Here is a 137,694-nt window from a genome sequence, read left to right as displayed (position 1 = left end):
GACTGCAAGAGCAGGTCAGAGGACCTAGGGCCATGGGTTTGAATCCCACCACGGTAGCTGGTGGAATTTAAATTCAGTTAATAAATCTGGGATTAAAAAGCTAGCCTCAGTAACAGTGACCATGAAACCATTGTTGATTGTCGTAAAAACTCATCTGGTTCACTAATGTCCTTTAGGGGAGAAAATCTGCCTTCCTTACCTGGTCTGGCCTACATGTGACTCCAAACCCACAGCAATGCGCTTGACTTTTAAATGCCCTCTGAAACGGCCTAGCAAGCTACTCAGTTGTATCAGACCATTAGAAAGTCTACAAAAAGGAATGAAACCAGGCGAATCACCTGGCATCTACCTAGGCACTGGACAGGTCAGCGGCAAACCCAGCCCTGTCGACCCTGCCAGGCCCTCCTGACTAACATAAAAGCAAAAAACTGCGGATGCTGGAAATCCAAAACAAAAATAAAAATACCTGGAAAAACTCAGCAGGTCTGGCAGCATCTGCGGAGAGGAACACAGTTAACGTTTCGAGTCCATATGACTCTTCAACAGAACTAAGTAAAAATAGAAGAGAGGTGAAATATAAGCTGGTTTAAGGGGGGTGGGACAAGTAGAGCTGGATAGAGGGCCAGCGATAGGTGGAGATTGCCAAAAGATGTCATAGACAAAAGGACAAAGAGGTGTTGAAGGTGGTGATATTATCTAAGGAATGTGCTAATTATGGGTAGAAAGCAGGACAAGCAAGGTACAGATAGCCCTAGTGGGGGTGGGGTGAAGGGAAGGGATCGAAATAGGCTAAAAGGTAGAGATAAAACAATGGATGGAAATACATTTAAAAATAATGGAAATAGGTGGGAAAAGAAAAATCTATATAAATTATTGGGGAAAAAAAAGGGGGATCGGAAAGGGGATGGGGATGGAGGAGAGAGTTCATGATCTAAAATTGTTGAACTCAATATTCAGTCCGGAAGGCTGTAAAGTGCCTAGTCAGAAGATGAGGTGCTGTTCTTCCAGTTTGCGTTGAGCTTCACTGGAACAATGCAGCAGGCCAAGGACGGACATGTGGGCATGAGAGCAGGGTGGAGTGTTGAAATGGCAAGCGACAGGGAGGTCTGGGTCATGCTTGCGGACAGACCGAAGGTGTCCTGCAAAGCGGTCACCCAGTCTGCGTTTGGTCTCTCCAATGTAGAGGAAACTGCATTGGGAGCAACGAATGCAGTAGACTAAATTGAGGGAAGTGCAAGTGAAATGCTGCTTCACTTGAAAGGAGTGTTTGGGCCCTTGGACGGTGAGGAGAGGGGAAATAAAGGGGCAGGTGTTGCACCTTCTGCAGTTGCATGGGAAGGTGCCGTGGGAGGGGGTTGAGGCATAGGGGTTGATGGAGGAATGGACCAGGGTGTCCCGGAGGGAATGATCCCTGCGGAATGCCGCCAGGTAGGGTGAAGGGAAAGATGTGTTTGGTGGTGGCATCATGCTGGAGTTGGCGGAAATGGCGGAGGATGATCCTTTGAATGCGGAGGCTGGTGGGGTGATAAGTGAGGACAAGGGGGACCCTGTCATGGTTCTGGGAGGGAGAGGAAGGTGTGAGGGCGGATGCGCGGGAGATGGGCCGGACAGGGTTGAGAGCCCTGTTGACCTGACTAACATCTGGGGGCGTGTGCCAAAATTGGGAGGACTGCCTCACAGTCTAGTCAAGCAACAGCCTGACATAGTCATACACACGGAAACATAACGTACAGACAATGTCCCAGACACCACCATCACATTTCTGGATATCTCCTACCCCACCAACAGGACAGACCCATGAGAGGTGGCAGCACAGTGGTATACAATGGGAAGGGAGTTGCCTTGGGAGTCCTCAACATCAACGCTGGGCCCCATGAAGTCTCATGGCATCAGGTCAAACCTGGGCAAGGAAACCTCGTGCTGACCACCAACTACTGTGCGCATCCCCCACCCCCGCACCACCCTTAGATGATGAATCAGTGCTCGTCCATATTGAACACCACTCGGAGGAAGTACTGAGGGTGGCAAGGGCACAGAATGTATTCTGGCTGGGGTCTTCAATGTCCATCACCAAGAGTGGCTCAGTTGCATCACTACTGACCGAGCTGGTCGAGTCCTAAAAGACATTACTGCTAGACTGGGTCTAGGGCAGATGGTGAGGGAACCAACAAGAGGGAAAAATCTACTTGACTTTGTCGTCACCAATCTATCTGTCGCAGATGCACCTGTCCATGACAGTATTGATAGGGAGTGACTACTGCACAGTCTGTGTGGATGTCATGAAAGTATATTAATTTTCATAATATTTTTCTGGTTTATTGTGAAGTAGGCTTATGGGAGTACATATAGTTGGGCCTGTGTGTGATTTAATTATATTTGGAGTCAAATAGACGGCAAGTTTAAATCATCAAAAGAAGCTAGGTGCTTGAGATGCTGATGAGTAAACATGCATGGTGGATTAGCATGTAAGGTGTGAAGGGAGTTTGCATTTTTAGATAAATGAAGGGATTTTGGATTTCAAAGGGGTCTTAGTCTGTTTATAACTAGCCAGATAAGCAAGGCTAAGGATTGTGTTTATTTTTCCTGAAGGTTACTGGCAACATTGGCACCATGAGAGATTTTACATTATGAGGAAGATATAGGGCAGGATTTTGCCCTCAACAGGCAGGCGGGCCTGGGAGTGGCCGTGAAACCAACCGCTGCCTGCGATTGGGCCCCGACCACAATTCCACACTGGCGGGCCACTTAACGCCTGCGCAGCCTGAAACGCTGCTCCTCACTGCCCGGGAAGGGCTGAGCTGGAGTGGGGGCCTGTTGGCCACCGTGTCCAATGGCAGGCCAGCGGCCGGTTTAAAAATGGCCCAGGCAGCCCCAGAAAGGCTGCCAGGGAAGGACGTCTGTCTGCTGTTGTAAAGATGGTCTCCAGTACGGCAGAAAACGCCAGGCTGGAGGGCAGGTCGGGTGGGCACTCAGCAACCCCCGCTTTTCTGATGAGTGTCTCGCTGTCCTTCTGGAGGAGGAGGCTGCCAGGAGGGACACCCTTGTCCTTAGAGATGGGAGGAGGAGGCCACCACATCTCATCAAGAGAGCATGGAAGAGGGTGGCAGCCCTGGTGAGCAGCCATGATGTGGTGCGGCGCACATGGGTGCAGTATCAGAAATGCTTCAATGACCTGCTTCGTTCAGGAAGGGTGAGTACCATATTGGCATGGGTCAGTGTGCCGAAGGGTTAAGGTCTGGCACATTCCCCACCCACCCCCCTCCCGCCCACCTCACCACCCCCCCCCCCCCCCCCCCCCCCACACCCCCTCCCCCCACTGTGGACCTCAGGGGTGCTAGAGTCTGAGTGCCAACTGTCAGTGGCACTGGAGCTGGCCAAGGGGGTGAGCCCTGGCTGCTTGGACTAAGTGCCTTGCAGCTCAAGGGCCACAACTCAGATGTGACCTGCGAGGTGTTCCTCAGCTGGGGTTGGTCAGGCTACAATGGTGCTGCAGGTAGAGATTGGACTAATCAATGCTCCTCTGTCCTTTCAGGAGAAGATGAGCTATAACCAAGCCGAGAGGGCACGTACAGGCAGAGGCCTGTCCAACCTGCTGCTGCCCTCCCGGTTCGAGCAAGATGCCCTGGAGCTGGAGAGCCAGCACGCTTCACGTGCAACTGGGCGTGGAGAGACGGGGGTGCCAGATGAAGGTAAGAGTGCAGTGCACGGAGGTGAGAGTTTCGGAGTGTGTAACCATTCTAGTGCAGTCTCTTCATTGATGTGAGCCTCGAACCTGGAGTCCCCATTGACCATTGAAAGACGATGGCACCATGATTTAGATCTCCATTGTCTCACCAGGGTGCCTGGCATGCACAGTGACAGTGTGATGACTTTAACTAATGACATGTCCTTCTTCTCCTTTTTAGGTTCACCAGCAGACGTCTGATCTGCAGACCCTGAAGGGCCACCCCTGACACCGGAGGACCACCGGGTGTCATTTTCACCTGCGTCACACCCACTCTCTGAAGCAGGCACCAGTGCAGGTCCCAGCACCTCGGTGGGCATTAGATTGGCGGCTAGTATCTCCGTGCACATTGGTAAGGGCACCTCACACTCGCTTGAGGTGCAGGTGGAGGCAGAGAGTGCCCAGGCCATTGGCAGTCAGAGGACTGCTTGGGACCAGGACGATGCTCAATCGAAGGCAGATGATGAGCCTCTGGAGTCGTCCATTAGGCGGCAGATGCTGGATGTCCAGCGAGATGTGCAGGAAGATCTGGCAGAGATCCATGAGGGTCTGAGTGCTATAGTCTCCATGATGGAGGAGTCCATGCAGAGCCTAAGCACTGTGTTGACTGTCATGGGCGAGCGTGCTGCCTCTTCCATTGAGAGAGTGGCGACTTTCATAGAGAGGCTGCTCCAGGGACAGAATGAGCGATTCCTGGGCTTGCGCTCGGACCTTCAAGATCTCATACAGTCAATGACCTCAGGTGGTCCGTGTCAGTGTGGGAGATGTATGAGGCACCCAGTATCCCAGCTAGGTGCCCATCCATCAATGATGTGCAGGGAGGTCCACAGTGACCTCATGTTGGCGCACGAGCTGCCTGTCGTCTCTGCCAGCTCCTCTCAGTGACACCCGCTCTGGGGGGTATTGTAGTGCCCCCAGACATCGGAAGCGCATCTTGAGAAGACCTATGGTTCTCTCTACCACTGCCCTTGTGGAGGCATGAGTCCTATTGTAACGCTTCTCTGCCTCTGTTCTTGGGGGTGGACTTATTACTTCTGAATTCAGTGCACATATCTCATAATAAATACAAAACCGCTGTGATAGCGCGACCAAGTTTCCCTCGTGGATCTAGTCCGCCTGGCACACATCATCTGCCTCGTCATAACAGTGGAGATGAAGTCCCTCTTTCACATTGAGGATACCCTCCATCGTGTTGTGTGGCACTACCACCATGCTAAATGGGATAGATTTCGAACAGATCTAGCAACTCAAAACTGGGCATCCATGAGGCGCTGTGGGCCATCAGCAGCAGCAGAATTGTTTACAACTCTAAACTGCAACCTGATGGCCTGGCATTTCCCCCGCTCTACCACTACCATCGCACCAGGAGATCAACCCTGGTTCAATGAAGAGTGCAGGAGGGCATGCCAGGAGCAGCACCAGGCATACCTAAAACTGAGGTGTCAAACTGGTGAAGCTATAACACAGGACAACTTGCGTGCCCAACAGCGAAAGCAGCATGGGATGGACAGAGTTAAGCAACCCCACAACCAATGGGTCAGGCCTAAGCTCTGCAGTCCTGTCACATCTAGTTGTGAGTGGTCGACAATTAAACAATTAACTGGAGGAGGATGCTCCACAAATATCCCCATCCTCAATGATGGGGGAGCCCAGCATCTCAGTGCAAAAGATAAGGCTGAAGCATTTGCAACAATCTTCAGCCAGAAGTACCGAGTGGATGGTCTATTTTGGCTTCCTCCTGAGGTCACCAGCATCACAGATGCCAGTCTTCAGCCAATTCGATTCACTCCACGTGATATCAAGAAATGGCTGAAGGCACTGGATACTGCAAAGGCTATGGGCCCTGACAATCATTCGGCAATAGTACTTGTGCTCCAGAACAACCTGCGCCCTTAGCCAAACTGTTCCAGTACAGCTACATCACTGGCATCTACCCAGCAATGTGGAAAACTGCACAGGTATGTCCTGTCCACAAAAGGCAGCACAAACCCAACTCAGCAATTACTGCCCCATCAGTCCTGTCTGTGAAGCATTCCTTCACTGTTAGTGGGTTGAAATCCCTGGAACTTCCTTCCTCCCAGCACCGTGGGTGAGCCTCCAACATACAGACCGCAGCGGTTGAATTCTCAGGGACAATTATGAATGGGTAATAATTGTTGGTCTTGCCAGTGATGCTTAGATCCCAAGAACGAATAAAAAAATGTTGCTCTCCTTCACTGAATCCTTTAAAGTGTGCTTTCAGCCATGAATTATCCCCACCACTTAACCTCCCTTCCCCAAGGTGTTCCTGGATTGACATGTGAAGGATCTCAGACCACATACCTTTAATATATATATATAAAACCTTTGTGCTATGTTTCAATGAAAAAGACTGCACTACTCGACTAAAAGTTGCAACCAAGCCTGTCGTTCTCTATTGCTGACCTTCTTACTGCAAATCCTGTCAAATAGTGACAAATGCAAATTGGGGCTATCCTCCATTGTTGATTGCTTAGCAACATAACCAAATGCTACTCAATATTGATTTTGGAGCAAGATTATTTTACTTTCACGATATCATTATAATCTATAGAACAACCTCAGATACACTGTGTGCATGGAAAGGGTGATGTTCTTTCCCTACTGGACCCTGAACACCCCAGAAATCATAGCCTAAAAAGACCAATTATAACTAATCTGTGGGCATTGCATATCTTGGAGTATATTAAATAGGTGATTATTATTATGTGTTCCTCCCATAAGTGATGTGTTGTCGTTTTAAATCGTAGCCATACTGAGCAGCATCTGGGAATTGTGAGTGACGGAGCCAGACTGTCTGGAGTTTTTAAGCACTGTGTTTAGTTTCATTTTTGCCTGAGATCTGTAGATATACGGAGCGTGGGATATTTTGGTACATATTGTGTAATTTTCTATTCAGAAACTGGGTTATTTGTGGCTTGAGCTATTTTATTTTTTATCCCAAATCTAACTATTGTGACATGTCATTACAATGTGTTGCACAGCGACTTGCAAAACACTTCTATTTAGGTTTGTGCGATGCTGCTGTGGCTGGACAGAATCCGTGCACAAGGACTATCGATGCTGATAAGTATTAGGCATAAAATGAGCAGGCTAATACGAAGTGGAACTTTGATCATATTTTGTAATGGAGGAATATGACTCCTTATCCCCTGATAATTGGCAAATAGCAAGGATTTGCTATAAAGTAGTTATATCACCTATACCCATCAGTCTAGCTACTTTCATACAACAACTCTTTTTCACACTATTTCAAATCTGATGAAATGGACAATAACCATCCAGTGCTGAAGTTTCATGTGAGGTATGAGTCAGAAAGGCTAAGAACCTGGTACATAATTTTGGATAATTAAATGAGAAGACATGAGGAGGAAACACCTTCAAATGAACTGGGTAAACAATTGGACACTTTAGGAGAGGGCAAGGAGAATGCCTTTAAAGGTGTAAAGTTGATCACAGGGGTTAAATATAAACCAGAATCAGCAAGTTTAGACTAAACAACCACAATCCTAAATAATTAGCAAATTAATTTAAAGTCAAGTAAAGCAAACAAACACTGAAAAATCAGTAGAGACAAAAGGGAAGAGCTTCAATCGAGATGAATATAGGAACATGAGAAACATGTTAAAAGGGTGGTCATGGGAGAAAAGGGACACAGAAAAGTTTAGCCATGAAGAGAAAATATAACAGGAAGAAACTCTCTCTGTGCTTCAGTGGTAAGAAGGGTGCTGTAGAATGGGTAAGAACCACAAGAAGTGCACAAAAGCTTGAAACTAGGTTTCAGATATTTTGAATAATTAACTTCAAGAGTTGACATGAATAACACACCTCTCCAGATAAAAATAACAAGCAAAATCAATCATTTTAATTTCAATGAGAAAAGTAGTTCAAAATACAGTAAATAAATTCCAAGCAAAAGAATTTGTTCTCTTGTTCTTGATTCCTCCACCAGAGAAAATAATTTTTGCGCATCTACCCTATCAAACCCTTCTAACATTTAAAAAAATCCTTTGTCCGATTGCCTTCAATCTCCTCTACTCAAGGGAATACAAGCCAAGTTTATACAATCTGTCCTCATGATTAACCCTCTAATTTACCACCCAATTGGTAAAAGGCCAACTTGGTACTAATATTCAAATAGGATGACTAAATAGACATCGGCAACTAAAAAGCCATTTATACTTCTGTCTTATGGAAAAAGATGGAATTGATTACTTGGAGTAAACCTAAGTATTATCTGTACAATAGTAACCTAGTAAATGTTAGTCAACATGGATTAATAAGGGGAAGGTAAATCCTAATTAAACTCCTCAGCTTCTTTAAGGAAGTGACGACTCAATCGGACTTTGCAATACCTCGACCTCCAAAAGACAGACTTAGGGAGCTCAATGCAGGATTAACTGCAGGCCCAACTGATTAACATTGTTTACCTTTTAGGCAATTTTATTTTAGTTTTTTGAGTTAGGCCTATCTGTTGAATTCTGGCAATTTGAAGTGTAAAATTTTGTGACATTACATTTTAAACTTCTTTATGGTCGCAAACATTATCTAAAAATTCGGCACATGGAAATGCTTGAGTCAGAGCCTCCTCATCATCTTTAACAGAAATACAGGGGTAGTGATGTAATTGGCATTCAAATTTTGATGCCAGCAGGGATTACTCATCAGAATGCAAATGTAAATAGTTTAATAGCTTGCTCACAGTAATTAATTATGTTTAGCTGCCCTTCAAAGCGCAGACGTTTTGGTCACTGGCGCTTTCTAATGCGCATTTGTAGCATAGCTGGGAATTATTTTCTTGTTATTTTTTGATTCTGCTTTTGAATGATATATAACTGCCTGTGGCAGTCGTGTGATTGGCATCATTATAAAGCCGGCCAATCAACCAGTAAAGGACAGGGAAATCTCAGGAAGGAACAGCTACGTGGTTATGTAACTGTGTGATTCTCATTTTTGTGCCCCATTTAGTTCCTTTTTCCTTCTGAATCTGTTGCTTCTGTCTGGGGTCCCACTAATAGGTGGCCGCTTAGTACCTTAACTGGCTGAGTGATCATATTTTGGGTGTTAGGCATGCAAGGGGGCAGCACAACCCAGTCCCAACTTTTTATTGACTAATGTCAAAAAAGTAAGACTTGCATTTATGTAGCACTTATCACAACCACAAGACACCCCATGCACTTTACAGCCAATGAAGTACTTTTCAAGTGTAGTCACTGTTGCATTGTAGGAAATGCCGCAGTCAATTTGTGCACAACAAGCTCCCACAATAAACAATGTGATAATGACCAGTTAATCTGTTTTTCTGATGTTGATCGAGGGATAAATATTGGCCAGGACACTGAAGATAACTCTCCTTGAAAATAGCATCTTGGGGATGCTTTATGTTCACCTGTAAGGGACAGGACATCAGTTAAATGCTTCATTTGGAAGATAACACCCCCAACAGAATAGCATTCCTACAGTACTGTTAGCCTTGCTTTTTTTTCCTCCTCACAAATCCTGGAGTAGGACTTGAACCCATAACCTTCTGAATTAAAGGCATAAGTGCTTTCAACTGAGCTACAAATAACACAGCCCGCATCTATCTTTTCAGTGGAGTGACTGGATAGGAAGCAGGAGATGAGCTCCTGGTAGACACCTTCCTCCCAATCCAAACATGTAAAGACGAAAAGTGGCCAACTATAGCATCCTAACTCAAAAGCAAAACACTGCAGGCATTGGAACTTTGAAATTAAAAAAACAACAGGTCACACTGGAAATACTTAGTAGGTCTAGCAGCATCTGTGGATAAAGAAAGAGAGTTTTGATGAAAGGTTACAGACCTTAAACGTTAATTCTGTTCCTCTCTCCACAGATGCTGCCAGATATTTCCAGCATTTCCTGTTTTTGTATTATATATGTAACATCCAAACAGTTATCCCAGCTCTCATGAGAAAACTTACCTTAGTTACCAACAATTTCATACATATCAGGTTTGATGTCACTTTGTACTGTATTTCATCTTTGCTTGAAATGGTAAAAAAAACAACTGTAATATCTTCACCCACCTATACAACTTAGATTGCCATTCACTAATAACAAAGGCTGAGAGGAAAGATATGAATTTTGCAGCCCTTTAATCCTAATGAGTACCATTTTCAACACTATTTTTCACTGACCCGTTATTATTTTTAACTAGTCAGTTAAGTTTCTGTTGAGTAAAGGGTTAACATCGGAAGCATACAAGATGCTGATGTATTAATGTTGTCAGATCATATGACTGAGAAATAAGCGAGGCCTGGAAGCAGGAGAAGCTCCAACATCTTGTAGAGATCCAAACGTGTAAATACTTGCTGTAAATAAAGAGTAATGGTTTTGAGAAACTACAGACCCGAGTAGCAAAGTGACAATAGACAATCCCCCAAAACCCCCGTCTAGAGCACGACCTCACAATGAAACAGTTTCAAAAGACAAAAACTTGCTCCATGAATAGTGCCTAGTTCCAGGCCTTAAAAGAGAGGTCCATTCCTGTGACCCAGTAGAGGGTAGCTGGCCATTGTACCTGCGCATCTACACGTACAAGGTAATTGTGTTTTCTTCAATATATTGTTTATTTTTAAATCAGATGTATCTTGCCTTTCTTGTTCAATCCCTCCAAACCCACCTCTTTTTTTTTCCAATCTGGTTGGGCTTGGTTCCTGTTCTCATTCTGAAAGTGCCAGCAAGGGCAGGTTTGGTTAAGAGAAAGAGGATGATACAGGTAGATCTTTTGCAAGAGCCACTCTTAAAGATCTACAGATAGAAGCAGGACTGTGTTAGTTCATTAGCACTTTATCCAACCAAATGGCAATGTGAGTCAACAAGGAAAAAATGATGCATGAATTTACCTTGGCAAGGGATTAAGAAGTGGGTTACAGAGCAATGGGTCAGCTGACATTTACAGAGGAGTGAGGATAGGAACCTGGTCAAAATAGTTGAGTCTAGAGATGACAAAAGCACAGGATGAGAGTTTAAGCAGCAGATAGGTTGGGGTGCCGAAGAAGGTTATAGCTGCAGATTGTCTTTGCTAATTAAAAACGCAGCTTCAATTGAAGTCTATTGAATTTGACTAAGCAGAGGTGTAAACTGAAGTCAAATTCAAATTCGCAATGCTCTGACTTAGCTCCCTTCAGTGCACTTAACTAAAATGAAGTCTAAAAATGCCATCAACTGGAAAACTGGAAACTGTCAAGAGAGATTTGCCTTTTTGTTCTGTCTAGTCCCACCCCAATCCCAGGATGATATAGAGTCAGGGCAAAATGAGATTCAAGAAATTACTTTCAATTTCATCTTCGGCTGAAGTCACATCATGCTGAACTAAGAGCTCATGTGATTAACACCAGAAATCTTCAGCCTTGCAATTAAAAGGCCAATTAAAAGTGAATGTGATATTGCAGCATTTTGAATAAAGGTACAAATAAAGAGAGCTCCAGCAATTATACTGGTATCTGTATTTGACTCAAATTCTACTGCTCTGACATTCTTCCTGTGAGGACTAGAATCTATTGCTTAATGAACTGATGTTGACTAACATTTTCTACCATAGGCCCTGTGTGAAAATTCAAAATGGAAGTTTCAAGATGGTATCAGCTTCCAAATGTATGCTGATGATGTCCAGCTCTTCCTCCACCATTCCCCATTGACTCCTGCACTGCCACCATGTTGCCAGTTTCCTCCAGTTAAACCATGTAATGCTGAAGCCATTGAACATTGTTGAATCTTCTCTGCCACCTATTTATCAGTTTGTTCAGAGTGGTACTGAATTCATTTTGTTTCTCTTCATGATTTTCCAGAGGAACCGACTCTGACCTGAAGGAACCTTGCATCCTGTGAAGGTAATTCAGTTCTCCTAACTCATTCCAAAATACATTGTCATATTCCCTTAACAACTCAGGAACTCTTGCTGTTCTCACTTGAAATATTTCAGACCAGATGAACTTAATTTTTTGTAACCGGTCACAGCCCAGAAGACTAGGTCCTTCAACTGTCACTATGATCACTGGAAGCTGGGCTGCCTGTTGCCTATAGGACACAGGTACTGTATGGAATCTCCAGTGCATGTCTTCAATTGAGCCGTAGTTGGCTCCAGATTCAGTGGTGGTAGCTTCATTTAGGTATTTAAATGTATGCTCTCCCACCACTGTGTTGAGACTCCTGTATCAACCCCCATGACTAGTTGCTTCCCATTCACTTAAATGGTGAGAGTTATCAGTTCAGTTTTTACAGCTTTGACATTTTACAGGGAATAGATATCAGCATCGGAAGCTTCAAGTTCTGTTATATTATGCACTTCAATCATCTTGGTCTGCTGTCTGATGGGCTATCTTGATTTTGCCCTGCCTTGTTTTATTACATGCCCTTTTTTGTAGCAGTAATGATATTCTGCCTCCTTGACTCTGCAAGGCCAGGATTTTTCCTATGGCGGGTGGGCTGGGCAGGAGGGGGTGTGGACAGACGATCGGCTCCGCGCCGCCATTTTACACAGGTGGGCCAATTAAGGCTTGCCTAGCGCAATACGCAGCCGGTAGCAATCAGCACTACTGTGCGGGCGGGGGAGGAGGGAGAGTCGGGGCCAGCGCTCTTTCGCGCATGCCTGTGAAAGAGTGCAGCAATCTCCCTGAGGCACGGAGGCTGCTTGGGTTTTTTGCCTGCCCGCCAACCTTAAGGTTGGACGGGCAGCGTTACTACTAACAATAATTGCTTTTTTAATGGCCTTAATAGGCCGTTTACATTTCGGTGGGCACGAACTGACTCCGGCGCTCACCTGCCAAACGAAATATCGTGATGGCGCGCGCTGACAGTGGGACGTACGCCCGACATCATCGCGCATCATTTTACACGTCAGTGTGTCAGGCCCGCCCCTGCACACCGATGGAACAATCCTGTCCCAGGCGTGTCAGGTCCGCCCCCGCACGCCGATGGGAAAATCCTGCCCCAGGCGTGTCAGGTCTGCCCCCGCACGCCGATGGAACAGTCCTGCCCCAGTACAGTACAGTCCAGTACATGGCTACCCCCACATCTGTAACAGACTGACCTCAGAATTGCTGCTTGAACAGCAGAGACACTCTTTCTGGTTTTCACCCCACACCCGGCGTAGGCTCCCACCGCAGCTGAAGAACGGCACCATGTTGCACATTCTGTAAAGCCTGCAAGTTCCTCACAGCACTTTCCATGGCTGGCGCTATTTCCATGGTGTGCTTAAAATTGATGTTAACTTCTGCAAGTGAACAGCGCTGAATGCATCGTCATGAATACCACAAACTAACCGGTCCCACAACATGTCATTGAGTGTATCTCCGAAGTCACGATGCTTTGTCAACTGCTTTAACTTCGCTATATAATTTGCGATGGGCTCTTCTGGGCCCCTGCTCTGGAGTTAAACTTAAACCTCTGCATTATTACCGATGGCTCCAGATGAAAATGTGTCTCCACGAGGTCCACCAATTCATTAAAAAATTTAGAATTGGGCGCGTTCGGGACCGTCAGACTGTGGATGAGGTTTTATGTCTTGCTACCGCAGACACTCAAAAGTCTTGGGGCAGGATTTTACCGTCGGCGAGCGGGGGCAGGGCCCGCTCGCCAATGTGTAAAATGGCGGAACTCCTGATGTCACCGCGCCCCATTTAAATTTTCAGGAAGGCGGGGGTGCAGCAAAATCAGCTGCAGGCCCGCCGACCTGTCAATGGCCAATTGAGGCCATTGACAGGATCATTTAACCAATTGAAGGACCTGCCCGTCCAACCTTAAGGTTGGCGGGTCGGCCAGGAGCCCCGGCGGCAATTAGAGAAAACATGAAACATGAAAGAGCGCACTCTCACTTTTAGGGACTCCCCCCGCCCGCACAGGGAGTGCATAGTGCTTCCTACTGGACGTCACACTGGGCGGGCCAGTTAAGGCCCGCCCACATAAAATGACGCCATGCCCCTGATTGGGGGCACCAATCGGAAGCGCGACTGCACATGCCCGCCCATTAACTTCCCCCAACGGTGGGGGGAAATTTCTGCCCTTGCTTTCTGTTTCTCCTCTGTGGTTATTTTATTCGCTACAAAATAAAAACTTTGTGGGGAGAAATTTCCCCCCATCGGGCAGGCTGGGCAGGAGCAGGCGTGGGCAGGTGCGCAGCCAATCGCTGCCCGTGATCGTCTGTGTGCCGCCATTTTATGTGGGCGGGCCAATTAAGGCCCACCCAGCGTGACGCGCACCCAGAAGCGCTCAGCGCCATCTGTGCGGGCGGGAGGAAGAGGGAGAGTCGGGGCCTGGTTCTTTCATGCATGTGCGCGAAAGAGCGCAGAAATCTCCCTGAGGCACGGAGCTGCCTCAGGGAGATTACTTTGATTATGAAAACTTGAAAAAAAGAATTAAAAAAATTATTCTGACCTGTCCCCTCATGGGACAGTGAGCTGGGACATGTCAATGAATGTTAATAAAAATTTTTATTAAACCCATAAGCCTTTCAGGAAACCTCATCCCGCCTGTGGATGAGGTTCCATGATAAATGTGAAAGCTGCCTAGGCTCTTTGCCTGCCCCCCGCCAACCTTAAGGTTGGATGGACGGGCAGCCCTGACAATGACTTTAATGAGGTGATTATCGGCCTTAACAGGACTTTAACAGTTCGGCGGGCATGAAGCCGACTCCAGTGTCTGCCCGCTGAACTGAAGATCGGAATGGAGTGCGGTGACATCGGGACTCAGGCCTGACATCACCCTGCATCATCTTACGCCTCGGCGAGCGGGGTCCACCCCCCCAACACCGACCAGAAGATTCAGGCCTTTGTTACTGGCCCCAGTCTTCCATGGACCTGTCATAAAGGTTGTTCTGCCGAAGAGTGGCATGACTGTGAGCACACTTTTCCTTTTTTCCTAGGAATTGATGCACTCACATTCACAAGGCGAGGTGCAGCGTCGGAGCTATTTTACCCTCGTCTCTAAATGTAATGAACCTGATGTACTGGACAGGTTTCTTACTTGGAAGAGTTAATTTTATTACACAGCTCTTTTAGAAACTACATACTTGAACCAGGTCCACGACTAGAAAGCTCCGCCCCCAGATTACCCACACTTGGGGCTCATTCGCCAGAACAATCACGTGACCCCTAATAGGCAGTAGGAAAGGTTATACCTTCAATCCCTACAAGTACCATGCATGAAACGCTGTCCATTTAGAATAAAGAATCCAGTTGATTACTGGAAAGTTAACCACTTCCTAACATCATGAAAGCATAATGCAGAAGCAGGAAATATGAATGAGTGAAGTAATCCCAGTGTTATGAGATAGTTTATTTTCTAGTTACTCAAATTGCTGATTTGTTTTATGTCGTGTTACCGAATCTATAACCCAAATTGGTTTCTATGGAAAGAGACAGGTCAGTACGTAGCCTCACTGAATCACATTGAACAATTCCACGTATATAGAATATTATTTAGAGATATAGAATTTGGGTAAGTCATTCCTCCCCTTGAGCCTGTTCTACCATTTAATTACATCTCCTCTCCTCTGTACTTTGGCTTCATTTCCCCACCTTTGATCTGTATCCCAGGATATGGGAGTCTGCAATTTTGTAGATTTTGCCAAACAACTTGCAAGTTTCGTACAGACACAGCAGCCAAAAAGCTGTTTGCAGCTGAAAACAGGAATGGGCTCTAAATTTTAGTGAGGGGGTAACTCAGTTATCAACATCATTACTAACTTTGAACTGAGGAATGAATCCTGACGGATTTTTCTGGATCGCAGAACAGTCAAAATTTAATGCATCTTCAATAGGTTAATTTGCAATCTTAGAGATATTAATAACAATAAGCTGCTCATGTGAAAAGACATTTGCTTATGCAAGGTGACAATGTGCAAAGGGCACATTCATTGTTGGCCCATTGGGAACACTTTCATTGTAACAACGCCCTCATAATCCCAGCGTAGGCTGTACTGTGGCTAAACATACCTAATAATTGCCAAGGTCAATCATAAGTCTTGGATAGAGTATAATATTATTTTAGTTGAGTTATTCTTTTCCATTCACATTCCCAATATAACAAGCACATTTCCTTGTGATCGATACTTGGCTTTGATTCCCAATGTCAGAATGTTTATAACATTAAGTCAGCCAGTCAAAAGCTATCAAGATCTTTAGTTCAGGTCTATTTCTTCAAAGTATTTTAATAATTTCAAAGAAGTTGCAAAGTTACTTATGGGCCATTGATGTTACAGTTTGCATCAATATAAACTGTCCAGTCCAATTTAGGTATTAAGCCATTTGAATTACACAAAGGCTGGGGATGTGATATTCATTCCAGTATGTAGTTTCACACATTTCAATTTTATATTACTGCAGTGTAATTGCAGACAAGTTTAAAAGTTCACATTAGAGTCAACATTTAAACATCATTTCTAATCTTAGTGTTAGGGATGAAAGGACTGTCTCCAGCCGTAGTCTCCAGTCTCTAGCTCCGCTGACACTGGCAGCACAAGTTGAAGCTGCCAACCCTGTGTCTTTCCATACAGGCCCTGTCTGAGTTCAGTACTTGCTGTATAATGGTATCCTAAATGCTGCATTCAATGAAGGTTTTGTTCAGAATAAACCCCACATTGTTCAGTAAGCTATCGTCAGTCTCAATCTGTTTGTGTTTAAAAGACCTTTATTGTTCAATAGGCAGAGAATAAGAGTAATGTTGCCACTGATTGAAGTACCTGAGTTCTTTTTACTAATTGGAATAGCCAACACATTCTTCTAAATCCATTGAAAATACCTTGCATTCTAAAAGCAAAGCTAATGTTAGTAAAAGTGGATGTTGTTTAAGAATTTGTAGCAAGCGGTGAAGATAGAGACACTGAAAAAATATTTACATGCTCAAAGATAGCATGCACAAAGGACAAGCCAGACCCATCCCTACTTGGGTGCGGACAGGGTGGAATTCAACAAACTAATTGAGATTCACTGAACGTGACAATCTCCATTTTCCTTACTTATGTATAGACCAGACATTGATGCGGTCAAAAGTACCTGTTCAGCGTTGTGTTAGCTAATGTAAAGGGGCACTGCAATCAGCCTCAGTGTTCCTGGACTGGAGCGGAACAAGTTTAGCCAAGGTGCCTATTCGTCATTGCTATCTATTGATTCTAACTAGGGAGTATGTATGTGACCATTGGGTGGGAACAGGACCAGACTTGTCCCTTAAGGCATCCAACAGTTAAAAACCCTGCCAAGGCTCACTCATGAAGAATGACCACTTGGACAAGATATGCAGGATCTCCATGAACCTGTACACCCAAGAAGAATTGGTGCCCTCAGCAGATAAATGAAACAAATATTCCTTATAGCTACACAAACACTGAGGGTGGAATCTTCCATTGTGGAGCCTAAGTCTGTTGGCGAGCACAGAAGTGATAGTGATTCCTGCTGGGGAATGGGATGGGTGACCATGTGTGATCTTACGCTGTTCAACCTATTACCTATGCATCCGTGTGGAGCATGACAAATCTTGTGGCGGGAGCGGGCAGGAAGTTGCCGTTCCTGCCGTTACCTTACGGGGTCGAAGGTCCAAGCACCATATTTAAAGGATACCCAGACAGCCATTTGCCACAGTAAAGGGGGGATAGAAAAGAGGAAGATTTTCAACTGTGGGCAACAACAGTAAAAGAGCCACAGAAATGAATATTAGTTCAGGTCATTTCTAGTGTCCAGAGGGTGCTTCCTTCGTGGCGGAGTTCAGCCCAGATGAGTTTCTGGTTGGAGTCAACAGATCAGAAATCCCTGAAACAAATGATGTTGCAACACGAAGGGGGTTTCTGTGCTTAGAGCACTTGGCAGATGATGATCAGAGACTCTTAAAATCAAACAGGCTTCGAGGAGTGGCTGCGGGCCAGGAGTTCCAGCCTGGTTGTCATTCAACACTGAAGGAGAATTCACACTTCAGTGAAGCCTCACTGGAGACTCTCCTTCAGACTGTCCAGGAAAGGCAAGAGGTGGTGTTTCCCCAGGATGGCAGCAGGAGGCCCTCAAGTCTGACCATGGTGGCCTGGACGGAAGTCACAGTGGAGGCTAGCACCCATATAGCCCAGCAGAGAAACGCCCAGCAGTGACGGAAGATGATGAATGATCTGCTAGTCCCCACCAGGGTAAATGCACCGACTACTCTCTGAAAACTGATACTCATAAGGGCATCAGGCAGTCTAAGTGTGTGAGTGCACAGGGATGTCAGACAGGAGTTTGGGTTGCAGCACTCACCAGCAGATGGGACATGCATTGAATGTGTGTCAGCCACTTCAAGCTCTCAATCTTATAACAGTTGCAGGACATTCTGCTTCTTAATCAGTTGTTGGGGAGGGCTCAGCAGCTGCCATAGGCATGCATACTCCTGAACTGCTCTTGCAACTGTTGTGTCAATAAGACATGAATAGAAATCAAAACTGTATGTATCAAAACTTTATTCTTTTTTGCTATTTTAAATGGACTTCTGCTGAACCACAAAGTGGCTGCTACATGTCACATCACTCACAAGATTGGCCATCTGGTTCCAATAGGGGACTAAAAGAATAAAAGAGCTCCACTCTCACCCTTGTGGAATCTCACACCTCATGGTAAGGCCACATTATAATCACGAAACCAGACTAACAGACGAACTGACTCCCCCAGCCATGATGATAATATAGACATTGAAACTTGTTAACAGCCACCATTTCGTTCCTAAGGGAAACAATGGATTTTGGCCAGAAACATGTAAACTGCTTGCGAAGCTGCAATTAACTCATTAATGGGCCACATCACATGACCCCATGCTTTTAACCTTTTGAATCATTTTAATATTACATTTCTCACCTCACAGCTCAGACTGCTGCTGCTTTAACACCAACTGGAAAGAACTCCAGCAGCTCCTGGCTGACCAAGCAGTTGACCACCATCTCTCAACTCCTTGAAGCCTGTTTGATTTTAAAAGTCTCTGATCATCATCTGCCAAGTGGTCTACGCGTAGAAACCCCCTTTGTGCTGCAGCATCATTTGTTTCAAGGATTTCCGTGCTGTTGACTCCAACCAGAAACTCATCTGGACTGAACTCTGCCATGAAGGAAGCATCCCCTGGACTTCTTGGACACTGGAAATGACGTGAACTAATATTCATTTCTATGGTTCTTTTACCGTTGTTGCCCATAGTTGAAAATCTTCCTCTTTTCTATCTCCCCCTTTACTGTATATGTGTGTGAGGTTGCAAACACTCCCATAACCCCAAGTTTGAATGTGAATCTGAGTTAATCATAACACGAGTTTGCTGTGAGTTATTGTTAAATCGGATCTCAAAAACTTAGGGTTTGGGGAAACACGCCACAGCCTACTTTAAAAATAATTCAAAAACACCTCTGTGTACGGACAGGCGGGGAGAGGATAAAGAAGTTCAGTTTCTCTCTCTCCTGTCCATATAACAACCATTGAGATGACAATCATTCCTTCTGTCCTTCTGCAGGAGAAGAGTACCCGCCAGAAGTGTGAGTGCTCCCAGAGCAGAGATCAAACTCTGGATATTCGAGTGCTCACCTCCTAGGAGGAGCAGGCTGCAGAGATAGTTGGGGAGGAGCAGGACCATGCATGTGCCCGAGATAGGGCTCCCCCAGGAAGAATGCCCCCAGCCTGCAGTTGTCAGATGCACCCATAGAGTGAGACATTGATTTAATTAAAGAGCCTGCTTAGTCAATCACTAAATCTTTCTTTTCTCCATTACAGGTACCAGCACAAAAAGGGGGAGGCCAACAAGGGAGAGCAGCTACAGCCCCAACCCCACCTCTCGAGGATGACTCAGAATCCTCAGAGAATGCACTGTCACAGTGTTCACCTGCACGCTCCACCAGGTGCAGATACAGTCACCTCGGTGGGTCCACGTTCTAGAGTAGACTTGGGATCACAATCTGGTGAGCTCCTCCCTGACAAGGGTCTACAGCTGGCAGAGGAAGTGACAGGTGAGGTCTCTGACACTCTGAGGACTGCTGGAGTCCAGGTTCCTGCTCAGCCTCATGCAGATGATAAGCCTCTGGACTCAGCCATAAGAGACATGTTGGAAATACAGGGAAATGCAGGGAAACATCAGGCTGAGATGCCAGAAACCATGCGCAGGCTGGATCGAAGACTTGAGGAGTCCATCCACGTTCTGTCTGATGTTGTGGCTGTGGTGTTGTAGAGCTTGGTTGCCTCCATGGAAAGGGTGGGGGCCGCCTTGGAGAGCCAGGTCCAGCAGAATGGACAGTGGCAGCCGGGTATGTGCTCAGACCTGCACTTCTTCACTCTAAGCATTTGTGCAGTGCAGCATGGGACACCTCATCCTTCCTGAAGGTGCCCCTTCTCCTTCAGTACTTAACCTTTTGTTGTCTATTGCTATTTTGTTGCTATGTCTTGACGCAGCCCTGACATCTGCAGTTGAGGTGGAGGAGACCTGCTGACTGTGAAGACTTTGGCAGGCGTCCTCTGGTGGCCCGAGGCCTAGAGAGACCCGGGATGCTAAGAGTTTCCTGCTCAGGTGCAGGTGCACCCTCCTTGCCCTGACTTGCTGGAGGCAATGGGGTCACTGGCGGAGTGGAGGCGGAACAGCAAAGTGCACTTGGAGTGTCCTCTGATGAAGTCCCTGGTGTGCCTGGCTGGTGCCCATCCTCCCTGTGAGTGCCCAATGGCACCTCCCTGACTTCTTGAGGAGAAGGGGCACCTAGAGGGAGGTCGAGGTGCCCGCCCCCCTCTCACCTAGCCACTGCTGCACTGCTATGGCTAGTGTGGTGGAGTACATGTCCGAGCGCATACCCGGCAGCCACTGTCCATTCTGCTGGACCTGGGTCTCCAAGGCAGTCACCATCCTTTCCATGGAGGCAGCCAAGCTCTCGCATGCCAGAGCCACGACATCAGGCAGAACGTGGATGGACTTCTCCAGCCTTTGGTCCAGTCTGCCCATGGCCTCTGGCATCTCTGCCTGATGTTCCCCTGCCTGTCTCTTCATCTCCAACATGTCTCTAATGGCCACGTCCTGAGCTCTGTGATTGAGCAGATTCCAGTGTCCCTGGTGACCATGTGTGCGGAAGGTGTGTCCAAATGCAGCTTCTAGCTAACCGGATTTCGGAGCTGGAGCTGCGGGTGGGCTCATTGTGGAGCATCCGCAATGCTGAGCAAGTCGTGGATAGCACGTTTAGCGAGGTGGTCACACCACAGGTGAAGATTACACAGGCAGAAAGGGAAAGGGTGACCATCAGGAACAGTAAAGGACTCAGGAGGGTAGTGCAGGAGTTCCCTGTGGTCATCCCCCTCTCTAACAGATATTCCGCTTTGGCTACTGTTGGGGGGGGGATGGCTTCTCAGGGGAAAGCAGCAACAGCCAAGTTCACGGCACCGTGGGTGGCTCTGCTGTTAAGAGGGGCGGGAGGAAAACAAGTGGCAGGGCTATAGTGATAGGGGATTCAGTAGTTAGGGGCACAGACAGACGCTTCTGTGGCCGCAAACGTGAATCAAGGATGGTATGTTGCCTCCCTGGTGCCAGAGTCCAGGATGTCACGGAGCGGCTGTCAGACATTCAGGGGAGGGAAGGTAAACAGCCAGTGGTCGTGGTACACATTGGCACCAACGACATAGGTAAACTAAGGGATGAGGACCTGCAAACTCAGTACAGGGAGTTAGGAGACAAATCAAAATGCAGGACCTCAAATGTAGTAATCTCAGGATTACTCCCAGTTCCACATGCTAGCGAGAGCAGGAATAAGAGGATAGGCCAAATGAACACATGGCTGGAGAGATGGTGTAGCCGGGAGGGATTCAGATTCTTGAGGCACTGGGGCCGGTTCTGGGGAAGGTGGGACCTGTACAAACCGGACGAGCTGCACCCAGGCAGAGCTGGGACCAGTGTCCTTGCGGGGGCTTTTGCTAGTTCTGTTGAGGAGTATTTAAACTAGTGTGGCAGGGGGCTAGGATCCCAGGAGTAGGATCAGATAGGTCAGATTCAGATCAGATAAATTGAGGAAGAACATTAGCTAGGGACGTTGTGATAGACATGGAGTTACGGGAGAAGCAAAGTTTACAAAGTGTCCAGCAAGGGAAATTGACAGGGTTAAACTGTTTATACTTCAATGCAAGGAGTATTACAAACAAGGTAGATGAGTTAAGGGCACAGGTAGACACATGGCAGCAGGATGTCATTGTTATTACGGAGACCTGGCTAAAGGAGGGGCAAAACTGGCAGCTTAGTAACCCTGGTTATAGAGTCTTCAGACACAATAGAGTAGGAGATAGAAAAGGAGGGGGTGTAGCACTAATGGTTAAAGAATCAATTCCAGTTGTGAGAAGGGATGATATACTAAATGGGTCAACAAACGAGGCTTTATGGATTGAGCTTAGAAATAAAAAAGGGGCAGTCACACTACTGGGAGTATACTACAGACCCCCAAATAATGAAAGGAAGATAGAAGAACAAATATGTAGGCAAATTTCTGCTTGTAAGAACAAGAGGGCAATAATAGTAGGAGACTTCAACTATCCTAATATCAACTGGGATTCAAACAATATAAGGGGCACTGAAGGAGAAAAATTCATGCAGTGTGTCCAGGAAATTTTTTCAACCAATTAGTGACAAACCCAATGAGAGGAGATGCAATTCTAGACCTAATCTTGGGGAACGAAGAAGGGCAAATGGGTGAAGTGACAGTTGGCGACCATATTGGGGACAGTGATCACAATTCAGTTAGATTTAGCATTACCGTGGAAAAGGACAGAGATAAAGCAGGAGTAAAAGTCTTGAACTGGGGGAAGGCAAATTTTGCAGAAATGAGAAGGGACTTGGCTGAGGTGGACTGGACAGCACTGCTGGACGATAAAACAGTGGAAAACCAGTGGGAAGCATTAAAAAGCGAGATCCTAATTGTACAAAGTAGACATGTCCCCTACAAAAATAAGAGTGGTACTGCCAAATCTAGACCCCCCTGGTTGTCTAGAGGAATAGAGGGGAAGATCAAACAGAAAAAGAAAGTGTACGATAGGCACAAAGAACTAAGCACTGCAGATAGCCTAGACGAATATAGGAAGTGCAGGGACGAAGTAAACAAGGAAATAAGGAAATCAAAGAGAGGGCATGAGAAAAGATTAGCAAGCAAAGTTAAAGATAACCCAAAGATATTTTACCAATACATTAATGCTAAAAGGTTAGTTAAGGAAAACGTGGGACCTATCAGAGATGAAGATGGAAACTCGTGTGTAGATGCAGAGGCTGTAGGAAGGGTTTTGAATGAATATTTTGTCTCCGTGTTTACAAAGGAAAGGGAGGATGTAGATATAGTAGTCCAGGAGGAACACTGTGAGATATTGGATGGGATGGTCATAAAGAGAGAGGAAGTACTCGAAGGGTTGAAATCCTTGAAAGTTGATAAGTCACCAGGGCCAGATGGATTGTTTCCGAGGCTGCTGAAGGAAGTCAGGGAGGAGATAGCAGATGCTCTGAGGATGATTTTCCAATCTTCACTAGATACAGGGGAGGTACCAGAGGAATAGAGAAATGCAAACGTAGTTCCATTGTTTAAAAAGAGATCAAAGGAAATACCAAACGATTATAGGCCAGTTAGTCTTATATCGGTGGTGAACAAATTAGTAGAATCAATCCTGAGAGATAGGATTAACTGTCATGTGGAAAGGCATGGACTAGTCAGGGATGGTCAGCATGGATTTGTTAAAGGAAGGTCTTGCCTCACAAATTTGATTGAATTCTTTGAGGAAGTGACAAGAAGGGTTGATGAAGGTAGTGCAGTGGATGTTGTGTACATGGATTTTAGCAAGGCATTTGACAAGGTCCCACATGGCAGATTGGTCAGGAAAGGAAAAGCCCATGGGATTCAGGGTAATGTGGCAAACTGGGTAAAAGGTTGGCTTTGTAACAGGAAACAAAGGGTAATGGTCGATGGATGCCCTTGCGAATGGAAAGCTGTCTCAAGTGGTGTTCCATGGGCCTCGGTGTTGGCCCTTGCTGTTTGTGTTATATATTAACGATTTAGACGTAAATGTGGGGGGCACGATTGGGAAATTTGCAGATGACACAAAGATTGGCCGAGTAGTGGATAGTGTAGAGGATAGCCATAATATCCAAAACGATATAGGTGGGTTGGTGGAGTGGGCGGTAAAGTGGCAAATGGATTTTAACATAGAGAAGTGTGAGGTCATACATTTAGGGAGGTCAAACAGTTACAGGGATTACACAATAAATGGGAATATACTAAGAGGGGTAGATGAAGTGAGAGATCTTGGCGTACAAGTACACAGGTCCCTGAAGGCAGCAGTTCAAGTAGACAAGGTTGTAAAGAAGGCATATGGAATGTTCTCCTTCATTGGCAGAGGTATAGAATATAAAAGTAATGATATGATGTTGGAATTGTATAAAACACTGGTGCGGCCACAACTGGAGTATTGTGTGCAGTTCTGGTCTCCACATTACAGGAAGGACATAATAGCTCTGGAGAGAGTGCAGAGGAGGTTTACAAGAATATTGCCAGGGTTAGAAAAGTGTAGCTACAAGGAGAGATTGGATAGCTTAGGGTTATTTTCCTTAGAACAAAGAAGGCTGAGAGGTGACTTGATTGAGGTGTACAAAATTATGAGGGGAATAGATAGAGTGGACAGGATAAAATTATTTCCCTTGGTAGAGAATTCTAGAACCAGGGGGCATAGATTCAAGATAAGTGGCAGAAGGTATAGGGGGGACATGAGGAAGAACTTTTGTACGCAGAGGGTAGTGGGTGTCTGGAATTCGCTGCCCAAGTTGGTGGTAGAGGCAGAAACTCTAAACTCTTTTAAAAAGTACCCGGATTTGCACCTTAAGTGCTGTAAGCTGCAGGGCTATGGGCCGGGTGCAGGAAGGTGGGATTAGAAGGGGCACCTGGGTGTCATCGGGCTGGCATGGACAAGATGGGCCGAATGGCCTCCATCTGTGCTGTAACTTTTCTATGGTTCTATGGTTCTATAGGCTTCTAAAGATAAGGTTCAGAAGTTTGGACTGCTCCATGCGCAGGACAACTTGGAAGCATTATCAAATATAAACTCGGCTGGGATGCACTCACGTCAACGTCACACCTGCTCCCAAAACAGGGCAGAGAGTCCTTTCAGGCAGATCCTCCGCTCCACCCTACCCCCGCTTCAACCCTTCATTTGCCTCCCATGTCCAGCCTCCGCTCTGCCCTATCCCCTCTTTTACCCTATGCCTGCCTCCTGTGTCCCACCTTTGTGCAGCTTGTCCTATCAGCACCCAGCCTGAGTCAAGTTGTAAGCAGTCCCCAAGGAGGCCAACGCAGCGGCTACTCACTTTAAAGTCCAGGGAGAAGTGAAGCTCGCCAGGTGCACGGCACTTATATATAGTCAAAAGTGAATGTTCTGATTTCCTGCTGGCAGGGAGCATAATTCCGGCCAGGTGGCCTTTTAATGAGCATGCACGACATGCTTATGTATGCAAAATGGCTTCCTGATTGTCCACCGGGAGCTCGACCCCTCTTTAATCCACCTTTAAAGTCCCACGAACAGAATTCCAAAAGTTCATCCTGACGTCGGGAAACTGACTTTTGGTCTCACACCAAATTAAGTTCCCCTACCCGCCAAGCTTCTGCCCAGAGCCTCTGTCAGTGTAATTATTCTCCTTCAAGTCTGATACCTTCTGCATAGAATTGTTACGTTTTTGGTGAATCCCAACATCCTGTCCAGTCGAAATTATATTCACTTGAATCTTGTAAAATTTCGGTAACACGCCCAGTGTAATGGGCAGAGTGTTCTTTTCTATCACAAAAGCAAAACATTGTAAAGCTGGAAATCTGAAATAAAAACAGAAAAAGCTGGGAAAAACTCAGCAGGGCAGGCAGCATCTTTGGAGAGGAACGGAGTTAATGTTTCAGGCCGAAAACCTTTGATCAGAACAGAACCTTTCTGATGAAAGATCATCGATCTGCAATGTTAACTCTGTTTCTGCTGAGTTTTTGCAGCTTTTTTTGTTTTTATTTTAGTTCTTTTCTATCAATTACCTTTTATCTACTCGAATAAAAGTGATTGTTCCAATGAACAATAAAACATCACAGTATCAGTCCACATTTTAAATTATTAAGCAAATTTATTTTACAAATGATAGGCAAGCAAATAACTAATTGATATACACATGCATATTTTCAATAGGAATCCTTGAAATGCAAGCAACAACTCCACATAAGGCTAAGCTATTCTTTCATAAAACTCAGTTTTACGTTCATTCCTCCCCACTGTTGGAGTTGATAAAGACATAGGCTGCTAAATTTGGCTCTGTAATGCTGCTAGTGACATTGCTATGGGAACCAGGAGAGCAAAAAATGCCAGGGGAGTTCTGCTCCCAATGGCTTCTGGCAAGGCCCACGTCAATTGCCATCTTTTGAAGGGTGATAGCATGGGCATCCGGTCATGCACTGAAAGCATACAGAGTAGACAGTTTGTGACGTCAGTCAATGTCTAACACTGAATAGACACCATTTTTAAAATTGAGCGTGTGCATAGTCACAGAGCCAGGCAATAGCCTTCTCAATGGCCTGCCTTCAAGCTTAGTCAGTGGACACTCCTCGACAATGCAGGTCATTGTTTGGACTGCAGCACAGCTGCAACCTCGATAGTCTTGGCGACCCTGCTGATGTTGGGTGGCTGCACAGAGGCCTTGGCCAGTCCAGAAAAGGTTTAAAAGGGTCCAGCCTTAGAAGATCAAAGCTGGTGGATGAGCAGTGGGGTCTGTGACGAGAGAATGGTTTCTGGTGGATATTTTCCTTTTCCAGTCCTCCTGCCATAGATCCTCAGCTGTTGCTCCTCGGTGTAGTGGGTTTAACCGTATGGGCTGGTGTGAGGGAAGGCGTACTGCGGGTGGGCTGAGAAGGTCACTGAATATGAGCAGGTTTGGGTTGGAGTGGACCTTCTCCAGTAGCTTGTCTGTTGCAATTTCCCTCCTTACGGGTGGGGGGAAGGGGCAATGTTGCTCAAGACTGGGAGCCACATGAGGTGAGCTGGTTGGAGAGTACCTGTGATGATTCACGTTGTTGAATTGAATTGCACATTGATAAATTTGGTGTGGGCAAGTTCGTACCATACCGGGGCACAGTAATCTGCAGTTGAGTACATGTTGGCAAGAGCAGAGGGCCTTACAGCCTTGGCCTGTGACCCCCATGAAGTACCGGCCAGTTTGCTGAGGAGGTTGTTGTGGGTTGTAATTTTTTTCTGCAGTCTCGATGAGGTGCAGTCTGTACATAAGGATTCTGCCAAGGGTGATGCCTAGATAAACAGGGTGGGGATCATTCTTTAGTCTCTGACCAACCTGGGTGACGTTCAGTTCCCTCATAGCACTGCTAGTGTGAAGGTGGAATGTGCTAGAGACTATTTTAGTGTGCTTGGTTGTAGGCACCATATCGTTCTGTCATTGGCCAGCTTTGAAATATTGTCGTTTAATGCATCTTCCAGCTCAGGAAAAGTCTGAATCTGTATGCCACAGCAGGTGATGTCTGCATAGCTAAACTTTGGGAACCAGGTTGGGGGTAGATCATTGGTGTACAAGTTGAACAGGGTTGGGGCTAAGGCAGGCCTCTGTGGTAGCCCATTAGTCTGTTTCCCCTAGGTATTAGTATTGTCACCCATAAATACTCTGAACAGTCTGTCCTGGACCAGCAGTTCGATGTCATCGGTAACCCAGGGAGGGAGAACTCTTGGTATTTTGATGAATAGGCCAATATGCCAGAGTGTATTGTACACTGCAGTGAAGTCAAGGAAAATTGTCCCTGTTTTGAGATTCCTTTGTAAGCCATTTCCGATGAAGGTGGTTAATGATAGGACCTGCTCACATGTGCTTCTTCCTTGTCGAAAGCCTGCTTGGTCCACACTCAAGATGTCCTCCACTTGGCATCTGACCTGCCATTTTGGACCTCGCTGGTCCCATTAACGCCTTCTTTTGAACACACACCTACACAAGGGACTCCACTAGTGTTATTTCATGGCTAGATTCCTCTAATTCCCTTTTGCTGCTCCAGGGTTACTGATGGTGGTGTTTAGTGCATTGGATGAGGAGTTGACAGAAGCTCCTGCAATCAGAAGGGAGCAGTGCTAGACCCCTGAAGAAGTGGTATGGGTTTGAAAGACCCCTGAGCAGACAACTTGTTTTCAGCCATTAGGGTCATGGTTGCTCTTGGGCTGCAGCAGATCAAGGAGGTGGAGCAGAGGAAGCAGAGAGAGAAGCTGTTTGTAGGAGGAGGGGAAGGTTCACAACAGGAAGCCTAGGGTCTCCAGTGAACACTTCTACCTCCACCTCAGCCAGGGGCAGTGTCTATGCCAACTGCTTTTCACTCCTTGAACTGGGCCTGTAGCCACATTGAAGGGAGAAGATGATGCTCCCAGTGGCTGTCAACATCACTGTGACCCTCATTTTCTGTGCCTCAGGACCTTCCAGACAGAAACCGCCAAAATCACCAATATTTCTCAGTTCACCTGGCAATCCTGCATCCATGAAGTCACCAAGGCCCTGTATGACAGGAAAGGGGAATTCATTGATCGAGAACTTCTGATCTCCGGATGGTCGTGCCATGGAAGTATCCCCCCCCCAGGATGTGCTTGGGGATCCCTCGGCAGCCCCCACACACTGACAACATGGGAATTTCCCAGCAAGTTTGGACTTCTGATGGGCAATTCCCCTGGTCTGAAACCCTCTGAGACAGATCTGGAGACTTTGGATGGTTCTGACTTACTTAGCAGAATAGTTACCCAAGAAAAGTTAGAAGGGGCAAAACCAGTTCTAACTCCTGGGTAATTATGCTACTGACATCCCTCCTCCAACCCTCCACAGAACCCACTGACTACACCGCCCCCCCGACCACCCAACTACCTCCCCGCACCCGACTAGCCCCATAAGACCATAAGACATAGGAGCAGAAACTAGGCCATTTGGCCCATCGAGTCTGCTCCGCCATTCAGTCATGGCTGATAAGTTTCTCAACCCCATTCTCCCGCCTTCTCCCCGTAACCTTTGATCCCCTTACCAATCAAGAACCTATCTATCTCGGTCTTAAATACACTCAATGACCTGGCCTCCACAGCCTTCTGTGGCAATGAATTCCATAGATTCACCACTCTCTGGCTAAAGAAATTTCTCCTCATCTCTGTTCTAAAAGGTCTTCCCTTTACTCTGAGGCTGTGCCCTCGGGTCCTAGTCTCTCCTACTAATGGAAACATCTTCCCCACGTCCACTCTACCCAGGCCTTTCAGTGTTCTGTAAGTTTCAATCAGATCCCCCCTCATCCTTCTAAACTCCATCGAATACAGACCCAGAGTCCTCAAACGTTCCTCATATGTTAAGCTTTTCATTCCTGGGATCGTTCTCGTGAACCTCCTCTGGACTCTCTCCAGGGCCAGAACATCCTTCCTGAGATAGGGAGCCCAAAATTGCTCACAATATTCTAAATGTGGTCTGACCAGAGCCTTATAAAGCCTCAGCAGCACATCCCAGCTTTTATATTCTAGTCCTCTTGAAATAAATGACAACATTGCATTTGCCTTCCTAACTACCGACTCAACCTGCAAGTTAACCTTAACAGAATCCTGGACTAGGACTCCCAAGTCCCTTTGCACTCCAGATTTCTGAATTCTCTCCCCGTTTAGAAAATAGTCTATGCCTTTATCCTTCCTACCAAAGTGCATGACCTCACACTTCCCCACATTGTATTCCATCTGCCACTTCTTTGCCCATTCTCCTAACCTGTCCAAATCCTTCTGCAGCCTCCACACCTCCTCAATACTACATGTCCCTCCACCTATCTTTGTATCACCTGCAAACTTAGCCAGGATGCCCTCAGTTCCTTCATCTAGATCATTAATGTATAAAGTGAAAAGTTGTGGTCCCAACACTGACCCCTGCAGAACTCCACTAGTCACCGGCCGCCATCCTGAGAAAGACCCCCTTATCCTGGCTCCCCAACCACTCCCTCCAGCCACCCAGCTACACCCCTGACCCCATGAGATATTATGGTTCAAGTGGAGTGGGGGGGTGGGGTGCGGGTGATGGAAGGTCAGTTACCACCATCAGCAGAATTTGGGAGAAAGTGTCTAAGATCAGTTCCCCATGTCTGGACCCAAGGACCTACAACAGTGCCACAAGAAGTCTAATGGCCTCACACCAAAGTTAAAGGTCAGTGAATACATCCTCACATGACAGTTCCAACCCACCACACCACCAGCCTCTCACACTGCTCAATGCACCTCAACCTCATCACTCACCCAATACCAGTCCCTGGCACTCAGGACCAATGCATTAACATCCAGATGCAGCTATGACAGCCACATTAACAAACACAGTGCAATACAATTATTGACAGTCTTCCTCTCTCTCTCTTGCAGGGCAAGGTGACACACAATTGACGGGAACAGAGTGGACAGTGGAGTTCAAGGACCTGTGTCTCTTGAATCCTAAGGAGGAGGTGGTTTTCCACATCATGGGGCTGGCTGTAACAGACTGGCCATCCAGAGCCGCTGGGAACATTGAAGATGTCGATATGTTCTTGCCTTAAGGCCTTTCTCAATACTCAGCTGACCCTCATCCTGCTACCTGGCATGTTGAGCAAGCTGCTGATGCTGTGACCATAGACATCTTACTTTCCATGCCACACTATTTTCCTCAGTCTAAGCTGCACGGCCAGCCACAACAGCCAAAGGAGGAGGTGAGAGAGCAGCAACACAGCTAAAGAGGCCCTGTCATTGTTCTGACACTCGTAGCCACTCACTCAGGTACTGGCACTGCACGTACCACAAGGGCTAGTATGGAGCTAGGGATCAGCACATGGTGAATCATCCAGGCATGACTGGGTTGCAGCCAGGCCAGGAGTAATGGATAGTTTCTGTATCAACTCACCGGAAGGCGACATCAAGAACACATTCTGCTACAGGGCACTCAGGTGAGGACATCGACAGTGTAGCATATAGGACAATGCTGATAGATATTCACACCAAGATGCTGGGTGCTTTAGCTGGCCTGTCAAGCAGTCCCTGAGGAACAAGAGGAGTCTGTCTCAAGTTGAAAGAGGGCATTGGGCAAAGCTTGCCCTCTCTGTAACCTCTGCTGCATCTCCTTGTCATGTTACAGATCCAAAGGCACTGCGACTGCTGACCCCATACCTGTTACAGCCTTCGTAACCTACTCCTCTACCCTCCTTGTGAGGGTGCAGTAACACTCACTGCCACATCCAGGATCTCACGCCAACATCTCCAAATACACTCCACATCAGACACATTCCTATCAGAGAGGTTCTTCAAAGTTACTGTAGCTGTAAGTTGGGTGCGTGGTCCTGTAAATGATGCTAGTCCTGTGCCACTCTTGCAGCTGAATGCTCAACCTTTGGTGAAGAATGTACAAATTCATTGAATGGACCTGCATGGACCAAATTTGGAAAATGGATGTCGCAACAGCTGATAGGGCTATATGACATCATGATAGGTCTAGTTCAGCTGTTTCCAGTGCTCGTGGGGTTGCCTGTACACGTGCTGTTCTCAAGATGGTGCAGGCCATGCTAGACACGGCTGATGGTGCAGCTGCAAGCACAGGATGGTGCTCAGCTTCTATGGTGCTATGGATCTGAATTTTATGACCTCAGACTCTTGAGCCACACATCCAGGAAGAAAACATGAGAAAGATAACCCAATGAACCCCCCATTTGCTATTGACCAAATAGTGATATAGCATAAAGGAAACATGGACAAAAGAGCTGAACCCCAGAGGTGGGGTGAGAGTAACTGCCCTTGATGTCAAGGTAGCATTTGACCAAGTGTTTGACCAAGGAGCCCTAGCAAAGCTGGAGTCAATGGACATCAGGGGGAAAACTCTCTACTGGTTGGAGTCATACCTAGCACAAAGGAAGATGGTTGTGGTTGTTGGAGGTCAATCATCTTAGTTCCAGGGCATCACTGCAGGGGTTCCTCAGGGTTGTGTCTTAGCCCAACCATCTCCAGCTGCTTCATCAATGACCTTCCTTCCATCATAAAGTCAGAAGTGGGGATGTTTGTTGATGATTACACAATGTTTAGCACTATTCATGACTCCTCCAGTACTGAAGCAGTTCATGTACAAATGCAGCAAGACCTGGACAATATCCAGGCTTGGGCTGACAATTGGCAAGTAACATTCACACCACACAAGTGCCAGGCTTGTTGACCATCTCCAACAACATAGAATCTAACAATCGCCCCTTGATGTTCAATGGCATTACCATTGCTGAATCCCCAACTATCAATATCCTGGAGGTTACTATTGACCAGAAACTGAACTGGGCTAACAATATAAGTATTGTGGCTACAACAGCAGGTCAGAGGCTAGGAATCCAGTGGCGAGTAATTAACCTCCTGATTCCCCAAAGCCTGTCCACCATCTACAAGGCACAAGTCAGTAATGAAATACTCTCCAATTGCCTGGATGAGTACAGATCCAACAATACTCAAGAAGCTTGACACCATCCAGGATAAAGCAGTCCACTTGATTGACACCCCATCCACAAACATTCACTCCCTCCACCACCGACACACAGTGGCAGCAGTGTGTACCATCTACAGGATGCACTGCAGGAACTCACCAAGGCTCCTTAGACGACACCTTCCAAACACATAAATGCTACCATCTAGAAAGACAAGGGCAGCAGACACATGGAAACACCACCATCTGGAAGTTCCCCTCCAAGTCACTCACCATCCTGACTTGGAAGTATATCGCTGTTCCTTCACAGTCGCTGGGTCAAAATCCCAGAACTCCCTTCTTAACAGCACTGTGGATGTATCTACACTACATGGAGTGCAGCGGTTCAAGAAGGCAGCTCACCACCACCTTCTCAAGGGCAATTAGGGATGGGCAATAAATGCTGCCAGCAATGTCCACATCCCATAAATGAACAATGAAAAAAAGGAAACTGAAGAGTCAGGGCTTGCAATCTGGGCTTTATGCTTCTCTTCCCTTGATCAAGGCAGGATGAAAGAAGGTAGATATCATTCACAATTAGTTTGCATATTTAAATCCCCAAAAAGATGAGAGGATGAAAATGTACCTGATAATTAAAATGACAGAAATGTATGTGTACAACAGAATTTGGCAACATGAAGTTAAGAAGCTGAGAGGCAAGGACTATAATTTGATTTCTTTCTATCTGGAAATTTATTGAAGGTTGAAGATCATAAGTGTGGCAGATTGGCAGTTATGTTTAATGAAAAGCAAATGTACTATAGGAATGTGGGGACAGCTGTATTTTTATAGTATGGGTGTGCTTCAAGGTTCTATATCATGATCTAGTGTCTGCATGAATGAAAATAGTTCAAATTCTTCCCAAAGTGTCCATTTCATCCTCGTGGTATTTGTATGCATTCTCAGCATCTGTTTGCTCTGACAATCTTAATTAGTGTTTTGGCCAGGCACCTGCACCCAGGGTTGAATAATGTAATCATAATTCCTTCAGGAAAACTATTTTGGACATGGACAGAACAAAGTCATGTCAAAAAGAATTTGTTATGTCATTTAGTTTGTGTCTGTCCTTATTACGGAACCTGCCAACATTAGAAGAACAATCTTATATTAAATCATAGCTGTGAGTGGTAGTGTTGAAAATTTCGTTATGGCCTAAGATATCAAGGAATATCAAAAGGAATTTGGTGGTGTTGGAAGGGATTATGCAAAATGTTAAAATTATCCTTATATCCTGCAAGACATCTTGACTCATTGGCCTACTGATCATATTTGTGGCGAATTCTTCTTAAGTTGTTACAAAGCTGTTACAAAGGGCATATTTCATGCTGGGATCCATCGTCTACCCTTTATCATCGCTGCAGAACCTGGGCAACGAGTAAGAAGTGTTCAATCGAAATAGGACGAAGTATAATGGAACCAGGGCCCAGGAGAGGGGGCTGCATACGGTGCTAAACATTGGGGTTTGGGAGTTAGTGGGGCCCGGACTTAAGTCCTCTTTGTCTATATAAAAAGTTATTTTATATCGATGTGTATTGTTGTTTCGAAGTAAACATTATTTCCCACCGTCTCCCACTTATTTCATCCATCAGTGACAAGCGGGTGTGAGGAGTGGAGTGCCAAAGAGAGGATGGGGGAGCTGCGCTTTATTGATGTGATGTTTCGACTTTCCATTGGGCCGTGGCACTGTCCATCAACTGAACACCTGCACAGGCACTGGCACGAGTGGGTATGGACACCCGCACAGTGGGCAGAGGAGTTAGAGTGCTGGATACACACCACACAGCACTGGGGAGGCAAAACATAACCGTGAGTGTACAAATCAGGTTATATTTCCATTGAACTTTAAATTAACTGCTTTGTGTATGCCAATAATTCAAGTGTGCAGGTTCTGGAAATTAAAAAGTGATAGTATTTGATTTTTCCTTTGAAATTCCTCACTTATTTGGGCCTATAAAATGTAACTACTGTGATTCTTAACACCCAGCTCTTGTAGGTAACTGTTGACTGTGATCGTATGGGCTTTAATTCGAGACCTGCGACTTTGAAAGGCCCCACTGGAACACTTCCCAAAGACAAGATAAAAGAGCTTCATTTTTAAAAAGAAATGAAAGGGTGATTGCTGATGTTCTTTAATACGTGTGGTTGGTTTGTGCATTTTATGAACCCAAGCAGCGGAATCCAGGCCATCGTTTAATGACTAAAAAGGCACTGCACTCCCTTTGGAAGCTGTGTTACAGTTAGCTCGAAAGTTCATACTTCTTTCTGCCTGATGTAGTATCAATTTGGCACTTTGCAATGGAAAGCTCAGCTCAGGGTTAAATAGGACACTAGGATTGTAATTTGGTTCAGCTTGAGACAATGAATAGGTAGCAAGATGGAATGGTGCTGTTTTAATATGCCTAACTGGAGAAGATTGCAGCTCATTTAAGACTGGATCTCGGATGAGGAGGCTGGCAATACAGAGGTGGTGGAGGTGTAGTGAGAGTTGGTAGAGCGGGTAGAGCTGGGTGAGCTCAACATACATGTGAATGCTGGCACGTACTGGGGTGGGAAGAGAAGCCATTGTTGGAGAGGTTCTGGCTATGATCTAATAGGTGAGACTGGGACCAAGTGAGGGAACTCTCACTGATGGCAGCGAAAATGAATTACAGAAAGGATGTGTTGGTGAGACTATGTCAAAAGCTGCAGGAAGATCAAGGCCAGATATGTACCTCAGTCACAGTCACAGAGGATGTCATTGTGACTGTACTGGGAGCTGTGGCTGTGGTGGAATCTGATTGGAGAGGTTCAAAAGTGGACTTACAGGAAGCATGGCACCGGAAGCAACACATGCTCAGAAGAAGGGGACATTAGAGTTAGAGGGGTAATTTGCAACGACAGAGGGATTGAGAGCTGTTTTCTTTAGGAGAGGAGTTTCCAATGTGGAAGGGACCGCACCTGAGGATAGTGAACTCTATAAACCACTTCAGCTAGCACAGGGAGCAGGAAAGGAAGTTGGGTGGTGAGCAGTTTAGTGGGAGTGGGGTTGATAGAGTGCAAAAGTCATGAAGCTGTTCTAAATGTAAAACACCAGCTCACTCCACCTGGAGAATTGTGTTAAATTCTGAGCACCACCCTTCAGGAAGGATGTGAAGATTTGGACAGGCTACAGCAGAGATTTACTCCAATGGTTCCAGGGTTGAGGGATTACAGCTACAGAAGCTGGGTTGTACTCTTTAGAGCAGAAAAGGGTAAGAGGAGATTTCATAAATGTATTTAAAATCATGAAGGGTTTAGATAGAGAAAATAAAGGGCAGGATTTTTACCTCGTCGGGCGGGTGCAGCAGGTGGGCCCAGGAGCAGTCGCTAAGCTGACCACCGCCCGCAATTGGGCCCCAACCTCGATTTCACGCTGGCTGGCCAATTAACGGCCAGCCGGGGTGAGCATGGGAGGAGGGCGAGTGCGGAAGTTTGCGCATGTGCGCAGGTGCGTGCACTGAAAAGCTCCCTGAGGCACAAAGTTGCCTCAAGGGGCTGAAGATTTTTAAAAACTCAAATAAAGAATTTTAAAATGTTAAAAACATGTCCCCTCATGTGACTCTGTCACATGAACAGGGACATGTTATAAATGAGATTCGAACATTTTTATCGTGTTTTTAATTCCAGTTGGAAACCTCATCCCGCCCGTGGATGAGGTTTCACTAAAAATCCAAAGGCCGGCTGGCCAATTCGCCTGCCTGCCAACCGTAAGGTTGGACGGGCAGCGAAAAATTGCATTTAATTATGACTTTAATGGCTTAAATGGGTCTGTTAATTGTCAGCAGGCATGCTGCCAACTCCTGTGCCGGGGCGCATCATTTTACGCTCGACTGCGTTGGGCGCTTGCCCGCCCACTCAGCGAAAAACCCTGCCCAAAGAGATGACTGAAGGGGCGAGAGCCAGAGGGCACAAATTTAAGGTGATTGACAAAAGAACAGAGGCAACATGAGGAAAAACTTCTTTTTTACAATGAGTGGTTGGAATGCTCTCCCTGACAAGGGGACAGAAACAGGTTCAACTGTAGTTTCAGTAGAGGGTTGGATAAATATTTGAAAGGAGAATAAAATCTACAGGGATATGGGGAACGAGTGGGACTAACTGGATTGCTCTTTGAAAGAGCTTGCTCAGACTCGATGGGTCAAGTGGCCTCCATCTGTGCTGCATTATTCTATCTACTTTTTATACTCTGAGGTGCGTGGCTCTCTTTGAGTGGAAGGATGGTTCTTGACTCCAAATTACAAAGGTTAAATCGTATAAATGACAGATGGACTGCCATTCACCGTGCTCTGAATCAGAAGATATGAAGTGACAGATTTAGCTGTTCAAATGATTTCTGGAAAGACTTTTGAACAGAGCATGAAAATGAATATGGTGCAGGGTGGGCTGATTGTTCCATCATTGTCATTTAATATATAGTTGAAGGTAGCATATTCAATTGTAGTAAAATTGGTATTGTGTGCAAAGAAATTGAAATTCCAGAACAAACAGAATTGTTGAACTTATTCCAGTTCAATAATTTGAAATTGTTACATAATGTGATCAGTGTACCCAGGAAAAGTAGAAGGACTATGATTTCTCCCCCTGGCCCTGGGTGAGACACCTTATGTCCTGGATTCCTTCAGTTACCATGAAGGCCTGTTAGGAGCCCGAGAAATAATCAATAGTAAGGGCTCTGGCAAACAAGTCCTTAACAGCAGAACAGGCGGAGGAAGACGTAACATGTGGAATATCTCAATGGCTATTCTAGCGGACGATGGGTGCAGCAGAACGAAGCCTCCAATCATTTTGGCTTCTTTGCCATTGGATCAAGGTTTCGTTCTGTCAAGACGTGTGTGGAAGCTGGTGTGCAATGGTTTCTCCACGCTCAAAGATGTCACGCACAGACGTCTTCCTGTCTGAGCACATCTCCCAAAGCCTTCGGAAACTAGCAAGTAGTGACAAGAGCAGGATTGTGGTATCTGGAAGCTCCTATTCATGATCTGGCACAGAGCCAGCAGTTACAAGATGGTCATCTAGCACTTGGGCTAGGCAGGGGTGCACCTCAGCAGCTGTAACTGCAACCGAGAAGCCCTCTTTAGGATCTACTCTGCTCACCCCTTATCAGGGAGGGGTCTAGAAAAGGTGCCCTAAGCATAGCCTGCGTTACCTCTCTGGACTAGTTAGCCACATCCAGATGGCTCACCTTCTGCGGTAGAAACAAACAAAAGACACCAGCAGTAATGTTTGGGACCTGGAACATCAGGGCCCTCATGGACGCACCCACAAGTGAACATCCAGAGCATCGCACTGTTTTTTTCACCCGAGAACTCAGGCGATGTGACAACATCACTTCTCTGACTGAGGACCGGTGAGCTGGAGGGAGGCAGCTCAAGGAACTCCGAGGCTGTTAAACATTCTTCTGGCAAGAGAAATCAGAAGAAGAACACAGAGTTCATGGAGTTGGATTTGCCATCAAGATTGAACTTATGAACCAGTTTCATCAGTTCCCTCTTGGAAAAAATGAGTGCCTCGTGACTCTTCATCTTAAAGTGGTGAGGAGCCAATTGACCAACATGGTCGGTGCATATGCCTCAACTCTGGATGCTGATGATGAAACCAAGGAAGATTTCTATGTCAAACTTGAGCAACTTCTCTGTGGGGTTTCAAAGGAGGACAGACTTATTGCTCGCGGAGGCTTCACTGCCAGAGCGGGAAGAGATTCCAATCTCTGGAATGGAACTTTTAGCAGGGAAGGAATTGGAAATATCAACTCCAACGGCATTCTTCTCTTTCCAAATGTACAGAACATGGGATTATCATCACCAATACTCTGTTCTGCCAAAAGAACAAGTGCAAAACATCATTGCAACACCCACGATCCAAGCACTGGCACCTGATTGATTGCACCACCATTCTTGCCAGGAATTGCAAAGATATGCACACCACCAGAGTGTTAATAGGATCCAAGCTGGTTGGTAAAGTCAAAGCCAAGACACAGAGCTTCTCTTTCTCGAGAGAGTTTAGTGACTTTGTTCAGTCTCACTGCACTGCTCCAATCTACCCAGTGTCCCAGCTATCCCTAATTTATGCTCTTTTGAGAAACTAGCAAAATAAAGTGGACTAATTAATCAGATTAACAAATTAACAAATTAAACTGATAGCCCCTTAAAGGGGCATTGTAACAAAAGACAAAACCTTAAAGGGAACTTATCTAATCAAATTAAAATGTTGTTGTGGGGGCTGATGAAGCACTCCAGCCCCCGCAGTGCCCACTGGTTATGGAAGATCCATATTTCTATGTTCTCAAAGTAATTAATTAAACAATGCTCTTCACCTGTGTATCCTAACAATATAATTAACATACCGTTAACACAGAGGAATGACTAGCTAACGGCTGCTGGACCGATCACTGACTTATTCATTTAATTATGCCCATCAAACTGGTTCCCAAATGATGGGTGTAACAGAAGGGATGTCCACAAAAGATAAATGTTGAAGCTCTGAAGGATCTAACCAAAAGAGACTGATTGCAACAATGCTTCAGGGAAAATTTTTCAAACTGCAATCAAGAGGAGAAGAAGTGTCCACAGTGCTTGTCCTTAAGTCCAATATCATCAATGCCTACAAAGAAACACTTGGATTTTCTGTCAGGTTTCATGAAAATAATCAAGATATCAATTAGCTCGTTGATCACAAGTGCAAGACTTTCTGTGCCTGGTGAAAAGAATTAAACTCAAAGCAAGAGAAACTGACTTACGAACAAGAAAAGGTTGAGGTACAAAGGTGCACCTGTGACATGAAGAACATGTGGTTGGCAGATAGGACAAAGGAAATTCAACACCTTACTGATATGAATGATACCTGTGGCTTCTTCACTGCCACAAAGACCATTTATTCCCAAAGTACTCAAGAACCAGCTCCTCTGAGGCCTAAGGACAGGGCTGATCTGACCAAGGAAAGGGAAGCTGTCAGCGCCAGTTGGAGGGAGCATTTTGATGATCTTTCCAATCAAGAATAAATTGTTGATGGGAGTATTTTCAACTCCATCCCATAACACCAAGTCAGAGATGAGCTTGGAACTCAGCTAGCACCTATGGAGGTGATGAAAGCCATTAAACAAATGAAGAACAACAGAGCAGCAGGAGATGATGGATTCCCTGCTGAAATATTTAAGCATGGAGGGGAGGAGCTAACCTACCCTCATCCTATAGATCTGGAATGAAGAGGAAGCCCTGAATTATCTCAAGGATGCCATGATTGTGGCAATCTTAAAGAAAGGGGACAAATCGAGCTGTGGAAATTATCCCTGCTTTCCATTGCAGGAAAGACAATTGCAAGAATCCTTCTGAACCTACTTATTACACTTGCTGAAGAGATACTCTCCGAATCTCAATGTGAGCTTAGACCATCAAGAAGCATGGCCAACATGATTTTTACAGCTCGCCAACTAAAGAAAAATGTGAACAATATCAACCTCACTACAGGGCTTTCTTTGACCTGACAAAGGGCTTTGACTCTGTAAATTGTGGGGCACTCTGGAAGATCCTGCTGAAGTATGGATGTCCTCCAAAATCTGTTAGCATCCTTCACCTGATGATGAAACACGAGCTGTGATCCTTAACAACAGATCTGTTACATCCCCTTTTGAGGTTAAGACAGGAATAAAGTTGTGCCCTCGCCCCAACTCTTTTTTCAATTTTCCTTGCTGCCATGCTCCATCTGACTAGAAACAAGCTCCCTGCTGGAGTGCAGCTTATTTATTGAATAGATGGTAAACTGTTTAATCTCAGATGACTCCAATCAAAGACTAAGACTATCCGACCTCAGTCATTGAGCTCCAATGCACTGATGGTGCTGCAGCAAGTGCTGTGTCAGAAACAGATCTCCAGAGAATCGTCGCCATATCTACTGAACCGTATGAGAAGATGGGACTCAGACTCAACATGCAAAACCCTCCATTGGCAAGCTCGAATTGCACACGGCCCAGCCCCATTGATCGGGATGCGTGATGAGTGCCTAGAACATGTGGAACACTTCCAGTACTTTGGAAGTTATCTTTCAGAGAAGGCTGAGGTTGATGAGGAAATCCAGTGTCGCTTGAAACCTGCTGGTGCAGCCCTTGGTCACCTGAGAAAGCGAGTGTTTGAAGATCGCGGCATCAAAAATAAAACCAAGCTCATGGTCTACCACATGGTCGTGCCCTACCTTATTACCTTATTGTATGGGGCTGAAACATGGAGAATGTACAGGAGGCACCTCAAAGCATTGGAGTCATACCATCAACACTGACTGCAGAAGTTCGTACATATTAAGTGGGAAGGCAGATGCACAGTAAGATCGTTACCAGAATTAACTCACTTTAAAGACCCAGAATCATGACTGCTCGCAACTCAATACAGGTACAAGTGTTCGTCTTTAATGGTTAAGTAAATTTATTAAGTAATAATCAATCAGACACTCAAAATGATAATACTTAGCATAGGTGATAGGATACAACTGGTTCAGTTGAGCCCCAGGCCGTAGAAGCCCAGTTGTTGTGGCGCTGGTTCTTGAGGTTTTCTTCTGTTTGTGTTGCATGCCAAGGGTCTCAGGTTCTCCTTTTTATACCCTTTAGCCTTATCCCATATAAGGAGGTTGATTAGTTTACTTTTCAGTCATCCTGATGAGGTTACTGTAACTCATCGTCCACTTGATCAGTTATAGGCGTAATTAGTTCATTATTGTCATCAGGTCTTTGTTCAATAAGGAGGAGACATGATCAGCAATATTTATTATATTACAGCACACCTCTGTGACTATTCAGTCAGCAATTCATACTAAGCACGCAGTCTTGCTTCTCGACTTTTAGTAAATCATAGCTAACAATTTAAAGGATTATTAAAAGAGGTTATCACAAGGAATTAATTCATAGGATACTAATTCTTACAGCACCAACATCAGTGTCCTCTCACAAGCAGACACCACAGGCATTGAGGCTATGATTATCCGTCAACAGCTTGGTTGGTTTGGTCACATAGTTCGGTTGTCAGATGTTGGGCTCTCAAAGCAGGTCTTCTTCTCCCAGCTCAGTCAGGGCAGACGGACCAGAGGAGGACAGAAGAAGCGCTTCCGAAAGCCAACATGAAGAAATGCAACATTGACATCAACTCCTGGGAGTCCATCACTCTGGATCGAACCAGATGGCAGCAGAGTCTGTGGGAAGGGTCCCTGCATTTTGAGACCCAATAATGACAAACGGAAGAGGAAAGTGACAGCAGCAAAAAGAACACACTCTTACCCGAATTAATAAACACGACCAGACATCCCACATGACAACAAATGCCCTACGTTCCATTAAGTCTGTAGATCCTGAATAGGCCTCATCAGCCACCTTCAGACTTAATCATCCTCACTTGCAAGGATGGCCAATGCTTTTTCACACTTCAGTATGAATTGCATCTTTTTAAAAATTTATTTTACGGGATGTGGGCAATGCTGGCTAGGCCTTGTGGTGTGGGTACACCCACAGTGCTGTCAAGGAGGGAGTTCCAGGATTTTGACCCAGTGACAGTGAAGGAACGGTGATATATTTCCAAGTCAGGATGGTGAGTGCCTTATAAGCGTTAGATAAACATTTCTATATTGGTGTCCCTTTTGGACATTGGGAATGTGATGTGATTGTGTGAGTGAATAGTTGTTTTGGTGCTAGAATAAGTATGACAAGCATCCCTGTGCAGCACTGCATGCTGATTCTTTTTATTCCCTGTGGCTCTATTATTGTCAGATTGTTAGTATAGCCAGGCTTACACATAAAAAGGCCACAATTTTTAATATATTGAGAAACCAAGATCAGAGACCATTTGGAAGGTCAACACTAAAGACTGGAAAAGAGGACAGAAGATTAGTTAATTAAGAATTAATGGCTAGGTTTCACAAAGCTGGAGTTTTTAAAATCTGTAGATTGTAGACAGAAGGGGATACTGGATGAAGCGAGCGGCTTCTTTATCTTGGGTGAGAAACAGTTTTATTGGGTCATGATGTGATAAATCTTGATTTCAACAAAGCGAAGACTCGGATAAGAAGATGAGGCTGTAAATGGTATATTTGGAACTTGGAAAGTTCTCAAGTGAGTCAAGTTCAGGGGAGCACTAATACTGATAAAATAGAGAAAGGAAACATTTGTCAGAGAGAGATTACCTGTTCTTGTTATGAGCTGAATTTTATGGGCCATCTGTGGGTAGGCAAACAGGCAGGTGGACCCGCAAGCTAGGGCACCATGCCATTGGCAGTGTGCCCACTGCCAGCCAACTCTCCCACAATTTTATGAGCAATGGGGGAGGCGTTGCCTTGCCTGTGGCCCAATTGGTGCCTAATTAAGGGCCTCATGTCACCGCCACTCTGATGTAACGGGCAGCAGGAGAGGCTTACAGCCAACATAAACCAACAGGTTTAACCCTGTGGGCAGCTGGTCAGTGAGGGGAAGGGGAGGGGATTCCTCCTTTCTGAGTCTCTTGTGCCAATCGGAGACCCCCCTCCGGTGTCCACCCTCCCAACCCAGCGCCAGCAAGATCCCGGACTTATCTGGGTTTGGGGACATCTACAGCTCCCCTTCCTCCCGGGGCTCCTGCAAAACCAACAGTGGCCAGTGATCTTGGTGTGATGCAGAGAAACTGGTGTCAAATTGTCTGTCTCCTGGAGATAGATGGAAGTCCTGCCACATGCTAATTAAAGGGTTGTTGCCTGAAAAATTAAAATGGGGTGAGCCAGCCAAATGAAGGGGGTTTGTCCCCAGAATTTGTGCTGGGGGGTACGGGGAACCCCACCCTCAGTGTATAATCCAGGACTATATATGTGTGAAGGAAAGTAGGGAAGTAGTTTTATCATGTGGAGTGCTGGGGCCAGCAGTGTGTGGAGATGTCTCCTCCTTTTATGGGAATAGTATTTAAGTCTAAGAGAGATTTTGACTTTATAGAGAATTGTTGAGGGAAATTAATGTGGTTGAAAGCAGGAATTGAGATATGAGTGCCTTGTTTGAGATTAGAGTAGGTGGTGAGTCCAAGATGTCAATGGTTGAAAAAGGCTGTGAAAGGATAAGAAATGAAGGATTTACATTTAAACAGTGCATTTACAGCTTCAAGATGTCTCAAAGCATTTTTCAGTTAATGAAATACTTTTTGAAGGGCAGCCACTGTAGTAATGTAGCAAATGCAGCATCCAAGGTGTGCACAGCGTGGCATCACAAACAATAATTAACCACCAGTCTTTTCTTGGAAGTGAGGTTGGTTCAAAATAACGCATGGGATCTTTTACGTCCCCTTGAAAAGGCACACGGGGCCTTGGTTTAACATCTCTTTTGAGAAACAGCACCTGCAACCATGCAGCAGTCGCTTAATACTGTACTTGAGTGTCTGAAGTGGGATTTGAGAACCCACAGCCTTATAGGTTTAGAGGCAAGATTGCTATCAACTGAGCCACTGCTGACAACCGCAAAGGTAAAACACAGTAGTCCAGAAAACACTCAGGAGATTAATTGAATTACTAGGTTGATGAGAAAAGTATGCTGGCTGATTTGCAATTTGTTCAATGCTGGCATGATGAGTAGGTTTAAAGTGTTGTGAATGGTAAACACTGAAGTGGCAAGGGTAGTGATTTGAGGAGAACGGCTGTTGGGTGCAAACACTTTTTTTCTACAAGTTTCCTGAATGTAAAGAAATGGCTAATGTTGAGATGACTTCTTTTGAGCAGGAATGGAATAGATGGCTGTTGCACTAAGACATAGAGACTGCTAAAATCATGTTGTTTAGGGAGGGGTTTTTTCACCTACCCTGGAGCAGCCTTAAACAAAATTATTTGTTGCATTTTCCTGCATCTATTTCTGCAAACATTCGCCATCGCCCTTCTCTTCACCCTTGAACCCTCACTGTTTATTCTAAGAAAATTAATTGTTAGGTTTTAGAAACTTTCATTAATTGCGCACTCACACATATAATACCCGAGGCTAAGAAATACAGCATCCCCTGTTGCAGTGGTGAGAAAGATTTGGCCCATCAAGCTGATCCTGCATTTAGTAGAAAGTATATTCACGCATCCTGTATATTCAGTGGGAAACCATAATCAAAGGAAGAACAAGACAGTGCTGTAGCCGCTTCCTGACCCAGGCTCTTTCAGAGTTTGGCTCCTCACCGGGTGGAATGGAAAGATAAATTTACCCTCAATTTTCCGATTATGATATCGAACTGTAATTTGAACAATCCAAGTGCTTTTTCCCCTGTGGCCCTCCTTGAAAGTTTGTTCACAAAATTCCCAATATATCATTTTTGAACTTTTCTTTATTTGTTCATGGGATGTTGGCATCGCTGGCTGGGCCAGCATTTATTGCCCATCCCTAGCTGCCTTTGAGAAGGTAGTGGTGAGCTGCCTTCTTGAACCGCTGCAGCTTCCCCTGCTAGCTATTCTAAACATGCATTTCAATAATTGCCATTGATTGTTCTGCACTTTATTGGCTGTTTTTTTGAGATAATAGGCATTGTCCTATCTGCAGCATTTAATATTTTATATGCTATAATGATGCCCCCATTGACCATGTTTCCATATTGTGAAGCATAAATCTTTCCTTATAGCTAATTCCCTTTACAATGGAAATCAGTCTTGTTACTATTCATAACATAGTCATTTGCAAAGTGAAGGGCATTTTTGAATGCAATAATTATATGAATAGCAATATATCAATGTATTCTATATTTATCCATTTTATAAAAATATACACTTTGGCTCACTGGTAGCACTTGTACCTCTGACTTGCAAGGTTCAGGGTTCAAGCTCCACCAAAGCCTTAAACCCACAATCCAGGCTAACACTTTGCTGCCATACTGATGGAGTGCTGCACTGTCAGGGGTGCTTTATTTTGAAATGTTAAACCAAGGTGGTACCTACCATTCCACAACATTTTCCAAAGAAAAACAGGGAGTTTTCCTAGTGTCCTTCTCAACAACCAAAACAGATTACATAGTCATTCATTTGTTGCTTGTATGGAAATTAGCTGCGTAACAATGGCTGCACTTCATAAGTAACTTGGTGTAAAGTACTTTGGAACATCTTGAGGGCAAGAAACATTTGTTTTAATAGTGGTATTACACATTTAAATGATTTTTGTTTCATGTTTTCTCACTAATTTCTTACCAGTTATCATCTTGTTAAAGGCATTGATTCCTTGTTGGAGTACAGTAAACATCTGGGCCTGAATTCTCCCCACTAAGGTGCATAGCAGGATTTGGGACTGTTTTCAGGTCCCAAACCCACCCCTGGTGGGAAACTGCTGAAAGTCAAATTCATGTGGATGAGCTCTGTCCAATTAAGGATAGTGTGAGGGCTTTCAAAGCTGGAGGGCCAGTCAGAGGCCTTCTGCTTCCGATGACTACAGTACAAGTAAAGTAACTGGGAGGGCGCTTCATCAAGAAGGTGCCCCTGTCAGCCATTTTTGAAATCTTTAATCAAAAAATGCAAAGAGGAGCCAGGCCCCCCACTGTGGGTGAGGGAGGTGGGTATATCCTTTGCAGGGTGGCTGTATCCCCAACCAGGAGCCAGGGAGGGCCTGTAGGCCAGCCAAGAGAGTTGGCACCTTAGATTGGCACTGGGTGCATGCCTCCAGGTTGTTGGTTTGCCCCTGTTGTGTCAGGAAACTGGAGGCCAACTGGAAAATATCTGTCAGCCTCCATTACCTACTTTTAAAAAAGCTCTTAGCAAGCCTAATTATCTGCCCGCCTCGAGGGATGGGTGGCCTTCCCAGGACCTGAACCTGAAATGGCCAATATCAGGAAGCCAGCACGTCGGCCAGCCTCATTAGTTTTGGGCCCGGTCCGGCCCGCCTCTGTTCTGGACATCAGCGGGCCCACAAATTCAGTCCCTAAACTGGTCAAAAAGCGGAGTGTTCAGGCATAAGGGTTCATGTAATAATTTGGCCCACTAACCATCAGCTCTTTCCGGAAAATACAGCAATATTACACCATATCATGTTTACCAATGAAACTTAATGTGTATTAAACAGGGAAATATAAAGTTTTATAATAATTATTGAGAAGTACAACCATACTGTGTTGCATTTAGATCTTATAGGGACCAAAATGTCTGCTACTTCCTATTTCTCTCCATGCCCAGCGATGCATGGCTTCAAACCAATAGATTAAACTCTGCACTTTAGGGAAAGAATGCTAATGTTAAAAAACATTAGATCTAAACTGTTTAATTTAGACAATTTACATGAGTCTAGGGAGAATGTGACAAGAGATCAAATGGAGAAACTTAAATATCTCATTTCATGTGTTCGGTGTGGTAATACCAATAAATGAAATAAAGCCAGGAAAAAGACAGTTCCCCACCCTCTTGTGCCACATTTAGTACCTATTGTGTTTATGCAATGGAGTGAAAAAGTGTCCATTAAAATTCATGGCTGGATTCACTGATTATTAATAAAGCTGTCAGCTCTCCCTTCACAAGCAGATCCTTATCAGCTCTGCCTGCCTGTAAATTCCAAGCCTGAGTGGTTTATATGAAATGATACCCTGACAGGGAAGAGATGGGCTTGGTGTGAGACAAGAAGAACATTTGGCTACTATGCACTGCTATTACCCTTCTTATTGAGGCTGTTCCAATTGGATCCGGGAGCTGTGTTTATCTTCTGTGTCCGATGGCTGGGAAGCAGAAATTTTGCTGACTTTGTTATTTTTATTTGGGTGGGGTGCTCAGGTGGCAGCCTCAGAGAATCCTGTCACTTTAAGGAACCCTGTTGCCATTATGACAGATGTGATTAAATTGTTCCAAATGTTCAAGGCCATGAATTTTGTTTGAGTTAATCTGAATGACTCTGCTCTGTTTCTTTTGTCGCTTTCTATATTTTATATTTTGTTGCACATTTCATGCTGCAGGATTAACCTTCTTATATAACAAAGCATTCAGGTTTTGAAGGCATGGACAGTGAGTTTGAAGGGTATTGCACAAAGCGTTGTTACACTAGATCAGAGATCTGGGTGACCAATCTTTAACATCTTCATCTCTATCTACACTGTTTTGGCAGGGGACAGAGGTAAACTGAACTCTTTTTTACTTGCCATCTTTCCATAAGCCAAGGGTGTTTTAAATTTTAGAAATAGACTGTGGCGTGTTTCCCCAATCTTTTGTCTGTGAATTCAGTTTTAAAGTGATTCACAGCAAACTCTCTTTAGGGTTAAATCAGAAGTAATGTTGATTCATACATTCAAACCCGGGGGATGGTCATCGCAACCACATACATGCAGACAAGCACACAAGAAGGGGTTAGTAAAGAAAAGAGTTTTACAGCAAGGAATAAATGGATAGATAGGAATATTACTTCACGTGACTGTTCGGGTCCAGAATGTCAGAGTCCAGTGAGGGTTCCTTCACTACGGAGCTAAATTTCAGGCGGGTTCAGGTGGCTGAAAGCAAGAATGAGAGAATTACTTTAAGCTGGTGTTGACACAGCAAGATGAGGTGGGTATACAGAGCCTTGGGCTGCTCGATAAGCGATGGCAGGAATCTTCCAGAGAACCAGGCTTCAAGGAGGTTTGGACTTGAGGCTGGCTCTGGAGTCCTCCTTTGGTGTTGACAGGCTGGATGTTAACAACTGACTGCCCTGGGAGACAAGGAATGTAATATTCAAAATTCTCAAAGGCCAGAGAAGCTTAGGTCATGTGGTGCTATCCTTGATGAGTCAATTTCTGGTTAACAATTAGTTTCTATGGCATCAATTTTTCGATCAGTGAGCGGGGCTGGGCCTTGGTGAGAGTGCAGATTGTCCGGGGAGGGAGAGTGCAGTCTGTCCGGGGAGGGAGAGTGCAGTCTATCTGGGGAGGGACAGTGCAGTGTGTGCGGTGAGGGAGAGTGCAGTCTGTCTGGGGAGGGATAGTGCAGACTGTCCTGGGAGGGAGAGTGCAGTCTGTCTGGGGAGGGGGAGTGCAGTCTCTCCGTGGAGGGAGGGTGCAGTCTGTCCAGGGAAGGAGAGTGTAGTCTGTCAGGGAGGGATAGTGCAGCCTGTCCGGAGAAGGAGAGTGCAGTCTGTCCGGGGATGAGGTGGGCAGTCCGTCTGGGGAGGGAAAGCGCAGACTGTCCGGGTAGGTAGAGTGCAGTCTGTCTGGGGAGGGAGAGTGCAGTCTGACAGGAGAGGGATAGTGCAGACTGTCTGTGGAGGGAGAGTGCAGTCTGTCTGGGGAGGGAGAGTGCAATCTGTCCAGGGAGGGAGAGTGCAGTCTGTCCGTGGAGGGAGGGTGCAGTCTGTCCAGGGAAGGAGAGTGTAGTCTGTCAGGGAGGGATAGTGCAGCCTGTCTGGAGAAGGAGAGTGCAGTCTGTCCGGGGATGAGGTGGGCAGTCTGTCTGGGGAGGGAAAACGCAGACTGTCCGGGTAGGGAGAGTGCAGTCTGTCTGGGGAGGGAGAGTGCAGTCTGACAGGAGAGGGATAGTGCAGACTGTCTGTGGAGGGAGAGTGCAGTCTGTCCAGGGAGGGAGAGTGCAGTCTGTCCGGGGAGGGAGAGTGCAGTCTGTCCGGGAAGGGGTAGTGCAGACTGTCTGTGGAGGGATAGTGCAGACGGTCCGGGGAGGGGTAGTATAGTCTCTCAGGGGAGGGAGAGTTCAGTTTGTCTGGGAAGGGATAGTGCAGACTGTCCGGGGAGGGGTAGTGAAGTCTGTCGAGGGAGAGGGAGTGCAGTCTGTCCGGGGAGGGGTTGTGTAGACTGTTCGTGAAGGGAGAGTGCATTCTCTCCGGGGATGGAGAGTTCAGTGTGTTCAGGGAGGGAGAGTTCAGTCTGTCTGGGGAGGGATAGTGCGTCTGTCCGGGGAGAGAGAGTGCAGTCTGTCCGGGGAGGGAGAGTGCAGTCTGTCTGGGGAGGGAGAGTGCAGGCTGTCTGGCGAGGGAGAGTGCAGTCTGTCCGGGGAGGGAGAGCGCAGTCTGTCTGGGAAGGGAGAGTGCAGTCTGTCCGGGGAGGGAGAGTGCAGTCAGTCCGGGGAGGGATAGTGCGTCTGTCCTGGGAGGGAGAGTTCAGTCTGACTGGGGAGGGAGAGTGCAGTCTGACTGGGGAGGGAGAGTGCAGTCTGTCCGGGGAGGGAGAGTGCAGTCTGACTGGGGAGGGAGAGTGCAGTCTGTCCGGGGAGGGAGAGTGCAGTCTGACTGGGGAGGGAGAGTGCAGTCTGACTGGGGAGGGAGAGTGCAGTCTGTCTGTGGAGGGGTAGTGAAGTCTTTCCAGGGAGAGGGAGTTCAGTCTGTCCGGGGAGGGATAGTGCAGTCTGACCGGGGAGGGAGAGTGCAGTCTGTCCGGGGAGGGATAGTGGAGTCTGTCCGGGGAGGGGTAGAGCAGACTGTCCGGAGAAGGAGAGTGAAGTCTGTCCGGGGATTAGTTGGGCAGTCTGTCCGGGTAGGGAGAGTGCAGTCTGTCTGGGGAGGGAGAGTGCATTCTGTCCGGGGAGGGAGAGCGCAGTCTGTCTGGGGAGGGAGAGTGCAGTCTGTCCGTGGTGGGAGAGTGCAGTCTGTCCGGGTTGGGTAGTGCAGTCTGTCCGGGGTGGGAGAGTGCAGTCTGTCCGGGGAGGGGTAGAGCAGACTGTCCGGGAAGGAGTAGAGCAGCCTGTCCGGAGACGGAGAGAGAAGTCTGTTCGGGGATGAGTTGGGCAGTCTGTCGGGTAGGGAGAGTACAGTCTGTCTGGGGAGGGAGAGTGCAGTCTGTCCGGGGAGGGAGAGTGCAGTCTGTCTGGGGAGGGAGAGTGCAGTCTGTCTGGGGAGGGAGAGTGCAGTCTGTCTGGGGAGGGAGAGTGCAGTCTGTCTGGGGAGGGAGAGTACAGACTGTCTGTGGAGGGAGAGTGCAGTCTATCCGGGGAGGGGTAGTGAAGTCTGTCCAGGGAGAGGGAGTTCAGTCTGTCCGCGGAGGGATAGTGCGTCTGTCCGGGGAGAGAGAGTGCAGTCTGTCCGGGGAGGGAGAGTGCAGTCTGTCTGGGAAGGGAGAGTGCAGTCTGTCCTGGGAGGGAGTGTGCAGACTTTCCGGGGAGGGAGAGCGCAGTCTGTCTGGGGAGGGAGAGTGCAGTCTGTCCGTGGAGGGAGAGTGCAGTCTGTCCAGGGAGGGAGTGTGCAGTCACTCCGAGGAGTATGAGTGCAGTCTGTGCAGGGAGGGAGAGTTCAGTCTGTCTGGGGAGGGAGAGTGCAGTCTGTCTGGGGAGTGAGAGTGCAGTCTGTCTGGGGAGGGAGAGTGCAGTCTGTCTGGGGAGTGAGAGTGCAGTCTGTCTGGGGAGGGAGAGTTCAGTCTGTCTGGGGAGGGAGAGTGCAGTCTGTCTGGGGAGTGAGAGTGCAGTCTGTCTGGGGAGGGAGAGTTCAGTCTGTCTGGGGAGAGAGAGTGCAATCTGTCCGGGGAGGGAGAGTGCAGTCTGTCCGGGGAGGGAGAGTGCAGTCTGTCTGGGGAGTGAGAGTGCAGTCTGTCCGGGGAGGGAGAGTGCAGTCTGTCCGGGGTGGGAGAGTGCAGTCTGTCCGGGGAGGGAGAGTGCGGTCTGTCCGGGGAGGGAGAGTGCAGTCTGTCTGGGGAGGGAGAGTGCAGTCTGCCCGTGGAGGGAGTTCGCAGTCTGTCTGGGGAGTGAGAGTGCAGTCTGTCTGTGGAGGGAGAGTGCAGTCTGTCCGGGGAGGGAGAGTGCAGTCTGTCCGGGGAGGGAGAGTGCAGTCTATCCTGGGAGGGAGAGTGCAGTCTGTCCGGGGAGGTAGAGTGCAGTCTGTCTGGGGAGGGAGTGTGCAGTCACTCCGAGGAGTATGAGTGCAGTCTGTGCAGGGAGGGAGAGTTCAGTCTGTCTGGGGAGGGAGAGTGCAGTCTGTCTGGGGAGTGAGAGTGCAGTCTGTCCGGGGAGGGAGAGTGCAGTCTGTCTGGGAAGGGATAGTGCAGACTGTCCGGGGAGCGGTAGTGAAGTCTGTCCAGGGAGAGGGAGTGCAATCTGTCCGTGGAGGGGTAGTGTAGACTGTTCGTGAAGGGAGAGTGCATGCTCTCCGGAGACGGAGAGTGAAGTCTGTTCGGGGATGAGTTGGGCAGTCAGTCCGGGTAGGGAGAGTGCAGTCTGTCTGGGGAGGCAGAATACCGACTGTCTGGGGAGGGAGAGTGCAGTCTGTCCGGGGAGGAAAAGTGCAGTCTGTCAGGAGAGGGATAATGCAGCCTGTCCGGGGAGTGACAGTGCAGTCTGTCTGGGGAGGGAGAGTGCAGTCTGTCTGGGGAGGCAGATTACCGACTGTCTGGGGAGGGAGAGTGCAGAATGTCTGTGGAGGGAGAGTGCAGTCTGTCTGTGGAGGGAGAGTGCAGTCTGTCTGGGCAGGGAGAGTGCAGACTGTCTGTGGAGGGAGAGTGCAGTCTGTCTGGGGAGGGATAGTGGAGTCTGTCCAGGGAGGGAGAGTACAGCCTGTCCGGGGAGGGATAGTGCGTCTGTCCGGGGAGAGAGAGTGCAGTCTGTCTGGGGAGGGAGAGCGCAGTCTGTCCGGGGAGGGAGAGTGCAGTCTGTCTGGGGAGGGAGAGCGCAGTCTGTATGGGGAGGGAGAGTGCAGTCTGTCCGTGGAGGGAGAGCGCTGTCTGTCTGGGGAGGGAGAGTGCAGTCTCTCCGAGGAGGGAGAGTGCAGTCTGTCCGGAGAAGGAGAGTGAAGTCTGTCCGGGGATGAGTTGGGCAGTCTGTCCGGGTAGGGAGAGTGCAGTCTGTCTGGGGAGGCAGAATACCGACTGTCTGGGGAGGGAGAGTGCAGTCTGTCCGGGGAGGGAGAGTGCAGTCTGTCTGGGAAGGGATAGTGCAGACTGTCCGGGGTGGGGTAGTGAAGTCTGTCCAGGGAGAGGGAGTGCAGTCTGTCCATGGAGGCGTAGTGTATACTGTTCGTGAAGGGAGAGTGCATCCTCTCTGGGGATGGAGAGTTCAGTGTGTTCGGGGAGGGTGAGTTCAGTCTGTCCAGGGAGGGAGAGTGCAGACTGTCTGGGGAGGGAGAATGCAGTCTGTCCAGGTAGGGAAAGCGCTGTCTATCCGGGGAGGGATAGTGGAGTCTGTCTGGGAAGGGGAGGAGCAGCCTGTCCGGAGAAGGAGAGTGCAGTCTGTCCGGGGATGAGCTGGGCAGTCTGTCTGGGGAGGGAAAGCGCAGACTGTCTGAGGAGTAAGAGTGCAGTCTTCCTGGTGAGAGATAGGGCAGCGAGTGTGGGGAGGGAGAGTGCAGACTGTCCGGGGAGGGTGAGTGCAGTCTGTCCTTGGAGGGAGAGCGCAGTCTGTCTGGGGAGGGAGAGTGCAGTCTGTCCGGGGAGGGAGAGTGCAGTGTGTCCAGCGAGGGAAAGTGCAGTCTGTCCGGGGAGTGAGATTACCGACTGTCTGGGGAGGGAGAGTGCAGTCTGTCCGGGGTGTGAGAGTGCAGTCTGTCCGGGGATTGAGAGTGCAGTTGTCTGGGGATGGACAGTGTCGTCTGTCCGGGGAGGGAGAGTGCAGTCTCTCCGGGGAGGGAGAGTGCTGTTGTCTGGGGAGGGATAGTGCAGTCTCTCCGGGGAGGGAGAGTGCACCCTGTCTGGGGAGGGAGAGTGCAGTCTGTCCGGGGAGGCAGATTACCGACTGTCAGTAGAGCGATAATGCAGCCTGTCCGGGGAGTGACAGTGCAGTCTGTCTGGGGAGGGAGAGTGCAGTCTGTCTGGGGAGGGAGAGTGCAGTCTGTCTGGGGAGGGAGAGTGCAGACTGTCTGTGGAGGGAGAGTGCAGTCTGTACATGGAGAGAAAGCGCCGTCTGTCCAGGGAAGGAGAGTGCAGTCTGTCCGGGGAGGGAGAGTGCAGTCTGTCTGTGGAGGGAGAGTGCAGTCTGTCCGGGGAGGGAGAGTGCAGTCTGTCTGTGGAGGGAGAGTGCATTCTGTCCGGGGAGGGAGCGCGCAGTCTGTCTGCGGAGGGAGAGTGCAGTCTGTCTGGGGAGGGAGAGCGCAGTCTGTCTGGGGTGGGAGAGTGCAGTCTGTCTGGGGAGGGAGAGCGCAGTCTGTCCGGGGAGGGAGAGCGCAGTCTGTCCAGGGAGGGAGAGTGCAGTCTGTCCGGGGAGGGAGAGCGCAGTCTTTCCAGGGAGGGAGAGTGCAGTCTGTCCGGGGATGGAGAGTGCAGACTGTCCTGAGATGGAGAGCGCAGTCTATCCTGGGAGGGTGAGTCCAGGCTTTCCGGGGAGGGAGAGTGCAGTCTGTCCGGCGAGGGAAAGTGCACTCTGTCCAGGGAGGGAGAGTGCAGTCTGTCCAGGGAGGGGTAGGGCAGTCTCTCCGGGGAGTGGTAGAGCAGTCTGTCCGGGGAGGGAGAGTGCAGTCTGTCCGGGGAGGGAGAGTGCAGTCTGTCCGGGGAGGGAGAGTGCAGTCTGTCCGGGGAGGGAGAGTGCAGTCTGTCCGGGGTGGGAGAGTGCAGTCTGTCCAGGGAGGGATAGTGGAGTCTGTCCGGGGAGGGAGAGTGCAGTCTGTCCGGGGAGGGAGAGTGCAGTATGTCCGGGGAGTGGTAGAGCAGTCTGTCCGGGGAGTGAGATTACCGACTGGGGAGGGAGGGTGCAGTCTGTCTGGGGAGGGAGAGTGCAGTCTGTCCGGGGAGGGATAGTGGAGTCTGTCCGGGGAGGGAGAGTGCAGTCTGTCCGGGGAGGGATATTGGAGTCTGTCCGGGGAGGGAGAGTGCAGTCTGTCCGGGGGGGGAGAGTGCATCTGTCCGGGGAGAGTTATTGCAGTCTATCCGGCGATGGGTAGCGCAGTCTGTCCGGGGTGGGAGATTATCAACTGTCTGGGGAGGGAGAGTGCAGTCTCTGCAGGGAGGAGTAGTACAGTCTGTCCGGGGAGGGAAAACGCTGTCTATCCGGGGAGGGATAGTGCAGTCTGTCCGGGGAAGGATAGTGGCGTCTGTCCGGGGAGGGATAGTGGAGTCTGTCCGGGGAGGGATAGAGAAGTCTGTCAGGGGAGGGAGAGTGCAGTCTGTCCGGGGAGGGATAGTGGCGTCTGTCCGGGGAGGGATAGTGGAGTCTCTCCGGGAAGGGGTAGAGCAACCTGTCCGGAGAAGGAGAGTGCAGTCTGTCCGGGGATGAGCTGGGCAGTCTGTCCGGGGAGGGAAAGCGCGGACTGTCTGAGGAGTAAGAGTGCAGTATGCCTGGGGAGAGATAGGACAGTGTGTCTGGGACGGAGAGCGCAGTCTGTCTGGGGAGGGATAGTGGAGTCTGTCCAGCGAGGGAGAGTGCAGTCTTTCCGGGGAGGGAGAGTGCAGTCTGTCCGGGGAGGGAGAGTGCAGTCTTTCTGGGGAGGGAGAGCGCAGTCTGTCCGGGGAGGGAGAGTGCAGTCTGTCCGGGGAGGGAGAGTCCAGTCTGTCCGGGGAGGGAGAGTGCAGTCTGTCTCGGGAGGGAGAGTGCAGTCTGTCTTGGGAGGGATAGTGGAGTCTGTCCGTGGAGGGAGAGTTCAGTGTGTTCGGGGAGGGAGAGTACAGTCTGCCTGGGGTTGGAGCTTGCATCTGTCCGGGCAGGGTGAGTACAGTTTGTCCGGCGAGGGAGAGTGCAGTCTGTCTGGGGATTGAGAGTGCAGTCTGTCCGGGGAGGGGTAATGCAGTCTGTCCGGGGAGGCAGAGTGCAATCTGTCCGGGGATTGAGAGTGCAGTCTGTCCGTGGAGTAAGAGTGCAGTCTGTCCGGGGAGGGAGAGTGCTGTCTGCCCGGGGAGGGAGAGTGCTGTCTGTGCAGTGTGGGAGAGTGCAGTCTGTCCGGGGAGGGAGAGTGCTGTCTGCCCAGGGAGGAAGAGTTCGTCTGTCCGGGCAGGGAGAGTTCAATCTGTCTGGGGAGGGAGAGTGCAGTCTGTCCGGGGAGGGATAGTGGAGTCTGTCCGGGAAGGGGTAGAGCAGCCTGTCCGGAGAAGGAGAGTGCAGTCTGTCCGGGGATGAGCTGGGCAGTCTGTCCGGGGAGGGAAAGCGCGGACTGTCTGAAGAGTAAGAGTGCAGTCTGCTTGGGGAATGATAGGGCAGTGTGTCTGCGGACGGAGAGTGCAGTCTGTCTGGGGAGTGATAGTGGAGTCTGTCTGGGGAGGGAGAGTGCAGCCTGTCCGGGGAGGGAGAGTGCAGTCTGTCTGAGGAAGGAGAGTGCAGTCTGTCTGGAAAGGGATAGTGGAGTCTGTCCGGGGAGGGAGAGTGCAGCCTGTCGGGGGTGGGAGGGTGCAGTCTGTTCGTGGAGGGAGAGCGCAGCCTGTCCGGGGAGGGAGAGTGCAGTCTGTCCGGGGAGGGATAGTGCAGTCTGTCTGGGGAGAGAGAGTGCAGTCTGTCTGGGAAGGGAGAGTGCAGTCTGTCCGGGGAGGGATAGCGCAGTCTGTCCGGGGAGGGAGAGTGCAGTCTGTCCGGGGAGGGTGAGTGCAGTCTGTCCAGGGAGGGGTAGTGCAGTCTGTCTGGGGAGGGAGAGTGCTGTCTGTCCAGGTTAGGGAGAGTGCAGTCTGTCCGCGGAGGGAGAGTGCAGTCTGTCCGGGGTGGGAGAGTGCAGTCTGTCCGGGGTGGAAGAGTGCAGTCTGTCCGGGGTGGGAGAGTGGAGTCTGTCCGGGGAGGGAAAGCGCAGACTGTCCGGGGAGGGATAGTGGAGTCTGTCCGGGGAGGGATAGTGGAGTCTGTCCGGGGAGGGGTAGAGCAGCCTGTCCGGAGAAGGAGAGTACAGTCTGTCCGGGGAGGGAAAGCGCAGACTGTCTGAGGAGTTAGTGTGCAGTCTGCCCGGGGAGAGATAGGGCAGTGTGTCTGTGGAGGGAGAGTGCCGTCTGTCCAGGGAGGGAGAGCGTAGTCTGTCCAGGAAGAGGTGGTGCGGACTTTCCAGGGAGGGAGAGTGCAGTCTGTCCGGGGTTACAGATTACCGACTGTCCGGGGAGGGAGAGCGGAGTCTCTCCAGGGAGGGATAGTGGAGTCTGTCCGGGGAGGGGTAGTGCAGTCCGTCCGGGGAGTAAGAGTGCTGTCTGTCCGGGGAGGGATAGTGGAGTCTGTCCGGGGAGGGGTAGAGCAGACTGTCCGGGAAGGGAGAGTGCAGTCTGTCCCGGGAGGGAGAGTGCAGTCTGTCCGGGGAGGGAGAGCGCAGTCTGTCCGGGGAGGGAGAGCGCAGCCTGTCCGGGGAGGGAGAGTGCAGTCTGTCCGGGGAGGGAGAGTGCAGTCTGTCCGAGGAGGGAGAGCGCAGTTTGTCCGGGGAGGGAGAGCGCAGTCTGTCCGGGGAGGGAGAGTGCAGTCTGTCGGGGGAGGGAGAGCGCAGTCTGTCCGAGGAGGGAGAGTGCAATCAGTCCAGGGAGGGAGAGCGCAGTCTGTCCAGGGAGGGAGAGTGCAGTCTGTCCGGGGAGGGAGAGCGCAGTCTGTCCGGGGAGGGAGAGTGGAGTCTGTCCGGGGAGGGAGAGTGGAGTCTGTCCGGGGAGGGGTATAGCAGACTCTCCTGGGAAGGAGATTGCAGTCTGTCCGGGGACGGACAGGGCAATGTCCGGGGAGGGAGAGTGCAGTCTCTCCGGGGAGTGGTAGGGCAGTCTGTCCGGGGAGTGAGATTACCGACTGTCTGGGGAGGGAGAGTGCAGTCTGTCTGGGGAGAGAGAGTGCAGTCTGTCCGGGGAGGGAGAGTGCAGTCTGTCCAGGGAAGGAGAATGCCTCTGTCCGGGGAGGGTTATTGCAGTCTGTCCGGCGAGGGGTAGCGCAGTCTGTCCGAGGTGGGAGAGTGCAGTCTGTCCTGGGAGTGGTAGTGCAGTCTGTCCGGGGTGGGAGTTTATCGACTGTCTGGGGAGGGAGAATGCAGTCTGTCCGGGGTGGGAGAGTGCGGTCTCTCCAGGGAGGAGTAGTACAGTCTGTCCATGGAGGGAAAGCACTGTCTATCCGGTGAGGGATAGTGCAGTCTGTCCGGGGAGTAAGAGTGCAGTCTTTCCGGGGAGGTATAGTGGAGTCTGTCCGGGGAGGGGTAGTGCAGTCTGTCCGGGGAGTAAGAGTGCTGTCTGTCCGGGAAGGAGTTTTGCAGTCTGTCCTGGGAGTGTTAATGCAGTCTGTCTGGGGATTAAGAGTGCAGTTTGTCTGGGGAGGGAGATTACCGACTGTCTGGGGACTGAGAGTGCATTCTGTCCGGGGAGGGAGAGTGCAGTCTGTCCGGGGAGGGAGAGTGCAGTCTGTCTGGGGAGGGTTAGTGCAGTCAGTCCAGGGAGGGAGAGTGCAGTCTGTCCAGGGAGGGAGAGTGCAGTCTGTCCGGGGAGGGAGAGTGCAGTCTGTCCGTGGAGGGGTAGAGCAGACTGTCCTGGGAAGGAGATTGCAGTCTTTCCGGAGAGGGAGAGTGCAGTCTTTTCCGGGGATCAGTTGGGCAGTCTGTCCTGAGATGGAGAGCGCAGTCTGTCCAGGGAGGGAGAGTGCAGTCTGTCCGGGGAGTAAGAGTGCAGTCTGTCCAGGGAGAGTTAGGACAGACTGTCCAGGGAGTGGTAGGGCAGTCTGTCCGGGGAGTGAGATTACCGACTGTCTGGGGAGGGAGAGTGCAGTCTGTCCGGGGAGGGAGAGTGCAGTCTGTCCGGGGAGGGAGAGTGCAGTCTGTCCGGGGAGGGAGAGTGCAGTCTGTCCGGGGAGGGAGAGTGCAGTCTGTCCGGGGAGGGAGAATGCAGTCTGTCCGGGGAAGGAGAGTGCAGTCTGTCCGGGGAGGGTTATTGCAGTCTGTCCGGTGAGGTGTAGCGCAGTCAGTCCAGGGTGGGAGAGTGCAGTCTCTCCAGGGAGGAGTAGTACAGTCTGTCCGGGGAGGGAAAGCCCTGTCTATCCGGTGAGGGATAGTGCAGTCTGTCCGGGGAGTAAGAGTGCAGTCTGTCCGGGGTGGGATAGAGAAGTATGTCAGGGGAGCGAGAGTGCAGTCTGTCCGGGGAGGGATAGAGAAGTCTGTCAGGGGAGGGAGAGTGCAGTCTGTCCGGGGAGGGATAGAGAAGTCTGTCAGTGGAGGGAGAGTGCAGTCTGTCCGGGGATGAGCTGGGCAGTCTGTCCGGGGAGGGAAAGCGCAGACTGTCTGAGGAGTAAGAGTGCAGTCTGCCCGGGGAGAGATAGGGCAGCGTGTCTGGGGACGGAGAGTGCAGTCTGTCTGGGGAGGGATAGTGGAGTCTGTCCGGGGAGGGAGAGTGCAGCCTGTCTGGGGAGGGACAGCGCAGCCTGTCCGGGGAGGGATAGTGGAGTCTGTCTGGGAAGGGGTAGAGCAGCCTGTCCGGAGAAGGAGAGTGCAGTCTGTCCGGGGATGAGCTGGACAGACTGTCCGGGGAGGGACAGTGCAGACTGTCTGTGGAGGGAGAGTGCAGCCTGTCCGGGGAGGGGGAGTGCAGTCTGTCCGGGGATTAAGTGTGCAGTTTGTCTGGGGAGGGAGATTACCGACTGTCTGGGGAGGGGTAGTGCAGTCTGTCTGGGGAGGGAGATTACCGACTGTCTGGGGAGGGAGAGTGCTGTCTGTCCGGGGAGGAGTTTTGCAGTCTGTCCTGGGAGTGTTAATGCAGTCTGTCTGGAGATTAAGAGTGCACTTTGTCTGGGGAGGGAGATTACCGACTGTCTGGGGACTGAGAGTGCATTCTGTCCGGGGAGGGAGAGTGCAGTCTGTCCGGGGAGGGAGAGTGCAGTCTATCTGGGGAGGGTTAGTGCAGTCAGTCCAGGGAGGGAGAGTGCAGTCTGTCCAGGGAGGGAGAGTGCAGTCTGTCCGGGGAGGGAGAGTGCAGTCTGTCCGTGGAGGGGTAGAGCAGACTGTCCTGGGAAGGAGATTGCAGTCTGTCCGGGCAGGGAGAGTGCAGTCTTTTCCGGGGATCAGTTGGGCAGTCTGTCCTGAGATGGAGAGCGCAGTCTGTCCAGGGAGGGAGAGTGCAGTCTGTCCGGGGAGTAAGAGTGCAGTCTGTCCGGGGAGGGATAGAGAAGTCTGTCAGGGGAGGGCGAGTGCAGTCTGTCCGGGGAGGAAGAGTGCAGTATGTCCGGGGAAGGAGAGTGCAGTCTGTCCGGGGAGGGGTAGTGCAGTCTGTCCGGGGATGAGCTGGGCAGTCTGTCCGGGGAGGGAACGCGCAGACTGTCTGAGGAGTAAGAGTGCAGTCTGCCCGGGGAGAGATAGGGCAGCGTGTCTGGGGAGGGAGAGTGTAGTCTGTCCGGGGAATGAGTGTGCAGTCTGTCGAGGGAAGGAGAGTGTAATCTGTCAGGGAGGGATAACACAGTCAGTCCGGCGAGGGTTATTGCAGTCTGTCCGGTGAAGGAGACTGCCGTTTGTCCGGGGAGGGAGAGTGCAGTCTGTCCGGGGAGGGAGAGTGCAGTCTGTCCGGGGAGGGAGAGTGCAGTCTGTCCGGGGAGGGAGAGCGCTGACTGTCCGCGGAGGGAGAGTGCAGTCTGTCAGGGAGGGATAGCGCAGTCTGTCCGGGGAGGGGTAGTGCAGTCTGTCCGGCGTGGGAGAGTGCAGACTGTACGGGGAGGGATAGTGCAGTCTGTCAGGGAGGGATAGCGCAGTCTGTCCGGGGAGGGGTAGTGCAGTCTGTCCGGGGAGGAAGAGTGCAGACTGTACGGGGAGGGATAGTGGAGTCTGTCCGGGGAGTGAGAGTGCAGTCTGTCCCGGGGGGGAGTGTGCAGTCTGTCCGGGGAGGGAAGTGGAGTCTGTCCGGGGAGGGATAGTGGAGTCTGTCCGGGGAGGGATAGTGGAGTCTGTCCGGGGAGGGATAGAGCAGACTGTCCGGAGAAGGAGAGTGCTGTCTGTTCCGGGGAGGGAAAGCGCAGACTGTCTGAGGAGTAAGAGTGCAGTCTGCCCGGGGAGAGATAGGGCAGTGTGTCTGGGGAGGGAGAGTGCAGTCTGTCTGGGGAGGGAGAGTGCAGTCTGTCCGGGGAGGGAGAGTGCAGTCTGTCTAGGGAGGGAGAGTGCAGTCTCTCCAGGGAGGAGTAGTACAGTCTGTCCATGGTGGGAAAGCGCTTTCTATCCGGGGATGGATAGTGGAGTCTGTCTGGGGAGGGATAGTGGAGTCTGTCCGGGGAGGGGTAGAGCAGACTGTCCGGGGAAGGAGAGTGCCGTCTGTCCGGGGAGGGAGAGTGCTGTCTGTTCCGGGGATGAGTTGGGCAGTCTGTCCGTGGAGGGAGAGTGCAGTTGGTCTGGGGAGCGAGGGTGCAGTCTGTCCGGGGAGGGAAAGCGCAGACTGTCCGCGGAGGGAGAGTGCAGTCTGTCAGGGAGGGATAGCGCAGTCTGTCCTGGGAGGGGTAGTGCAGTCTGTCCGGGGTGGGAGAGTGCAGTCTGTCTAGGGAGGGAGAGTGCAGTCTCTCCAGGGAGGAGTAGTACAGTCTGTCCATGGTGGGAAAGCGCTGTCTATCCGGGGATGGATAGTGGAGTCTGTCTGGGGAGGGATAGTGGAGTCTGTCCGGGAAGGGGTAGAGCAGACTGTCCGGAGATAGAGAGTGCAGCCTGTCCACGGATGAGCTGGGCAGTCTCTCCGGGGAGGCAAAGCGCAGACTGTCTGAGGAGTAAGTGTGCAGTCTGCCTGGGGAGAGATAGGGCAGCTTGACTGGGGAGGGAGAGTGCCGTCTGTCCGGGGATGAGCTGGGCAGTCTGTCCGGGGAGGGAAAGCGCAGACTGTCTGGGGAGGGATAGTGCAGTCTGTCCGGGGAGGGATAGTGGAGTCTGTCCTGGGAGGGGTAGTGCAGTCTGTCCGGGGTGGGAGAGTGCAGTCTGTCTAGGGAGGGAGAGTGCAGTCTCTCCAGGGAGGAGTAGTACAGTCTGTCCATGGTGGGAAAGCGCTGTCTATCCGGGGATGGATAGTGGAGTCTGTCTGGGGAGGGATAGTGGAGTCTGTCCAGGGAGGGATAGAGCAGACTGTTCCGGAAGGTGTAGAGCAGACTGTCCGGAGAAGGAGAGTGCAGCTTGTCCACGGATGAGCTGGGCAGTCTCTCCGGGGAGGCAAAGCGCAGACTGTCTAAGGAGTAAGTGTGCAGTCTGCCCGGGGAGAGATAGGGCAGCTTGTCTGGGGAGGGAGAGTGCCGTCTGTCCGGGGAGGGAGAGTGGAGTGTGTCTGGGGAGGGGTAGAGCAGACTGTCCGGGGACGGAGAGTGCCGTCTGTCCGGGGATGAGCTGGGCAGTCTGTCCGGGGAGGGAAAGCGCAGACTGTCTGGGGAGGGATAGTGCAGTCTGTCCGGGGAGGGATAGTGGAGTCTGTCCGGGGAGGGGTAGTGCAGCCTGTCCGGAGGAGGAGAGTGCAGTCTGTCCGGGGATGAGCTGGGCAGTCTGTCCGGGGAGGGAAAGCGCAGACTGTCTGAGGAGTAAGAGTGCAGTCTGCCCGGGGAGAGATAGGGCAGTGTGTCTGGGGAGGGAGTGTGCCGTCTGTCCAGGGAGGGAGAGCGTAGTCTGTCCGGGGAGTGAGAGTGCAGTCTGTCCCGGGAGGGAGTGTGCAGTTTGTCCGGGGAGGGAAGTGGAGTCTGTCCGGGGAGGGATAGTGGAGTCTGTCCGGGGAGGGATAGTGGAGTCTGTCCGGGGAGGGGTAGAGCAGACTGTCCGGGGAAGGAGAGTGCTGTCTGTTCCGGGGATGTGTTGGGCAGTCTGTCCAGGGAGGTGGAGTGCATGTAGTCCTGGGAGGGAGAGCGCAGTCTGTCCTGGGAGGGTGAATGCAGGCTTTCCATGGAGTAAGAGTGCAGTGTGTCCGGCGAGGGAGAGTACAGTCTGTCCAGGGAGGGGTAAGGCAGTCTCTCCGGGGAGAGAGATTACCGACTGTCCGGGGAGGGAGAGTGCAGTCTGTCTGGGGAGGGAGAGTGCAGTCTGTCCGGGGAGGGAGAGTGCGTCTGTCCAGGGAAGGAGAGTGCAGTCTGTCCGGGGAGGGGTAGCGCAGTCTGTCCGGCGAGGGAGAGCGCAGTCTGTTTAGGGAGGGAAAATACAATCTATCCGTGGAAGGAGAGCGCAGTCTGTCTGTGAGGGTTAGTGTGTGCTGTCCAGGGTTGGAGAGCGCAATCTGTCTGGGGAGAGTTAGTACGGGCTGTCTGGGCTGGGAGGGAAAATGCAGTCTGTCTTTGTGGGGGTAGTGTAGTCTGTCTGGAGAGGGAGAGTACAGTCTGTCCGGAAAGGGAGGGTGCACTCTGTCCGGGGAGGGAGAGTGCAGTCGGTCCAGAGAGGGAGAGCGCAGTCTGTCTGGGGAGGGAGAGTGCAGTCTGTCCAGTGAGGGAGATTGCAGTTTTTCCGGGAAGGTAGAGCGCACTCTTTCCGTGGAGAGTTAGTGCGGGCTGTGCAGGCTGGGACAGTGCAGTCAGTCCGAGGAGGGAAAGTGCAGTCTGTCTGCGGAGGGAGAGTGCAGTCTCTCCGGGGTGGGAGTGCACAGTCTGTCCAGGGAGAGTTAGTGTGGGCTGTCTGGGCTGGGAGAGTGTAGTCTGTCTGGCGAGCAAGAGTGCAGTCTTTCCAGCGAGTGATAGTACAGACTGTCCTAAGAGTGAGATATGCAGCCTGTCCGGGGAAGGAGAGTGCAGTCTGTCCGGGGAGGGAGAGGGCCATCTGTCCAGGGAGGGAGAGTGCATCCTGTCTGGGGAGGGAGACTGCGTAATGTCCGGGGTGGGTGAGCAGTCTGTCCGGGGAGGGAGTGTGCAGTCTGTCCTGGGAATGAAAGTGCATTCTGTCCGTGGATCGAAAGTCCAGACTGTCCAGGGAGGGATAGTCCAGTCTGTCCGTGGAGGGAGATTGCAGTCTGTCATGGGAGGGAGAGCGCAGTCTGTCCGGGGAGGGAGAGTGCAGTTGTCTGGGGAGGGAGAGTGCAGTCTGTCAGGGGAGGGAGAGTACAGTCTGTCTGGGGAGGGAGAGTGCAGTCTGTCCGGGGAGGGAGAGTGCAGTCTGTCAGGGGAGGGAGAGTACAGTCTGTCTGGGGAGGGAGAGTGCAGTCTGTCCGGGGAGGGAGAGTGCAGTCTGTCCGGGGAGGGAGAGTGCAGTCTGTCCGGGGAGGGAGAGCGCAGTCTGTCCGGAGAGGGAGAGTGCAGTCTGTCCGGGGAGGGAGAGTGCAGTCTGTCCAGGGAGGGAGAGTGCAGTCTGTCCGGGGAGGGAGAGTGCAGACTGTCCAGTGAGGGAGAGTGCAGTCTGTCCAGTGAGGGAGAGAGCTTTCTGTCCAGGGAGGGAGATTGTAGTTTGTCCGGGGAGGGAGAGCGCATTCTTTCCGGGGAGAGTTAGTCAGGGCTGTCCAGGCTGGGAGAGTGCAGTCAGTCCGAGGAGGGAGAGTGCAGTCTGTGCGGGGAGGGAGAGCATAGTCTGTCCGGGGAGAGTTAGTGCGGGCTGTCTGGGCTGGGAGAGTGTAGTCTGCCCGAGGAGGGAGAGTGCAGTCTCTCTGGGGAGGAAGAGCGCAGTCTGTCTGGCGAGCGAGAGCGCAGTCTGTCCGGCGAGGGATAGTACAGTCTGTCCGGGGAGGGAGAGTGCAGTCTGTCTGGGGAGAGGGAGTGCAGTTGTTTGCGGAGAGAGTGTGAAGTCTGCCTGGGGAGGGAGATTGCAGTTGTCTGGGGAGTGATGGTGCAGCCTGTCCATGGAGCGAGAGCGCAGTCTGTCCGGGGAGAGAGAGTGAAGTCTGTCCGGGGATGGAGAGGGCAGCCTGTCCCGGGAGGGAGATTGCAGCCTGTCCGGGGAGGGAGAGCGCAGTTTGTCTGGGGATGGAGAGCTCAGCCTGTCCATCTGTCCAGGGAGGGAGAGTGCAGTGTGTCTGGGGAAGGAGACTGAAGTCTGTCCGGGGAGGGAGAGTGCTGTCTGTCCTGGGAGGGAGAGTGCAGTGTGTCCGGGGAGGGAGAGTGAAGTCTGTCCAGGGAAGAAGTGTGCGTGCTGACCGAAGAGGGAGAGCGCAGTCTCTCCAGAAATGGGTAGTACAGCCTGTCAGGGGAGGGATAGTGCTCTTTGTCCAGGGAGCGAGAGTGCAGTCTGTCCGGGGAGGGATCGTGCACTCTGTCCAGGGAATGAGAGTCAAGTCTGTCCAGAAAGGGGTAGTACAGCCTGTCTGGGGAAAGAGAGTGCAGACCGTCCGGGGAGGGAGAGTGCCGTCTGTTCGGGGTGGTTGTGTGCCATCTGTCCTGGGAGGGTGAGCGCATTCTGTCTGGGGAGGGTGGGTGCCATTTGTCCGGGGAGGGAGAGGGCAGTCTGTCGGGGGAATGGAGGGTGCAGTTGTCTGGGGATGGACAGCGCCGTCAGTCCGGGGCAGGCAAGAGCAATCTGTCCGGGGAGGGAGTGGGCTTGCTGATCGGGGTGGCATAGTGCAGTCTGTCCATGGAGGGAGAGTGCAGTCTGTCCGGGGAGGGAGAGTGCAGTCTGTCCGGGGAGGGAGAGTGCAGTCTGTGCGGGGAGGGAGAGTGCAGTCTGTCCGGGGAGGGAGAGTGCAGTCTGTGCGGGGAGGGAGAGTGCAGTCTGTCCGGGGAGGGAGAGTGCAGTCTGTCCGGGGAGGGAGTGTGCAGTCTGTCTGGGGAGGGAGAGTGCAGTATGTTCGGGGAGGAATTGTGCAGTCTGTCTGGGGAGGGTGAGGGCATGTTGTCCTGGGAGGGAGAGCGCCCTCTGTACGGGGTGGGAGAGTGCAGTATGTCCGGCGATGGAGAGTGCGGTCGGTCTAGAGTGGGAGAGTGTAGACTGTACGGGGATGGAGAGTACAGTTTTTCTGGGGAGGGAGAGCACAGCCTATGCGGGGTGAGAGTGTGCCGTCTGTCCAGGTAGGGGTAGAGCAGCCTGTCCTGGGAGGGATTGTGCAGTCTGTGCAGGGAGGGAGAGTGCAGTCTGTCCAGGGAGGGAGAGTGCAGTCTGTCCAGGGAGGGAGAGTGCAGTCTGTCCGGGGAGTGAGAGTGCAGCCTGTACGGGGAGGGAGAGTGCAGTCTGTCCGGCGAGGGATAGTGCTGTCTGTCTGTGGATGGAGAGTGCAGTTGTCAGGAGAGGGAGAGTGCATCCTGTCTGGGGTGGAAGAGTGCAGTCTGTCCAGGGAGGGTTAGCGCTGTCTGTCGGGGGAGGGAGAGTGCAGTCTGTGCAGGGAGGGCGAGCGCAATCTGTCAGGGAGGGAGAGGGCAGTCTGTCTAAGGCAGGGTAGTGCAGACTGTGCGGGGAGGGAGTGTGCAGTCTGTCTGGGCAGAGTGAGTGCAGTCTGTCTGGTGAGGGATAGTGCAGACTGTCCGGGGAGGGATAGTGCGGACTGTCCGGGGAGCGTGAGTGCTGCCTGTGCTGGGAGGAAGAGTGCAGTCTGTCTGGGGATGGAGAGGGCATCCTGTCTGGGATGGAAGAGTACAGCTGTCCGGGTAGGGACAGTGCAGTCTGACCGGGGAGGGAGAGTGCAGCCTGTCTGGGGAGGGACAGTGAGTCTGTCCGGGGAGGGACAGTACATTCTACCCAGGCAGGGGTAGTGAACTCTGTCGGTGGAGGGAGAGTGCAGCCTTTCCGGGGAGGGAGAGTGCAGTCTGTCTGGGGAGTAAGACTGCACTCTGTCTGGGAAGGAATAGTGCAGTTTGTCCGGGGAGGCAGATTGCAGTCTGTCCGGGGAGGGAGAGTGCAGTCTGTCTGGGGAGGGATAGTGCACTGTGTTTGGGGAGGGAGAGTGCAGTCTGTCTGGGGAGGGAGAGTTCAGTCTGTCTGGGGAGGGAGAGTGCAGTCTGTCTGGGGAGGGAGAGTTCAGTCTGTCTGGGGAGGGAGAGTGCAGTCTGTCCAGGGAGGGAGAGCGCAGTCTGTCGGGGGAGTGATTGTGCTGTCTGTCCATGGAGGGAGAGTGCAGTCTGTCTGGGGAGGGAAAGTGCAGTCTGTACAGGAAAGAAGAGTGCAATCTGTCCTGGGATCGGAAGTGCAGACTGTCCGTGGAGGGATAGTGCTGTCTGTCCGGTGAGGGAGAGAGCGTCTGCCAGTGAGTGAGGGAGCAGTCTGTCTGGGGAGGGAGAGTGCAGTCTGTCCGGGGAGGGAGAGTGCCGTCTGTCTGGGGAGGGAGAATGCTGTCTGTCTAGGGTGGGGAAGTGCAGACTCTGCAGGGAGGGAGTGTGCAATCTGTCTGGGCAGAGAGAGTGCAGTCTGTCCAGGGAGGAAGAGTGCAGTCTGTCTGGGGAGGGAGAGTGCAGTCTGTCTGAGCAGAGAGAGTGCAGTCTGTCTGGGGAGGGAGAGTGCAGACTGTCTGTGGAGGGAGAGTGCAGTCTGTACATGGAGAGAAAGCGCCGTCTGTCCAGGGAAGGAGAGTGCAGTCTGTCCGGGGAGGGAGAGTGCAGTCTGTCTGTGGAGGGAGAGTGCAGTCTGTCCGGGGAGGGAGAGTGCAGTCTGTCTGTGGAGGGAGAGTGCATTCTGTCCGGGGAGGGAGAGCGCAGTCTGTCTGCGGAGGGAGAGTGCAGTCTGTCTGGGGAGGGAGAGCGCAGTCTGTCTGGGGTGGGAGAGTGCAGTCTGTCCGGGGAGGGAGAGCGCAGTCTGTCCGGGGAGGGAGAGCGCAGTCTGTCCAGGGAGGGAGAGTGCAGTCTGTCCGGGGAGGGAGAGCGCAGTCTTTCCAGGGAGGGAGAGTGCAGTCTGTCCGGGGAGGGAGAGTGCAGACTGTCCTGAGATGGAGAGCGCAGTCTATCCTGGGAGGGTGAGTCCAGGCTTTCCGGGGAGGGAGAGTGCAGTCTGTCCGGCGAGGGAAAGTGCACTCTGTCCAGGGAGGGAGAGTGCAGTCTGTCCGGGGAGGGAGAGTGCAGTCTGTCTGGGGATGGAGAGGGCATCCTGTCTGGGATGGAAGAGTACAGCTGTCCGGGTAGGGACAGTGCAGTCTGACCGGGGAGGGAGAGTGCAGCCTGTCTGGGGAGGGACAGTGAGTCTGTCCGGGGAGGGACAGTACATTCTACCCAGGCAGGGGTAGTGAACTCTGTCGGTGGAGGGAGAGTGCAGCCTTTCCGGGGAGGGAGAGTGCAGTCTGTCTGGGGAGTAAGACTGCACTCTGTCTGGGAAGGAATAGTGCAGTTTGTCCGGGGAGGCAGATTGCAGTCTGTCCGGGGAGGGAGAGTGCAGTCTGTCCGGGGAGGGAGAGTGCAGTCTGTCTGGGGAGGGATAGTGCACTGTGTTTGGGGAGGGAGAGTGCAGTCTGTCTGGGGAGGGAGAGTTCAGTCTGTCTGGGGAGGGAGAGTGCAGTCTGTCTGGGGAGGGAGAGTTCAGTCTGTCTGGGGAGGGAGAGTGCAGTCTGTCCAGGGAGGGAGAGCGCAGTCTGTCGGGGGAGTGATTGTGCTGTCTGTCCATGGAGGGAGAGTGCAGTCTGTCTGGGGAGGGAAAGTGCAGTCTGTACAGGAAAGAAGAGTGCAATCTGTCCTGGGATCGGAAGTGCAGACTGTCCGTGGAGGGATAGTGCAGTCTGTCCAGAGAGGGAGAGTGCTGTCTGTCCGGTGAGGGAGAGAGCGTCTGCCAGTGAGTGAGGGAGCAGTCTGTCCGGGGAGGGAGAGTGCCGTCTGTCTGGGGAGGGAGAATGCTGTCTGTCTAGGGTGGGGAAGTGCAGACTCTGCAGGGAGGGAGTGTGCAATCTGTCTGGGCAGAGAGAGTGCAGTCTGTCCAGGGAGGAAGAGTGCAGTCTGTCTGTGGAGGGAGAGTGCAGTCTGTCCGGGGAGGGAGAGTGCAGTCTGTCTGTGGAGGGAGAGTGCATTCTGTCCGGGGAGGGAGAGCGCAGTCTGTCTGCGGAGGGAGAGTGCAGTCTGTCTGGGGAGGGAGAGCGCAGTCTGTCCGGGGAGGGAGAGCGCAGTCTTTCCAGGGAGGGAGAGTGCAGTCTGTCCGGGGAGGGAGAGTGCAGACTGTCCTGAGATGGAAAGCGCAGTCTATCCTGGGAGGGTGAGTCCAGGCTTTCCGGGGAGGGAGAGTGCAGTCTGTCCGGCGAGGGAAAGTGCACTCTGTCCAGGGAGGGAGAGTGCAGTCTGTCCGGGGAGGGAGAGTGCAGTCTGTCTGGGGATGGAGAGGGCATCCTGTCTGGGATGGAAGAGTACAGCTGTCCGGGTAGGGACAGTGCAGTCTGACCGGGGAGGGAGAGTGCAGCCTGTCTGGGGAGGGACAGTGAGTCTGTCCGGGGAGGGACAGTACATTCTACCCAGGCAGGGGTAGTGAACTCTGTCGGTGGAGGGAGAGTGCAGCCTTTCCGGGGAGGGAGAGTGCAGTCTGTCTGGGGAGTAAGACTGCACTCTGTCTGGGAAGGAATAGTGCAGTTTGTCCGGGGAGGCAGATTGCAGTCTGTCCGGGGAGGGAGAGTGCAGTCTGTCCGGGGAGGGAGAGTGCAGTCTGTCTGGGGAGGGATAGTGCACTGTGTTTGGGGAGGGAGAGTGCAGTCTGTCTGGGGAGGGAGAGTTCAGTCTGTCTGGGGAGGGAGAGTGCAGTCTGTCTGGGGAGGGAGAGTTCAGTCTGTCTGGGGAGGGAGAGTGCAGTCTGTCCAGGGAGGGAGAGCGCAGTCTGTCGGGGGAGTGATTGTGCTGTCTGTCCATGGAGGGAGAGTGCAGTCTGTCTGGGGAGGGAAAGTGCAGTCTGTACAGGAAAGAAGAGTGCAATCTGTCCTGGGATCGGAAGTGCAGACTGTCCGTGGAGGGATAGTGCAGTCTGTCCAGAGAGGGAGAGTGCTGTCTGTCCGGTGAGGGAGAGAGCGTCTGCCAGTGAGTGAGGGAGCAGTCTGTCCGGGGAGGGAGAGTGCCGTCTGTCTGGGGAGGGAGAATGCTGTCTGTCTAGGGTGGGGAAGTGCAGACTCTGCAGGGAGGGAGTGTGCAATCTGTCTGGGCAGAGAGAGTGCAGTCTGTCCAGGGAGGAAGAGTGCAGTCTGTCTGGGGAGGGAGAGTGCAGTCTGTCTGAGCAGAGAGAGTGCAGTCTGTCTGGGGAGGGAGAGTGCAGTCTGTCTGGGGAGGGAGAGTGCAGACTGTCTGTGGAGGGAGAGTGCAGTCTGTACATGGAGAGAAAGCGCCGTCTGTCCAGGGAAGGAGAGTGCAGTCTGTCCGGGGAGGGAGAGTGCAGTCTGTCTGTGGAGGGAGAGTGCAGTCTGTCCGGGGAGGGAGAGTGCAGTCTGTCTGTGGAGGGAGAGTGCATTCTGTCCGGGGAGGGAGAGCGCAGTCTGTCTGCGGAGGGAGAGTGCAGTCTGTCTGGGGAGGGAGAGCGCAGTCTGTCTGGGGTGGGAGAGTGCAGTCTGTCCAGGGAGGGAGAGTGCAGTCTGTCCGGGGAGGGAGAGCGCAGTCTTTCCAGGGAGGGAGAGTGCAGTCTGTCCGGGGAGGGAGAGTGCAGACTGTCCTGAGATGGAGAGCGCAGTCTATCCTGGGAGGGTGAGTCCAGGCTTTCCGGGGAGGGAGAGTGCAGTCTGTCCGGCGAGGGAAAGTGCACTCTGTCCAGGGAGGGAAAGTGCAGTCTGTCCAGGGAGGGGTAGGGCAGTCTCTCCGGGGAGTGGTAGAGCAGTCTGTCCGGGGAGGGAGAGTGCAGTCTGTCCGGGGTGGGAGAGTGCAGTCTGTCCGGGGAGGGAGAGTGCAGTCTGTCCGGGGAGGGAGAGTGCAGTCTGTCCGGGGAGGGAGAGTGCAGTCTGTCCGGGGTGGGAGAGTGCAGTCTGTCCGGGGAGGGATAGTGGAGTCTGTCCGGGGAGGGAGAGTGCAGTCTGTCCGGGGAGGGAGAGTGCAGTATGTCCGGGGAGTGGTAGAGCAGTCTGTCCGGGGAGTGAGATTACCGACTGTCTGGGGAGGGAGGGTGCAGTCTGTCTGGGGAGGGAGAGTGCAGTCTGTCCGGGGAGGGATAGTGGAGTCTGTCCGGGGAGGGAGAGTGCAGTCTGTCCGGGGAGGGATATTGGAGTCTGTCCGGGGAGGGAGAGTGCAGTCTGTCCGGGGGGGGAGAGTGCAGTCTGTCGGGGGAGGGAGAGTGCGGTCTGTCCGGGGAGGGAGAGTGCAGTCTGTCTGGGGAGGGAGAGTGCAGTCTGTCGGGGGAGGGAGAGTGCGGTCTGTCCGGGGAGGGAGAGTGCAATCTGTCTGGGGAGGGAGAGTGCATTCTGTCCGTGGTGGGATACTGCAGACGGTCCGGGCAGCGTGAGTGCAGTCGGTCCGGGGAGGGAGAGTGCAGCCTGTCTGAGCAGGGAGAGTGCAGTCTGCCTAGGGAGGGGTACTGCAGACTGTGCGGGGAGGGAGTGTGCAGTCTGTCTCGGGAGAGAGAGTGCAGTCTGTCTGGGGATGGAGAGTGCAGCCTGTCAGGGGTAGAAGAGTGCAGCTGTCTGGGGAGGGCCAGTGCAGTCTGTCAATGGAGGGAGAGTGCAGTCTTTCCAAGGAGGGAGTGTGCATTCTGTCCATGGATGGAGAGCGCAGTCTGTCTGGGGAGGACTAGTGCAGTCTGTCCATGGAGGGTTAGTACAGACTCTCCCTGGAGGGAGAGTGCAGTCTGTCCGGGGAGAGAGAGTGCAGTCTTTCCCGGGAGGGAGAGTGCAGTCTGTCCGGGGAGGGAGAGTGCAGTCTGTCTGGGGAGGGCCAGTGCAGTCTGTCCCGGGAGGGAGAGTGCAGACTGTGCAGGGAGGGATAGTGCAGTCTCTCCGGGGAGGGAGAGTGCAGTGTGTGCAGGGAGGGATAGTGCAGTCTTTCTGGGGAGGGAGAGTGCAGTCTGTCCAGGGAGGGAGAGTGCAGTCTGTCCGGGGAGGGAGAGTGCAGTCTGTGCAGGGAGGGATAGTGCCGTCTGTCCGGGGAGGGAGAGTGCAGTCTGTCCAGGGAGGGAGAGTGCAGTCTGTCTGCGGAGGGAGAGTGCAGTCTCTCCGGGGTGGGAGTGCACAGTCTGTCCAGGGAGAGTTAGTGTGGGCTGTCTGGGCTGGGAGAGTGTAGTCTGTCTGGCGAGCAAGAGTGCAGTCTTTCCAGCGAGTGATAGTACAGACTGTCCTAAGAGTGAGATATGCAGCCTGTCCGGGGAAGGAGAGTGCAGTCTGTCCGGGGAGGGAGAGGGCCATCTGGCCAGGGAGGGAGAGTGCATCCTGTCTGGGGAGGGAGACTGCGTAATGTCCGGGGTGGGTGAGCAGTCTGTCCGGGGAGGGAGTGTGCAGTCTGTCCTGGGAATGAAAGTGCATTCTGTCCGTGGATCGAAAGTCCAGACTGTCCAGGGAGGGATAGTCCAGTCTGTCCGTGGAGGGAGATTGCAGTCTGTCATGGGAGGGAGAGCGCAGTCTGTCCGGGGAGGGAGAGTGCAGTTGTCTGGGGAGGGAGAGTGCAGTCTGTCAGGGGAGGGAGAGTACAGTCTGTCTGGGGAGGGAGAGTGCAGTCTGTCCGGGGAGGGAGAGTGCAGTTGTCTGGGGAGGGAGAGTGAAGTCTGCCTGGGGAGGGAGAGTGCAGTCTGTCCGGGGAGGAAGAGTACCGTCTGTCCAGGGTGGGAGAGTGCAGTCTGTATGGGGAGGAAGAGTACCGTCTGTCCAGGGTGGGAGAGTGCAGTCTGTATGGGGAGGGAGAGCACCGTCTGTCCAGGGTGGGAGAGTGCAGTCTGTATGGGGAGGAAGAGTACCGTCTGTCCAGGGTGGGAGGAGTGCAGTCTGTATGGGGAGGGAGAGTACCGTCTGTCCAGGGCGGGAGAGTGCAGTTGTCTGGGGAGGGACAGTGCAGTGTGTCCGGGGATGGAGAGGGCAGCCTGTCCCGGAAGGGAGAGTGCAGTCTGTCTGGGGAGGGGTAGCGGAGGCTGTCCAGGGAGGGAGAGTGCAGTCTTTCCGGGGAGGGAGAGTGCAGTCTGTCTGGGGTGTAAGAGTGCAGTCTGTCCGGGGAGGAAAAGTGCAGTCTGTCCGGGGAGGTAGAGTGCAGTCTGTCTGGGGAGGGTGTGTGCAGTCTGTCAGGGGAGGGAGAGCGCAGTCTGTCTACGGAGGGAGAATACAATCTATCCGTGGAAGGAGAGCGCAGTCTATCCGGGGAGGGGTAGTGCAGTCTGTCCGGGGAGGGAGAGTGCAGTCTGTATGGGGAGGAAGAGTACCGTCTGTCCAGGGTGGGAGAGTGCAGTCTGTATGGGGAGGGAGAGTACCGTCTGTCCAGGGCGGGAGAGTGCAGTCTGTATGGGGAGGAAGAGTACCGTCTGTCCAGGGTGGGAGAGTGCAGTCTGTATGGGGAGGGAGAGTACCGTCTGTCCAGGGCGGGAGAGTGCAGTTGTCTGGGGAGGGACAGTGCAGTGTGTCCGGGGAGGGAGAGTGCAGTCTGTCCGGGGAGGGAGAGTGCAGTCTGTCCGGGGAGGGAGAGTGCAGTCTGTCCAGGGAGGGAGAGTGCAGTCTGTCCGGGGAGGGAGAGCGCAGTCTGTCCGGAGAGGGAGAGTGCAGTCTGTCCGGGGAGGGAGAGTGCAGTCTGTCCAGGGAGGGAGAGTGCAGTCTGTCCGGGGAGGGAGAGTGCAGACTGTCCAGTGAGGGAGAGTGCAGTCTGTCCAGTGAGGGAGAGAGCTTTCTGTCCAGGGAGGGAGATTGTAGTTTGTCCGGGGAGGGAGAGCGCATTCTTTCCGGGGAGAGTTAGTCAGGGCTGTCCAGGCTGGGAGAGTGCAGTCAGTCCGAGGAGGGAGAGTGCAGTCTGTGCGGGGAGGGAGAGCATAGTCTGTCCGGGGAGAGTTAGTGCGGGCTGTCTGGGCTGGGAGAGTGTAGTCTGCCCGAGGAGGGAGAGTGCAGTCTCTCTGGGGAGGAAGAGCGCAGTCTGTCTGGCGAGCGAGAGCGCAGTCTGTCCGGCGAGGGATAGTACAGTCTGTCCGGGGAGGGAGAGTGCAGTCTGTCTGGGGAGAGGGAGTGCAGTTGTTTGCGGAGAGAGTGTGAAGTCTGCCTGGGGAGGGAGATTGCAGTTGTCTGGGGAGTGATGGTGCAGCCTGTCCATGGAGCGAGAGCGCAGTCTGTCCGGGGAGAGAGAGTGAAGTCTGTCCGGGGATGGAGAGGGCAGCCTGTCCCGGGAGGGAGATTGCAGCCTGTCCGGGGAGGGAGAGCGCAGTTTGTCTGGGGATGGAGAGCTCAGCCTGTCCATCTGTCCAGGGAGGGAGAGTGCAGTGTGTCTGGGGAAGGAGACTGAAGTCTGTCCGGGGAGGGAGAGTGCTGTCTGTCCTGGGAGGGAGAGTGCAGTGTGTCCGGGGAGGGAGAGTGAAGTCTGTCCAGGGAAGAAGTGTGCGTGCTGACCGAAGAGGGAGAGCGCAGTCTCTCCAGAAATGGGTAGTACAGCCTGTCAGGGGAGGGATAGTGCTCTTTGTCCAGGGAGCGAGAGTGCAGTCTGTCCGGGGAGGGATCGTGCACTCTGTCCAGGGAATGAGAGTCAAGTCTGTCCAGAAAGGGGTAGTACAGCCTGTCTGGGGAAAGAGAGTGCAGACCGTCCGGGGAGGGAGAGTGCCGTCTGTTCGGGGTGGTTGTGTGCCATCTGTCCTGGGAGGGTGAGCGCATTCTGTCTGGGGAGGGTGGGTGCCATTTGTCCGGGGAGGGAGAGGGCAGTCTGTCGGGGGAATGGAGGGTGCAGTTGTCTGGGGATGGACAGCGCCGTCAGTCCGGGGCAGGCAAGAGCAATCTGTCCGGGGAGGGAGTGGGCTTGCTGATCGGGGTGGCATAGTGCAGTCTGTCCATGGAGGGAGAGTGCAGTCTGTCCGGGGAGGGAGAGTGCAGTCTGTCCGGGGAGGGAGAGTGCAGTCTGTGCGGGGAGGGAGAGTGCAGTCTGTCCGGGGAGGGAGAGTGCAGTCTGTGCGGGGAGGGAGAGTGCAGTCTGTCCGGGGAGGGAGAGTGCAGTCTGTCCGGGGAGGGAGTGTGCAGTCTGTCTGGGGAGGGAGAGTGCAGTATGTTCGGGGAGGAATTGTGCAGTCTGTCTGGGGAGGGTGAGGGCATGTTGTCCTGGGAGGGAGAGCGCCCTCTGTACGGGGTGGGAGAGTGCAGTATGTCCGGCGATGGAGAGTGCGGTCGGTCTAGAGTGGGAGAGTGTAGACTGTACGGGGATGGAGAGTACAGTTTTTCTGGGGAGGGAGAGCACAGCCTATGCGGGGTGAGAGTGTGCCGTCTGTCCAGGTAGGGGTAGAGCAGCCTGTCCTGGGAGGGATTGTGCAGTCTGTGCAGGGAGGGAGAGTGCAGTCTGTCCAGGGAGGGAGAGTGCAGTCTGTCCAGGGAGGGAGAGTGCAGTCTGTCCGGGGAGTGAGAGTGCAGCCTGTACGGGGAGGGAGAGTGCAGTCTGTCCGGCGAGGGATAGTGCTGTCTGTCTGTGGATGGAGAGTGCAGTTGTCAGGAGAGGGAGAGTGCATCCTGTCTGGGGTGGAAGAGTGCAGTCTGTCCAGGGAGGGTTAGCGCTGTCTGTCGGGGGAGGGAGAGTGCAGTCTGTGCAGGGAGGGCGAGCGCAATCTGTCAGGGAGGGAGAGGGCAGTCTGTCTAAGGCAGGGTAGTGCAGACTGTGCGGGGAGGGAGTGTGCAGTCTGTCTGGGCAGAGTGAGTGCAGTCTGTCTGGTGAGGGATAGTGCAGACTGTCCGGGGAGGGATAGTGCGGACTGTCCGGGGAGCGTGAGTGCTGCCTGTGCTGGGAGGAAGAGTGCAGTCTGTCTGGGGATGGAGAGGGCATCCTGTCTGGGATGGAAGAGTACAGCTGTCCGGGTAGGGACAGTGCAGTCTGACCGGGGAGGGAGAGTGCAGCCTGTCTGGGGAGGGACAGTGAGTCTGTCCGGGGAGGGACAGTACATTCTACCCAGGCAGGGGTAGTGAACTCTGTCGGTGGAGGGAGAGTGCAGCCTTTCCGGGGAGGGAGAGTGCAGTCTGTCTGGGGAGTAAGACTGCACTCTGTCTGGGAAGGAATAGTGCAGTTTGTCCGGGGAGGCAGATTGCAGTCTGTCCGGGGAGGGAGAGTGCAGTCTGTCTGGGGAGGGATAGTGCACTGTGTTTGGGGAGGGAGAGTGCAGTCTGTCTGGGGAGGGAGAGTTCAGTCTGTCTGGGGAGGGAGAGTGCAGTCTGTCTGGGGAGGGAGAGTTCAGTCTGTCTGGGGAGGGAGAGTGCAGTCTGTCCAGGGAGGGAGAGCGCAGTCTGTCGGGGGAGTGATTGTGCTGTCTGTCCATGGAGGGAGAGTGCAGTCTGTCTGGGGAGGGAAAGTGCAGTCTGTACAGGAAAGAAGAGTGCAATCTGTCCTGGGATCGGAAGTGCAGACTGTCCGTGGAGGGATAGTGCTGTCTGTCCGGTGAGGGAGAGAGCGTCTGCCAGTGAGTGAGGGAGCAGTCTGTCTGGGGAGGGAGAGTGCAGTCTGTCCGGGGAGGGAGAGTGCCGTCTGTCTGGGGAGGGAGAATGCTGTCTGTCTAGGGTGGGGAAGTGCAGACTCTGCAGGGAGGGAGTGTGCAATCTGTCTGGGCAGAGAGAGTGCAGTCTGTCCAGGGAGGAAGAGTGCAGTCTGTCTGGGGAGGGAGAGTGCAGTCTGTCTGAGCAGAGAGAGTGCAGTCTGTCTGGGGAGGGAGAGTGCAGTCTGTCTGGGGAGGGAGAGTGCAGACTGTCTGTGGAGGGAGAGTGCAGTCTGTACATGGAGAGAAAGCGCCGTCTGTCCAGGGAAGGAGAGTGCAGTCTGTCCGGGGAGGGAGAGTGCAGTCTGTCTGTGGAGGGAGAGTGCAGTCTGTCCGGGGAGGGAGAGTGCAGTCTGTCTGTGGAGGGAGAGTGCATTCTGTCCGGGGAGGGAGAGCGCAGTCTGTCTGCGGAGGGAGAGTGCAGTCTGTCTGGGGAGGGAGAGCGCAGTCTGTCTGGGGTGGGAGAGTGCAGTCTGTCCGGGGAGGGAGAGCGCAGTCTGTCCGGGGAGGGAGAGCGCAGTCTGTCCAGGGAGGGAGAGTGCAGTCTGTCTGTGGAGGGAGAGTGCATTCTGTCCGGGGAGGGAGAGCGCAGTCTGTCTGCGGAGGGAGAGTGCAGTCTGTCTGGGGAGGGAGAGCGCAGTCTGTCTGGGGTGGGAGAGTGCAGTCTGTCCGGGGAGGGAGAGCGCAGTCTGTCCGGGGAGGGAGAGCGCAGTCTGTCCAGGGAGGGAGAGTGCAGTCTGTCCGGGGAGGGAGAGCGCAGTCTTTCCAGGGAGGGAGAGTGCAGTCTGTCCGGGGAGGGAGAGTGCAGACTGTCCTGAGATGGAGAGCGCAGTCTATCCTGGGAGGGTGAGTCCAGGCTTTCCGGGGAGGGAGAGTGCAGTCTGTCCGGCGAGGGAAAGTGCACTCTGTCCAGGGAGGGAGAGTGCAGTCTGTCCGGGGAGGGAGAGTGCAGTCTGTCTGGGGATGGAGAGGGCATCCTGTCTGGGATGGAAGAGTACAGCTGTCCGGGTAGGGACAGTGCAGTCTGACCGGGGAGGGAGAGTGCAGCCTGTCTGGGGAGGGACAGTGAGTCTGTCCGGGGAGGGACAGTACATTCTACCCAGGCAGGGGTAGTGAACTCTGTCGGTGGAGGGAGAGTGCAGCCTTTCCGGGGAGGGAGAGTGCAGTCTGTCTGGGGAGTAAGACTGCACTCTGTCTGGGAAGGAATAGTGCAGTTTGTCCGGGGAGGCAGATTGCAGTCTGTCCGGGGAGGGAGAGTGCAGTCTGTCCGGGGAGGGAGAGTGCAGTCTGTCTGGGGAGGGATAGTGCACTGTGTTTGGGGAGGGAGAGTGCAGTCTGTCTGGGGAGGGAGAGTTCAGTCTGTCTGGGGAGGGAGAGTGCAGTCTGTCTGGGGAGGGAGAGTTCAGTCTGTCTGGGGAGGGAGAGTGCAGTCTGTCCAGGGAGGGAGAGCGCAGTCTGTCGGGGGAGTGATTGTGCTGTCTGTCCATGGAGGGAGAGTGCAGTCTGTCTGGGGAGGGAAAGTGCAGTCTGTACAGGAAAGAAGAGTGCAATCTGTCCTGGGATCGGAAGTGCAGACTGTCCGTGGAGGGATAGTGCAGTCTGTCCAGAGAGGGAGAGTGCTGTCTGTCCGGTGAGGGAGAGAGCGTCTGCCAGTGAGTGAGGGAGCAGTCTGTCCGGGGAGGGAGAGTGCCGTCTGTCTGGGGAGGGAGAATGCTGTCTGTCTAGGGTGGGGAAGTGCAGACTCTGCAGGGAGGGAGTGTGCAATCTGTCTGGGCAGAGAGAGTGCAGTCTGTCCAGGGAGGAAGAGTGCAGTCTGTCTGTGGAGGGAGAGTGCAGTCTGTCCGGGGAGGGAGAGTGCAGTCTGTCTGTGGAGGGAGAGTGCATTCTGTCCGGGGAGGGAGAGCGCAGTCTGTCTGCGGAGGGAGAGTGCAGTCTGTCTGGGGAGGGAGAGCGCAGTCTGTCCGGGGAGGGAGAGCGCAGTCTTTCCAGGGAGGGAGAGTGCAGTCTGTCCGGGGAGGGAGAGTGCAGACTGTCCTGAGATGGAGAGCGCAGTCTATCCTGGGAGGGTGAGTCCAGGCTTTCCGGGGAGGGAGAGTGCAGTCTGTCCGGCGAGGGAAAGTGCACTCTGTCCAGGGAGGGAGAGTGCAGTCTGTCCGGGGAGGGAGAGTGCAGTCTGTCTGGGGATGGAGAGGGCATCCTGTCTGGGATGGAAGAGTACAGCTGTCCGGGTAGGGACAGTGCAGTCTGACCGGGGAGGGAGAGTGCAGCCTGTCTGGGGAGGGACAGTGAGTCTGTCCGGGGAGGGACAGTACATTCTACCCAGGCAGGGGTAGTGAACTCTGTCGGTGGAGGGAGAGTGCAGCCTTTCCGGGGAGGGAGAGTGCAGTCTGTCTGGGGAGTAAGACTGCACTCTGTCTGGGAAGGAATAGTGCAGTTTGTCCGGGGAGGCAGATTGCAGTCTGTCCGGGGAGGGAGAGTGCAGTCTGTCCGGGGAGGGAGAGTGCAGTCTGTCTGGGGAGGGATAGTGCACTGTGTTTGGGGAGGGAGAGTGCAGTCTGTCTGGGGAGGGAGAGTTCAGTCTGTCTGGGGAGGGAGAGTGCAGTCTGTCTGGGGAGGGAGAGTTCAGTCTGTCTGGGGAGGGAGAGTGCAGTCTGTCCAGGGAGGGAGAGCGCAGTCTGTCGGGGGAGTGATTGTGCTGTCTGTCCATGGAGGGAGAGTGCAGTCTGTCTGGGGAGGGAAAGTGCAGTCTGTACAGGAAAGAAGAGTGCAATCTGTCCTGGGATCGGAAGTGCAGACTGTCCGTGGAGGGATAGTGCAGTCTGTCCAGAGAGGGAGAGTGCTGTCTGTCCGGTGAGGGAGAGAGCGTCTGCCAGTGAGTGAGGGAGCAGTCTGTCCGGGGAGGGAGAGTGCCGTCTGTCTGGGGAGGGAGAATGCTGTCTGTCTAGGGTGGGGAAGTGCAGACTCTGCAGGGAGGGAGTGTGCAATCTGTCTGGGCAGAGAGAGTGCAGTCTGTCCAGGGAGGAAGAGTGCAGTCTGTCTGGGGAGGGAGAGTGCAGTCTGTCTGAGCAGAGAGAGTGCAGTCTGTCTGGGGAGGGAGAGTGCAGTCTGTCTGGGGAGGGAGAGTGCAGACTGTCTGTGGAGGGAGAGTGCAGTCTGTCCAGGGAAGGAGAGTGCAGTCTGTCCGGGGAGGGAGAGTGCAGTCTGTCTGTGGAGGGAGAGTGCAGTCTGTCCGGGGAGGGAGAGTGCAGTCTGTCTGTGGAGGGAGAGTGCATTCTGTCCGGGGAGGGAGAGCGCAGTCTGTCTGCGGAGGGAGAGTGCAGTCTGTCTGGGGAGGGAGAGCGCAGTCTGTCTGGGGTGGGAGAGTGCAGTCTGTCCAGGGAGGGAGAGTGCAGTCTGTCCGGGGAGGGAGAGCGCAGTCTTTCCAGGGAGGGAGAGTGCAGTCTGTCCGGGGAGGGAGAGTGCAGACTGTCCTGAGATGGAGAGCGCAGTCTATCCTGGGAGGGTGAGTCCAGGCTTTCCGGGGAGGGAGAGTGCAGTCTGTCCGGCGAGGGAAAGTGCACTCTGTCCAGGGAGGGAGAGTGCAGTCTGTCCGGGGAGGGAGAGTGCAGTCTGTCCGGGGAGGGAGAGTGCAGTCTGTCCGGGGTGGGAGAGTGCAGTCTGTCCGGGGAGGGATAGTGGAGTCTGTCCGGGGAGGGAGAGTGCAGTCTGTCCGGGGAGGGAGAGTGCAGTATGTCCGGGGAGTGGTAGAGCAGTCTGTCCGGGGAGTGAGATTACCGACTGTCTGGGGAGGGAGGGTGCAGTCTGTCTGGGGAGGGAGAGTGCAGTCTGTCCGGGGAGGGATAGTGGAGTCTGTCCGGGGAGGGAGAGTGCAGTCTGTCCGGGGAGGGATATTGGAGTCTGTCCGGGGAGGGAGAGTGCAGTCTGTCCGGGGGGGGAGAGTGCAGTCTGTCGGGGGAGGGAGAGTGCGGTCTGTCCGGGGAGGGAGAGTGCAGTCTGTCTGGGGAGGGAGAGTGCAGTCTGTCGGGGGAGGGAGAGTGCGGTCTGTCCGGGGAGGGAGAGTGCAATCTGTCTGGGGAGGGAGAGTGCATTCTGTCCGTGGTGGGATACTGCAGACGGTCCGGGCAGCGTGAGTGCAGTCGGTCCGGGGAGGGAGAGTGCAGCCTGTCTGAGCAGGGAGAGTGCAGTCTGCCTAGGGAGGGGTACTGCAGACTGTGCGGGGAGGGAGTGTGCAGTCTGTCTCGGGAGAGAGAGTGCAGTCTGTCTGGGGATGGAGAGTGCAGCCTGTCAGGGGTAGAAGAGTGCAGCTGTCTGGGGAGGGCCAGTGCAGTCTGTCAATGGAGGGAGAGTGCAGTCTTTCCAAGGAGGGAGTGTGCATTCTGTCCGTGGATGGAGAGCGCAGTCTGTCTGGGGAGGACTAGTGCAGTCTGTCCATGGAGGGTTAGTACAGACTCTCCCTGGAGGGAGAGTGCAGTCTGTCCGGGGAGAGAGAGTGCAGTCTTTCCCGGGAGGGAGAGTGCAGTCTGTCCGGGGAGGGAGAGTGCAGTCTGTCTGGGGAGGGCCAGTGCAGTCTGTCCCGGGAGGGAGAGTGCAGACTGTGCAGGGAGGGATAGTGCAGTCTCTCCGGGGAGGGAGAGTGCAGTGTGTGCAGGGAGGGATAGTGCAGTCTTTCCGGGGAGGGAGAGTGCAGTCTGTCCAGGGAGGGAGAGTGCAGTCTGTCCGGGGAGGGAGAGTGCAGTCTGTGCAGGGAGGGATAGTGCCGTCTGTCCGGGGAGGGAGAGTGCAGTCTGTCCAGGGAGGGAGAGTGCAGTCTGTCCGGGGAGGCAGAGTGCAGTCAGTCCGGGGAGGGAGAGTGCAGTCTGTCTGGGGAGGGAGAGTGCAGTCTATCCGGGGAGGGCCAGTGCAGTCTGTCCTGTAGTGAGAGTGCCATCTGTCCAGAATGGTTTAGTACCACCTGTCTGGGGAGTGTGAGTGCAGACTGTCCGGGGAGGGAGAGTGCATTCTGTCCGTGGTGGGAGAGTGCATTCTGCTGGGGGAGGGAGAGTGCTGTCTGTCCGGGGAGGGATACTGCAGACTGTCCGGGGAGCATGAGTGCGGCCTGTCCTGGGAGGGAGGGTGCAGTCTGCCTAGGGCGGGGTAGTGCAGACTGTGCGGGGAGGGGGAGTGCAGTCTGTCCGCAGAGGGATAGTGCGGACTGTCCGGGGAGTGTCAGTGCTGCCTGTCCTTGGAGGGAGAGTGCTGTCTGTCCTCGGAGGGAGAGTGCAGTCTGTCCGGGGAGGGAGAGTGCAGTCTGTGCAGAAATGTTAGTACAGCCTGTCTGGGGAGTGAGAGTGTAGTCTGTCCGGGGAGGGATGGTGTCGTCTGTCTGGGGAGTGAGAGTGCAGTCTGTCCGGGGAGGGTTAGTGCAGTCTGTCTGGGGAGGGAGAGTGCAGTCTGTCTGGGGAGGGAGAGTGCAGTCTGTCCGGGGAGGGAGAGTGGAGTCTGTCTGGGGAGGGAGAGTGCAGTTGTCTGGGGAGGGGAGAGTGCAGTCTGTCCGGGAAGGGATAGTGCAGTCTGTCCGAGGAGGGAGATTGCAGGTTGTCCGGGGAGGGATAGTGCAGTCTGTCCGGGAAGGGATAGTGCAGTCTGTCCGAGGAGGGAGAGTGCAGTCTGTACGGGAAGGGATAGTGCAGTCTGTCCTGTAGTGAGAGTGCCATCTTTGCAGAATCGTTTAGTACAGCCTGTCTGGGGAGTGAGAGTGCAGTCTGTCCGGGAAGGGATAGTGCAGTCTGTCCGAGGAGGGAGAGTGCAGGTTGTCCGGGGAGGGATAGTGCAGTCTGTCCGGGAAGGGATAGTGCAGTCTGTCCGAGGAGGGAGAGTGCAGTCTGTACGGGAAGGGATAGTGCAGTCTGTCCTGTAGTGAGAGTGCCATCTTTGCAGAATCGTTTAGTACAGCCTGTCTGGGGAGTGAGAGTGCAGACTGTCCGGGGAGTGAGATTACGGACTGTCCGGGGAGGGGTTGAGAAGTCTGTCCGGGAAGGGAGAGTGCAGTCTGTCTGGGGAGGGAGTGTGTAGTCTGTTGGGGGAGGGAGAGTGCAGTCTGTCGAGGAGGGAGAGTGCAGTCTGTCTGGGGAGGGAGAGTGCAGTCTGCCTAGGGCAGGGTAGTGCAGACTGTGTGGGGAGGGAGATTATGGACTGTCCGGGGAGGGGTCAAGAAGTCTGTCCGTGGAGGGAAAGCGCAGTGTGTCCGGAGAGCTTTAGTGCAGGCTTTCCGGGGTGGGACAGTACAGTCTATGCGGGGATGGTGATCGCAGTCTGTCCTTGGAGGGAGAGTGCAGTTTGTCCGGAGAGGGAGAGCGCAGTCTGTCCAGCGAGGAAGAGAGCAGTCTGTCCGGGTAGGGAGAGTGCAGTCTGTGCAGGGAGCGAGAGGGCACTCTGTACGGGGAGGGTTAGTGCTGTCTGTCAGGGGAGGGAGAGAGCAGTCTGTCAGGGGAGGGAGAGTGCAGACTGTCCGGGGAGGGAGAGTGCAGTCTGTCCTGGAGGGAGAGAGGAGTCTGTCCAGGGAGGGAGAGTGCAGTCTGTCCGGGGAGGGAGAGTGCAGTCTGCCTAGGGCGAGGTAGTGCAGACTGTGCGGGGAGGGAGTGTGCAGTCTGTCCGTGGATGGAGAGCACAGTCTGTCTGGGGAGGACTAGTGCAGTCTGTCCAAGGAGGGGTAGTGCAGTCTGTCCGGGGAGGGAGAGTGCAGTCTGTCTGGGAGGGCCAGTGCAGTCTGTCCCGGAGGGAGAGTGCAGACTGTGCAGGGAGGGATAGTGCAGTCTCTCCGGGGAGGAGAGTGCAGCGTGTGCAGGGAGGGATAGTGCAGTCTTTCCGGGGAGGGAGAGTGCAGTCTGTCCAGGGAGGGAGAGTGCAGTCTGTCCGGGGAGGGAGAGTGCAGTCTGTGCAGGGAGGGATAGTGCCGTCTGTCCGGGGAGGGAGAGTGCAGTCTGTCCAGGGAGGGAGAGTGCAGTCTGTCCGGGGAGGGAGAGTGCAGTCTATCCGGGGAGGGCCAGTGCAGTCTGTCCTGTAGTGAGAGTGCCATCTGTCCAGAATGGTTTAGTACCACCTGTCTGGGAGTGTGAGTGCAGACTGTCCGGGGAGGAAGATTACGGACTGTCCCAGGAGGGGTAGAGAAGTCTGTCCGGGGGAGGGATGGTGCCGTCTGTCCGGGGAGGGAGAGTGCAGTCTGTTGGGGGAGGGAGTGTGCTGTCTGTCCAGGGAGGGAGAGTGCAGTCTGTCTGGGGAGGGAGAGTGCAGTCTGTCTGGGGAGGGAGAGTGCAGCTGTCTGGGGAGAGAGAGTGCCGTCTTTCCAAGGAGGGAGGGTGCAGTCTGTCTGCGAGGGAGAGTGCAGTTGTCTGGGGAGGGAGAGTTCAGTCTGTCCGGGAAGGGATAGTGCAGTCTGTCCGAGGAGGGAGAGTGCAGTCTGTCCGGGGAGGGATAGTGCAGTGTGTCCGAGGAGGGAGAGTGCAGTCTATCCGGGAAGGGATAGTGCAGTCTGTCCGAGGAGGGAGAGTGCAGTCTGTCCGGGAAGGGATAATGCAGTCTGTCCAGGGAGGGAGAGTGCAATCTGTCCGGGGAGGGAGAGTTCAGTCTGCCTAGGGCGAGGTACTGCAGACTGTGCGGGGATGGAGTGTGCAGTCTGTCCGTGGATGGAGAGCACAGTCTGTCTGGGGAGGACTAGTGCAGTCTGTCCAAGGAGGGGTAGTGCAGTCTGTCCGGGGAGGGAGAGTGCAGTCTGTCTGGGGAGGGCCAGTGCAGTCTGTCCCGGGAGGGAGAGTGCAGACTGTGCAGGGAGGGATAGTGCAGTCTCTCCGTGGAGGGAGAGTGCAGTGTGTGCAGGGAGGGATAGTGCAGTCTTTCCGGGGAGGGAGAGTGCAGTCTGTCCAGGGAGGGAGAGTGCAGTCTGTCCGGGGAGGGAGAGTGCAGTCTGTGCAGGGAGGGATAGTGCCGTCTGTCCGGGGAGGGAGAGTGCAGTCTGTCCAGGGAGGGAGAGTGCAGTCTGTCTGGGGAGGGAGAGTGCAGTCTATCCGGGGAGGGCCAGTGCAGTCTGTCCTGTAGTGAGAGTGCCATCTGTCCAGAATGGTTTAGTACCACCTGTCTGGGGAGTGTGAGTGCAGACTGTCCGGGGAGGAAGATTACGGACTGTCCCAGGAGGGGTAGAGAAGTCTGTCCGGGGAGGGATGGTGCCGTCTGTCCGGGGAGGGAGAGTGCAGTCTGTCTGGGGAGGGAGAGTGCAGTCTGTCTGGGGAGAGAGAGTGCAGTCTTTCCAAGGAGGGAGGGTGCAGTCTGTCTGCGAGGGAGAGTGCAGTTGTCTGGGGAGGGAGAGTTCAGTCTGTCCGGGAAGGGATAGTGCAGTCTGTCCGAGGAGGGAGAGTGCAGTCAGTCCGGGGAGGGATAGTGCAGTCTGTCCGAGGAGGGAGAGTGCAGTCTGTCCGGGAAGGGATAGTGCAGTCTGTCCGAGGAGGGAGAGTTCAGTCTGTCCGGGAAGGGATAGTGCAGTCTGTCCGAGGAGGGAGAGTGCAGTCTGTCCGGGAAGGGATAATGCAGTCTGTCCGGGGAGGAAGATTGCAGTTTGTCCGAGGAGGGAGAGTGCAGTCTGTCCTGTAGTGAGAGTGCCATCTGTCCAGAATGGTTTAGTAAAGCTTGTCTGGGGAATGAGAGTGCTGACTGTCCGGGGAGGGAGATTACGGACAGTCTGGGGAGGGAGAGTGCAGTCTGTCCGGGGAGGGAGAGTGCAGTCTGTCCGGGGAGGGAGAGTGCAGTCAGTCTGGGGAGGGAGAGTGCAGTCTGTCCAGGGAGGGAGAGTGCAGTCTGTCCGTGGAGGGAGAGTGCATTCTGTCCGTGGTGGGAGAGTGCAGTCTGCTGGGGGAGGGAGAGTGCTGTCTGTCCGGGGAGGGATACTGCAGACTGTCCGGGGAGCATGAGTGCGGCCTGTCCTGGGAGGGAGGGTGCAGTCTGCCTAGGGCGGGGTAGTGCAGACTGTGCGGGGAGGGGGAGTGCAGTCTGTCCGCGGAGGGATAGTGCGGACTGTCCGGGGAGTGTCAGTGCTGCCTGTCCTCGGAGGGAGAGTGCAGTCTGTCCTCGGAGGGAGAGTGCAGTCTGTCCGGGGAGGGAGAGTGCAGTCTGTGCAGAAATGTTTAGTACAGCCTGTCTGGGGAGTGAGAGTGCAGTCTGTCCGTGGAGGGATGGTGTCGTCTGTCTGGGGAGTGAGAGTGCAGTCTGTCCGGGGAGGGTTAGTGCAGTCTGTTCGGGGAGGGAGAGTGCAGTCTGTCTAGGGAGGGAGAGTGCAGTCTGTCCGGGGAGGGAGAGTGCAGTCTGTCCGGGGAGGGAGAGTGCAGTCTGTCTGGGGAGGGAGAGTGCAGTTGTCTGGGGAGGGAGAGTGCAGTCTGTCCGGGAAGGGATAGTGCAGTCTGTCCGAGGAGGGAGAGTGCAGGTTGTCCGGGGAGGGATAGTGCAGTCTGTCCGGGAAGGGATAGTGCAGACTGTCCGAGGAGGGAGAGTGCAGTCTGTACGGGAAGGGATAGTGCAGTCTGTCCTGTAGTGAGAGTGCCATCTTTGCAGAATCGTTTAGTACAGCCTGTCTGGGGAGTGAGAGTGCAGACTGTCGGTGGAGTGAGATTACGGACTGTCTGGGGAGGGGTTGAGAAGTCTGTCCGGGAAGGGAGAGTGCAGTCTGTCTGGGGAGGGAGTGTGTAGTCTGTTGGGGGAGGGAGAGTGCAGTCTGTCGAGGGAGGGAGAGTGCAGTCTGTCTGGGGAGGGAGAGTGCAGTCTGCCTAGGGCAGGGTAGTGCAGACTGTGTGGGGAGGGAGATTATGGACTGTCCGGGGAGGGGTCGAGAAGTCTGTCCGTGGAGGGAAAGCGCAGTGTGTCCGGAGAGCTTTAGTGCAGGCTTTCCGGGGTGGGACAGTACAGTCTATGCGGGGATGGTGATCGCAGTCTGTCCTTGGAGGGAGAGTGCAGTTTGTCCGGAGAGGGAGAGCGCAGTCTGCCCAGCGAGGAAGAGAGCAGTCTGTTCGGGTAGGGAGAGTGCAGTCTGTGCAGGGAGCGAGAGCGCACTCTGTACGGGGAGGGTTAGTGCTGTCTGTCAGGGGAGGGAGAGAGCAGTCTGTCAGGGGAGGGAGAGTGCAGACTGTCCGGGGAGGGAGAGTGCAGTCTGTCCTGGGTGGGAGAGTGCAGTCTGTCCGGGGAGGGAGAGTGCAGTCTGTCTGGGGAGGGAGAGTGCAGTCTGTCCTGGAGGGAGAGAGGAGTCTGTCCAGGGAGGGAGAGTGCAGTCTGTCCGGGGAGGGAGAGTGCAGTCTGCCTAGGGCGAGGTAGTGCAGACTGTGCGGGGAGGGAGTGTGCAGTCTGTCCGTGGATGGAGAGCACAGACTGTCTGGGGAGGACTAGTGCAGTCTGTCCAAGGAGGGGTAGTGCAGTCTGTCCGGGGAGGGAGAGTGCAGTCTGTCTGGGGAGGGCCAGTGCAGTCTGTCCCGGGAGGGAGAGTGCAGACTGTGCAGGGAGGGATAGTGCAGTCTCTCCGGGGAGGGAGAGTGCAGTGTGTGCAGGGAGGGAGAGTGCAGTCTGTCCTGTAGTGAGAGTGCCGTCTGTCCAGAATGGTTTAGTACAGCCTGTCTGGGGAGGGAGAGTGCAGTCTGTGCAGGGAGGGATAGTGCCGTCTGTCCGGGGAGGGAGAGTGAAGTCTGTCCTGGGAGGGAGGGTGCAGTCTGTCTGGGGACGGAGAGTGCAGTCTGTCCTGGGAGGGAGGGTGCAGTCTGTCTGGGGACGGAGAGTGCAGTCTGTCCTGGGAGGGAGGGTGCAGTCTGTCTGGGGACGGAGAGTGCAGTCTGTCCTGGGAGGGAGGGTGCAGTCTGTCTGGGGACGATGAGTGCAGTCTGTCCTGGGAGGAAGGGTGCAGTCTGTCTGCGGAGGGAAAGTGCATTTGTCTGGGCAGGGAGAGTGCAGTCTGTCTGGGGAGGCAGAGTGCAGTCTTTCCAGGGAGGGAGAGTGCAGTCTGCCCAGGGAGGGAGAGTGCAGTTGTCTGTGGAGGGAGAGTGCAGTCTGTCGGGGGAGGGAAAGTGCAGTCTTTCCAGGGAGGGAGAGTGCAGTCTGCCCAGGGAGGGATGGTGCCGTCTGTCCAGAGAGGGAGAGTGCAGTATGTCTGGAGAGGGAGAGTGCAGTTGTCTGGGGAGGGAGAGGGCAGTCTGTCGGGGGATGGAGAGTGCTGCCTGTCTGTGGAGTGAGAGTCCAGTTGTCTGGGGATGGAATGTGCCTTCCGTGTGGGGAGGGAGAGTGCAGCGTGTCTGGGGAGTCAGAGTTCAGCTGTCTTGGGAGCGAGAGTGCAGCCTGTCTGGGGTGGGACAGTGCAGTCTGCCCAGGGAGGGTGAGTGCAGTCTGTCCGGGAGGGAGAGTGCAGTCTGTCCGCTGAGGGAAAGTGCAGTCTGTACATGGAGGTAGAGTGCAGATTATCTGGGATGGGAGAGCACAGTCTGCCCGGGGACGGAGAGTGCCGCCTGTTCCGAAAGGATTAGTACAGCCTGTCTGGGGAGGGAGAGCGCAGTCTGTCTGGGGAGGGATAGTGCAGCCTGTCGGGGGAGGGAGAGTGCAGTCTGTCCGGGGAGGGATAGTGCAGTCTGTCCTGTAGTGAGAGTGCCATCTCTCCAGAATGGTTTAGTACAGCCTGTCTGGGGATTGTTGGTGCAGACTGTACGGGGAGGGAGATTACGGACAGTCCGGGGAGGGGTAGAGCAGTCTGTCCGTGGAGTGAGAGTGCCATCTGTCCGGGGAGGGAGAGTGCAGTCTGTCCGGGGAGGGAGAGTGCAGTCTGTCCGGGGAGGGAGAGTGCAGTCTGTCCGGGGAGGGAGAGTGCAGTCTGTCCGTGATGGGAGAGTGCAGTCTGTTGGGGGAGGGAGAGTGCTGTCTGTCCGTGGTGGAAGAGTGCAGTCTGTTGGGGGAGGGAGAGTGCTGTCTACCCGGGGAAGGATACTGCAGACTGTCCGGGGAGCGTGAGTGCTGCCTGTCCTGGGAGGGAGGGTGCAGTCTGTCTGGGGATGGAGAGTGCTGTTGTCAGGGGAGGAAGAGTGCATCCTGTCTGGGGTGGAAAAGTGCAGCCGTCTGGGGTGGGCCAGTTCAGTCTGCCTAGGGCGGGGTAGTGCAGACTGTCCGGCGAGGGAGAGGGCAGTCTGTCCGGGGAGGGAGTGTGCAGTCTGTCCTGTAGTGAGAGTGCCATCTGTCCAGAATGGTTTAGTACCACCTGTCTGGGGAATGAGAGTGCAGACTGTCCGGGGAGGAAGATTACGGACTGTCCCAGGAGGGGTAGAGAAGTCTGTCCGGGGAGGGATGGTGCCGTCTGTCCGGGGAGGGAGAGTGCAGTCTGTCTGGGGAGGGAGATTGCAGTCTGTCTGGGGAGGGAGAGTGCAGTCTGTCGGGGGAGGGAGTGTGCGGACTGTCCAGGGAGGGAGAGTGCAGTCTGTCTGGGGAGGGAGAGTGCAGTCTGTCTGGGGAGGGAGAGTGCAGTCAGTCTGGGGAGGGAGAGTGCAGTCTGTCCGTGGTGGGAGAGTGCAGTCTGTCGGGGGAGGGAATGTGCGGTCTGTCCAGGGAGGGAGAGTGCAGTCTGTCTGGGGAGGGAGACTGCAGTCTGTCCAGGGAGGGAGAGTGCAGTCTGTCCTGGAGGGAGAGTGCAGTCTGTTGGGGGAGGGAGAGTGCTGTCTGTCCGGGGAGCGATACTGCAGTCTGTCCGGGGAGCATGAGTTCGGCCTGTCCTGGGAGGGAGGGTGCAGTCTGCGTAGGGCGGGGTAGTGCAGACTGTGCGGGGAGGGGGTGTGCAGTCTGTCCGCGGAGGGATAGTGCGGACTGTGCGGGGAGCGTGTGTGCTGCCTTTCCTGGCAGGGAGGGTGCAGTCTGTCTGGGGAGGGAGAGTGCATCCTGTCTGGGGAGGGAGAGTGCAGCCTGTCAGGGGTGGAAGAGTGCAGCTGTCTGGGGAGGGAGAGTGCAGTCTTTCCAAGGAGGGAGGGTGCAGTCTGTCCGTGGATGGAGAGTGAAGTCTGTCTGGGGAGGACTAGTGCAGTCTGTCCAAGTAGGGGTGGTGCAGTCTGTCCAGGGAGGGAGAGTGCAGCCTGTCTGGGGAGGGAGAGTGCAGCCTGTCAGGGGTTGAAGAGTGCAGCTGTCTGGGGAGTGAGAGTTCAGTCTGTCTGCGGAGGGAGAGTGCAGTCTGCCTAGGGCGGGGTAGTGCAGTCTGTCCGGGGAGGGAGAGTGCATCCTGTCATGGGTTGAAGAGTGCAGTCTGTCCGGGGAGGGAGAGTGCAGTCTGTCCTGTAGTGAGAGTGCCATCTGTCCAGAATGGTTTAGTACCACCTGTCTGGGGAGTGAGAGTGCAGACTGTCCGGGGAGGAAGATTACGGACTGTCCCAGGAGGGGTAGAGAAGTCTGTCCGGGGAGGGATGGTGCCGTCTGTCCGCGGAGGGAAAGAGCAGTCTGTCTGGGGAAGGAGTTTGCGGTCTGACCGGGGAGGGAGAGTGCAGTCTGTCTCGGGAGGGAGAGTGCAGTCTGTCCGTGGTGGATTACTGCAGACTGTCCGGGGAGCGTGAGTGCAGTCTGTCCGGGGAGGGAGAGTGCAGCCTGTCTGGGGAGGGAGAGTGCAGTCTGCCTAGGGCGGGGTGGTGTAGACTGTGCGGGGAGGGATTGTGCAGTCTGTCTCGGGAGGGAGAGAACAGTCTGTCCGCGGAGGGATAGAGCGGACTGTCCGGGGAGCGTGAGTGCAGTCTGTCCGGGGAGGGAGAGTGCAATGTGTCTGGGGATGGAGAGTGCATCCTGTCAAGGGTTGAAGAGCGCAGCTGTCTGGGCAGGGCCAGTGCAGTCTGCCTGGGGTGGGAGAGTCCAGCCTGTCTGGGGAGTGACAGTGCAGTCTGTCCCGGGAGGGAGAGTGCAGTCTGTGCAGGGAGGGATAGTGCAGTCTGTCATGTAGTGAGAGTGCAGTCTGTCCAGAATGGTTTTGTACCACCTGTCTGGGGAGTGAGAGTGCAGACCATCCAGGGAGGAAGATTACGGACTGTCCCAGGAGGGGTAGAGAAGTCTGTCCGGGGAGGGATGGTGATGTCTGTCCGGGGAGGGAGAGTGCAGTCTGTCTGGGGAGGGAGAGTGCATTCTGTCGGGGGAGTGAGTGTGCGGTCTGTCCAGGGAGGGAGTGTGCAGTCTGTCTGGGGAGGGAGAGTGCAGTCTGTCTATGGAGGGAGAGTGCAGTCTGTTCATGGTGGGAGAGTGCAGTCTGTCAGTGGTGGGAGAGTGCAGTCTGTCGGGGGAGGGAGTGTGCGGTCTGTCCAGGGAGGGAGAGTGCAGTCTGTCCGGGGAAGGAAAGTGCAGTCTGTCCAGGGAGGGAGAGTGCAGTCTGTCTGGGGAGGGAGAGTGCAGTCTGTCCGTGGACGGAGAGTGCATTCTGTCCGTGGTGGGAGAGTGCAGGCTGTTGGGGGAGGGATACTGCAGACTGTCCGGGGAGCATGAGTGCGGCCTGTCCTGGGAGGGAGGGTGCAGTCTGCCTAGGGCGGGGTGGTGCAGACTGTGCATGGAGGGGGAGTGCAGTCTGTCCGAGGAGGGATAGTGCGGACTGTCCGGGGAGCGTGAGTGCTGCCTGTCCTCGGAGGGAGAGTGCAGTCTGTCCGGGGAGGGAGAGTGCAGTCTGTCCGGGGAGGGAGAGTTCAGTCTGTCCGGGGAGGGAGAGTGCAGTCAGTCTGGGGAGGGATAGTGCAGAGTGTCCGGGCAGCGTGAGTGCTGCCTGTCCTGGGGATGGAGAGTGCATTCTGTCCGGGGAGGGAGCGTGCAGCCTGTTTGGGGAGGGGTAGTGCAGTCTGTCAAAGGGAGGGAGAGCGCAGTCTGTCTGGGGAGGAAGAGTGCAATCTGTCTGGGGAGGAAGAGTGCAATCTGTCCGGGGAGGGAGAGTGCAATCTGTCCAGGGAGGGAGAGTGCAGTTTGTCCGGGGTATGGAGGGTGCAGTTGTCTGGGGATGCACGGTGCCTTCTGTCCGGTGCAGGAAAGAGCAATCTGTCCGGGGAGGGAGTGGGTTTGCTGATCGGGGAGGCATAGTGCAGTCTGTCCGTGGAGGGAGAGTGCAGTCTGTCCGTGGAGGGAGAGTGCAGTCTGTCCGGGGAGGCATAGTGCAGTCCGTCCGTGGAGGGAGAGTGCAGTCTGTCCGTGGAGGGAGAGTGCAGTCTGTCCGGGGAGGGGTAGTGAAGGCTGTCTTGGCAGTGAGAGTACAGTTTGTCCGGGCAGGGAGAGTGCAGTCTGTCCGGGGAGGCAAATTACAGTCCGTCTGGGGAGGAATAGTGCAGTCTGTCTGGGGAGGGAGAGTGCAGTCTGTACGGGGAGGGAGAGTGCAGTCTGTCCGGGGAGGGAGAGTACAGTCTGTCCGGGGAGGGATAGTGCAGCCTGTCCGGGGAGGGAGAGTGCAGTCTGTCCTGTAGTGAGAGTGCCATCTGTCCAGAATGGTTTAGTACAGCCTGTCTGGGGAGTGAGAGTGCAGACTTTCCGGGGAGGGAGAGTACAGTCTGTCCGGGGAGGGTTTGAGAAGTCTGTCCGGGAAGGGAGAGTGCAGTTTGTCGAGGGAGGGAGAGTGCAGTCTGTCTGGGGAGGGAGAGTGCTGTCTGCCTAGAGCGGGGTAGTGCAGACTGTGTGGGGTGGGTGATTACGGACTGTCTGGGGAGGGGTCGAGCAGTCTGCCCGGGGAGGGATGCTGCCGTCCGTCCGGGGAGGGAGAGTACAGTCTGTCTGGGGAGGGAGAGTGCTGCCTATCCTCGGAGGGAGAGAGCAATCTGTCTGGGGATGGAGAGTGCATCCTGTCCAGGGAGGGAGAGTGCAGTCTGTCCGGGGGAGTGAGTGTCCAGCCTGTCTGGGGAGGGACAGTGCAGTCTGTCTGGGGAAGATTAGTGCAGTCTGTCCGGGGAGGGAGAGTGCAGTCTGTCCGGGTAGGGATGGTGTCGTCTGTCTGGGGAGGGAGAGTGCAGTCTGTCCGGGGAGGGAGGGTGCAGTCTGTCCAGGGAGGGATGGTGCCGTCTGTCCGGGGAGGGAGAGTGCAGTCTGTCTGGGGAGGGAGAGTGCAGTCTGTCAAGGGAGGGATGGTGCCGTCTGTCCGGTGAGGGAGAGTGCAGTCTGTCGGGGGAGGGAGTGTGCGGTCTGTCCAGGCAGGGAGATGCAGTCTGTCTGGGGAGGGAGAGTGCAGTCTGTCTAGGGAGGGAGAGTGCAGTCTGTTCATGGTGGGAGAGTGCAGTCTGTCCGTGGTGGGAGAGTGCAGTCTGTCGGGGGAGGGAGTGTGCGGTCTGTCCAGGGAGGGAGAGTCCAGTCGGTCTGGGGAGGGACAGTGCAGTCTGTCCAGGGAGGGAGAATGCAGTCTGTCCGGGGAGGGAGAGTGCAGTCTGTCCGTGGAGGGAGAGTGCATTCTGTCCGTGGTGGGAGAGTGCAGTCTGTTGGGGGAGGGAAAGTGCTATCAGTCCGGGGAGGGATACTGCAGACTGTCCGGGGAGCATGAGTGTGGCCTGTCCTGGGAGGGAGGGTGCAGTCTGCCTAGGGCGGGGTAGTGCAGACTGTGCGGGGAGGGGGAGTGCAGTCTGTCCGCGGAGGGATAGTACGGACTGTCCGGGGAGTGTCAGTGCTGCCTGTCCTCGGAGGGAGAGTGCAGTCTGTCCTCGGAGGGAGAGTGCAGTCTGTCCGGGGAGGGAGAGTGCAGTCTGTGCAGAAATGTTTAGTACAGCCTGTCTGGGGAGTGAGAGTGCAGTCTGTCCGGGGAGGGATGGTGTCGTCTGTCTGGGGAGTGAGAGTGCAGTCTGTCCGGGGAGGGTTAGTGCAGTCTGTCCGGGGAGGGAGAGTGCAGTCTGTCCGGGGAGGGTTAGTGCAGTCTGTCCGGGGAGGGAGAGTGCAGTCTGTCCGGGGAGGGAGAGTGCAGTCTGTCTGGGGAGGGAGAATGCAGTCTGTCCGGGGAGGGAGAGTGCAGTCTGTCCGGGGAGGGAGAGTGCAGTCTGTCTGGGGAGGGAGAGTGCAGTTGTCTGGGGAGGGAGAGTGCAGTCTGTCCGGGAAGGGATAGTGCAGTCTGTCCGAGGAGGCAGAGTCCAGGTTGTCCGGGAAGGGATAGTGCAGTCTGTCCGAGGAGGGAGAGTGCAGTCTGTACGGAAAGGGATAGTGCAGTCTGTCCTGTAGTGAGAGTGCCATCTTTGCAGAATCGTTTAGTACAGCCTGTCTGGGGAGTGAGAGTGCAGACTGTCCGGGGAGTGAGATTACGGACTGTCCAGGGAGGGAGAGTGCAGTCTGTACTGGGAGGGAGAGTGCAGTCTGTCCGGGGAGGGAGTGTGCAGTTTGTCCGGGGAGGGAGTGTGCAGTCTGTCCGGGGAGGGAGAGCGCAGTATGTCTGGGGAGGGAGAGTGCAGTCTGTCCGGGGAGGGAGAGTGCAGTCTGTCTGGGGGGAGAGTGTGCGTAATGTCCGGGGAGGGTGAGCACTTTCTCTCTGGGGAGAGACGGTGCCATTTGTCCGGGCAGGGAGAGCGCAGCCTGTCGGGGGAATGGAGGGTGCAGTTGTCTGGGGATGGACAGTGCCTTCTGTCCAGGGCAGGAAAGAGCAATCTGTCTGGGGAGGGAGTGGACTTGCTGATTGGGGTGGCATAGTGCGGTCTGTCCGTGGAGGGAGAGTGCAGTCTGTCAGTGGAGGGAGAGTGCAGTGTATCCGGGGAGGGGTAGTGAAGGCTGTCTTGGCAGTGAGAGTACAGTCTGTCCGGGGAGGGAGAGTGCAGTCTGTTCCAAAAGGATTAGTACAGCCTGTCAGGGGAGGGAGAGCGCAGTCTGTCTGGGGAGGGATAGTGCAGTCTGTGCAGGGAGGGATAGTGCAGACTGTCTGGGGGGGGAGAGTGCAGTCTGTACGGGGAGGGATAGAGCAGTATGTCCGGTAGTGAGAGTGCAGACTGTCGGGGGAGGGAGAGTGCAGTCTGTCCGGGGAGGGAGAGTGCAGTCTGTCCGGGGAGGGAGAGTGCAGTCTGTCCGGGGAGGGAGACTGCAGTCTGTCCGGGGAGGGAGAGTGCAGTCTGTCGGGGGAGGGAGAGTGCAGTCTGTCCGGGGAGGGATAGTGCAGTCTGTCCTGTAGTGAGAGTGCCATCTCTCCAGAATGGTTTAGTACAGCCTGTCTGGGGATTGATGGTGCAGACTGTCCGGGGAGGGAGAGTGCCGTCTGTCCGGGGAGGGAGAGTGCAGTCTGTCCGGTGAGGGAGAGTGCAGTCTGTCCGGGGAGGGAGAGTGCAGTCTGTCTGTGGTGGGAGAGTGCAGTCTGTTGGGGGAGGGAGAGTGCTGTCTGTCCGTGGTGGGAGAGTGCAGTCTGTTGGAGGAGGGAGAGTGCTGTCTGCCCGAGGATGGATACTGCAGACTGTCCGGGGAGCGTGAGTGCTGCCTGTCCTGGGAGCGAGGTTGCAGTCTGTCTGGGGATGGAGAGTGTAGTCTGTCAGGGGAGGAAGAGTGCATCCTGTCTGGGGAGGGAGAGTGCAGTTGTCTGGGGAGGGAGAGTGTAGTCTGTCCGGGGAGGGAGAGTGCAGTCTGTCTGGGGAGGGATAGTGTAGTCTGTCCGGGGAGGGATTGTGCAGTCTGTCCGGGGAGGGATAGCGCAGTCTGTCGGAGGAGGGAGAGTGCAGTCTGTCCGGGGAGGGATAGTGTAGTTTGTCCGGGGAGGGATTGTGCAGTCTGTCCGGGGAGGGAGGGTGCAGTCTGTCCTGTAGTGAGAGTGCCATCTGTCAAGAATGGTTTAGTACAGCCTGTCTGGGGAGTGAGAGCGCAGACTGTCCGGGGGGGGGGATTATGGACTGTCCGGGGAGGGGTTGAGAAATCTGCCCGGGGAGGGATCCTGCCGTCTCTCTGGGGAGGGAGAGTGCAGTTGTCTGGGAAGTAGAGTGCAGTCTGTCCGGGGAGGGAGAGTGCCATCTGTCCGGGGAGGGTTAGTGCAGTCTGTCCGGGGAGGGAGAGTGCAGTCTGTCTGGAGAGGGAGAGTGCAGTCTGTCTGGGGAGGGAGAGTGCAGTTGTCTGGGGAGGGAGAGTGCAGTCTGTCGGGGGAGGGAGAGTGCTGCCTGTCTGTGGAGGGAGAATGCAGTTGTCTGGGGATGGAAAGTGCCTTCCGTCTGGGGAGGGAGAGTGCAGCCTTTCTGGGGAGTGAGAGTTCAGCTGTCTTGGGAGGGAGAGTGCAGCCTGTCTGGGGAGGGACAGTGCAGTCTGCCCAGGGAGGGAGAGTGCAGTCTGTCCTCTGAGGGAGAGTGCAGTCTGTCCATGGAGGTAGAGTGCTGTTTATCTGGGATGGGAGAGCACACTCTGCCTGGGCACGGAGAGTGCCGTCTGTTCTGAAAGGATTAGTACAGGCTGTCTGGGGAGGGAGAGTGCAGCCTGTCTGGGGAGGGGTGAGAGTGCAGTCTGTACGGGGAGGGATAGAGCAGTCTGTCCTGTAGTGAGAGTGCAGTCTGTCTGGGTAGGGAGAGTGCATTCTGTCCGTGGTGGGATACTGCAGACTGTCCGGGGAGCGTGAGTGCAGTCTGTCCGGGGAGGGAGATTGCAGCCTGTCTGGGGAGGGAGAGTGCTGTCTGCCTAGTGCGGGGTAGTGCAGACTGTGCGGGGAGGGAGTGTGCAGTCTGTCTCGGGTGAGAGAGTGCATTCTGTCTGGGGATGGAGAGTGCAGTCTGTCCGCGGAGGGATAGTGCGGACTGTCCGGGGAGCGTGAGTGCTGCCTGTCCTCTGAGGGAGAGTACTGTCTGTCTGGGGATGGAGAGTGCAGCCTGTCAGGGGTTGAAGAGTGCAGCTGTCTGAGGAGGGCCAGTGCAGTCTGTCAATGGAGGGAGAGTGCAGTCTTTCCAAGGAGGGAGTGTGCAGTCTGTCCATGGATGGAGAGCGCAGTCTGTCTGGGGAGGACAATGCAGTCTGTCCAAGGAGGGTTAGTGCAGTTTGTCTGGGGAGGGACAGTGCCGTCTGTCCCGGGGAGGGAGAGTGCAGTCTGTGCAGTGAGGGTTAGTGCAGTCTTTCCCAGGAGGGAGAGTGCAGTCTGTCCTGGGAGGGAGAGTGCAGTCTGTCCCGTGAGGGAGAGTGCAGTCTGTCCGGGGAGGGAGAGTGCAGTCTGTCCTGGGAGGGAGAGTGCAGTCTGTCCGGGGAGGGAGAGTGCAGTCTGTCCAGTAGTGAGAGTGCCATCTGTCCAGAATGGTTTAGTACCACCTGTCTGGGGAGTGAGAGTGCAGACTGTCCCGTGAGGGAGAGTGCAGAATGTCCGGGGAGAGAGAGTGCAATCTGTCTGTGGTGGGAGAGTGCAGTCTGTTGGGGGAGGGAGAGTGCTGTCTGTCCGTGGTGGGAGAGTGCAGTCTGTTGGGGGAGGGAGAGTGCTGCCTGCCCGGGGATGGATACTGCAGACTGTCCGGGGAGCGTGAGTGCTGCCTGTCCTGGGAGCGAGGGTGCAGTCTGTCTGGGGATGGAGAGTGCCGTTGTCAGGGGAGGAAGAGTGCATCCTGTCTGGGGTGGAAGTGTGCAGCCATCTGGGGTGGGACAGTTCAGTCTGTCTGGGGAGGGAGAGTGCAGTCTGTCTGGGGATGGAGAGTGCTGTTGTCAGGGGAGGAAGAGTGCATCCTGTCTGGGGAGGGAGAGTGCAGTTGTCTGGGGAGGGAGAGTGTAGTCTGTCCGGGGAGGGAGAGTGCAGTCTGTCTGGGGAGGGATAGTGTTGTCTGTCCGGGGAGGGATTGTGCTGTCTGTCCGTGGAGGGATAGTGCCGTCTGTCCGGGGAGGGATAGCGCAGTCTGTCGGAGGAGGGGGAGTGCAGTCTGTCCGGGGAGGGATAGTGTTGTTTGTCCGGGGAGGGATTGTCCTGTAGTGATAGTGCCATCTGTCCAGAATGGTTTAGTACAGCCTGTCTGGGGAGTGAGAGCACAGACTGTCCAGGGGGGGGGGGATTACGGACTGTCCAGGGAGGGGTTGAGAAATCTGCCCGTGGAGGGATGCTGCCGTCTGTCTGGGGAGGGAGAGTGCAGTTGTCTGGGAAGTAGAGTGCAGTCTGTCCGGGGAGGGAGAGTGCCATCTGTCCGGGGAGGGTTAGTGCAGTCTGTCCGGGGAGGGTTAGTGCAGTCTGTCCGGGGAGGGAGAGTGCAGTCTGTCTGGGGAAGGAGAGTGCAGCCTGTCAGGGGTTAAAGAGTGCAGCTGTCTGGGGAGGGCCAGTGCAGTCTGTCAATGGAGGGAGAGTGCAGTCATTCCAAGGAGGGATTGTGCAGTCTGTCCGTGGATGGAGAGCGCAGTCTGTCTGGGGAGGACTAGTGCAGTCTGTCCAAGGAGGGGCAGTGCAGTCTGTCCGGGGAGGGAGAGTGCAGTCTGTCCAGGGAGGAAGAGTGCAGTCTGTCCGGGGAGGGAGTGTGCAGTCTGTCTGGGGAGGGTGAGTGCAGTCTGTCCTGTAGTGAGAGTGCCATCTGTCCAGCATGGTTTAGTACAGCCTGTCTGGGGAGTGAGATTGCAGACTGTCCAGGGAGGGAGATTACGGACTGTCCAGGGAGGGGTTGAGAAGTCTGTCCGGGGAGGGCATATGTCGACTGTCTGGGGAGGGAGAGTGCAGTTGTTTGGGAGTGAGAGTGCAGTCTGTCCGAGGAGGGAGAGTGCAGTCTGTCCGGGGAGGGAGAGTGCCATCTGTCCGTGGTGGGAGAGCGCAGTCTGTCCGGGGAGGGAGAGTGCAGTCTATTTGGGGAGAGAGAGCGCAGTCTCTCCGGGGAGGGAGAGTGCAGTCTGTCCGGGGAGGGAGAGTGCAATCTCTCCGGGGAGGGTTAGAGCAGTCTGTCCGGGGATGGAGAGTGCAGTCTGTCCGGGGAGGGAGAGTGCAGTCTGTCCTGTAGTGAGAGTGCCAACTGTCCAGAATGGTTTAGTACAGCCTGTCTGGGGAGTGAGAGCGCAGACTGTCCGGGGGGGGCGATTACGGACTGTCCGGGGAGGGGTTGAGAAATCTGCCCGGGGAGGGATGCTGCCGTCTGTCTGGGGAGGGAGAGTGCAGTTGTCTGGGAAGTAGAGTGCAGTCTGTCCGGGGAGGGAGAGTGCCATCTGTCCGGGGAGGGTTAGTGCAGTCTGTCCGGGGAGGGTTAGTGCAGTCTGTCCGGGGAGGGAGAGTGCAGTCTGTCCGGGGAGGGAGAGTGCAGTCTGTCTGGGGAGGGAGAGTGCAGTCTGTCCGGGGAGGGAGAGTGCAGTTGCCTGGGGAGGGAGAGTGCAGTCTGTCTGGGGAGGGAGAGTGCAGTCTGTCTGGGGAAGGAGAGTGCAGCCTGTCAGGGGTTAAAGAGTGCAGCTGTCTGGGGAGGGCCAGTGCAGTCTGTCAATGGAGGGAGAGTGCAGTCATTCCAAGGAGGGGTTGTGCAGTCTGTCCGTGGATGCAGAGCGTAGTCTGTCTGGGGAGGACTAGTGCAGTCTGTCCAAGGAGGGGCAGTGCAGTCTGTCCGGGGAGGGAGAGTGCAGTCTGTCCAGGGAGGAAGAGTGCAGTCTGTCCGGGGAGGGAGTGTGCAGTCTGTCTGGGGAGGGTGAGTGCAGTCTGTCCTGTAGTGAGAGTGCCATCTGTCCAGCATGGTTTAGTACAGCCTGTCTGGGGAGTGAGATTGCAGACTGTCCAGGGAGGGAGATTACGGACTGTCCAGGGAGGGGTTGAGAAGTCTGTCCGGGGAGGGCATATGTCGACTGTCTGAGGAGGGAGAGTGCAGTCTGTCCGGGGAGGGAGAGTGCCATCTGTCCGTGGTGGGAGAGCGCAGTCTGTCCGGGGAGGGAGAGTGCAGTCTGTTTGGGGAGAGAGAGCGCAGTCTCTCCGGGGAGGGAGAGTGCAGTCTGTCTGGGGAGGGAGAGTGCAATCTCTCCGGGGAGGGTTAGAGCAGTCTGTCCGGGGATGGAGAGTGCAGTCTGTCCGGGGAGGTAGAGTGTAGTCTGTCCGGGGAGGGAGAGTGCCATCTGTCTGGGGAGGAATAGTGCAGTCCCTCCGGGGAGGGAGAGTGCAGTCTGTCTGGAGAGGGAGAGTGCAGTTGTCTGGGGAGGGAGTGTGCAGTCTGTCCGGGGAGGGTGAGCGCAGTCTGTCCGGGGAGGGATAGTGCAGTCTGTCCAGAATGGTTTAGTACAGCCTGTCTGGGGAGTGAGAGCGCAGACTGTCCGGGGTGGGAGATTATGGACTGTCCGGGGAGGGGTTGAGAAGTCTGTCGGGGAGGGCTTGTGCCGTCTGTCTGGGGAGGGAGCGTGCAGTTGTCTGGGAGGGAGAGTGCAGTCTGTCCATGGAGGTAGAGTGCTGTTTATCTGGGATGGGAGAGCACACTCTGCCTGGGCACGGAGAGTGCCGTCTGTTCTGAAAGGATTAGTACAGGCTTTCTGGGGAGGGAGAGTGCAGCCTGTCTGGGGAGGGGTGAGAGTGCAGTCTGTACGGGGAGGGATAGAGCAGTCTGTCCTGTAGTGAGAGTGCAGTCTGTCTGGGTAGGGAGAGTGCATTCTGTCCGTGGTGGGATACTGCAGACTGTCCGGGGAGCGTGAGTGCAGTCTGTCCGGGGAGGGAGATTGCAGCCTGTCTGGGGAGGGAGAGTGCTGTCTGCCTAGTGCGGGGTAGTGCAGACTGTGCGGGGAGGGAGTGTGCAGTCTGTCTCGGGTGAGAGAGTGCATTCTGTCTGGGGATGGAGAGTGCAGTCTGTCCGCGGAGGGATAGTGCGGACTGTCCGGGGAGCGTGAGTGCTGCCTGTCCTCTGAGGGAGAGTACAGTCTGTCTGGGGATGGAGAGTGCAGCCTGTCAGGGGTTGAAGAGTGCAGCTGTCTGAGGAGGGCCAGTGCAGTCTGTCAATGGAGGGAGAGTGCAGTCTTTCCAAGGAGGGAGTGTGCAGTCTGTCCATGGATGGAGAGCGCAGTCTGTCTGGGGAGGACAATGCAGTCTGTCCAAGGAGGGTTAGTGCAGTTTGTCTGGGGAGGGACAGTGCCGACTGTCCCGGGGAGGGAGAGTGCAGTCTGTCCGGGGAGGGAGAGTGCAGTCTGTCCGGGGAGGGAGAGTGCAGTCTGTCCTGGGAGGGAGAGTGCAGTCTGTCCCGGGAGGGAGAGTGCAGTCTGTCCGGGGAGGGAGAGTGCAGTCTGTCCGGGGAGGGAGAGTGCAGTCTGTCTGGGGATGGAGAATGCAGTCTGTCCGGGGAGGGAGAGTGCAGTTGCCTGGGGAGGGAGAGTGCAGTCTGTCTGGGGAGGGAGAGTGCAGTCTGTCTGGGGAAGGAGAGTGCAGCCTGTCAGGGGTTAAAGAGTGCAGCTGTCTGGGGAGGGCCAGTGCAGTCTGTCAATGGAGGGAGAGTGCAGTCATTCCAAGGAGGGATTGTGCAGTCTGTCCGTGGATGGAGAGCGCAGTCTGTCTGGGGAGGACTAGTGCAGTCTGTCCAAGGAGGGGCAGTGCAGTCTGTCCGGGGAGGGAGAGTGCAGTCTGTCCAGGGAGGAAGAGTGCAGTCTGTCCGGGGAGGGAGTGTGCAGTCTGTCTGTGGAGGTTGAGTGCAGTCTGTCCTGTAGTGAGAGTGCCATCTGTCCAGCATGGTTTAGTACAGCCTGTCTGGGGAGTGAGATTGCAGACTGTCCAGGGAGGGAGATTACGGACTGTCCAGGGAGGGGTTGAGAAGTCTGTCCGGGGAGGGCATATGTCGACTGTCTGGGGAGGGAGAGTGCAGTTGTTTGGGAGTGAGAGTGCAGTCTGTCCGAGGAGGGAGAGTGCAGTCTGTCCGGGGAGGGAGAGTGCCATCTGTCCGTGGTGGGAGAGCGCAGTCTGTCCGGGGAGGGAGAGTGCAGTCTGTTTGGGGAGAGAGAGCGCAGTCTCTCCAGGGAGGGAGAGTGCAGTCTGTCCGGGGATGGAGAGTGCAGTCTGTCCGGGGAGGGAGAGTGCAGTCTGTCCGGGGAGGGAGAGTGCCGTCTGTCTGGGGAGGAATAGTGCAGTCCCTCCGGGGAGGGAGAGTGCAGTCTGTCTAGAGAGGGATAGTGCAGTTGTCTGGGGAGGGAGTGTGCAGTCTGTCCGGGGAGGGCGAGCGCAGTCTGTCCGGGGAGGGATAGTGCAGTCTGTCCAGAATGGTTTAGTACAGCCTGTCTGGGGAGTGAGAGCGCAGACTGTCCGGGGTGGGAGATTATGGACTGTCCGGGGAGGGGTTGAGAAGTCTGTCGGGGAGGGCTTGTGCCGTCTGTCTGGGGAGGGAGCGTGCAGTTGTCTGGGAGGGAGAGTGCAGTTTGTCCATGGAGGTAGAGTGCTGTTTATCTGGGATGGGAGAGCACACACTGCCTGGGCACGGAGAGTGCCATCTGTTCTGAAAGGATTAGTACAGGCTGTCTGGGGAGGGGTGAGAGTGCAGTCTGTACGGGGAGGGATAGAGCAGTCTGTCCTGTAGTGAGAGTGCAGTCTGTCTGGGTAGGGAGAGTGCATTCTGTCCGTGGTGGGATACTGCAGACTGTCTGGGGAGGGAGAGTGCAGTTGTCTGGGAAGGGAGTGTGCAGTCTGTCCGGGGAGGGCGAGCGCAGTCTGTCCGGGGAGGGATAGTGCAGTCTGTCCAGAATGGTTTAGTACAGCCTGTCTGGGGAGTGAGAGCGCAGACTGTCCGGGGTGGGAGATTATGGACTGTCCGGGGAGGGGTTGAGAAGTCTGTCGGGGAGGGCTTGTGCCGTCTGTCTGGGGAGGGAGCGTGCAGTTGTCTGGGAGGGAGAGTGCAGTCTGTCCATGGAGGTAGAGTGCTGTTTATCTGGGATGGGAGAGCACACTCTGCCTGGGCACGGAGAGTGCCGTCTGTTCTGAAAGGATTAGTACAGGCTGTCTGGGGAGGGGTGAGAGTGCAGTCTGTACGGGGAGGGATAGAGCAGTCTGTCCTGTAGTGAGAGTGCAGTCTGTCTGGGTAGGGAGAGTGCATTCTGTCCGTGGTGGGATACTGCAGCCTGTCTGGGGAGGGAGAGTGCTGTCTGCCTAGTGCGGGGTAGTGCAGACTGTGCGGGGAGGGAGTGTGCAGTCTGTCTCGGGTGAGAGAGTGCATTCTGTCTGGGGATGGAGAGTGCAGTCTGTCCGCGGAGGGATAGTGCGGACTGTCCGGGGAGAGTGAGTGCTGCCTGTCCTCTGAAGGAGAGTACAGTCTGTCTGGGGATGGAGAGTGCAGCCTGTCAGGGGTTGAAGAGTGCAGCTGTCTGAGGAGGGCCAGTGCAGTCTGTCAATGGAGGGAGAGTGCAGTCTTTCCAAGGAGGGAGTGTGCAGTCTGTCCATGGATGGAGAGCGCAGTCTGTCTGGGGAGGGACAGTGCCGACTGTCCCGGGGAGGGAGAGTGCAGTCTGTCCGGGGAGGGAGAGTGCAGTCTGTCCGGGGAGGGAGAGTGCAGTCTGTCCTGGGAGGGAGAGTGCAGTCTGTCCCGGGAGGGAGAGTGCAGTCTGTCCGGGGAGGGAGAGTGCAGTTGTCTGGGAGGGAGAGTGCAGTCTGCCCGGGGAGGGAGAGTGCCATCTGTCCGGGGAGGGAGAGTGCAGACTGTCCGGGGAGGGAGAGTGCAGTCTGTCTGGAGAGGGAGAGTGCAGTCTGTCTGGGGAGGGAGAGTGCAGTTGTCTGGGGAGGGAGAGTGCAGTCTGTCGGGGGAGGGAGAGAGCAGTCTTTCCAGGGAGGGAGAGTGCTGTCTGCCCAGGGAGGGAGAGTGCAGTCTGCCCAGGGAGGGATGGTGCCATCTGTCCGGGGAGGGAGAGTGCAGTATGTCTGGGGAGGGAGAGTGCAGTCTGTCCCGGGAGGGAGAGTGCAGTCTGTCCGGGGAGGGAGAGTGCAGTTGTCTGGGAGGGACAGTGCAGTCTGCCCAGGGAGGGAGAGTGCAGTCTGTCCGGGAGGGAGAGTGCAGTCTGTCTGCTGAGGGAGAGTGCAGTCTGTCCATGGAGGCCCATTATCTGGGATGGCAGAGCACACTCTGCCTGGGCACGGAGAGTGCCATCTGTTCTGAAAGGATTAGTACAGGCTGTCTGGGGAGGGAGAGTGCAGCCTGTCTGGGGAGGGGTGAGAGTGCAGTCCGTACGGGGAGGGATAGAGCAGTCTGTCCCGTAGTGAGAGTGCAAACTGTCGGGGGAGGGAGAGTGCAGTCTGTCCGGGGAGGGAGAGCGCAGTCTGTCCGGGGAGGCAGAGTGCAGTCTGTCCGGGGGAGTGAGTGTCCAGCCTGTCTGGGGAGGGACAGTGCAGTCTGTCTGGGGAAGATTTGTGCAGTCTGTCCGGGGAGGGAGAGTGCAGTTTGTGCAGGGAGGGATAGTGCAGTCTGTCCAGAAATGTTTAGTACAGCCTGTCTGGGGAGGGAGAGTGCAGTCTGTCCGGGTAGGGATGGTGTCGTCTGTCTGGGGAGGGAGAGTGCAGTCTGTCCAGGGAGGGAGGGTGCAGTCTGTCCAGGGAGGGATGGTGCCGTCTGTCCGGGGAGGGAGAGTGCAGTCTGTCTGGGGAGGGAGAGTGCAGTCTGTCAAGGGAGGGATGGTGCCGTCTGTCCGGTGAGGGAGAGTGCAGTCTGTCGGGGGAGGGAGTGTGCGGTCTGTCCAGGCAGGGAGATGCAGTCTGTCTGGGGAGGGAGAGTGCAGTCTGTCTATGGAGGGAGAGTGCATTCTGTCCGTGGTGGGAGAGTGCAGTCTGTTGGGGGAGGGAAAGTGCTATCAGTCCGGGGAGGGATACTGCAGACTGTCCGGGGAGCATGAGTGTGGCCTGTCCTGGGAGGGAGGGTGCAGTCTGCCTAGGGCGGGGTAGTGCAGACTGTGCGGGGAGGGGGAGTGCAGTCTGTCCGCGGAGGGATAGTACGGACTGTCCGGGGAGTGTCAGTGCTGCCTGTCCTCGGAGGGAGAGTGCAGTCTGTCCTCGGAGGGAGAGTGCAGTCTGTCCGGGGAGGGAGAGTGCAGTCTGTGCAGAAATGTTTAGTACAGCCTGTCTGGGGAGTGAGAGTGCAGTCTGTCCGGGGAGGGAGAGTGCAGTCTGTCCTGTAGTGAGAGTGCCAACTGTCCAGAATGGTTTAGTACAGCCTGTCTGGGGAGTGAGAGCGCAGACTGTCCGGGGGGGGGGGATTACGGACTGTCCGGGGAGGGGTTGAGAAATCTGCCCGGGGAGGGATGCTGCCGTCTGTCTGGGGAGGGAGAGTGCAGTTGTCTGGGAAGTAGAGTGCAGTCTGTCCGGGGAGGGAGAGTGCCATCTGTCCGGGGAGGGTTAGTGCAGTCTGTCCGGGGAGGGTTAGTGCAGTCTGTCCGGGGAGGGAGAGTGCAGTCTGTCTGGGGAGGGAGAGTGCAGTCTGTCCGGGGAGGGAGAGTGCAGTTGCCTGGGGAGGGAGAGTGCAGTCTGTCTGGGGAGGGAGAGTGCTGTCTGTCTGGGGAAGGAGACTGCAGCCTGTCAGGGGTTAAAGAGTGCAGCTGTCTGGGGAGGGCCAGTGCAGTCTGTCAATGGAGGGAGAGTGCAGTCATTCCAAGGAGGGGTTGTGCAGTCTGTCCGTGGATGGAGAGCGTAGTCTGTCTGGGGAGGACTAGTGCAGTCTGTCCAAGGAGGGGCAGTGCAGTCTGTCCGGGGAGGGAGAGTGCAGTCTGTCCAGGGAGGAAGAGTGCAGTCTGTCCGGGGAGGGAGTGTGCAGTCTGTCTGGGGAGGGTGAGTGCAGTCTGTCCTGTAGTGAGAGTGCCATCTGTCCAGCATGGTTTAGTACAGCCTGTCTGGGGAGTGAGATTGCAGACTGTCCAGGGAGGGAGATTACGGACTGTCCAGGGAGGGGTTGAGAAGTCTGTCCGGGGAGGGCATATGTCGACTGTCTGGGGAGGGAGAGTGCAGTTGTTTGGGAGTGAGAGTGCAGTCTGTCCGAGGAGGGAGAGTGCAGTCTGTCCGGGGAGGGAGAGTGCCATCTGTCCGTGGTGGGAGAGCGCAGTCTGTCCGGGGAGGGAGAGTGCAGTCTGTTTGGGGAGAGAGAGCGCAGTCTCTCCAGGGAGGGAGAGTGCAGTCTGTCCGGGGAGGGAGAGTGCAATCTCTCCGGGGAGGGTTAGAGCAGTCTGTCCGGGGATGGAGAGTGCAGTCTGTCCGGGGAGGGAGAGTGTAGTCTGTCCGGGGAGGGAGAGTGCCATCTGTCTGGGGAGGAATAGTGCAGTCTCTCCGGGGAGGGAGAGTGCAGTCTGTCTGGAGAGGGAGAGTGCAGTTTTCTGGGGAGGGAGTGTGCAGTCTGTCCGGGGAGGGCGAGCGCAGTCTGTCCGGGGAGGGATAGTGCAGTCTGTCCAGAATGGTTTAGTACAGCCTGTCTGGGGAGTGAGAGCGCAGACTGTCCGGGGTGGGAGATTATGGACTGTCCGGGGAGGGGTTGAGAAGTCTGTCGGGGAGGGCTTGTGCCGTCTGTCTGGGGAGGGAGCGTGCAGTTGTCTGGGAGGGAGAGTGCAGTCTGTCCATGGAGGTAGAGTGCTGTTTATCTGGGATGGGAGAGCACACTCTGCCTGGGCACGGAGAGTGCCGTCTGTTCTGAAAGGATTAGTACAGGCTGTCTGGGGAGGGGTGAGAGTGCAGTCTGTACGGGGAGGGATAGAGCAGTCTGTCCTGTAGTGAGAGTGCAGTCTGTCTGGGTAGGGAGAGTGCATTCTGTCCGTGGTGGGATACTGCAGACTGTCTGGGGAGGGAGAGTGCTGTCTGCCTAGTGCGGGGTAGTGCAGACTGTGCGGGGAGGGAGTGTGCAGTCTGTCTCGGGTGAGAGAGTGCATTCTGTCTGGGGATGGAGAGTGCAGTCTGTCCGCGGAGGGATAGTGCGGACTGTCCGGGGAGAGTGAGTGCTGCCTGTCCTCTGAGGGAGAGTACAGTCTGTCTGGGGATGGAGAGTGCAGCCTGTCAGGGGTTGAAGAGTGCAGCTGTCTGAGGAGGGCCAGTGCAGTCTGTCAATGGAGGGAGAGTGCAGTCTTTCCAAGGAGGGAGTGTGCAGTCTGTCCATGGATGGAGAGCGCAGTCTGTCTGGGGAGGACAATGCAGTCTGTCCAAGGAGGGTTAGTGCAGTTTGTCTGGGGAGGGACAGTGCCGACTGTCCCGGGGAGGGAGAGTGCAGTCTGTCCGGGGAGGGAGAGTGCAGTCTGTCCTGGGAGGGAGAGTGCAGTCTGTCCCGGGAGGGAGAGTGCAGTCTGTCCGGGGAGGGAGAGTGCAGTTGTCTGGGAGGGAGAGTGCAGTCTGCCCGGGGAGGGAGAGTGCCATCTGTCCGGGGAGGGAGAGTGCAGACTGTCCGGGGAGGGAGAGTGCAGTCTGTCTGGAGAGGGAGAGTGCAGTCTGTCTGGGGAGGGAGAGTGCAGTTGTCTGGGGAGGGAGAGTGCAGTCTGTCGGGGGAGGGAGAGAGCAGTCTTTCCAGGGAGGGAGAGTGCTGTCTGCCCAGGGAGGGAGAGTGCAGTCTGCCCAGGGAGGGATGGTGCCATCTGTCCTGGGAGGGAGAGTGCAGTATGTCTGGGGAGGGAGAGTGCAGTCTGTCCCGGGAGGGAGAGTGCAGTCTGTCCGGGGAGGGAGAGTGCAGTTGTCTGGGAGGGAGAGTGCAGTCTGCCCGGGGAGGGAGAGTGCCATCTGTCCGGGGAGGGAGAGTGCAGACTGTCCGGGGAGGGAGAGTGCAGTCTGTCTGGAGAGGGAGAGTGCAGTCTGTCTGGGGAGGGAGAGTGCAGTTGTCTGGGGAGGGAGAGTGCAGTCTGTCGGGGGAGGGAGAGAGCAGTCTTTCCAGGGAGGGAGAGTGCTGTCTGCCCAGGGAGGGTGAGTGCAGTCTGCCCAGGGAGGGATGGTGCCATCTGTCCGGGGAGGGAGAGTGCAGTATGTCTGGGGAGGGAGAGTGCAGTCTGTCGGGGGAGGGAGAGTGCCTTCCGTCTGGGGAGGGAGACTGCAGCCTGTCTGGGGTGTGAGAGTTCAGCTGTCTTGGGAGGGAGAGTGCAGCCTGTCTGGGGAGGGACAGTGCAGTCTGCCCAGGGAGGGAGAGTGCAGTCTGTCCGGGAGGGAGAGTGCAGTCTGTCTGCTGAGGGAGAGTGCAGTCTGTCCATGGAGGCCCATTATCTGGGATGGGAGAGCACACTCTGCCTGGGCACGGAGAGTGCCGTCTGTTCTGAAAGGATTAGTACAGGCTGTCTGGGGAGGGAGAGTGCAGCCTGTCTGGGGAGGGGTGAGAGTGCAGTCTGTACGGGGAGGGATAGAGCAGTCTGTCCCGTAGTGAGAGTGCAAACTGTTGGGGGAGGGAGAGTGCAGTCTGTCCGGGGAGGGAGAGCGCAGTCTGTCCGGGGAGGCAGAGTGCAGTCTGTCCGGGGAGGGAGAGTGCAGTCTGTACGGGGAGAGAGAGTGCAATCTGTCCGGGGAGGGATAGTGCAGTCGGTCGGGGGAGGGAGAGTGCAGTCTGTCCTGTAGTGAGAGTGCCATGCCTCCAGAATGGTTCAGTACAGCCTGTCTGGGGATTGATGGTGCAGACTGTCCGGGGAGGGAGATTATGGACAGCTGGGGAGGGGTAGAGCTTTCTGTCCGGGGAGGGAGAGTGCCGTCTGTCCAGGGAGGGAGAGTGCAGTCTGTCCGGGGAGTAAGAGTGCAGTCTGTCCGGGAAGGAAGAGCGCAGTCTGTCCGTGGAGGGATAGTGCTGTCTGGCCTGGTAGTGAGAGTGCCCTCTGTTCCGAAAGGATTAGTACAGTCTGTCTGTGGAGGGATAGTGCAGTCTGTCCCAGGTTGGAGATTGCCGTCTGTCCGGGGAGTGAGAGTACGGACTGTCTGGGGAGGAAGAGTGCAGTCTGTCTGGGGAGTGAGAGTGCTGTCTGTCTGTGGGAGGGAGAGCGCAGTCTGTCTGGGGAGTGATAGTGCAGTCTGTCTGGGGGAGGGAGAGTGCAGTTGTCTGGGGAGGGAGAGTGCATTCTGTCTCGGTAGGGAGAGTGCAGTCTGTCCGGGTAGTGAGAGTGCAGTCTGTCTGGGGGAGGGAGAGCGCAGTCTGTCCGGGGAGGGATAGTGCAGTCTGTGCAGGTAGGGAAGTGCAGTCTGTCCGGGGAGGGAGAGTGCAGTCTGTCCGGGGAGGGAGAGTGAAGTCTGTCCGGGGAGGGAGAGTGCAGTCTGTCGAGAGAGGGAGAGTGCAGTCTGTCCGGGAGGGAGAGTGCAGTCTGTCCGCTGAGGGAGAGTGCAGTCTGTCCATGGAGGTAGAGTGCAGTTTATCTGGAGAGCACAGTCTGCTCGGGGAGGGAGAGTGCACTCTGTCCGTGGATGGATAGTGCAGTCTGTCCTGGTAGTGAGAGTGCCGTCTGTTCCGAAAGGTTTAGTACAACCTGTCTGGGGAGTGAGAGTGCATTCTGTCGGGGGAAGTAGAGTACGGTCTGTCCGGGTAGGGTTGGAGCAGTCTGTCTGGGGTGGGATAGTGCAGTCTGTCCGGGGAGGGAGAGTGCGGTCTGTCCGGGGAGGGAGAGTGCTGTCTGTCCGGGGAGGGAGAGTGCAGCCTGTCCGGGGAGGGAGAGTGCAGTCTGTCCGGGGAGGGAGAGTGCAGTCTGTCTGGGGAGGGAGAGTGCAGTCTTTCTGCGGATGGAGAGTGCAGTCTGTCAGGGGAGGGAGAGTGCCATTGTCTGGGGAGGGAGAGTGCCGTTTTCGGGGGAGGGAGAATGCAATCTGTCCGTGGAGGGATACCGCAGACTGTACGGGGAGCGTGAGTGCAGTCTGTCCGGGGAGGGAGAATGCAGTCTGTCCGGGGAGGGAGAGTGCAGTCTGTCCGGGGAGGGAGAGTGCAGCCTGTCTGGGCAGGGAGAGTGCAGTCTGTCGGGGAAGGGAGAGTGCAGTCTGTCCACGGAGGGATAGTGCGGACTGTCCGGGGAGCATGAGTGCTGCCTGTCCTCAGAGGGAGATTGCAGTCTGTCTGGGGATGGAGGGGGCAGCCTGTCAGGGTTTGAAGAGTGCAGCTGTCTGGGGAGGGCCAGTGCAGTCTGTCAATGGAGGGAGAGTGCAGTCTTTCCAAGGAGGGAGTGTGCAGTCTGTCCATGGATGGAGAGCGCAGTCTGTCTGGGGAGGACTAGTGCAGTCTGTACTTGGAGGGGTAGTGCAGTCTGTCTGGGGAGGGACAGTGCCGTCTGTCCCGGGAAGGAGAGTGCAGTCTGTCCTGTAGTGAGAGTGCCATCTGTCCAGAATGGTTTAGTACCACCTGTCTGGGGAGTGAGAGTGCAGACTGTCTGGGGAGGAAGATTATGGACTGTTCCAGGAGGGGTAGAGAAGTCTGTCCGGGGTGGGCTGGTGCCATCTGCCCGGGGAGGGAGAGTCCAGTCTGTCTGGGGAGGGAGAGTGCAGCCTGTCAGGGGAGGGAGTGAGCAGTCTGTCCATGGAGGGAGAGTGCAGTCTGTCCAGAATGGGTTAGTAAAGCCTGTCTGGGGAGGGAGAGTACAGTCTGTCCGGGGTGGGAGAGAGCAATCTGTCCGGGGAGGGAGAGTGCAGTCTGTCCGGGGAGGGAGAGTGCAGTCTGTCCAGGGAGGGAAAGTGCAGTCTGTCCTGTAGTGAGAGTGCCATCTGTCCAGAATGGTTAAGTACAGCCTGTCTGGAGAGTGAGAGTGCAGACTGTCCGGGGAGGGAGATTACGGACTGTCCGGGGAGGGTTTGAGAATTCTGTCCGGGGAGGGCTGGTGCCGTCTGTCTGGGGAAGGAGAGTGCAGTTGTCTGGGATGGAGAGTGCAGTCTGTCCGGGGAGGGAGAGTGCCATCTGTCCGGGGAGGGTTAGTGCAGTCTGTCCGTGGAGGGAGAGTGCAGTCTGTCCGGGGAGGGAGAGTGCAGTCTGTCTGGGGAGGGAGAGTGCAGTCTGTCGGGGGAGGGAGTGTGCGGTCTGTCCAGGGAGGGAGAGTGCAGTCTGTCTGGGGATGGAGAGTGCCGTTGTCTGGGGACGGAGAGTGCGGTCTGTCTGGGGAGGGAGAGTGCAGTCTGTCTGGGTAGGGAGAGTGCATTCTGTCCGTGGTGGGATACTGCAGACTGTCCGGGGAGCGTGAGTGCAGTCTGTCCGGGGAGGGAGATTGCAGCCTCTCTGGGGAGGGAGAGTGCTGTCTGCCTAGTGCGAGGTAGTGCAGACTGTGCGGGGAGGGAGTGTGCAGTCTGTCTCGGGTGAGAGAGTGCATTCTGTCTGGGGATGGAGAGTGCAGTCTGTCCGCGGAGGGATAGTGCGGACTGTCTGGAAGGCGTGAGTGCTGCCTGTCCTGAGGGAGAGTACAGTCTGTCTGGGGTTGGAGAGTGCAGCCTGTCAGTGGTTGAAGAGTGCAGCTGTCTGAGGAGGGCCAGTGCAGTCTGTCCATGGAGGGAGAGTGCAGTCTTTCCAAGGATGGAGTGTGCAGTCTGTCCATGGATGGAGAGCGCAGTCTGTCTGGGGAGGACAATGCAGTCTGTCCAAGGAGGGTTAGTGCAGTTTGTCTGAGGAGGGACAGTGCCGTCTGTCCCGCGGAGGGAGAGTGCAGTCTGTGCAGTGAGGGTTAGTGCAGTCTTTCCCAGGAGGGAGAGTGCAGTCTGTCCGGGGAGGGAGAGTGCAGTCTGTCCTGGGAGGGAGAGTGCAGTCTGTCCTGGGAGGGAGAGTGCAGTCTGTCCGGGGAGGGAGAGTGCAGTCTGTCCAGTAGTGAGAGTGCCATCTGTCCAGAATGGTTTAGTACCACCTGTCTGGGCAGTGAGAGTGCAGACTGTCCCGTGAGGGAGAGTGCAGAATGTCCGGGGAGAGAGAGTGCAGTCTGTCCGGGGAGGGAGAGTGCAGTCTGTCCTCTAGTGCGAGTGCCATCTGTCCAGAATGGTTTAGTACCACCTGTCTGGGGAGTGAATGTGCAGACTGTCCGGGGAGGAAGATTACGGACTGTCCCGGGGGGGGTAGAGAAGTCTGTCCGGAGTGGGATGGTGCCGTCTGTCCGGGTAGGGAGAGTGCAGTCTGTCTGGGGAGGGAGAGTGCAGTCTGTCCGGGGAGGGAGAGTACAGTTTTCCCGGGGAGAGATAGTGCAGTCTGTACGGGGAGGGAGAGCGCAGTCTGTCCGGGGAGGGAGAGTGCAGTCTGTCCGGGGAGGCAGAGTGCAGACTGTAGGGGGAGGGAGTGTGCGGTCTGTCCAGGGAGGGAGAGTGCAGTCTGTCCGGGGAAGGAGAGTGCAATCTGTCCGGGAAGGGAGAGTGCAGTCTGTCCGGGGAGGGAGATTACGGACTGACCGGGGAGGGGTTGAGAAGTCTGTCCGGGGTGGGCTGGTGTCGTCTGTCTGGGGAGGGAGAGTGCAGTTGTCTGGGGAGGGATAGTGCAGTCTGTCTGGGGAGGGATAGTGCAGTCTGTGCAGAATGGTTTAGTACAGCCTGTCTGGGGAGTGAGAGGGCAGACTGTCCAGGGAGGGAGATTACGGACTGTCCGGGGAGGGGTTGAGAAGTCTGTCCGGGGAGGGGTGGTGCCGTCTGACGGGAGAGGGAGAGTGCAGTTGTCTGGGAGGGAGAGTGCCATCTGTCCGGGGAGGGAGAGTGCAGTCTGTCCGGGGAGGGAGAGTACAGTCTGTCTGGAGAGGTAGAGTGCAGTCTGTCTGGGGAGGGAGAGTGTAGTCTGTCAGGGGAGGGAGAATGCAGTCTGTCTGGGGAGGGATAGTGTAGTCTGTCCGGGAAGGGATTGTGCAGTCTGTCCGGGGAGGAATATGCAGTCGGTCCGGGGAGGGATAGCGCAGTTTGTCGGAGGAGGGAGAGTGCAATCTGTCCGGGGAGGGATAGTGTAGTTTGTCCGCGGAGGGATTCTGCAGTCTGTCCGGGGAGGGAGAGTGCAGTCAGTCCTGTAGTGAGAGTGCCATCTGTCCAGAATAGTTTAGTACAGCCTTTCTGGGGAGTGAGAGCGCAGACTGTCCAGGGGGGGGGGATTACGGACTGTATGGGGAGGGGTTGAGAAATCTGCCCGGGGAGGGATGCTGCCTTCTGTCTGGGGAGGGAGTGTGCAGTTGTCTGGGAAGTAGAGTGCAGTCTGTCCGGGGAGGGAGAGTGCAGTCTGTCTGGGGAGGGAGAGAGCAGTCTGTCTGGGGAGGGAGAGTGCAGTTGTCTGGGGAGGGAGAGTGCAGTCTGTCTGGGAAGGGAGAGTGCAGTCTGCCCAGGGAGGGTGAGTGCAGTCTGTCCGGGAGGGAGAGTGCAGTCTGTCCGCTGAGGGAGAGTGCAGCCTGTCCATGGAGGTAGAGTGCTGTTTATCTGGGATGGGAGATCACAATCTGCCCGGGGACGGAGAGTGCCGTCTGTTCCGAAAGGATTAGTACATCCTGTCTGGGGTGGGGGGAGAGCGCAGTCTGTCTGGGGAGGGATAGTGCAGTCTGTGCAGGGAGGGATGGTGCAGCCTGTCTGGGGGGGGAGAGTGCAGTCTGTACGAGGAGGGATAGAGCAGTCTGTCCTGTAGTGAGAGTGCAGTCTGTCCGGGCAGGGAGAGTGCAGTCTGTCCGGGGAGAGAGAGTGCAGTCTGTCCGGGGAGGGAGAGTGCAGTCTGTCGGGGGAGGGAGAGTGCAGTCTGTCCGGCGAGGGATAGTGCAGTCTGTCCTGTAGTGAGAGTGCCATCTCTCCAGAATGGTTTAGTACAGCCTGTCTGGGGATTGATGGTGCAGACTGTCCGGGGAGGGAGATTACAGACAGTCCGGGGAGGGGTAGAGCAGCCTGTCCGGGGAGGGAGAGTGCCGTCTGTCCGGGGAGGGAGAGTGCAGTCTGTCCGGGGAGGGAGAGTGCAGTCTGTTGGGGGAGGGTGAGTGCTGTCTGCCCGGGGATGGATACTGCAGACTGTCCGGGCAGCGTGAGTGCTGCCTGTCCTGGGAGGGAGGGTGCAGTCTGTCTGGGGATGGAGAGTGCTGTTGTCAGGGGAGGAAGGGTGCATCCTGTCTGGGGTGGAAGAGTGCAGCCGTCTGGGGTGGGACAGTTCAGTCTGCCTAGGGCGGGGTAGTGCAGATGTGCGGGGAGGGAGAGTGCAGTCTGTCCGCTGAGGGAGAGTGCATTCTGTCTGGGGAGGGAGAGTGCAGTCTGTCCGGGGAAGGAGAGTGCAGTCTGTCCGGGGAGGGAGGGTGCAGTCTGTCCGGGGAGGGAGAGTGCAGTCTGTCGAGAGAGGGAGAGTGCAGTCTGTCCGGGAGGGAGAGTGCAGTCTGTCCGCTGAGGGAGAGTGCAGTCTGTCCATGGAGGTAGAGTGCAGTTTCTCTGGGAAGGGAGAGCACAGTCTGCCCGGGGAGGGAGAGTGCACTCTGTCCGTGGATGGATAGTGCAGTCTGTCCTGGTAGTGAGAGTGCCGTCTGTTCCGAAAGGTTTAGTACAACCTGTCTGGGGAGTGAGAGTGCATTCTGTCGGGTGAAGGAGAGTACGGACTGTCCGGGTAGGGTTGGAGCAGTCTGTCTGGGGAGGGATAGTGCAGTCTGTCCGGGGAGGGAGATTGCAGTCTGTCCGGGGAGGGAGAGTGCAGTCTGTCCAGGCAGGGAGAGTGCAGCCTGTCCGGGGAGGGAGGGTGCTGTCTGTCCGGGGAGGGAGAGTGCAGCCTGTCTGGGCAGGGAGACTGCAGTCTGCCTAGGGCGGGGTAGTGCAGACTGTGCAGGGAGGGAGTGTGCAGTCTGTCTCGGGAGAGAGAGTGCAGTCTGTCGGGGGAGGGAGAGTGCAGTCTGTCCGCGGAGGGATAGTGCGGACTGTCTGGGGAGCATGAGTGCTGCCTGTCCTCGGAGGGCGGGTGCAGTCTGTCTGGGGATCGAGGGGGCAGCCTGTCAGGGGTTGAAGAGTGCAGCTGTCTGGGGAGGGCCAGTGCAGTCTGTCAATGGAGGGAGAGTGCAGTCTTCCCAAGGAGGGAGTGTGCAGTCTGTCCGTGGATGGAGAGCGCAGTCTGTCTGGGGAGGACTAGTGCAGTCAGTCCAAGGAGGGGTAGTGCAGTCTTTCTGGGGAGGGACAGTGCCGTCTGTCCCGGGAGGGAGAGTTCAGTCTGTGCAGTGAGGGATAGTGCAGCCTGTCCAGGGAGGGAGAGTGCAGTCTGTCCTGTAGTGAGAGTGCCATCTGTCCAGAATGGTTTAGTCCCACCTGTCTGGGGAGTGAGAGTGCAGTCTGTCCGGGGAGGGAGAGTTTAGTCTGTCCAGAATGGGTTAGTAAAGCCTGTCTGGGGAGGGGGAGTGCAGTCTGTCCGGGGTGGGAGAGAGCAATCTGTCCGGGGAGGGAGAGTGCACTCTGTCCGTGGATGGATAGTGCAGTCTGTCCTGGTAGTGAGAGTGCCGTCTGTTCCGAAAGGTTTAGTACAACCTGTCTGGGGAGTGAGAGTGCATTCTGTCGGGGGAAGGAGAGTACGGACTGTCCGGGTAGGGGTAGAGCAGTCTGTCTGGGGAGGGATAGTGCAGTCTGTCTGGGGAGGGAGAGTGCAGTCTGTCCGGGGAGGGAGAGTGCAGAGTGCAGTCTGTCCGGAGAGGGAGAGTGCAGTCTGTCCGGGGAGGGAGAGTGCAGTCTGTCCAGGGAGGGAGAGTGCAGTCTGTTGGGGGAGGGAGATTGCTGTCTGTCCGGGGTGGGATACTGCAGACTGTCCGGGGAGCATGAGTGCGGCCTGTCCTCGGAGGGAGGGTGCAGTCTGCCTAGGGCGGGGTAGTGCAGACTTTGCGGGGAGGGGGAGTGCAGTCTGTCCGCGGAGGGATAGTGCAGACTGTCCGGGGAGCGTGAGTGCTGCCTGTCCTCGGAGGGAGAGTGCAGTCTGTCCAAGGAGGGAGAGTGCAGTCTGTCCGGGGAGGGAGAGTGCAGTCTCTCCTGGTAGTGAGAGTGCCCTCTGTCCAGAAATGTTTAGTACAGCCTGTCTGGGGTGTGAGAGTGCAGTCTGTCCGGGGAGGGATGGTGTCGTCTGTCCGTGGAGGGAGAGTGCAGAGGGAGGGAGAGACAGCCTGTCTGGGAATGAGAGTGCAGACTGTCCGGGGAGGGAGATAACGGACTGTCCGGGGAGGGGTTGAGAATTCTGTACGGGGGAGGGCTGGTGCCGTCTGTCAGGGGAAGGAGAGTGCAGTTGTCTGGGAGGTAGAGTGCAGTCTGTCCGGGGAGGGAGAGTGCCATCTGTCCGGGGAGCGTTAGTGCAGTCTGTCCGGGGAGGCAGAGTGCAGTCTGTCCGGGGAGGGAGAGTGCAGTCTGTCTGGGGAGGGAGAGTGCAGTCTTTCGGGGGAAAGAGTGTGCGGTCTGTCCATGGAGGGAGAGTGCAGTCTGTCTGGCGAGGGACAGTGCCGTTGTCTGGGGAGGGAGAGTGCAGTCTGTCAGGGGAGGGAGAGTGCATTCTGTCCGTGGTGGGATACTGCAGACTGTCCGGGGGGCGTGAGTGCAGTCTGTCCGGGGAGGGAGAGTGCAGCCTGTCTGGGCATGGAGAGTGCAGTCTGCCTAGGGCGGGGTAGTGCAGACTGTGCGGGGAGGGATTGTGCATTCTGTCCCGGGTGAGAGAGAGCAGTCTGTCGGGGGAGGGAGAGTGTAGTCTGTCCGTGGAGGGATAGTGCGGACTGTCCAGGGAGCATGAGTGCTGCCTGTCCTCAGAGGGAGAGTACAGTCTGTCTAGGGAGGGCCAGTGCAGTCTGTCAATGGAGGGAGAGTGCAGTCTTTCCAAGGAGGGAGTGTGCAGTCTGTCCGTTGATGGAGAGCGCAGTCTGTCTGGGGAGGACTAGTGCAAATTGTCCATGGAGGGGTAGTGCTGTCTGTCTGGGGAGGGACAGTGCAGTCTGTCCTGCGATTGAGAGCGCAGTCTGTGCAGTGAGGGATAGTGCAGTCTTTCCCAGGAGGGAGAATGCAGTCTGTCCGGGGAGGGAGAGTGCAGTCTCTCCCGGGATGGAGAGTGCAGTCTGTCCAGGGAGGGAGAGTGCAGTCTGTCCAGTAGTGAGAGTGCCATCTGTCCAGAATGGTTTAGTACCACCTGTCTGGGGAGTGAGAGTGCAGTCTGTCCGGGGAGGGATGGTGTCGTCTGTCCGTGGAGGGAGAGTGCAGAGGGAGGGAGAGACAGCCTGTCTGGGAATGAGAGTGCAGACTGTCCGGGGAGGGAGATAACGGACTGTCCCAGGAGGGGTAGAGAAGTCTGTCTGGGGTGGGATGGTGCCGTCTGTCCGGGGAGGGAGAGCGCAGTCTGTCCGGGCAGGGAGAGTGCAGTCTGTCCGGGGAGGGATAGTGCAGTCTGTCCGGGGAGGGAGAGTGCAGCCTGTCGGGGGCGGGAGTATGCAGTCTTGCCGGGGAGGGATAGTGCAGTCTGTCTGGTGAGGGAGAGTGCAGTCTGTCGGGGGAGGGAGAGTGCCATCTGTCCAGAATGGGTTAGTACAGCCTGTCTGGGGAGTGAGAGTGCAGACTGTCTGGGGAGGGAGATTACGGACTGTCCGGGGAGGGGTTGAGATATCTGTCCGGGGAGGGATGGTGCCGTCTGCCTGGGGAGGGGGAGTGCAGTTGTCTGGGACGTAGAGTGCAGTCTGTCCGGGGAGTGAGAGTGCCATCTGTCCGGGGAGGGTTAGTGCAGTCTGTCTGGGGAGGGAGAGTGCAGTCTGTCTGGGGAGGGAGAGTGCAGTCTGTCCGGGGAGGGATAGTGCAGTTGTCTGGGGAGGGAGAGTGCAGTCTGTCCGGGAAGGGAGAGTGCAGTTGTCTGGGGAGGGAGAGTGCAGTCTGTCTGGGGAGGGAGAGTGCAGTTGTCTGGGGAGGGAGATTGCAGTCTGTCCGGGGAGGGAGAGTGCAGTCTGTCCGGGGAGGGAGAGTGCAGTCTGTACGTGGAGGGAGAGTGCCGTATGTCTGGGGTGGGATAGTGCAGTCTGTCCTGTAGTGAGAGTGACATCTGTCCAGAATGGGTTAGTAAAGCCTGTCTGGGGAGAGAGAGTGCAGTCTGTCCGGGGAAGGAGAGTGCAGTCTGTCCCGGGAGGGAGAGTGCAGTCTGTCCGGGGAGGGAGAGTGCAGTCTGTCGGGGGAGAGAGAGTGCAGACTGTCAGGGGAGTGAGAGTGCAGTCAGTCAGGGGAGTGAGATTACGGACTGTCCGGGGAGGGAGATTAAGGACTGTCGAGGGAGAGGTTGAGAAGTCTGTCCGGGGAGGGCTGGTGCCGTCTGTCTGGGGAGGGAGAGTGCAGTCTGTCCGGGGAGGGAGAGTGCAGTCTGTCCGAGGAGGGAGAGTGCAGCCTGTCCTGGGACGGAGTGTGCAGTCTGTCCGGGGAGGGAGAATGCCATCTCTCCAGGGACTGTTAGTGCAGTCTGTCCAGGGAGGGAGAGCGAGTTCTGTCCGGGGAGGGAGAGTGCAGTCTGTCCGGGGAGGGATAGTGCCATCTCTCCGGGGAGGGTTAGTGCAGTCTGTCCAGGGAGGGAGAGTGCAGTCTGTCCGGGGAGGGAGAGTGCAGTCTGTCCGGGGAAGGAGAGTGCAGTCTGTCCGGGGAGGGAGAGTGCAGGCTGTCCGGGGAGGGATAGTGCAGTGTGTCCAGAATGGTTTAGTACAACCTGTCTGGGGAGTGAGAGTGCAGACTGTTCGGGGAGGGAGATTACGGACTGTCCGGGGAGGGGTTGAGAAGTCTGTCCGGGGAGGGCTGGTGCCGTCTGTCTGGGGAGGGAGAGTGCAGTTGTTTGGGAGGGAGAGTGTAGTCTGTCTGGGGAGGGATAGTGTAGTCTGTCCGGGGAGGGATTGTGCAGTCTGTCCGGGGAGGGATGATGCCGTCTGTCTGGGGAGGGAGAGTGCAGTCTGTCCGGTGAGGGAGAGTGCAGTTGTCTGGGGAGGGAGAGTGCAGTCTGTCTGGGAAGGGAGAAAGCAGTTGTCTGGGGAGGGAGAGTGCAGTCTGTCTGGGGAGGGAGAGTGCAAACTGTCCGTGGACGGAGATTACGGTCTGTCCTGGGAGGAGTAGCGAAGTCTGTCCGTGGAGGGAATGCTGCCTTCCGTCCAGGGAGGGAGAGTGCAGTCTCTCTGGGGAGGGAGAGTGGAGTTGTCTGGGGAGGGAGATTGCAGTCTGTCCGGGGAGGGAGAGTGCAGTATGTCCGGGGTGGGATAGTGCAGTCTGTCCGGGGAGGGAGAGTGCAGTCTGTCCGGGGAGGGAGAGTGCAGTCTGTCCGGGGAGGGAGAGTGCAGTCTGTCCGGGGAGGGAGAGTGCAGTCTGTCCGTGGAGGGAGAGTGCCGTATGTCTGGGGTGGGATAGTGCAGTCAGTCCTGTAGTGAGAGTGCCATCTGTCCAGAATGGGTTAGTAAAGCCTGTCTTGGAAAGGATAGTGCAGTCTGTCCGTGGAAGGATAGTGCAGTCTGTCGCGGGAGGGAGAGTGCAGTCTGTCGGGGGAGGGAGAGTGCAGTCTGTCGGGGGAGGGAGAGTGCAGTCTGTCGGGGGAGGGAGAGTGCAGTCCGTCCGCGGAGGGAGAATGCAGTCTGTCAGGGGAGTGAGAGTGCAGACTGTCCAGGGAGGGAGATTACGGACTGCCCAGGGAGGGGTTGAGAAGTCTGTCCGGGGAGGGCTGGTGCCGTCTGTCTGGGGAGGGAGAGTGCAGTTGTTTGGGAGGGTGAGTGCAGTCTGTCCGGGTAGGCAGAATGCAGTCTGTCCGAGGAGGGAGAGTGCAGTCTGTCCGGGGAGGGAGAGTGCAGACTGTCCGGGGAGGGAGAGTGCAGTCTGTCCGGGGAGGGAGAGTGCCATCTCTCTGGGGAGGGTTAGTGCAGTCTGTCCGGGGAGGGAGAGTACAGTCTGTCCGGGGAGGGAGAGTGCCATCTGTCCGGGGAGGGATAGTGCAGTCTGCCCGGGGAGGGAGAGTGCAGTCTGTCTGGGGAGGGAGACTGCTGTTGTCTGGGGAGGGAGAGTGCAGTCTGTCCATGGAGGGAGAGTGCAGTCTGTCCGGGGAGGGAGAGTGCCGTTGTCTGGGGAGGGAGAGTGCAGTCTATCCGGGGAGGGAGAGTGCAGTCTATCTGGGGAGGGAGAGTGCAGTTGTCTGGTGAGGGAGAGTGCAGTCTGTCTGGGGAGAGAGAGTGCAGTCTGTCCGGGGAGGGATAGAGCAGTCTGTCCGGGAAGGGATAGTGCAGTCTGTCCGAGGAGGGAGAGTGCAGTCTGACTGGGGAGGGAGAGAGCAGTCTGTCCGGGAAGGGATAGTTTAGCCTGTCCGGGGAGTGATTGTGCTGTCTGTCCGGGGAGGGAGAGTGCAGTCTGTCCTGTAGTGAGAGTGCCATCTGTCCAGAATTGTTTAGTGCAGCCTGTCTGGGGAGTGATAGTGCAGACTGTCCGGGGAGAGAGATTACGGACTGTCCGTGGAGGGGTTGAGAAGTCTGTCCGGGGAGGGCTGGTGCCGTCTGTCTGGTGAGGGAGAGTGCAGTTGTCTGGGAGGGTGAGTGCAGTCTGTCCGGGGAGGGAGAGTGCCATCTGTCCGGGGAGGGAGAGTGCAGTCTGTCTGTGGAGGGAAATGCAGTTGTCTGGGGAGGGAGAGTGTATTCTGTCCAGGGAGGGAGATTGCAGTCTGTCTGGGGATCGATTGTGTAGTCTGTCCGGGGAGGGATTGTGCAGTCTGTCTTGGGAGGGATAGTGCAGTCTGTCCGGGGATGGATAGCGCAGTCTGTCCGAGGAGGGAGAGTGCATTCTATCTGGGGACGTATAGTGTAGTCTGTCCGGGGAGGGATTGTGCAGTCTGTCCGGGGAGTGAGAGTGCAATCTGTCTGGGGAGGGGGAGTGCAGTCTGTCCGGGGAGGGAGACTGCAGTCTGTCCGGGGAGGGAGAGTGCAGTCTGTCCTGTAGTGAGAGTGCCATCTGTCCAGAATGGTTTAGTACAGCCTGTCTGGGGAGTGAGAGTGCAGACTATACGGGGACGGAGATTACGGACTGCCCGGGGAGGGGTTGAGAAATCTTTCCGCGGTGGATGGTGCAGTCTGTTCCGGGAGGGAGAGTGCAGTCTGTCTGGGGAGGGAGAGTGCTGTCTCTCCGGGGAGGGAGACTGCAGTTGTCTGGGGTGGGAGAGTGCAGTCAATCCGGGGAGGGAGAGTGCAGTTGTCTGGGGAGGGAGAGTGCAGTCTGTCTGGGGAGGGAGAGTGCAGTTGTCTGGGGAGGGAGAGTGCAGTCTGTCTGGGGAGGGAGAGTGCAGTTGTCTGGGGTTGGGAGAGTGCAGTCTGTCCGGGGATAGAGAGTGCAGTTCTCTGGGGAGGGAGAGTGCAGTCTGTCTGGAGGGGGAGAGTGCAGTTGTCGGGGGAGGGAGAGTGCAGTCTGTCCGGGATGGGAGAGTGCAGTCTGTCTGGGGCGGGAGAGTGCAGACTGTCCGGGGAGGGAGATTACGGTATGTCCGGGGAGGTGTAGAGAAGTCTGTCCAGGGAGGGAGAGTGCAGTTGTCTGGGGAAGGAGAGTGCACTCTCTCCCGGGAGGGAGATTGCAGTCTGTCCCGGGAGGGAGAGTGCAGTCTGTCCGGGGAGGGAGAGTGCAGTCTGTCCTGTAGTGAGAGTGCCATCTGTCCAGAATGGGTTAGTAAAGCCTGTCTGGGGAGGGAGAGAGCAGTCTGTCCGGGGAAGGAGAGTGCAGTCTGTCCTGGGAGGGAGAGTGCAGTCTGTCCGGGGAGGGAGAGTGCAGTCTGTCGGGGGAGGGAGAGTGCAGTCTGTCCGCGGAGGGAGAATGCAGTCTGTCGGGGGAGTGTGAATGCAGACTGTCCGGGGAGGGAGATTACAGACTGTCCAGGGAGGGGTTGAGAAGGCTGTCCGGGGAGGGCTGGTGGTTTCTGTCTGGGGAGGGAGAGTGCAGTTGTTTGGGAGGGAGAGTGCAGTCTGTCCGGGGAGGGAGAGTGCAGTTGTCTGAGCAGGGAGAGTGCAGTCTGTCCGGGGAGGGAGAGTGCAGTCTGTCTGGGGAGGGAGAGTGCAGTCTGTCCGGGGAGGGTGAGTGCCGTTGTCTGGGGAGGGAGATTGCAGTCTGTCTGGGGAGGGAGAGTGCAGTTTTCTGGGGTTGGTAGAGTGCAGTCTGTCCGGGGATAGAGAGTGCAGTTCTCTGGGGAGGGAGAGTGCAGTCTGTCTGGGGAGGGAGAGTGCAGTTGTCTGGGGAGGGAGAGTGCAGTCTGTCCGGGGAGGGAGAGTGCAGTCTGTCCGGTGAGGGTGGGTGCAGTCTGTCCGGGGAGGAAGAGTACCATCTGTCCGGGGAGGGTTAGTGCACTCTGTCCGGGGAGGGTGAGCGCAGTCTGTCTGGGGAGGGAGAGTGCAGTTGTCTGGGGAGGGAGAGTGAAGTCTGTCCGGGGAGGGAGAGTGCAGTCTGTCTGGGGAGGGAGAGTGCAGTCTGTCCGGGGAGGGTGAGTGCCGTTGTCTGGGGAGGGAGAGTGCAGTCTGTCCGGGGAGGGAGAGTGCAGTTGTCTGGGGAGGGAGAGTGCAGTCTGTCTGGGGTGGGAGAGTGCAGTTGTCTGGGGAGGGAGATTGCAGTCTGTCTGGGGAGGGAGAGTGCAGTTTTCTGGGGTTGGTAGAGTGCAGTCTGTCCGGGGATAGAGAGTGCAGTTCTCTGGGGAGGGAGAGTGCAGTCTGTCTGGGGAGGGAGAGTGCAGTTGTCTGTGGATAGAGAGTGCAGTCTGTCTGGGAAGGGAGAGTGCAGTCTGTCTGGGGCGCGAGAGTGCAGACTGTCTGGGGAGGGAGATTACGGTCTGTCCGGGGAGGGGTAGAGAAGTCTGTCCAGGGAGGGAGAGTGCAGTTGTCTGGGGAAGGAGAGTGCAGTCTCTCCCGGGAGGGAGAGTGCAGTCTGTCCCGGGAGGGAGAGTGCAGTCTGTCCGTGGAGGGAGAGTGCACTCTGTCCGGGGAGGGAGATTGCAGTCTGTCCTGTAGTGAGAGTGCCATCTGTCCAGAATGGTTTAGTATAGCCTGTCTGGGGAGTGAGAGTGCAGACTGTCCGGGGAGGGAGATTACGGACTGTCCAGGGAGGGGTTGAGAAGTCTGTCCGGGGAGGGCTTTTGCTGTCTGTCTGGGGAGGGAGAGTGCAGTTGTCTGGGAGGGAGAGTGTAGTCTGTCCGGTGAGGGAGAGTGCCATCTGTCCGGGGAGGGAGAGTGCAGTCTGTCCGGGGAGGGAGAGTGCAGTCTGTCTGTAGAGGGAGAGTGCAGTCTGTCTGGGGAGAGAGAGTGCAGTTGTCTGGGGAGGGATAGTGTAGTCTGTCCGGGGATGGTGAGTGCAGTCTGTCTGGGGAGGGATAGTGTAGTCTGTCCGGGGAGGGATTGTGCAGTCTGTCTGGGGAGGGAGAGTGCAGACTGTCTGGGGAGGGAGAGTGCAGTCTGTCCAGGGAGGGAGAGTGCAGTCTGTCTGGGGTGGGAGAGTGGAGTTGTCTGGGGAGGGAGATTGCAGTCTGTCCGGGGAGGGAGAGTGCAGTCCGTCCGCGGATGGAGAATGCAGTCTGTCAGGGGAGTGAGAGTGCAGACTGTCCAGGGAGGGAGATTACGGACTGTCCAGGGAGGGGTTGAGTAGTCTGTCCAGGGAGGGCTGGTGCCGTCTGTCTGGGGAGGGAGAGTGCAGTTGTTTGGGAGGGTGAGTGCAGTCTGTCCGGGGAGGGAGAGTGCAGACTGTCCGGGGAGGGAGAGTGCAGCCTGTCCGGGGAGGGAGAGTGCCATCTCTCTGGGGAGGGTTAGTGCAGTCTGTCCGGGGAGGGAGAGTGCATTCTGTCCGGGGAGGGAGAGTGCCATCTGTCCGGGGTGGGACAGTGCAGTCTGCCCGGGGAGGGAGAGTGCAGTCTGTCTGGGGAGGGAGACTGCAGTTTTCTGGGGAGGGAGAGTGCAGTCTGTCCATGGAGGGAGAGTGCAGTCTGTCCGGTGAGGGAGAGTGCAGTCTGTCCGGGGAGGGAGAGTGCAGTCTGTCCCCGGAGGGAGAGTGCAGTCTGTCCTTGGAGGGAGAGTGCAGTCTGTCTGGGGAGGGAGAGTGCAGTTGTCTGGGGAGGGAGAGTGCAGTCTATCCGGGGAGGGAGAGTGCAGTCTTTCTAGGGAGGGAGAGTGCAGTTGTCTGGGGAGGGAGAGTGCAGTCTGTCTGGGGAGAGAGAGTGCAGTCTGTCCGGGGAGTGATAGTGCAGTCTGTCCGGGAAGCGATAGTGCAGTCTGTCGGAGGAGGGAGAGTGCAGTCTCTCTGGGGAGTGAGAGTGCAGTCTGTCCGGGGAGGGATAGTTTAATCTGTCCGGGGAGTGATTGTGCTGTCTGTCCGGCGAGGGAGAGTGCAGTCTCTCCAGAGAGGGATAGTGCTGTTTGTCCGGGGAGGGAGAGTGCAGTCTGTCCTGTAGTGAGAGTGCCATCTGTCCTGAATGGTTTAGTACAGCCTGTCTGGGGAGTGATAGTGCAGACTGTACGGGGAGAGAGATTACGGACTGTCCAGGGAGAGGTTGAGAAGTCTGTCCGGGGAGGGATGGGGCCGTCTGTCTGGGGAGGGAGAGTGCAGTTGTCTGGGAGGGAGAGTGCAGTCTGTCCGGGGAGGGAGAGTGCAGTCTGTCTGGAGAGGGAGAGTGCAGACTGTTTGGGGAGGGTGAGTGCAGTTGTCTGTGGAGGGAGAGTGTATTCTGTCCGGGGAGGGAGAGTGCAGTCTGTCTGGGGAGCGATCGTGTAGACTGTCCGGGGAGGGATTGTGCTGTCTTTCCAGGGAGGGATAGCGCAGTCTGTCCGAGGAGGGAGAGTGCAGTCTATCTGGGGACGGATAGTGTAGTCTGTCCGGGGAGGGATTGTGCAGTCTGTCCGGGGAGTGAGAGTGCAGTCTGTATGGGGAGGGAGAGTGCAGTCTGTCTGGGGAGGGAGTGTGCAGTTGTCCGGGGAGGGAGAGTGCAGTCTGTCCGGGAAGGGAGAGTGCAGTCTGTCTGGGGAGGGAGAGTGCAGACTGTCCGGGGAGGGAGATTACGGTCTGTGCGGGGATGGGTAGCGAAGTCTGTCCGGGGAGGGAGAGTGCAGTCTGTCTGGGGAGGGAGAGTGCAGTCTGTCCGGGGAGGGATAGTGTAGTCTGTCCGGGGAGTGATTGTGCTGTCTGTACGGGGAGGGAGAGTGCAATCTATCCAGGGAGGGATAGTGCTGTCTGTCCGGGGATGGAGAGTGCAGTCTGTCCTGTAGTGAGAGTGCCATCTGTCCAGAAAGGGTTAGTACAGCCTGTCTGGGGAGTGAGAGTGCAGACTGTCCGGGGAGGGAGATTACGGACTATCCGAGGTGGGGTTGAGAAGTCTGTCCGGGGAGGGATGCTGCCGTCTGTCCGGGGAAGGACAGTGCAGTCTGTCTGGGGAGGGAGAGTGCCATCTCTCCGGGGAGGGTGAGTGCAGTCTGTCCGGGGAGGGAGAGTGCAGTCTGTCCGGGGAGGGAGAGTGCAGTCTGTCCGGGGAGGGATAGTGCAGTCTGTCAGGGGAGGGAGATTGCAGTCTGTCTGGGGAGGGAGAGTGCAGTTGTCTGGGGAGGGGTATTGCAGTCTGTCCGTGGAAGGAGAGTGCAGTCTGTCTGGGGAGGGAGAGTGCAGTCTGTCCGTGGAGGGAGAGTGCAGTCTATCCGGGGAGGGAGAGTGCAGTCTATCTAGGGAGGGAGAGTGCAGTCTGTCTGGGGAGGGAGAGTGCAGTCTCTCTGGGGAGAGAGAGTGCAGTCTCTACGGGTTCGGATATTGCAGTCTGTCCGGGAAGGGATAGTGCAGTCTGTCCGAGGAGGGAGAGTGCAGTCTTTCTGGGGAGGGAGATTGCAGTCTGTCAGGGGAGGGATAGTTTAATCTGTCCGGGGAGTGATTGTGCTGTCTGTCCGGCGAGGGAGAGTGCAGTCTCTCCAGGGAGGGATAGTGCTGTCTGTCCGGGGAGGGATTGTGCAGTCTGTCCGGGGAGTGAGAGTGCAGTCTGTCTGGGGAGGGAGAGTGCAGTCTGTCAGGGAAGGGAGACTGCAGTCTGTCCGGGGAGGGAGAGTGCAGTCTGTCCTGTAGTGAGAGTGCCATTAGTCCAGAATGGTTCAGTACAGCCTGTCTGGGGAGTGAGAGTGCAGACTGTCTGGGGACGGAGATTACGGACTGTCCGGGGAGGGGTTGAGAAATCTGTCCGCGGAGGCATGGTGCAGTCTGTCCGGGGAGGGTGAGTGCAATCTGTCCGGGGAGGGAGAGTGCAGTCTGTCTGGGGAGGGAGAGTGCAGTTGTCTGGGGAGGTAGAGTGCAGTCTGTCCGGGGAGGGAGAGTGCAGTCTGTCTGGGGAGGGAGATTGCAGACTGTCCAGGGAGGGAGATTACGGTCTGTCCGGGGAGGGGTAGAGAAGTCTGTCCGGGGAGGGAGAGTGCAGTCTGTCCGGGGAAGGAGAGTGCCATCTCTCCGTGGAGGGTTAGTGCAGTCTGTCCGGGGAGGGAGAGTGCATTCTGTCCGGGGAGGGAGAGTGCAATCTGTCCGGGGAGGGAGAGTGCAGTCTGTCCGGGGAGGGAGAGTGCAGTTGTCTGGGGAGGTAGAGTGCAGTCTGTCTGGGGAGGGAGAGTGCAGACTGTCCAGGGAGGGAGATTACGGTCTGTCCGGGGAGGGGTAGAGAAGTCTGTCCAGGGAGGGAGAGTGCAGTTGTTTGGGGAAGGAGAGTGCAGTCTCTCCCTGGAGGGAGAGTGCAGTCTGTCCCGGGAGGGAGAGTGCAGTTGTCTGGGGAGGGAGAGTGCAGTCTGTCGGGCGAGCCAGAGTGCAGTCTTTCCAGGGAGGGATAGTGCACTCTGTCCAGAATGGTTTAGTACAGCCTGTCTGGAGAGTGAGAGTCCAGACTGTCCGGGGAGGGAGATTATGGACTGTCCAGGCAGGGGTTGAGTTGTCTGTCCGGGGAGGGCTGGTGCCGTCTGTCTGTGGAGGGAGAGTGCAGTTGTTTGGGAGGGAGAGTGCAGTCTGTCCGGGGATAGAGAGTGCAGTCTGTCCGAGGAGGGGGAGTGCAGTTGTCTGGGGAAGGAGAGTGCAGTGTGTCCCGGAAGGTAGAGTGCAGTCTGTCCTTGGAGGGAGAGTGCAGTCTGTCCGGGGAGGGAGAGTACAGTCTGTCCTGTAGTGAGAGTGCCATCTGTCCAGAATGGTTTAGTACAGCCTGTCTGGGGAGTGAGAGTGCAGACTGTCCGGGGAGGGCGATTACGGACTATCCGGGGAGGGGTTCAGAAGTCTGTCCGGGGAGGGCTAGTGCCGTCTGTCTGGGGAGGGAGAGTGCAGTTGTTTGGGAGGGAGAGTGCAGTCTGTCCGGTGAGGGAGAGTGCAGTCTGTCCGAGGAGGGAGAGTGCAGTCTGTCCGGGGAGGGAGAGTGCCATCTGTCCGTGGTGGGAGAGCGCAGTCTGTCCGGGGAGGGAAAGTGCAGTCTATCCGGGGAGGGAGAGTGCAGTCAGCCCGGGGAGGGAGAGTGCAGTCTGTCCGGGGAGGGATAGTGCAGTCTGTCCAGGGAGGGAGAGTGCAGTCTGTCTGGGGAGGGAGAGTGAAGTTGTTGGGGAGGGAGAGTGCAGTCTGTCCGGGAAGCTATCGTGCAGTCTGTCCAGGAGGGAGAGTGCAGTCTGTCTGGGGAGGGATAGTGTAGTCTGTCCGGGGAGTGATTGTGCAGTCTGTCCGGGGAGGGAGAGTGCAGTCTGTCTGGGGAGGGAGAGTGCAGTCTGTCCGGGGAGGGATAGTGTAGTCTGTCCGGGGAGTGATTGTGCTGTCTGTACGGGGAGGGAGAGTGCAATCTATCCAGGGAGGGATAGTGCTGTCTGTCCGGGGATGGAGAGTGCAGTCTGTCCTGTAGTGAGAGTGCCATCTGTCCAGAAAGGGTTAGTACAGCCTGTCTGGGGAGTGAGAGTGCAGACTGTCCGGGGAGGGAGATTACGGACTATCCGAGGTGGGGTTGAGAAGTCTGTCCGGGGAGGGATGCTGCCGTCTGTCCGGGGAAGGACAGTGCAGTCTGTCTGGGGAGGGAGAGTGCCATCTCTCCGGGGAGGGTGAGTGCAGTCTGTCCGGGGAGGGAGAGTGCAGTCTGTCCGGGGAGGGAGAGTGCAGTCTGTCCGGGGAGGGAGAGTGCCATCTGTCCGAGGAGGGATAGTGAAGTCTGTCCGGGGAGGGAGAGTGCAGTCTGTCTGGGGAGGGAGAGTGCAGTTGTCTGGGGAGGGAGAGTGCAGTCTGTCCTTGGAGGGAGAGTGCAGTCTGTCTGGGGAGGGAGAGTGCAGTTGTCTGGGGAGGAAGAGTGCAGTCTACCCGGGGAGGGAGACTGCAGTCTATCTAGGGAGGGAGAGTGCAGTTGTCTGGGGAGGGAGAGTGCAGTCTGTCTGGGGAGAGAGAGTGCCGTCTGTCCGGGGAGTGATAGTGCAGTCTGTCCGGGAAGGGATAGTGCAGTCTGTCGGAGGAGGGAGAGTGCAGTCTGTCTGGGGAGTGAGAGTGCAGTCTGTCCGGGGAGGGATAGTTTAATCTGTCCGGGGAGTGATTGTGCTGTCTGTCCGGCGAGGGAGAGTGCAGTCTCTCCAGAGAGGGATAGTGCTGTCTGTCCAGGGAGGGAGAGTGCAGTCTGTCCTGTAGTGAGAGTGCCATCTGTCCTGAATGGTTTAGTACAGCCTGTCTGGGGAGTGATAGTGCAGACTGTACGGGGAGAGAGATTACGGACTGTCCAGGGAGAGGTTGAGAAGTCTGTCCGGGGAGGGATGGGGCCGTCTGTCTGGGGAGGGAGAGTGCAGTTGTCTGGGAGGGAGAGTGCAGTCTGTCCGTGGAGGGAGAGTGCCATCTGTCCGGGGAGGGAGAGTGCAGACTGTCCGTGGAGGGAGAGTGCAGTCTGTCCGGGGAGGGAGAGTGGAGTCTGTCTGGAGAGGGAGAGTGCAGACTGTTTGGGGAGGGTGAGTGCAGTTGTCTGTGGAGGGAGAGTGTATTCTGTCCGGGGAGGGAGAGTGCAGTCTGTCTGGGGAGCGATCGTGTAGACTGTCCGGGGAGGGATTGTGCTGTCTTTCCGGGGAGGGATAGCGCAGTCTGTCCGAGGAGGGAGAGTGCAGTCTATCTGGGGACGGATAGTGTAGTCTGTCCGGGGAGGGATTGTGCAGTCTGTCCGGGGAGTGAGAGTGTAGTCTGTATGGGGAGGGAGAGTGCAGTCTGTCTGGGGAGGGAGTGTGCAGTTGTCCGGGGAGGGAGAGTGCAGTCTGTCCGGGAAGGGAGAGTGCAGTCTGTCTGGGGAGGGAGAGTGCAGACTGTCCGGGGAGGGAGATTACGGTCTGTGCGGGGATGGGTAGCGAAGTCTGTCCGGGGAGGGATGCTGCCTTCTGTCCAGGGAGGGAGAGTGCAGTCTGTCTGGAGAGGGAGAGTGCAGTTGTCTGGGGAGGGAGATTGCAGTCTGTCTGGGGAGGGAGAGTGCAGTCTGTCAGGGGAGGGAGAGTGCAGTCTGTCCGTGGAGTGAGAGTGCAGTATGTCCAGGGTGGGATAGTGCAGTCTGTCCTGTAGTGAGAGTGCCATCTGTCCAGAATGGGTTAGTAAAGCCAGTCTGGGGAGGGAGAGTGCAGTCTGTCCGGGGAGGGAGAGTCTAGTCTGTCCGCGGAGGGAGAGTGCAGTCTGTCAGGGGAGTGAGAGTGCAGACTGTCCGGGGAGAGAGGTTACGGACTGTCCAGGGAGGGGTTGAGAAGTCTGTCCGGGGAGGGCTGGTGCCGTCTTTCTGGGGAGGGAGAGTGCAGTTGTTTGGGAGGGAGAGTGCAGTCTGTCCGAGGAGGGAGAGTGCAGTCTGTCCGAGGAGGGAGAGTGCAGTCTGTCCGGGGAGGGAGAGTGCATTCTGTCCAGGGAGGGAGAGTGCAGTCTGTCCGGGGAGGGAGAGTGCAGTCTGTCCGGGGAGGGAGAGTGCCATCTCTCCGGGGAGGGTTAGTGCTGTCTGTCCGGGGAGGGAGAGTGCAGTCTGTCCGGGGAGGAAGAGTGCAGTCTGTCCGGGGAGGCAGAGTGCCATCTGTCCGGGGAGGGATAGTGCAGTCTGTCCGGGGAGGGATAGTGCAGTCTGTCAGGGGAGGGAGATTGCAGTCTGTCTGGGGAGGGAGAGAGCAGTTGTCTGGGGAGGGGTATTGCAGTCTGTCCGTGGAAGGAGAGTGCAGTCTGTCTGGGGAGGGAGAGTGCAGTCTGTCCGTGGAGGGAGAGTGCAGTGTATCCGGGGAGGGAGAGTGCAGTCTATCTAGGGAGGGAGAGTGCAGTCTGTCTGGGGAGGGAGAGTGCAGTCTCTCTGGGGAGAGAGAGTGCAGTCTCTACGGGTTCGGATATTGCAGTCTGTCCGGGAAGGGATAGTGCAGTCTGTCCGAGGAGGGAGAGTGCAGTCTTTCTGGGGAGGGAGATTGCAGTCTGTCAGGGGAGGGATAGTTTAATCTGTCCGGGGAGTGATTGTGCTGTCTGTCCGGCGAGGGAGAGTGCAGTCTCTCCAGGGAGGGATAGTGCTGTCTGTCCGGGGAGGGATTGTGCAGTCTGTCCGGGGAGTGAGAGTGCAGTCTGTCTGGGGAGGGAGAGTGCAGTCTGTCAGGGAAGGGAGACTGCAGTCTGTCCGGGGAGGGAGAGTGCAGTCTGTCCTGTAGTGAGAGTGCCATTAGTCCAGAATGGTTCAGTACAGCCTGTCTGGGGAGTGAGAGTGCAGACTGTCCGGGGACGGAGATTACGGACTGTCCGGGGAGGGGTTGAGAAATCTGTCCGCGGAGGCATGGTGCAGTCTGTCCGGGGAGGGTGAGTGCAATCTGTCCGGGGTGGGAGAGTGCAGTCTGTCTGGGGAGGGAGAGTGCAGTTGTCTGGGGAGGTAGAGTGCAGTCTGTCCGGGGAGGGAGAGTGCAGTCTGTCTGGGGAGGGAGATTGCAGACTGTCCAGGGAGGGAGATTACGGTCTGTCCGGGGAGGGGTAGAGAAGTCTGTCCGGGGAGGGAGAGTGCAGTCTGTCCGGGGAAGGAGAGTGCCATCTCCCCGTGGAGGGTTAGTGCAGTCTGTCCGGGGAGGGAGAGTGCATTCTGTCCGGGGAGGGAGAGTGCAATCTGTCCGGGGAGGGAGAGTGCAGTCTGTCCGGGGAGGGAGAGTGCAGTTGTCTGGGGAGGTAGAGTGCAGTCTGTCTGGGGAGGGAGAGTGCAGACTGTCCAGGGAGGGAGATTACGGTCTGTCCGGGGAGGGGTAGAGAAGTCTGTCCAGGGAGGGAGAGTGCAGTCTGTCCGGGGAGGCAGAGTGCCATCTGTCCGGGGAGGGATAGTGCAGTCTGTCCGGGGAGGGATAGTGCAGTCTGTCAGGGGAGGGAGATTGCAGTCTGTCTGGGGAGGGAGAGTGCAGTTGTCTGGGGAGGGGTATTGCAGTCTGTCCGTGGAAGGAGAGTGCAGTCTGTCTGGGGAGGGAGAGTGCAGTCTGTCCGTGGTGGGAGAGTGCAGTCTATCCGGGGAGGGAGAGTGCAGTCTATCTAGGGAGGGAGAGTGCAGTCTGTCTGGGGAGGGAGAGTGCAGTCTCTCTGGGGAGAGAGAGTGCAGTCTCTACGGGTTCGGATATTGCAGTCTGTCCGGGAAGGGATAGTGCAGTCTGTCCGAGGAGGGAGAGTGCAGTCTTTCTGGGGAGGGAGATTGCAGTCTGTCAGGGGAGGGATAGTTTAATCTGTCCGGGGAGTGATTGTGCTGTCTGTCTGGGGAGGGAGAGTGCAGTCTGTCAGGGAAGGGAGACTGCAGTCTGTCCGGGGAGGGAGAGTGCAGTCTGTCCTGTAGTGAGAGTGCCATTAGTCCAGAATGGTTCAGTACAGCCTGTCTGGGGTGTGAGAGTGCAGACTGTCCGGGGACGGAGATTACGGACTGTCCGGGGAGGGGTTGAGAAATCTGTCCGCGGAGGCATGGTGCAGTCTGTCCGGGGAGGGTGAGTGCAATCTGTCCGGGGAGGTAGAGTGCAGTCTGTCTGGGGAGGGAGAGTGCAGTTGTCTGGGGAGGTAGAGTGCAGTCTGTCCGGGGAGGGAGAGTGCAGTCTGTCTGGGGAGGGAGATTGCAGACTGTCCAGGGAGGGAGATTACGGTCTGTCCGGGGAGGGGTAGAGAAGTCTGTCCGGGGAGGGAGAGTGCAGTCTGTCCGGGGAAGGAGAGTGCCATCTCTCCGTGGAGGGTTAGTGCAGTCTGTCCGGGGAGGGAGAGTGCATTCTGTCCGGGGAGGGAGAGTGCAATCTGTCCGGGGAGGGAGAGTGCAGTCTGTCCGGGGAGGGAGAGTGCAGTTGTCTGGGGAGGTAGAGTGCAGTCTGTCTGGGGAGGGAGAGTGCAGACTGTCCAGGGAGGGAGATTACGGTCTGTCCGGGGAGGGGTAGAGAAGTCTGTCCAGGGAGGGAGAGTGCAGTTGTTTGGGGAAGGAGAGTGCAGTCTCTCCCTGGAGGGAGAGTGCAGTCTGTCCCGGGAGGGAGAGTGCAGTTGTCTGGGGAGGGAGAGTGCAGTCTGTCGGGCGAGCCAGAGTGCAGTCTTTCCAGGGAGGGATAGTGCACTCTGTCCAGAATGGTTTAGTACAGCCTGTCTGGAGAGTGAGAGTCCAGACTGTCCGGGGAGGGAGATTATGGACTGTCCAGGCAGGGGTTGAGTTGTCTGTCCGGGGAGGGCTGGTGCCGTCTGTCTGGGGAGGGAGAGTGCAGTTGTTTGGGAGGGAGAGTGCAGTCTGTCCGGGGATAGAGAGTGCAGTCTGTCCGAGGAGGGGGAGTGCAGTTGTCTGGGGAAGGAGAGTGCAGTGTGTCCCGGGAGGTAGAGTGCAGTCTGTCCTTGGAGGGAGAGTGCAGTCTGTCCGGGGAGGGAGAGTACAGTCTGTCCTGTAGTGAGAGTGCCATCTGTCCAGAATGGTTTAGTACAGCCTGTCTGGGGAGTGAGAGTGCAGACTGTCCGGGGAGGGAGATTACGGACTATCCGGGGAGGGGTTCAGAAGTCTGTCCGGGGAGGGCTAGTGCCGTCTGTCTGGGGAGGGAGAGTGCAGTTGTTTGGGAGGGAGAGTGCAGTCTGTCCGGTGAGGGAGAGTGCAGTCTGTCCGAGGAGGGAGAGTGCAGTCTGTCCGGGGAGGGAGAGTGCCATCTGTCCGTGGTGGGAGAGCGCAGTCTGTCCGGGGAGGGAAAGTGCAGTCTATCCGGGGAGGGAGAGTGCAGTCAGCCCGGGGAGGGAGAGTGCAGTCTGTCCGGGGAGGGATAGTGCAGTCTGTCCAGGGAGGGAGAGTGCAGTCTGTCTGGGGAGGGAGAGTGCAGTCTGTCCGGGGAGGGAGAGTGCAGTCTGTCTGGGGAGGGAGACTGAAGTTGTCTGGGGAGGGAGAGTGCAGTCTGTCTGGGGAGTTAGAGTGCAGTCTGTCTGGGGAGGGAGAGTGCAGTCTGTCTGGGAAGCTATCGTGCAGTCTGTCTGGGGAGGGAGAGTGCAGTCTGTCCGGGGAGGGATAGTGTAGTCTGTCCGGGGAGTGATTGTGCTGTCTGTACGGGGAGGGAGAGTGCAATCTCTCCAGGGAGGGATAGTGCTGTCTGTCCGGGGATGGAGAGTGCAGTCTGTCCTGTAGTGAGAGTGCCATCTGTCCAGAAAGGGTTAGTACAGCCTGTCTGGGGAGTGAGAGTGCAGACTGTCCGGGGAGGGAGATTACGGACTATCCGAGGTGGGGTTGAGAAGTCTGTCCGGGGAGGGATGCTGCCGTCTGTCCGGGGAAGGACAGTGCAGTCCGTCTGGGGAGGGAGAGTGCAGTTGTCTGGGGAGGGAGATTGCAGTCTGTCCGGGCAGGGAGATTGCAGTCTGTCCGGGCAGGGAGAGTGCAGTCTGTCAGGGGAGGGAGAGCGCAGTCTGTCCGGGGAGGGAGAGTGCAGTCTGTCCGGGGAAGGAGAGTGCCATCTCTCCGTGGAGGGTTAGTGCAGTCTGTCCGGGGAGGGAGAGTGCATTCTGTCCGGGGAGGGAGAGTGCAGTCAGTCCGGGGAGGGAGAGTGCCATCTGTCCGGGGAGGGATAGTGCAGTCTGTCCGGTTAGGGAGAGTGCAGTCTGTCTGGGGAGGGAGAGTGCAGTTGTCTGGGGAGGGAGAGTGCTGTCTGTCCGGGGATGGAGAGTGCAGTCTGTCCGGGGAGTGAGAGTGCAGTCTGTCCAGGGAGGGAAAGTGTAGTCTGTCCGGTGAGTGATTGTGCTGTCTGTCCGGGGAGGGAGAGTGCTGTCTCTCCAGGGAGGGATAGTCCAGTCTGTCCGGGGAGGGAGAGTGCAGTCTGTCTGGGGAGGGATAGTGTAGTCTGTCCAGGAAGGGATTGTGCAGTCTGTCCGTGGAGGGATAGTGCAGTCTGTCCGAGGAGGGAGACTGCAGTCTATCTGGGGAGGGATAGTGTAGTCTATCCGGGGAGGGATTGTGCAGTCTGTCCGGGGAGGGAGAGTGCAGTCTGTCTGGGGAGGGAGTGTGCAGTCTATCCGGGGAGGGATAGTGCAGTCTGTCCGGGGAGGGATTGTACAATCTGTCTGGGGAGAGAGAGTGCAGTCTGTCCTGTAGTGAGAGTGCCATCTGTCCAGAATGGTTTAGTACAGGCTGACTGGGGAGTGAGAGTGCAGACTGTCGGGGGAGGGAGATTATGGACTGTCCGGGGAGGGGCTGAAAAATCTGTCCGGGTATGGATGGTGCAGTCTGTCCGGGGAGCGAGAGTGCCATCTGTCCGGGGAGGGTTAGTGCAGTCTGTCCATGGAGGGAGAGTGCAGTCTGTCTGGGGAGGGAGAGTGCATTTGTCTGGGGAAGGAGAGTGCAGTCTGTCCGGGGAGGGAGAGTGCAAGTTGTCTGGGGAGGGAGAATGCACTCTGTCCGGGAAGGGAGAGTGCCGTCTGTCTGTGGATGGAGAGTTCAGACTGTCCGGGAAGGGAGATTACGGTCTGTCTGGTGAGGGGTAGAGATGTCTGTCCGGGGAGGGAGAGTGCAGTTTTCTGGGGATGGAGTGCGCAGTCTCTCCCGGGAGGGAGAGTGCAGTCTGTCCCGGGAGAGAGAGTGCAGTCTGTCTGGGGAGGGAGAGTGCAGTTTGTCCGGGGAGGGATTGTGCAGTCTGTCCGGGGAGGGAGAGTGCAGTCTGTCCTGTAGTGAGAGTGCCATCTGTCCAGAATGGTTTAGTACGGCCTGTCTGGGTAGTCAGAGTGCAGACTGTCCGGGGAGGGAGATTATGGACTGTCGGGGGAGGGGTTGAAAAATGTGTTCGGGTAGGGATGGTGCAGTCTGTCCGGGGAGGGAGAGTGCCATCTGTCCGGGGAGGGTTAGTGCAGTCTGTCCGGGGAGGGAGAGTGCAGTTGTCTGGGGAGGGAGAGTGCAGTCTGTCTGGGGAGGGAGAGTGCAGTTGTCTGTGGAGGGAGAGTGCAGTCTGTTTGGGGAGGGATAGTGCAGTTGTCTGGGGAGGGAGAGTGCAGTCTGTCTGGGGAGCGCGAGTGCAGTTGTCTGGGGAAGGAGAGTGCAGTCTCTCCCGGGAGGGAGAGTGCAGTCTGTCCCGGGAGAGAGAGTGCAGTTTGCCTGGAGGGGGAGAGTGCAGTCTGTCCGGGGAGGGAGAGTGCATGTCTGTCTGGGGAGGGATAGTGTAGTCTGTCCGGGAAGGGATTGTGCAGTCTGTCCGTGGAGGGATAGTGCAGTCTGTCCGAGGAGGGAGAATGCAGTCTATCTGGGGAGGGATAGAGTAGTCTGTCTGGGGAGGGATTGTGCAGTCTGTCCGGGGAGGGAGAGTGCAGTTTGCCTGGAGGGGGAGAGCGCAGTCTGTCCGGGGAGGGAGAGTGCATGTCTGTCTGGGGAGGGATAGTGTAGTCTGTCCGGGAAGGGATTGTGCAGTCTGTCCGTGGAGGGATAGTGCAGTCTGTCCGAGGAGGGAGAATGCAGTCTATCTGGGGAGGGATAGAGTAGTCTGTCTGGGGAGGGATTGTGCAGTCTGTCTGGGGAGGGAGAGTGCAGTCTGTCTGGGGAGGGAGTGTGCAGTCTGTCCAGGGAGGGATAGTGCAGTCTGTCCGGGGAGGGATTGTGCAATCTGTCCGGGGAGGGAGAGTGCAGTCTGTCCTGTAGTGAGAGTGCCATCTGTCCAGAATGGTTTAGTACAGGCTGACTGGGGAGTGAGAGTGCAGACTGTCCGGGGAGGGAGATTATGGACTGTCCGGGGTGGGGTTGAAAAATCTGTCCGGGTAGGGATGGTGCAGTCTGTCCAGGGAGCGAGAGTGCCAGCTGTCCAGGGAGGGTTAGTGCAGTCTGTCCGGGGAGGGAGATTGCAGTCTGTCCGGGGAGGGATAGTGCAGTCTGTCCGGGGAGGGAGAGTGCAGTCTGTCTGGGGAGGGATAGTGTAGTCTGTCCGGGGAGTGATTGTGCTGTCTGTCCGGGGAGGGAGAGTGCAGTCTCTCCAGGGAGGGATACTGCAGTCTGTCCGGGGAGGGATAGTGTAGTTTTTCCGGGGAGTGATTGTGCTGTCTGTCCGGGGAGGGAGAGTGCAGTCTCTCCAGGGAGGGATAGTACAGTCTGTCCGGGGAGGGATAGTGTAGTCTGTCCGGGGAGTGATTGTGCTGTCTGTCCGGGGAGAGAGAGTGCAGTCTTTCGGGGGAGGGAGAGTCCAGTCTGTCCTGTAGTGAGAGTGCCATTTGTCCAGAATGGTTTAGTACAGCCTGTCTGGGGAGTGATAGTGCAGACTGTCCGGGGAGGGAGATTACGGACTGTCCGGGGAGGTGTTGAGAAGTCTGTCCGGGGAGGGCTGGTGCCGTCTGTCTGGGGAGGGAGAGTTCAGTTGTCTGGGAGGGAGAGTGCAGTCTGTCCGGGGAGGGAGAGTGCCATCTGTCCGGGGAGGGAGAGTGCAGTTTGTCTGGAGAGGGAGAGTGCAGTCTGTCTAGGAATGGAGAGTGCAGTTGTCTAGGGAGGGAGAGTGTAGTCTGTCTGGGGAGAGAGAGTGCAGTCAGCCCGGGGAGGGAGAGTGCAGTCTGTCCGGGGAGGGATAGTGCAGTCTGTCCAGGGAGGGAGAGTGCAGTCTGTCTGGGGAGGGAGAGTGAAGTTGTTGGGGAGTGAGAGTGCAGTCTGTCCGGGGAGTTAGAGTGCAGTCTGTCTGGGGAGGGAGAGTGCAGTCTGTCCGGGAAGCTATCGTGCAGTCTGTCCAGGAGGGAGAGTGCAGTCTGTCTGGGGAGGGATAGTGTAGTCTGTCCGGGGAGTGATTGTGCAGTCTGTCCGGGGAGGGAGAGTGCAGTCTGTCTGGGGAGGGAGAGTGCAGTCTGTCTGGGGAGGGATAGTGTAGTCTGTCCGGGGAATGATTGTGCTGTCTGTACGGGGAGGGAGAGTGCAGTCTGTCCTGTAGTGAGAGTGCCATCTGTCCAGAAAGGGTTAGTACAGCCTGTCTGGGGAGTGAGAGTGCAGACTGTCCGGGGAGGGAGATTACGGACTATCCGAGGTGGGGTTGAGAAGTCTGTCCGGGGAGGGATGCTGCCGTCTGTCCGGGGAAGGACAGTGCAGTCTGTCTGGGGAGGAAGAGTGCCATCTCTCCGGGGAGGGTGAGTGCAGTCTGTCCGGGGAGGGAGAGTGCAGTCTGTCCGGGGAGGGAGAGTGCAGTCTGTCCGGGGAGGGAGAGTGCAGTCTGTCTGGGGAGGGAGAGTGCAGTTGTCTGGGGAGGGAGAGTGCAGTCTGTCCTTGGAGGGAGAGTGCAGTCTGTCTGGGGAGGGAGAGTGCAGTTGTCTGGGGAGGGAGAGTGCAGTCTATCCGGGGAGGGAGACTGCAGTCTATCTAGGGAGGGAGAGTGCAGTTGTCTGGGGAGGGAGAGTGCAGTCTGTCTGGGGAGAGAGAGTGCCGTCTGTCCGGGGAGTGATAGTGCAGTCTGTCCGGGAAGGGATAGTGCAGTCTGTCGGAGGAGGGAGAGTGCAGTCTGTCTGGGGAGTGAGAGTGCAGTCTGTCCGGGGAGGGATAGTTTAATCTGTCCGGGGAGTGATTGTGCTGTCTGTCCGGCGAGGGAGAGTGCAGTCTCTCCAGAGAGGGATAGTGCTGTCTGTCCAGGGAGGGAGAGTGCAGTCTGTCCTGTAGTGAGAGTGCCATCTGTCCTGAATGGTTTAGTACAGCCTGTCTGGGGAGTGATAGTGCAGACTGTACGGGGAGAGAGATTACGGACTGTCCAGGGAGAGGTTGAGAAGTCTGTCCGGGGAGGGATGGGGCCGTCTGTCTGGGGAGGGAGAGTGCAGTTGTCTGGGAGGGAGAGTGCAGTCTGTCCGGGGAGGGAGAGTGCAGTCTGTCTGGAGAGGGAGAGTGCAGACTGTTTGGGGAGGGTGAGTGCAGTTGTCTGTGGAGGGAGAGTGTATTCTGTCCGGGGAGGGAGAGTGCAGTCTGTCTGGGGAGCGATCGTGTAGACTGTCCGGGGAGGGATTGTGCTGTCTTTCCAGGGAGGGATAGCGCAGTCTGTCCGAGGAGGGAGAGTGCAGTCTATCTGGGGACGGATAGTGTAGTCTGTCCGGGGAGGGATTGTGCAGTCTGTCCGGGGAGTGAGAGTGCAGTCTGTATGGGGAGGGAGAGTGCAGTCTGTCTGGGGAGGGAGTGTGCAGTTGTCCGGGGAGGGAGAGTGCAGTCTGTCCGGGAAGGGAGAGTGCAGTCTGTCTGGGGAGGGAGAGTGCAGACTGTCCGGGGAGGGAGATTACGGTCTGTGCGGGGATGGGTAGCGAAGTCTGTCCGGGGAGGGATGCTGCCTTCTGTCCAGGGAGGGAGAGTGCAGTCTGTCTGGAGAGGGAGAGTGCAGTTGTCTGGGGAGGGAGATTGCAGTCTGTCTGGGGAGGGAGAGTGCAGTCTGTCAGGGGAGGGAGAGTGCAGTCTGTCCGTGGAGTGAGAGTGCAGTATGTCCAGGGTGGGATAGTGCAGTCTGTCCTGTAGTGAGAGTGCCATCTGTCCAGAATGGGTTAGTAAAGCCAGTCTGGGGAGGGAGAGTGCAGTCTGTCCGGGGAGGGAGAGTCTAGTCTGTCCGCGGAGGGAGAGTGCAGTCTGTCGGGGGAGTGAGAGTGCAGACTGTCCGGGGAGAGAGGTTACGGATTGTCCAGGGAGGGGTTGAGAAGTCTGTCCGGGGAGGGCTGGTGCCGTCTTTCTGGGGAGGGAGAGTGCAGTTGTTTGGGAGGGAGAGTGCAGTCTGTCCGAGGAGGGAGAGTGCAGTCTGTCCGAGGAGGGAGAGTGCAGTCTGTCCGGGGAGGGAGAGTGCATTCTGTCCAGGGAGGGAGAGTGCAGTCTGTCCGGGGAGGGAGAGTGCAGTCTGTCCGGGGAGGGAGAGTGCCATCTCTCCGGGGAGGGTTAGTGCTGTCTGTCCGGGGAGGGAGAGTGCAGTCTGTCCGGGGAGGAAGAGTGCAGTCTGTCCGGGGAGGCAGAGTGCCATCTGTCCGGGGAGGGATAGTGCAGTCTGTCCGGGGAGGGATAGTGCAGTCTGTCAGGGGAGGGAGATTGCAGTCTGTCTGGGGAGGGAGAGTGCAGTTGTCTGGGGAGGGGTATTGCAGTCTGTCCGTGGAAGGAGAGTGCAGTCTGTCTGGGGAGGGAGAGTGCAGTCTGTCCGTGGAGGGAGAGTGCAGTGTATCCGGGGAGGGAGAGTGCAGTCTATCTAGGGAGGGAGAGTGCAGTCTGTCTGGGGAGGGAGAGTGCAGTCTCTCTGGGGAGAGAGAGTGCAGTCTCTACGGGTTCGGATATTGCAGTCTGTCCGGGAAGGGATAGTGCAGTCTGTCTGAGGAGGGAGAGATCAGTCTTTCTGGGGAGGGAGATTGCAGTCTGTCAGGGGAGGGATAGTTTAATCTGTCCGGGGAGTGATTGTGCTGTCTGTCCGGCGA

The sequence above is a fragment of the Cetorhinus maximus genome, chromosome 22 (assembly GCF_964194155.1).
Source record: "Cetorhinus maximus chromosome 22, sCetMax3.hap1.1, whole genome shotgun sequence".
NCBI classification, from domain to species: Eukaryota; Metazoa; Chordata; class Chondrichthyes; order Lamniformes; family Cetorhinidae; genus Cetorhinus; species Cetorhinus maximus.
The sequence above is the reverse complement of the archived record's forward strand: the minus strand, read 5'-3'. Positions refer to the sequence as shown.